Source organism: Lotus japonicus, chromosome 1 (assembly GCF_012489685.1).
Source record: "Lotus japonicus ecotype B-129 chromosome 1, LjGifu_v1.2".
NCBI lineage: Eukaryota > Viridiplantae > Streptophyta > Magnoliopsida > Fabales > Fabaceae > Lotus > Lotus japonicus.
The window spans coordinates 241,215-385,393 of NC_080041.1; the positions used below are offsets into that span (position 1 = coordinate 241,215).

General features: G+C 36.0%; 12 protein-coding genes and 1 long non-coding RNA gene across 18 annotated transcripts; 4 read left to right on the forward strand and 9 right to left on the reverse strand.

Annotated features, from left to right (window-relative positions):
• Window positions 1-20,289: 20,289 nt before the first annotated feature.
• On the reverse strand, window positions 20,290-36,623 carry LOC130732816 (brefeldin A-inhibited guanine nucleotide-exchange protein 1-like). Of its 2 annotated transcripts, XM_057584801.1 has the most exons (11): window positions 35,412-36,623; window positions 34,371-34,688; window positions 33,426-33,759; window positions 31,883-32,305; window positions 31,064-31,356; window positions 28,108-28,381; window positions 27,126-27,625; window positions 25,889-26,210; window positions 24,439-24,799; window positions 22,558-23,240; window positions 20,290-21,101 (listed from the first exon to the last, which is right to left on the reverse strand). In XM_057584801.1, exons 1-11 carry the CDS (start codon window positions 36,398-36,400, stop codon window positions 20,496-20,498), a joined length of 5,103 nt encoding a protein of 1,700 aa, XP_057440784.1. In that variant the 5' UTR covers window positions 36,401-36,623; the 3' UTR covers window positions 20,290-20,495. The 2 variants fall into 2 exon arrangements, with proteins under 2 accessions (XP_057440784.1, XP_057440785.1); XM_057584802.1 differs by lacking the exon at window positions 35,412-36,623 and having other exon boundaries at window positions 33,426-33,769; window positions 34,371-34,547.
• Window positions 36,624-37,226: 603 nt separating this feature from the next.
• Window positions 37,227-38,978, forward strand: LOC130732818 (uncharacterized). The gene is made up of 3 exons (XR_009017129.1): window positions 37,227-37,604; window positions 37,726-37,776; window positions 37,919-38,978. It is a non-coding gene; the product is annotated as an uncharacterized LOC130732818 (long non-coding RNA).
• Window positions 38,979-39,527: 549 nt separating this feature from the next.
• LOC130732817 (brefeldin A-inhibited guanine nucleotide-exchange protein 1-like) lies at window positions 39,528-40,650 on the reverse strand. The gene is made up of 2 exons (XM_057584803.1): window positions 40,343-40,650; window positions 39,528-39,824 (listed from the first exon to the last, which is right to left on the reverse strand). Exons 1-2 carry the CDS (start codon window positions 40,586-40,588, stop codon window positions 39,528-39,530), a joined length of 543 nt encoding a protein of 180 aa, XP_057440786.1. The 5' UTR covers window positions 40,589-40,650.
• Window positions 40,651-55,116: 14,466 nt separating this feature from the next.
• LOC130731908 (uncharacterized protein At4g04775-like) lies at window positions 55,117-55,627 on the forward strand. The gene is made up of 2 exons (XM_057584077.1): window positions 55,117-55,221; window positions 55,304-55,627. The coding sequence occupies exons 1-2, from the start codon at window positions 55,117-55,119 to the stop codon at window positions 55,625-55,627; spliced, it is 429 nt and encodes a 142-aa protein (XP_057440060.1).
• A 215-nt stretch (window positions 55,628-55,842) lies between these two features.
• LOC130732819 (uncharacterized) lies at window positions 55,843-61,078 on the reverse strand. Of its 3 annotated transcripts, XM_057584806.1 has the most exons (4): window positions 57,683-57,805; window positions 57,075-57,591; window positions 56,465-56,991; window positions 55,843-56,361 (listed from the first exon to the last, which is right to left on the reverse strand). In XM_057584806.1, exons 2-4 carry the CDS (start codon window positions 57,484-57,486, stop codon window positions 56,173-56,175), a joined length of 1,128 nt encoding a protein of 375 aa, XP_057440789.1. In that variant the 5' UTR covers window positions 57,487-57,591; window positions 57,683-57,805; the 3' UTR covers window positions 55,843-56,172. The 3 variants fall into 3 exon arrangements, with proteins under 3 accessions (XP_057440789.1, XP_057440788.1, XP_057440787.1); XM_057584805.1 differs by lacking the exon at window positions 57,683-57,805 and having other exon boundaries at window positions 57,075-57,664; XM_057584804.1 differs by lacking the exons at window positions 55,843-56,361; window positions 56,465-56,991 and adding an exon at window positions 60,060-61,078 and having other exon boundaries at window positions 57,462-57,591; window positions 57,683-59,805.
• Window positions 61,079-65,310: 4,232 nt separating this feature from the next.
• Window positions 65,311-70,493, forward strand: LOC130732821 (protein FAR1-RELATED SEQUENCE 5). Its single transcript, XM_057584807.1, has 2 exons — window positions 65,311-67,799; window positions 70,128-70,493. The coding sequence occupies exons 1-2, from the start codon at window positions 65,643-65,645 to the stop codon at window positions 70,302-70,304; spliced, it is 2,334 nt and encodes a 777-aa protein (XP_057440790.1). The 5' UTR covers window positions 65,311-65,642; the 3' UTR covers window positions 70,305-70,493.
• Window positions 70,494-73,004: 2,511 nt separating this feature from the next.
• LOC130732822 (chloride channel protein CLC-e) lies at window positions 73,005-78,906 on the reverse strand. Its single transcript, XM_057584809.1, has 5 exons — window positions 76,915-78,906; window positions 75,999-76,465; window positions 75,149-75,706; window positions 74,102-74,304; window positions 73,005-73,313 (listed from the first exon to the last, which is right to left on the reverse strand). The coding sequence occupies exons 1-5, from the start codon at window positions 77,843-77,845 to the stop codon at window positions 73,283-73,285; spliced, it is 2,190 nt and encodes a 729-aa protein (XP_057440792.1). The 5' UTR covers window positions 77,846-78,906; the 3' UTR covers window positions 73,005-73,282.
• A 2,617-nt stretch (window positions 78,907-81,523) lies between these two features.
• On the reverse strand, window positions 81,524-81,913 carry LOC130731911 (uncharacterized). Its single transcript, XM_057584079.1, has one exon. The coding sequence runs from the start codon at window positions 81,911-81,913 to the stop codon at window positions 81,524-81,526; it is 390 nt and encodes a 129-aa protein (XP_057440062.1).
• A 1,552-nt stretch (window positions 81,914-83,465) lies between these two features.
• LOC130732823 (CMP-sialic acid transporter 4-like) lies at window positions 83,466-93,851 on the reverse strand. The gene is made up of 15 exons (XM_057584810.1): window positions 93,641-93,851; window positions 93,516-93,552; window positions 93,346-93,421; window positions 93,142-93,253; window positions 92,983-93,062; window positions 92,210-92,285; window positions 91,977-92,077; window positions 91,520-91,591; window positions 91,023-91,071; window positions 90,888-90,929; window positions 90,400-90,521; window positions 90,097-90,156; window positions 88,890-88,938; window positions 83,961-84,055; window positions 83,466-83,691 (listed from the first exon to the last, which is right to left on the reverse strand). Exons 1-15 carry the CDS (start codon window positions 93,665-93,667, stop codon window positions 83,640-83,642), a joined length of 1,050 nt encoding a protein of 349 aa, XP_057440793.1. The 5' UTR covers window positions 93,668-93,851; the 3' UTR covers window positions 83,466-83,639.
• Window positions 93,852-99,941: 6,090 nt separating this feature from the next.
• LOC130732824 (uncharacterized) lies at window positions 99,942-100,875 on the forward strand. The gene has a single exon (XM_057584811.1). The coding sequence runs from the start codon at window positions 100,148-100,150 to the stop codon at window positions 100,613-100,615; it is 468 nt and encodes a 155-aa protein (XP_057440794.1). The 5' UTR covers window positions 99,942-100,147; the 3' UTR covers window positions 100,616-100,875.
• Window positions 100,876-105,011: 4,136 nt separating this feature from the next.
• Window positions 105,012-111,384, reverse strand: LOC130732825 (calcium-dependent protein kinase 26). Its single transcript, XM_057584812.1, has 9 exons — window positions 111,102-111,384; window positions 110,071-110,902; window positions 109,630-109,773; window positions 109,394-109,546; window positions 108,639-108,754; window positions 108,197-108,364; window positions 107,539-107,763; window positions 105,576-105,724; window positions 105,012-105,418 (listed from the first exon to the last, which is right to left on the reverse strand). Exons 2-8 carry the CDS (start codon window positions 110,825-110,827, stop codon window positions 105,602-105,604), a joined length of 1,686 nt encoding a protein of 561 aa, XP_057440795.1. The 5' UTR covers window positions 110,828-110,902; window positions 111,102-111,384; the 3' UTR covers window positions 105,012-105,418; window positions 105,576-105,601.
• An 852-nt stretch (window positions 111,385-112,236) lies between these two features.
• On the reverse strand, window positions 112,237-115,073 carry LOC130732826 (mitochondrial phosphate carrier protein 1, mitochondrial-like). The gene is made up of 6 exons (XM_057584813.1): window positions 114,833-115,073; window positions 114,410-114,759; window positions 114,266-114,309; window positions 113,186-113,400; window positions 112,948-113,072; window positions 112,237-112,514 (listed from the first exon to the last, which is right to left on the reverse strand). Exons 1-6 carry the CDS (start codon window positions 115,040-115,042, stop codon window positions 112,466-112,468), a joined length of 993 nt encoding a protein of 330 aa, XP_057440796.1. The 5' UTR covers window positions 115,043-115,073; the 3' UTR covers window positions 112,237-112,465.
• A 1,490-nt stretch (window positions 115,074-116,563) lies between these two features.
• LOC130732827 (homoserine kinase-like) lies at window positions 116,564-120,149 on the reverse strand. Of its 3 annotated transcripts, none has more exons than XM_057584816.1 (2): window positions 118,835-120,149; window positions 116,564-117,101 (listed from the first exon to the last, which is right to left on the reverse strand). In XM_057584816.1, the coding sequence occupies exon 1, from the start codon at window positions 119,979-119,981 to the stop codon at window positions 118,848-118,850; it is 1,134 nt and encodes a 377-aa protein (XP_057440799.1). In that variant the 5' UTR covers window positions 119,982-120,149; the 3' UTR covers window positions 116,564-117,101; window positions 118,835-118,847. The 3 variants fall into 3 exon arrangements, with proteins under 3 accessions (XP_057440799.1, XP_057440798.1, XP_057440797.1); XM_057584815.1 differs by lacking the exon at window positions 116,564-117,101 and adding an exon at window positions 117,372-117,759; XM_057584814.1 differs by lacking the exon at window positions 116,564-117,101 and adding an exon at window positions 117,372-117,772.
• Between the last annotated feature and the right edge of the window lie 24,030 nt (window positions 120,150-144,179).

The following is a 144,179-nucleotide window of genomic DNA, read 5'->3' on the forward strand; positions in this document are numbered from 1 at the left end:
GTCATGGCAATGACGGGTTTGTTTTGGGAATGTTTGATAGGTCGAACCAAGGTTCGAGCCTTTATTGTTTTAGGAATCGAGACCTTCCCGGGGAATTACTTGGGTTTATTGGGATCTATTACTTATAGAGTTTTGAAACAAACGAAATCAGAACTTGATTTGTAAATGAAATTCATAATACACTAATCAAAGATAGAACACATTTTAAATAATGATGATAACCTCTTGGAAAAGACTTAGGATGTGAAAATGGTTTGGAAAACGGGAAGGGTCGACAATCTAAGTGTGAGGAAAACTTTGAGTGCGATAGCACCTTTTGTTCCTTTAGTGGTTTATCTAGCCATCCAAAGGATGAGCCTGGGATGATTGGAAAGTCCCCAAGTGCGAGTGCACCATCTTTGCTCATTGAGCAGCCTTTCGGCCATCGAGCTGATGAGCCTGAGTAAATTGAAAAGTCACTGAGTGCGAGCAGCATTCTCCTTGTTCGTTGAACAGTCTATTCGACCATCGAGCTGGTGAGTCAAAGTAACTTGAAAAGTCACTGAATGCCAAATGCATTCTTTTGCTCGTTGAGCAGTTTGTTTGGCCATCGTGACGGTGAGCCCAAGTGACTAGTAAAGTTACCAAATGCGATTAGCACTTCTTTGTTTACCTTAGAGTATTGTAGAGACAATGTACTCTAGCTAGACACGCGTGCCTTGGTGAGGACGATTCGTTGTTTGGCTAACCATATTGCATTCATGCATACATTTCTTGGAAAGTGTGCTGCTTTCCGAAGGACGATCTCAGATCGGACTTCAACGGAGCTTGATGCCCCAAATGGAGCTAGCTGCTTCACAAGAGCGTGCTGCTTCCCAGGAGCGTGCTGCTTCATAAAAGCGAGATGCTTTAGCGAAGCGAGGTGCTTGGCTTGTCCCATCCATCGAGATGGTGACATTTTATCCGGATCATCTTTTGAGCATGACATTGCACTGGCACGCCATGCACCTAACCATACTTGTGAATGTTATTATGATTTGTTGTTGATAAACATCGTTATATATATCTTGATGATTTTATGTTGATAAACATGCTATGTATCAACCTTAGGGTAGGCAATACATGACTTATAAGTATATATACAACATATATATATACCCCCTTTATCACATGTTGTTTGTATTATCTATTTTATTCTGTGAGTTGACCCTAGCGCCTTGGCTTTGTGTGTATGTTTGTGTTTGGGCGGTCGGCCTGCTGCCAGGCGTCCGTCAGCCGGTTCATGATGATTCGTTGTGCGGGAAAGACCCGGAGCGTAATGACTATTACTGAAGCTTTCGACGAGGACCCGGACTTCAGGCCTGATCGAGGAAGGGTCGATGAAAGTAGTGTGGGTTATGGGTGGTTAGAGTCTTTGAGATGGTTGTTAGAGTCATAGCTCTGATTGTCATTCCTTATTTTGGGGCAGGGCAGGTCCCCGACTATTAGCTTTTCATGTGATTCCCTTCCATGAGGATCACAGGGAGTTTGTCGGACGTAGGAAGTCTTTTGAGGCCGTTTTGGGCCGACTTACTTTCGTTGGAGGACTGTACTCAGAATACTTAACCTTTGTTTTAGTTTGTACATATTTGCCCACGGGCACTACCTTTCCGTCACTGGAGGTCACTCGTGACGATGTTTAGTTGCAGCGAGGGCTGTGCTTGTATTGTATATTAATCGCTGTTAATCGCGATTGGGTTGAGTCTTTATTTTCGACAAGTCTTTTTATTTAAACAAAACAAAAAAAAAATACCTGCTTTTTCCGCTTTATTTTATTTTGAGTTACTAAAGTGACGCCACCGAAATCGGGGTGTTACAGTACCTAAAACAAAGGTAACTCTAACCACCTTCCAAATATCATCACAACAATATCTCAATACGGTTTTAAGAAAATAGGTTGAAAACCATCAAGTCCAGGGGCCTTGTACGACCGTAAAAAACAAAAGACCAGAAGGGGACGTGTGACAGACACGTGAACAGGGGATTAGAGAGAGAAGAATGAATATTTTGAAAAATGATGATGTGGCTTCATGTGAAGGATTGTGAGTTTTTCTTGAGTGCCTTCGCTCTTTACCAGCCGCACAGCCAATCTTTCCTTCCCCTCTCCCCCAAACCAAACACTTCCTAAGTATTGCGGAGCGTTTGATTGTGCTTGTTATCCTTTTATGAAGCCTTACTAGTATTTTACCCGTGCAACGCACGGCGAAGATTGTTATTGTATTTAATACATTAATCAATCAACTGTTTATAAAAAATTTAAGAAATTAAAAATGATAGAACGACCCGAATAAGAATGTAGATATTTAAAAAAAAATATAAAATCAAACACTCAATTTTGGTATTTTGTACTCATACACCAAATTAACCGATATAAAGTTTCCGAAAAATATAAGAAGAAGTTGGCCAAAATTTCAATTCTGGACATGTGGGGTATAACTAATTTTTGTTTGCCTAGATGTTTACTCGTGCAACAGTATTGCTCGTGTTTTAGACATCTATCAACACAGATTTAAATATTATTAAAAATGTAGTTAAATTATATAAAACTATATTTTATTCAAACCTGAACGAATTTTCACATAAAATATTCCTTCCTTCCCGCGGGAACTTTCTACTCTGTAATTTGAAAAAAAAAATGTAAACTATATTTTAATGTAATACACTTTTAACATGATGTTACATTGTATGGTAAAACAGAGTCATTGGATCAGAACTTATTTTTTATTGATTTTTACATGAAATTATTTATCATAACTTGACTATATGTTGAATGTTCATTCCCGTGTAATTAAACATAAATAATTGTAATTATATATATATATATATATATATCAATATTTTCTAGTCTCATACGACATATAGGTAATATTTATATGATAGGAATTTTCATGCTACATGGTGAGAAAAAAATCTTAAAACAGAACACTATTTAAGATATACATGGAGGAAACTCACGTCTAATTAGAAAGACAAACAAAGATCACTAATAAAAGGAATCTTTTTTTTTTTTAACTCTAATAAAAGGAATCTTGAGAATATGAAATTCATTTAAGAAATTCCCCAAATATCTCCACAGTTACATTGTTATACCCCCTTCTACAAAAAAGGACAATTCAGTTTAAAAACTTTCGAACTAATGGCATCATAACAAGAAATTTCTTTATCCTTCATCCAACCAATCAGGGCTGGCCCAACACTAAAGAAGGTATAAAGCCGACTTTAAACTGAGGTCTGTTGTTTAACCCAACATATTTATCTCCTATCTATCTCATTTCATCTCATATCTCATATGCCTTCTCACATCTCATGTCTCATATAATTTTATATCTCATATCTGACATATCTAATTTCTTATCACATATCTCATATCATATCTTCTATCTCACCTAGGGATGTCAAAATTATCCACACCCGTGAATACCCACAGATAAAATTACCCGCACCCATAGGTATTCACGGATTTATTTAATGGATATTTTCACTATCCATTTATTAATGGGGTGGGTACGGATATTGATGTATCCATACCCGTGGATACCCACCCGATATATAAAATATTAAAATATCTTTTATATATATACATAGATGTATATTAAGTCTAATATCTAATGAATTTGTGTTTGAGTTATAGTTCTCCTTCAAGTAAACTTATACAATGGTAATGGTAAAAAGAAGCATTAGACCCAAAAAAGGTAGAAAAGAAGTATTTTCCTTTACATATTGATTGACCGTAAAGTCCAATCTTAAATTTTATTTTTAATATAATTTTCTTTTGAACAATGTGAATTCATTTATGTTCATGGGTGTCGGGTGCCCATGGATATCCACGGATATTTTAAAATCCAATTGAAACACACTTAATGAATATCCATGTAGGTATGGAGCAGATACGGGTATAAATTTTTACATGTGGAGCGGGTGGTAGGTATATACTATCCATATCCACCCGTACTCATTGACATCCCTAATCTCACCACATATCACACCTCATGTTTTATCTCTTATCTCATATCAGGCGGTATAGCTAGTTGAACACATTAAAAAATTTGCCTTTTCAGGAAAAAAATCAAAAAATCAAAATGAAATGTATCCTTTTTTTATTACTTTGCATTGAAAATACTGCTTTTGGTTTAAAATTATTGAGAAATTAAACTAACAAAAACAATTTAATAACTAAAATATGACACAATAGCTTTTACCCATAACTACACATTCACATTGTTTTCATTTTTTTTATTTCTGAAAATTGTAAAAAAGAATAAAAAAGGTTTTTCCCATTTAAAAAAAAATGAAAACAAAATCAATATTCTATAATTTATAACAAAAACATATCAACTGAATAAAAATAAGAAAAACCAAATGTCATCCTCTACCTCTGCCTCCCTTTCTTTCAAACCCAGCCCAACTGTGCCGCACTGTGTCTTTACATAAACTAGCGGAATTACCCGTGCCCTGCACGGGTGACTTTTGTTATTTACAATTTAAATTTCGTGTAACGTTATGTTTTGTATCTTTTAAGTAAATATATTTTAACAATTGTTTCAATTATATGTTCTTAATAATGATAATTGTGTATTAATTTACCATAATTTTTTACTTATAATTTTTTAATTATTTAAATATGAAAAAAAATTAAAATTTTAAATTATAAGACTTAAATTCACTCAAATTTTTGTATATACATTAAATCAGTATTTTTAATTTTTTAATACATGTTTAATGATTAATATTTGATTGATTATTTTTCATATCAATGTTTCTATTTATAATAACAATAATAATAATAATAATATATATGTTGATTCAAAATGTTAATTTCGAAGAGAAATCAATATGTAACAACAAAATAAAACCCCACTAATAATAAAACTCAAATCAAATCATAGGAAAAAATCATCAGATTAATTAAACCAAAATAATAGATAATTTACGAAAATTAGTTAGATTCAAAGGCTTGTCTTATTTTTGAATAAAGTCTCACGTGACTATTACTTTTAAGTTTGAACTCGTACCCTTTTTTTGTCTTTGACTCTTCGATCATACTTTTGGTAACCACCGCCTACCAGGGACGACGGAGGGAAAATTCATTTTATCAATCCAAGCAAATAAATTGAAGGATTTTTGTCTTTCTCCTTCATGAATTAAAAAAGGGGGTGAAACAATATATAATGGTAAATCGAAATGTATCGGGTTAGTTTTCAGTTCCCATGTTCAAAATTGAATCGATCCAAACCAAATCGAAAGTATTTATTTATTCAAACAACTTGTTAGAAATATATATATTTAAAGTTAAATTTTTGTGAATTTTATATATCAATATTTCCTCTAAAATAAGATGTTAATGTGAATCGAGAAAAATCATTTGCATGCTTATTTTACATAAGATATTTACATATAAAACCTTGTTAATAAAGACTCGTTTAGTATGTCGTATTAAGCATAATGGTTTAAACTTATACAATACATTATGAGTTTATCCATTGTTTGGTGCAATATTGTATTGTATAGACTTATCCAACAATATACTCGTATACATTAAAATGATGAAATATTGAATCCACCATATAGATGAATGATAATATTGTGACATATAACTTACTTGCCACCACCAGCACTCTCCACCATTGTCACTACAACCGGTATCGATGTCATTGTTATCGCCATCGTTGTTTCTCCACCACCTCCACCACCACATGAACCACCGCCAACTCCACTCCCATAATCACCACCATCCATTGCTATCGCCACCACCCTGCAACACTGCCACCGCCACCACCACAACCAAGTCCACCACCCCACTCTCCACCTCCTCTACCCTCTACTACTACCATTATCACCATCACTTCCCTTCAGCACTGCCACATCATTGCTTTCACTACCGCTCTTATATTATATTGTCACTGCCATGAGCACAACCAACTCCCTAACCACCTTTTACCATGGAATATGCCATTCAAATTAAAAAAATATTATTTATACTTTTCTTTTTGAAAAAAATATATATCTTTTTTTTTAAGTTAGAAGTGATATTTTGTTATTATTAGTTTTTAAGGGTATTAATAGTTATAAGGTTAAGAATATCAAATATATATAAAATAAGAAGTGAATAGCTTATTAATAATTTATTCTTAAAAGAGAATAAAAATTATTAGTTTTTTATTTTAGTATTTTTGAGAAATATATTTTATTTTTTTCATTAGCTTTCTTAAAAGTAATATGTTTTTTTAAATAGTTAAAAAATTTAATTCTGCTTTCAATTTTTAACATGGTTCTAATGATCAAGGTTTGATATATTTTTTGTAAAACTCTTGTCTTAGGTAGCCTAGCCACTTAATAAAAATACAATAACTAAAAGCTACTAATGAAGAAACGATGGTGTGAAAAATTTAACTAATTTTCCATATCATGTTTTAGGCTTTTACACTTCTTTTTTTCTACAGCATTCTACACTTTTGTATACTGTAGCTTTCCACAATCTTGATGATTGCTTTTCAATGTCTCCAGGAACAATACGCATCACCTATACATCAACCTAATTTGGAACACCTGAATTTGCATCTTAAAAAATATCATCTCATCTTACTATATGATTAAGAGATTGAAGAAATATAAAACCATCAAATCAAATTTTAGCATGAAAGATGTCTCTTTTTTGTTTTCTTATTTATATTTTCAATTGACCAACAAAATAAATTTGGGATATCAAATAAGACAGAGACAAAAGGCAACTTAAATACAAAAGAGACTACATTACACACAACTGAAAAATTTAACTATAGAGTTACCTTCATGATGATAACAGAAAATAAGAAACGCGAGATGCAAGTCTACACAACACTGGAAAACCAATATTAAAGAAAATTTTAAAAAATAAAATAAAAGAGTCAACATTTCATCTTTGCATGGTGAAGATTCATATTCATCGCGAGAAAAAGAAAAACCTCGAAGATTTGAAGGAGATTGTAGTCTTAGGGTAAAACATCTAATAAATGAGAGGAAACCTTGATCTGATAATGAGTGAAAGAAATGGAGAAATGAATGATTAAAGGGAAAAGTAAAAAAGAAGAAGAAAAAGAGAGACACACCTTAAGGGGAAACGTTCCTGGCATATGAGAGAAACATACCTTATATATTGATAATTATAAAGATTTACTTATATTTCAAATTTGAAATTCACTAAATATATTAATTATATAGGTATAATACAATATGATCGTAATTGTTGTCTGATTATCATAATTGCATAATTTTAGAATTTTATTTATTTAGGGGCTAGGCCGCTCACTGTAACAAAAAAAAGATTTTTATTTATTTATAAAATTAATTAATATTTGTGAAATTAAAATTAAGAATTGCTTAATTTATATCCTTCCTTTTATAGTGTTTAAATTGATTTTAAATCATTTCATAATTTTTGAAATTATTGGAGGGAACCCCAATTTTAATTTCGAATTTAAAATTTAAATGTTTCAATACCCTAAATATTTAAAATACAAATTACTTAAGTTATGTCATAATTTTTTTAATTTGAAAAAAAAAATCAAAGATTAGATATTTTTATCATTAATCATTAATCTCGAGTTTCATATGTTTTTATGAAATAGTTTGAGGAATTTTTTGAATTAATTTTTTTTGAATTAAAAAAATTCAATATTATTGGAACCGGGAAACTAATTTCTAAATTTTTATTTTGACATTTTAAATTAAATAGTATTAGTGATTAATGACAGGTTGGCTAGGTTCCTTTGTGTTCAGGACTTTCCATAATCGTAGCACTCTGGTAACAATCTTCCAAGCTTTATTGGTCGCAACTCTAATTTTAGAGATATGATCGATGTTTGAATTCATTGTGTGTTATCTGTGAAGGCACTGATGTGGTGTAAGAAAAAATTAATGTTTTGCAATGAAAAACACTCTACCGTGGGGTTTTACTTTTTTTTTGGAATGGAATGGAAAAAAAAATAACGTATAATAAATGTGTTGATTACTTTATGCTTTGAAATCACCGTATAATAAATGTATTGATTATTATTTCTCATGCATAGTATTTCGTATAATGAACAGAGGAGTATATTAGGGCTAGAATTATGATTTTGAATATATTATAACGCATGAGTTTAATCAAGAGGATTCCACGTTAAAAAAAAATTGAAGAGTATCAATCAAATTAAGCATTAATGTTTGTTTAAAATAGGAAAAAAATCAAATTTAGGTAGTGATTGGTGAAGCTTAATAATGATTATGGAGAAACTTAATAATGGTTGTTTAAAATAGAAAAATATTTGAAATTCGAATGACTTTTTTAATATAGTTGTATTTTTAAATAAAATAAAAAACGAAATTTTAATGTCAATATATTTCTTCACTAATATATGTGTTTTTTTAATTATTTAATTATTATTTTAATATATATTTTTCGGTAATATTTGTAAAAACAAATACACATAAAATAAAATAAAATTAATATGTTCAAATCCTTAATTTCATAAAATTGTTAAATGTATAGTTTTAAATTTAATTTATAATTTTGCATTATTTATTTATAATTTTAAAACATTATGTAATTATTATTTCAAAAGCATTGTTGTAGTAATTTTGTATAAAAAAAATCTGGGTTTCAATCATTTTTTTTGTTAATATCTCTTTTTACATAATAAAAAAATCCATTTATTATGCACAATTTTTTCCGGATTATTTAATTTAATGAGTGTTTGGAATCTTTTTTGCAATGGTTTAAAAAATATGATTATAAAAGAAAACAGAAAATTAAAATTGTAATTAAATTAGACCACAATAATTAAGGTGAGTTATGACTCATGATAGTATGTTGTGACAAAAATGTAGATAGGATTTTTTTTCTTGGAGGGAAAATGGATGACTTAGAGGGTGCCATGTGTCATAGGTTTTCTTCTAGAAAACCTTATTTTCATATATACTAGCGGAATTACTCGTGCCCTGCACGGGTGACTTTTGTTATTTATAATTTAAATTTCGTGTAATATTATGTTTTGTATCTTTTTAGTAAATATGTTTTAAAAATTGTTTCAATTATATGTTCTTAATAGTGATAATTGTGTATTAATCTACCATAATTTTTTACTTAAAATTTTTTACTTATTTAAATATGAAAAAAATTAAATATTTAAAATTTATAAGACATGTACTCATTATTTTGTATTTTAAATTATAAATTTTGCATCACTCAAATTTTTGTATATACATTAAATCAGTATTTTTAATTTTTTAATACATGTACTCATTATTAATATTTGATTGATTATTTTTCATATCAATGTTTCTATTTATAGTAACAATAACAATTATAATAATAATATATATTTTGATTCAAAATGTTAATTTCGAAGAGAAATCAATATGTTACAACAAAATGAAACCCCACTTCTAATAAAACTCAAATCAAATTATAGAAAAAAATCACCATATTAAATAAACCAAAATAATAGATAATGTACGAAAATTATTTAGATCCAAAGGCTTCTCTTATTTTTGAATAAAGTCTCACGTGGCTATTATTTTTAAGTTTGAACTCATTCACCTTTTTTGTCTTTGGCTCTTCGATCATACCTTTGGTAACCACCGCCTACCAGGGACGATGGAGGAAAAATCCATTTTATCAATCCAAGCAGATAAATTGAAGGATTTCTGTCTTTCCCCTTCATGATTTAAAAAAGGGGTGAAACAATATATAATGGTGAATCAAAAATGAAAGAATGAGTAAATAATAGGATTATGAAATAAGAGTGTTCATAACCGAACTAAAAGGAATTAAAATTGCTCAAACCGATTCAAAAAACCAAAACCCGATAACTAAAAAAACTGAAAACCGCAAAAACCGATATTTTGTGAATGGATCGGTTTGTTTTCAGTTCCCATGTTAAAAATCGAACCAATCCAAACCGAAAGTATTTATTTATTTAAATTTTGACATACATAATTACCCATTTAACCATACTTATAATGTTTTATTTCATGTATACCCAAACCTTTACCGTAATGTATGTAACCGTTTCCAAGTTAGAAGACATATGTCTTCTTTTCATTCAGCGAAAGTAAAATCAATGTTCTGCTTCTTTGCCTCTCAAAACAATACGTTTGTAACATTGGTTGATAATCAACTTAGATAGAGTTAATTAGATATTGTACATGAAATGCAATAGTGTTACAAATCACAGTCATCACTTAACAATCATCATATCAATGCGTATTTAATTCATTTTTTAAAATATTGATGTTAGTCTTAAGCATGATATCTTCTCTCTGTGACTTTTGCAGTGCTACTTGTTTTGTGATTTTATTTTCTATTTCGTTATTTATTTTCAAGATTTTTAATTTCTTTGAAAAACTGAAATGCAATCCAATCCAAATTGATAAAAATTGGTTTGGATTTGAAAAAAAAAGGATTGAATGGTTAAATTATAAAACTACAACGATCGGATCAGATGAATTTGTCCTTTAAAACCGAACCTCGAACACCCTATCATGAAACATGAAATAAATAATTTTACACAACAAATAAAAAGGAGTGAATAAGAGGATAATAATAAACTTATAATATTGCGATCATATAGTGGTGGTGGAGAATTATAAAATAAAAAATTGAATAAAACTCTGAAAACAATAAATCAAAATAAGATAAACACAATGTCACAAAGAACGGGTGAAAGAGAATGTTATAGATTAAAGAAATAATGTGACAAATGTCTCAAAAGAGCAAATGAATTCTAACCAATGTGCATGTATAGCAAAATTAATTATTATTGCATTAAGATAAAAAGCATTACCTTGCACATGATTGATAAATTATTTTTCTCTATAGTTGTTTTAAATGAAAGAAAAATTGAAGGTGAAAGTTCCTTAACATGAAATCGAATAACGAATTGAGAAACTGAAAAATGAAAAGTTGAAAATACTTACCATGCAGTAGACGAATGGAGAAAACAAAAAAAAAACAGGATCAGTTTTTTCATAAGAAATCTCAAAGATGTTTAAAGGATTCATTAATTAAATTATATCAATTTAATTTCGAAAATGTGGAATATTCCATTTTGAAAATTCAATTCTTTAATTAATCTTGTCTAATCTAATTAAAAAATTTAGTTATTTATTACAAATTATTTCATTGTTCCAATAAATTATCAATTCTTGAGCACCAACGTTTTCAAAATTTGAATTTCAAAACAATAATTAATTATACTCATTAATTTTAGGAATTAATTAGAGGCATTAATTTTTGGAAATAAAATTTAGGGGTGTAATCGGACTGGATGGGTTCAGATTTATGGTGCTTAAATGTCTGAACCAATCTAACATGTTCGGTTTGAGTTGGTTCAGATTTCATGATTTTTAATTCTAAATTCGAAGAAAAACAAACCAGATCTCAATCGGATTGGTTCGGTTCTGATTGTCGGATTTGAAATGAAAAAATATTATTTGGAAATATGCACGAAAATTAATCTAAAAACGTGAAAAATTATAAACAAAATAGAAAAATCTAACTTTTTCAAAGAACAGAACATTCGATAATGACATAATCCATATAATCTAAATAAAAATAACACCTCTAATACAAAAATAAATATGTAATGTAATGGGTTGAAAATGTTTGAGCTTAATGTAAAAAAATTCTCAATTCATTAGATTGGTTCGGATTGATCATTTTTTCAATCGCCAAATATGATACCTGAACGGATGGTGATCGGATTCAATAAATAAATCTGAACCGAACTAATGATCTAATCCAACCTATCACAATGTGTTCGGTTTGGATTGGTTTGATTGGATTCGCGGATCAGACCAAACCCGCTTGCACTCCTAATAAAATTTGTAGTAACTAAAATAGGAAGTATTTATGCAATTGGAAAATTTTTGAAAAATTCAAACTAAAAATATAAGATGCTGAAAATTAAAAAATTCAATATTTATTGTATTTTCAAAAATTCATTTTCTCATCACCACATTTTATAATTAATCTAGTTTTAAAGGAACTTTGAATTTCAAAAAAATTAATTTATCTTTTAAAATCATTTTAACCATAATATTAAGGGAAAAAAAATAAATGAATTTTAGGACTAAAAATTAAAAGATACAATATACATTGATTTTTGTTTTTTTTTTCTTTGTGTCTTGTCTGTTGCTAGAACTCGGCTTTGTCCCTTTTAATACATATTTGGCTTTTCCAAAAAAAAAATTAAAACAAAAAGGATTCCAATTATTTTTATGAATTTAGGGAAAAATAAAAATTGAATTTTTTTATAATCAGAATTGATTATTTTCAAAAACATTAAATCTAATATGGAATTTTTAATAATGGATGAACTGAAATAGGTTTAGAGATGTTCATGTATTGTATCATCTTTTCAAAAATTTGGACGGGCTGAAAATAATATTATTTGGAATTTATATCCTTACTTTGATAGTTTTTATAAGTATTACCTGTGTTTTATTCTTAAAAAAAGAATTTACCTACAAGGAAAAATATATCTAGACTGCATTCTTTCACAGATGTCATAAAATAAGATCTACAAGGAAAAATATATCTAGACTGCAGATTGGTAATAACATTCTGCAAGAACCAAAAGAGATCAAAGAGGCTATCTTCAATCACTACAAATCTTTCTTCTCCAAGAAAGACAAAATCAGGCCTTCCTTGAATTGTCCGAATGTTTATAAACTGAATCATAGGGAGAGATTGGAGCTTGAGGCAGATTTTTCTGAAGAGGAAATTTGGGCAATAGTTAAAGAGGCTGATGGTAATAAATCCCCCGGACCCGACGGTTTTAATTTCAGCTTCTTTAAAGAATACTGGTCGTTGATTAAATCTGATGTGCTTAATTTGTTTGCGGACTTTCATAACACGGGCAAAATTGCAAGAGGGATGAACGCCGCTTTTATTACATTGATACCTAAACAGGGTGAGGGCACTTCTTTATCTGATCTCCGTCCCATCAGTTTGATTGGAAGCTCTTATAAGCTAATTGCAAAAGTGCTGGTCAAAAGACTCCAAGTCGTGATGCCAAAACTGATATCCCAAAACCAGTTTGCATTCACTCGAGGCAGACAGATTGCAGATTGCATTGTCATTGCAAATGAGATTGTTGATCTAATGAACAGAAGAGATAAGGGTGGTTTGATGCTTAAAGTCAACTTCTCCAAAGCATATGATCAGGTAGATTGGGGTTTCTTATTGAATATACTATTTGATATGCAATTTGGTGATAAATGGATTACATGGATGAAGAGTTGCATCACTTCAGCGTCTCTTGCAGTTCTCGTGAACGGCTCACCTACGGAATTCTTTGCTATTGAGAAGGGATTGAGACAGGGGATCCCTTATCTCCCTTATTATTCAATCTGTGTGTAAACAGCTTGTCTTGCCTATTAAATCAATTTCTGGTTGGTGATAATTTCAGTGGCATTCGGGTAAGCGACAAATTTGCTATTAATCACTTGCAATTTGCAGATGATACATTGCTCTTTTGTGAATACAATGAAGCTCAATTTGAGATCCTTTGTAATGTATTATTCTCCTTTCTCTATGCATCGGGACTGAAAGTAAACTACTCAAAATCACGGCTATTTGGGTGCAATGTGTCTATAGAGGAGGTTGAGAGACTCGCTAACAGCTATGGATGGAGCAGCGGTTCTTTGCCTCTCCAATATCTTGGGACCCCGCTCGGGGGCAACCCAAGAAGGCTGGACTTTTGGAGGCCTATGTTAGTCAAGTTAAGAATGAAAGCCAGATCCTGGAATTCTAAATACGTCTCTTTGAGCGGAAGACTTGTGTTGCTAAAATCTGTTTTATGCTCAGTGCCGTTGTATCTAATGGCAGTGTTTAAAGCACCAAGAGGCATCATTAAGGAGGTGGAGAAAATATTTCGTGCGTTTCTTTGGGGCAGAGATAATGGTGAGAACAAAATCATATGGATTGGTTGGGAATATGTGTGTAGGCATAAGGAGGCTGGTGGCCTCGGGCTGGGGTTCATTGAGTGGAGAAACAAGGCCCTTCTCATGAAATGGGCATGGCGGTTTGGTTTTGAATTGGACAGTTTATGGAGGAAGATCATTGTGGAGAAATATGATCTGGATAACTCATCTATTCTACTGCATAAATTGCTGGAATCAAATAGGAATTGGTCCAAGTTCCTTGAGGATATACAGCGAGTTATAAATGAAGATGATGTACCGGGTCTGGGCTACAAGAATAACATTATAGTGAGCATAGGGGATGGACTGAATACTGATTTTTGGCATGATATTTGGGCAGCGGCGGAGCCACTTTGTGCTGTCTTCCCTAGAGTATATGCCTTATGTGAGAATAAACAAATCAAAGTCGGTGAAGTGGGGTGCTTCCTAGAAGGGAAATGGAGGTGGAATCTCTCATTCAGAAGGCCTTTTATTGGCTGGGAGGTGGAGATATATGAGGATTTTGTGAAATGCATTAATAGCATCATACCTACAGCAGGAACTCGAGATTTTCTGGTTTGGTGCCTCAACCACAGTGGGTTTTTTTCAGTAAAAGAAGTATGTAAATGGGCTGAAGACCAGATATTTGTCAAAGATTGGCAAGTTCCAAAAGAAATAAGCAAGTTTATTCCTCCCAAAGTGAGCCTCTTCTTATGGCAAGCTCAAAAGAATAAAATTGCTACAAAAGAAAACCTGACTTCCAGAGGCGTCGAATTGTCTGGACAAGAGAATTGTGTACTATGTAATCAAGTAAGTGAATCAGTATCCCATTTATTTCTCCATTGTAATCTTACTTGGTCTCTTTGGACTGCCATTCTTCAGCGAGAGGGTTTCTATTGGGTAATCCCTGCCTCTATTAAGAACCTGATGCTGGAATGGGATCACTTACCTAAGGCTTCTAATTGTATGCTTTGGAAGATGATACCATATTCTTTAATCTGGGCTATATGGATAGAAAGAAACGATATCTGTTTCAACCAAAAACCTGTTAATGCATCTCAGATTTGGGAGATGCACTTAATAAGGATTAGTTGGTGGGCGAAAGCTCTCTCTAACCGCTGCCCCTACACCGTTGATGACTTCGCCAGAGATTTTGTCAATGTTAAATTGGTTCCTAGGAGACCGGCCAGACGAAATGATAGCTGGGTCCCTCCGCTGCCAGGTATTTTGAAGATCAATGTCGATGGAGCTGCAAAAGGTTGTCCAGGTCCATGTGGCATCGGTGGCATCCTAAGAAATGCAAAGAACGAAATCAAAGGCTTCTTCTCTAAACACATAGGGAATGGTTTCTCGTTTGAAGCTGAGGTCCTTGCTATTTTTGAGGCTCTAAAACTGTGTCACCAATATCTGATAAGCAACATCATCATTGAAAGCGACTCCAAGTTAGCGGTTAAATGGATTAATCATGGTGGAGATCGGCCCTGGAAACTGAGGAGCACTTTAAATCAGATTGACATGCTAATTCCTATAGTGAACTGTTTGGAAGTAAGGCACATCTATAGAGAAGCTAACAGCTCAGCTGATGCTCTTGCTAAAAGAGGCTCTACTAAATTAAAGGACTTATATTACTTTAATAGCAAGGTGGCCTTGTGATTGGCGCTGGGTCATCTTAGTTGCCAAAATGATTCGAATACTTCAATCAGGAGTTGGCTTCCAATTGATATTTCTGGGAGTTTGGTGTTTTGGTTTAGAATAGAATGGACATATTGCTTTGGTGATTGGATCACCTATCTGGTACCGTTGCTGTTTGTTTTGCAGATACCTTCCTTTCATTTGGTGTTTTGTATTTAGCATTGCCCATTTTTGTGTGTGCTTTTTGGTGTGGCTTTTGTCTGAGTACTCTTTTTCCTCCCTTGGATTTTTTCCCACTGGGTTTTTTCTGAGGGAGGTTTTAATGAGGCTCTTTCATTAGCTCATTTGCATCAATTTGCTCTTGGGCTTAGGAGTTTTAAGGTGTTTGTTTGAAATGCTTTGTACAATTCTAGATTATTCCCTTTGTACTTTCTTTATATATCTACATGAGAGGATTGTTCTCATGGCTATCTATTATCAATACATTTTTAATTCTCGAAAAAAAAAAAAAAAAAGAATTTACCTTTGAGTGTAACAAAAAATAAAATAAATGTGGTTACTGGTACGTGGCAATTTACTTTTGTTGATATATTATTTTTTTATAATCATTTTTTAAAATTATTTATGTATTGTGTATGTGGCCATAATATTATTAAATTTAGCAATTTATGAGATAAAAAAAGTTGAAATTATTTTTTTTGTTTTCGAGGGAAAATGAATTACTTGAGAGGAGACATGTGGCATAGGTCTTCTAAAAGAAAACCTTCTTTTCATATTTATATAAATATAGATATAGATAAATTATTATTTGGAAAACGTAGCTTTTAAAATCATCGCTGAAGGAAAGAATCACTTTCTTCAAAACATCTAGTTAATTATTATGAAGCATCTGCTACCTAGAAGAAACATTAAAGAGGAAAAATTTGCATGGCACTAATTTTAAGGGTATATTATCCAAACAAAACCATTTTAAAAGTACCTATAGAAAATTAACCCTGCATATGAATGAAACTAACCTTGAAAGAAAATATGACGGAGCAAAAGGAAATTGGCGAACATGAGTACGGTAGAGTGAATGAGGGGGGAAGAGAACGTGAGTGAAAAAGAATGTACCTTTAAGAAATTGTTATTGCATCTAAACAAACTCCTTAATGATACCAAAGAGAAACATGAATGAGTAAAAATAACGAAGAATCGTGAGTTACAACGAATAAGAAGGTCTTGCGTTTATAATTTATAGTAAACATATTAGAATTACAATTTAAATTAGTGTGTTTTAATTGCTAACAAAAAATATATTCTGATTTGATTTATTATTATATTATACAGTATTAATTAGAATAACTAAATAAGGAATTATTAAGAGTTTTTTTCATTCCATGGAATGATTAGGAGTTGATATCCCTGAATAATGGAAATCATTTAAAAGTGTATATTTTATAATTGAATCACAAAATTGATTGTGCTAAATAAATTATTTGAATTTGAAAAAGTTGCTAATTTAAATGTTAAAGTATTTATAAAATTAACTAAATAATTAAAATATGCGAAGTAGAAGACTTTTTTTTTGAAAGTAGAAGTAGAGAACTTGAATACGGGGCATTAACAATTTTTTGACCAATATATGCAGATATATCTTTGTAAGAATAAGAGACATAAATATAGTAATAATTATTTGGTATTGATTGCTCTTTATATTCCTTAATTAACAGATTTGAATTTAAATTTGAAAAACTCTACTTATATAAACTATTTAATATTTATAAATTAATTAAAATAAATTATATAATATTTATATGTTTATATTTTCGAATGTCTTATTTTTCTTATAATATTTGATATATTTAAAAATAATTTCAAGTAAATTTTACATTAAAAATATGAAATTTTATAATAGTAGAGGATATTAAATATGGTGAGAGATGATCATATGCTTTTTTTTTGAAATTTGCCGAGATGATCATATGAAATAAAAAACGTGGGAGTACCAAAATTAAAACTTTAATTAGTAAAAGAACTAATATGCTTACCATATAGTTTTCAAAAGTAATACTGATGTTTTATTCTTAACCATTTTTTTAACTTCTAAGTGTAAAAAAAATAACTGAAGTTATTGGTTTCAAAATAAATTTCTTTAAGTTTATATTTTTATAAACTCTTTTTCAAAATTATTAATTTAGTGTGTATGTTGTTATATGTATCATTGAACATAGCAATTAATGTGACAAAAAAAGTGGAAATGAGTTTTTTTTTTTGGAGGGAAAATGAATCATTTAGGAAGGAACATGTGGCATAGGCTTCTAGAAGGAAACATTATTTCCATATATATATAGATATAGATTGTAGGAATTAATTAGAGCCATTAATTTCAATTATAAGAAATCAAAATTGTAGTATCTAAAATAGGAATATTTATTCAATTGCAAAATTTTTGAAAAATTAAAAAAAAAATGATGCTAAAAATTTTTAAAAAATATATTTATTTTATTTTCAAAAAATTATTTGCTCATCACACTCATTTTACAACTAATCTAGTAATAATTAGATTTTAAACGATTACTATAGTAAAGGAAATTCGAATTTCAAAAAAATTAATTTATATTTTAAAATCATTTTAACCATAATATTAAAGAAAAACAAATAAATGAATTTTAGAAAAATAAAAATTAAAAGATCAAATATTTATTTCTATTTGAAATAATTACGAATATTTATTATAACTATTTAGAATATTGTTAATTAAAATAAAGGGATTGCAATTATTTTTATGAATCGTATTTTCAAATTTGTAATATTTTTTTAAAATATTTGATTTATCTTAAAAAATAATTTCAGGGAAAATAAAAATTTAATTTTTTTTAATCAGAATTGATTATTTTCAAAAAGTTTAAATCTAATTATGAATTTTTAATAATGGATGAAATGAAATAGGTTTAGAGATGTTCATGTATTGTATCATGTTTTCGAAAATATGGAGGGGCAGAAAATAATATTATTTGGAATTATATCCTTACTTTGATAGTTTTTATAAGTATTACTTATGTTTTATTCTTAATAAAGATTTTACCTATATTAAACTTAGCAATTAATGTGACAAAAAAAAGTGGAAATATATTTTTTTTGTTTTGGAAGGAAAATGAATTACTTAAGAGGAGACATGTGGCATAGGTCTTCTAGAAGAAAACCTTCTTTTCATATATATATAGATATAGATTGAAAAATTAAAATAACATTTACGTTGAAAATTAAATTAAAAAGGATTTAAATTAATTTTATTTTCTGATTTTTTATTATTTTTGTTCTATTTTCGAATTCAATTTTTTTTTATTATATTAGATATATTTTCAAATAAAATTCCTAGTAAAGGTTACATAAAAAATTGAAATTAAAATCAATATTAAATAGTGAAAATCTGTACTTTCGAAACAGATGAAAAATTAAAATAATAATTACGTTGAAAATTAAATTAAGAAGTATTTTTTCCGATTTGTGATTATTATTTTTTATTTTCGAATTTAATTTTTCTTATCATATTTGTAATGTTTTCAAATATAATTCCAAGTAAAGGTTATATAAAAAATCGAAATTAAATATTAAATATTAAAAAATTAAAACATTAATTGTTGTGATAATTCAATTAAAAAGGATTTAAAATATTTTTGAACTTTTAAATAAAGGTTACATAAAAATTGGAATTACATTAAATGATATTAAATAGGGTGAGTCATGATTGTATGTTGTGACAAAAAAGTAGAATGAATATTTTTTTTCTTGGAGAGAAAATGGATGAATATGGAGGTGCCATGTGTCATAGATCTTCAGAATAAACCTTATTTTCACATATTTATAGATTTTTGGAATATTCCATTTCTTGGAGAAAAAATTCCAGAATATGCTCTAGCTTTTTGGATCAAATAGGATAATGAGGTCCGCTAATGGAAAAAACCTTGGAAATTTGTTTAGTAATGAAATGTTTATTAATGATGTGTGTCTCACATATAAATTATTTGTTTGATTTGTAGAAGTTTTAGCCAAAAAAAAAAAGCAAAATTTTTAAAAATCATGATGCTGGAAAAAAAAATATTTATTTGATTTGAAAACATTCATTTTCTCATCTAAGTAAACCAACAACCAATAATATTAATTAGATTTTCAACAATTATTATAATGAAGAAAGTTAAATTTCAAATGTAAAATTAATATAATATTTCCTTCCAATATATTTTTTAAAAAATTTAAATATATTTTTTAAAAACATGTTAAAGACATAAATTATAGGTTAGGAAATAATGATAGTTTAAATTAAAAGTTTCAATATTTATTATCAACATTGCTGTTGGAGTTGAACAAACAAAGGATTCCAATTTTTGTTGTGTATTATATTTTTTAATTTGTAATAAAAAAACTAATGTTAGATTTATTTTTAAAATAATTTCAAGTAATTTTTATATTTAAAATTTAAAAAGTGAGAAAAAGATTTCGAAATAATCATTTTTTTTTAAATAGATTTCGTAATATTACTTGAATTGTCACAAACTTTCAAAAATATAATATTTAAAAATATACATTCAAGTGTATCATATAGGATAAGGAATTATTAATAATAAATGAAATTAAATAGGTGAGAGATGAAATATGTTGTAACAAAAAAGTGGGATGTCTTTTTTTTTCTTGGAGGGAAATTGGAAGAATTTGGGGGTGCCATGTGGCATAGGCTTCTAGAAGGAAACATTATTTTCATATATATATATAGATTTGTCATTTACCAAAACAATCAAAAAAATCCCAAAATAACTCTTCACGGCAGAACTAACAAGTAATCTAGGATATGACTATGCAATGGCTTGTGCTTCAGCATATGAAGAAAATGCTGACTGATATCCAGCGACTTCCCAAAAATAAAGTAGGCCAAAACTAAAAACTCATTCCATTATAATTGGGCCTACAGATGAACGAAACATATTACTGAGGACAAGCTGAACTTCTCCAGAGGTGTGTTCGCTCCTCACAAGATCTACCAATAAGTGAAAGAACCGAGGAATATACCTCCTGAATGAATCCTTTTCCAGACCAGCCAACCCTTGCAATGCTGAGATGACTAGAGATGTCCTAGCAGCTATTTCCTCTTTCTTTGCTGAGCTCAAAGGGAGCTTTCGACGTGGCACTGGCAGGGTATCTGACTTGTGAAATGCGGATACCGGACCAGCACAATTTAGGTATATGTCCAACACATTTTCACATACTGCTACTAACTCTTGTTCTAGGTCTATTTCATCATGCACAACATGTTGGACATGCAAATTTTGTAGAAAGTTGAGGTGATTCTGGAAGGACTCATTTTCAAAATGAACCACAGGCGGGGCAGATAGTTCTAGGATGGAGCACGCTTTCTGCAACTTCTTCAGCAGGATTGACTCTCTGTTCAATTGTCGAGCATGGAAAGCAATAGATGAATATAATTCAATAAGGAGTTTGATGTTGGCTGCTGATATGGATTGCTGGTGCCTTTTGTACATATCAGTTGCAACCTGTGATCAGAACACGAAAATATATCATCGAGATGAACTCATTCAAAGTTGAAACTTACAACATTGAATATTTTACAGGAAGAACTTCAATTCTGGATCTAAACCAATTATTGGTAAGTAGCTGAAAGAAAGACTTGCACGAGAAAGCACCAGAAGAATCAAGAGTCCAAATTTTTCCATCTACCTTGAGAGATCAAGTTATCGAACTTTTGGCTTATTTTCTAATAAAGAAATTCATTAAGAAAAATAAGATGCAAACATCAAAGAACAATGAAAAACAACAATGAAACAAAGCTACTAGACCTCAGCATATCTATTGGGGGGGGGGGGCAATCCATTAAAATCATCAATTGCCTAATCCTATCCCAAATGACAGATTGTCAGAAAAAATTAGCTGCTTCACTTCTACCAGAACCATTAAAGCCAGTTATGAAAAATTGCTCCGATGATTGGCACATCCGACATTCTGCTAAAATGCTAAACAATGTAAGACAGTGAGTGCACTTCACAAACCCAACACTAATGGCTTGAAAGCTTGCATGTGTGAGCTTGTGAACCACCCATCAGCGACCTCTGATACAGCTGGGAGGGGGGTCTCATCTTAGACACTGAACAACTACTGACAATCAGCCAGCGCTTGCAGAGGCTGAAGCTCTGAACCAAAATGATGAATGAGATGAAAAGAAAAGGTAGAATTGACTACAGAGCTATGGTACCAACTTGAATAATATGAAATTATTGTATATTGTATTGATTTCAAGAGCATTTGTACAAAATATTACAAGTAAAACGTAATTGTTATTTTATCCCTAAAATTAACAGCTTTGGACTACCTAAGAAATATAAGAACACATATTAATGGAAAGAAATAGAGGCCATCTGTTCAAACATGTTTAATAAAAAATAACTTTTTTAATAAAAATATCTCTTTTTTAATATTAAAAAAAAAATCACTTTTAATGATTTTTTTTTGCGTTTGAGTAAGCTCTTTTTAATAATAATTTTCTCAAAATAATAAGTTTTTATAGTATAATCAGAAGCTATTTTGAGTAGCTTCTATAAAGTAATATGCAATATGAGAGAGGTTACAGTCAAATAAAAATACACCTTTTTATAATTGTAAGCAAACACAAAAAAAATCTCTTTTTTACTAAGTTAAAAATAACTTTTTTTATAATCTTAAACAAACGGGCCCTAAGAAGGGACCATGTGAGAGAGAACAAGAGAAAATCATTGCAGTGGTAATGACAAGGGAAGCTCAACTTTGTTCCTATGGATATTAGATGAAAGTAGCCAGCTGAGTTCATACCATAGCTGAAAAAAAGGAGAGTAGAGGAAAAATAATGACAAAAGAGTAAAAGAAAAGAACCAAATCAGTGGATGCCAATTAAAGGAAATGTGGTGCTTATATTTAACTCTTATCATCCTATTTTAGCACTCAGAGCAAGAAGTAAACCTGTAAAATAAGTAGCTGCATAGCAATATGGTTCTTGGTTCTTGACACGACGTATGTGGCCATTTGCAGATTGTCATCATCAAACTCATCATTTGTCAAGTCATGATCAGAAGATCTTTCCAGGTAAGTAGAAGACTCTGAAATTTTGGGCACCTCAAGATTATTCATGGTTTTCAAGACCTTCATGTATCCTGGCACAGTTGATGTAGCTGCATCTTTCAAACATAGAAAAATACTTTTCCATTCTTCTTCTGAAAGCTTGTTACCAAGGTCACCAGTGAGACGCACTAATTCAGAAACTCCAGTACTAGCTGGACCCTGTACAGGACTCCTAATGAACCCTGTCAATACTGACACCACACCTGGTAGCTGAGACCTCACCATCCCAAAGAAGGTGACAAATAAATCTATTAAACATTCTGCTGCTACTGAAGAAGTCTCAGAATCCCATGTGCTTCCTTCAGAATGTGCAGATACTGAAGATGGTGAACTATGATCCACTAGGAGATTCATATCATTCTTTCCAGATACTGAGTTATATATAGGGAATATAACAGAACAGAAAATGTTATTCCAAAAATTGCATGAGAATAGATGACCATGATCCTTCAGAATGTTAAAAAGCACCTCCAAAGAACTCTTTCTGATAGCTGATCTCGGATCAGAAGTTAGTTTTGACAACCCTGAAATGAAACAACAGACAAGGTTTACACAAAAAATGCCTTACATATCCTAACTCGTGATAGATGTATAATAGTGGAATGCAGTTCTAGTTCAGCAGCCTTTTGTAATCAATAATTAACAATAGTAAGGTTGATTGAGGTAACAACGTTGTAAGTGGCTACAAGTCAGTCAGGGTTTTGTTAGTAACTACTCCCTCCGTCTCTAATTATAAGCTAACATTGAGACCTATGTGGTGTCACTAAATATAAGCTAACTATGCAAAAGCTAATATTTTTTTCCATATTTGTCCTTGCATTTATTGGTTTTCCAATTCCAAAATTTTGAAATTGAAACTCACTTTTATTCTTTCCTCCTAGTACTACCCACTTAAATAGGGGTAAATATGGAAGATTGTACCATTTTTTAAAAAACCAATGCATCAATTAAGGCTTTCTTAATAAATGTGATTTTTACAATGTTAGCTTATAATTAGGGACGGAGGGAGTACAAGTCCATGAAAAAGTCATGAATAAATCAATCATTGCCTCTCATGTTGCTATGGTCAAATCAAATAGTTGATGTCTTTACTATCAAAGCCCAGATTTCATCACAAAAGAGACAAACTCAGGATGCTACACTCACAACAACCCTGATTTTAAGGAGGGATCCTTGTGTTAACAATAGCTAACCATAGTAAGGCCTGTCAGAGTTAACAGAAACTGTTAGTCGTCACAAGTCAGCTATAGTTGCTGTTAGTTCTAATAAAGATGTACAGCATCTCTCAAAAGCAAGAATCTTCTATAAATATGGTTGCACTCCATTATTCAGTGTATGAAAATCATTCAAAATTCTCTACAAATAATTTGTAATGTGGGTGGTTTGCGCGTAGCTTCTCCGCCGCGTGTCGGGATTTGAAATATACACAGATTTGCTACATCTATCAAGAGTACAATATGCAATTTTGTTGAAAAAGAAATGTGTTAAAAAACTGCGACAGACATCACTCAAGATTTTAGCGAAAAACAAAATACAGAGCTTATGGATACAGTATATACAGGGCAGTGTCAACATGGTTGTGAGCAATTTGAGATTTATGCAAGCAATCAATCAAACAGAATACATACATTTATTAGGCAAAAATATGCTTCTTTGTCCATCATGGGTAGTAGCCTGGCCACTATCCAAAATATCTTTGGACATCATCTGAAGGCATATTACCTGATAGTAAAGGATTCCAAAAGGAAACATGATCATCATTGTCATTGTCAGTAAGAGCTTGCACATCTGAAACACCATTTACTACAACTGATGAGCCATCAACATTGCTCTTCTTATTGCAAACAAGTCCTCCATCAGCAAGTCTAACCGCACAGAAACGAAGAAATGCGATTGCATTGAGGCTAACATCACTATTGAATCGGCTATTTGTAAATGTCAAAAGGCATTGAACACAATCGGTGAAGGTCGTTGTTTCTGTTTCAGTAATATAAGGGAAAAATTCACGCACTATTTTCTCCATCGTCTCAAAAGCTAATAATACAATATTCTTCCGTTCATCAGCAGCAGCAGCTGTAAAGACCTGAGAGCCAAAAACACAGCATGGCAAGTCAAGATTATTCTATGGTCTCAATTCTCAAATGCTAGCAATAAGACATGCCTATCCTTTTAGTTTTGGTCTTCTTTGGAAGGAAGGGATGACATCTATGAAGCTCGTATCTGAGCATGATGTAATAGGAAAAATACTACATCTCATTATATCAACAATTTGCTGGGAAACTAAAATTCTGTATCAGTTTAGATTGTTGAAAACCCTCAATATTGTACTCCCTTTTAAACAGGGTACAACTTGGATTAATAACTTGAGAATTAAGGTTCCTATCTGAAAGATCATGAGAATGTATTTTGGACATCCTAAATTACCAACAAAAATAAAATAAAATTATATATTGCCGTCTTAATGAATTAAAAAATTATATATGATACATCCATATATATATGTGTGTGTGTGTGTGTGTGTGTGTGTGTGTGTGTTTGTGTGTGTGGGGATGTATCACATGAGAAAAGCGTTCTTAAGTGGCCATGTGACCATTAAATAACTTTTCTATGATTGTATCCTGAAGATTTTTACTCCTCTCACACTCTCAAAGAAGAACGTATTTCTTACTAAATACACTTACTAAATACATCCCCTACAAGCATTTTGTTGGAGAGAATCTCGGTGATAGGAGTTAGCAGTTAATGTTATTAGCTATAAATAGTATAAATTAATTTCAATCTCCTAATTGTATCCTGATTGTTAGCTACTATTGCTTAGGAGTAATATCCTCACTCTCCTATTTTTCTAGCTATGATGAGGGTACCATCAGAATATAGAATCTACATTCTTGATCTTAGGTTCTCAGAAGTGTAATAAAAAGGATTTCTTCCTAAAGCTTCTTTGTACACATTTGTATTTTGTACCTTCAACAATGCCCAAATAAAGAAAAATTACATGCAAGTAATAAGAATGATAAACAATCACAACTTTGTCATCTCAAATTTGTTTGCTTTTGCCAATAAACAGAAATAATTCAGCAACACTTAGAGGTCCAGACATGGGTGTTCAACCAAGTTAGTTAAAACCGTGACAAAAAGGGGTAACAACAAGATCTAGCGAACTTAAACATACCATAAAAACACTTTTCCAGCCAGATTTCACATTACTGACACGGCTAAGGACCATCTGTGAAATACAACGAACTATTAATTCTTTGATTTCTGTGGAGTTGCTCTTCTGCATAACAATAACAAATGGTCTAAGAAATTCATTCTGGAAGTTATAATTAGCTAGCTCTTCACGCTCCAAAAATTTCACCGCAAGTTGTCGTAGTGAGTCTATCGCAAAGATTGCAACTGATAAGTTTTCTGACAATCCAACTGACACAAAGAAATCTGAGAGAACATTCCACATTCGTGACCATACTAATCTGATACGGTTCATATTATAATGCCTGCAAATGTAACAATTGTCGATAGTAGAAGCAGCATTTTAAAATCAGATTGGAAACATAAGCGAAATTTAATAATCAGATCCATGTATCTTTAGGTTCATGTATGTTGGAAATTGCAGTTGAATGAAAATATGATGCTTGCTGAGTGCTATTAACTCGTTTGAGAATAAGAGACATTTGAAAAAATTTCTTGCATTTCTCAAATGATTTGTACAGTAGTTATATACAAGGATGAGGAAACCAATCCCTAAACTGAGGATTAGAATATGCTAAATAAGGAAACCACACAACAAATATATGTTAGAAATAATATTATAATCAAAACTCCTACTCAAGCTGGAGGGTATATGCCATGCATCCAACTTGTTGCAGATATATGTGATCCTAGGACCCCGTAAGCACTTAGTCCACATGTCTGCTAGTTGCTCCCTAGAGTTCACATTAGAAGCCTTGATGATACATGAGAGGATCTTTTCTCAGATGAAGTGAAAATAAACTTCTATATATTTAGTCTAATGGCTAACTGAGTATCACAAGCAAGTTCGGACCTATCACAAAACTTCAATTCTTGGAGCAGGTGTTTTAACCACAAAAATTCACAAGTAGCATTAGTTATAGCAAGATACTTTGCTTTTGTGCTAGATCTTGCAACAGTTTGCTTCTTCCTCTTCCACGAAATCAAGTTTCCTCCAATAAGTACACAACTCAACCTCAAAAGCTAGCTCACAAGGTAAGGTTTGCCCTACCATTTATAATGACCTATTTGGGCATATCTCTAGTCAATGTGAGACCTTAATAAAATCACGTGGTTAATATTCACTAAGCAAGTTCCGCTCATATGACGTAAATATATTTGAGAGGGTTTAATATAGAAAAAAGAGCACACCTATCTTATATAAGGAGACAGAAACTTACGCAATTTCTACTATTTTAGTGAGGCCGAATACACGAGGGTCTGTTGGAGACTGTAACTCTGAGATGGAAACTTTACAAAGTGCTCTCACAAATGCTACTATTGCTTCACCATTCAACCGTTGACTATGAGCAAACACATGGTTCAATTCAAAGTTCCCGATCTGATCCAGTATATTCAAGTTAGAAATGAAATTATTTATCTGTTCTGGTGTTACCAATGCAGAAGCGTTAACCCCAACACTTGTACTATCATACGAACTACCACGAACAACAGCCACCATGGCTAGATTCTGGAGAGTTCCTTTCTTAAAAGAAGACAAACCTAATGTTTTTGGTGCTTTTTCTTCTGATTCAAAATTAGATGAAGTGAGGAAGGTCGCGTCACTTGGGGCGCCCTCACCTAAAAGTTGCAAATGCTCAATTCGGGAGAGGCATGTTAAGATGTGTTCCCATGCTTCTTGCAGATGATCACCATCTTCAATGGCAATTGATATTATTCCCTGTAGAAAATAAAGATGTGGAAGATATTACCAAAATATAAGCATTAAATAAGATCGATCACTTACATGATAAACGTGAAAAAAAAGTACTTGTCAGTAGTCACATTTCTATTTACATATGTAGGATTAGTCAAATCAAAGTCACCCATTCATCACCGCTTCCTTGATATAAGAACAATGTGGCTAGACTAGAATAACTAGCGTTAATATATGATGCACAATAACAATAGTCTTGCATGAGCACAATGATTGTAGCCGTAGGCATACCAAATCAAAAACTCAAGATAACATTGAAAAAACTTAGTGAGGGCTTCATTGTCTTTTTTAAATGTCACTTTAACATTTATTAAGCTTTTGATTTGTTTGCTAGTAGTTACTGTGCTTATGCAAAAATTATTTATAATACAAGCAGAAGGAGAATGCAGATGTAAATGATATGACTTTGAGAAGTGTCAATGAAAACCAAAGTAAGATTCATTCACCTTGACAGCATCAACATTTTTCTGTTTCATATCTCCAGCACAGTGCAAATAAGTAAATTTAGCAACAGATGTAACAAAAGCATCCCTTTGAGTCTGCATGCCCATCACTGCAGTAACATGCACAGCATGTCGAAATCCCTGTAAGCATTGAGAAGTAGCCACCCTGTCATCACTCTGGTCAAGTGTTACACTGAAAGCAGCAAGCATAGGCCCCCAACACACTTCCACCATAAACCTCAGTATAGCTACATCTGTGACAACATGATAAGCAGATCTGCAAAAATAGGTAAATACAATTCCGAACTGTTAGAAATACGATACAAAACCATCCATGTTCTTCACCCAACAGCTTAAACTTTGGGATAAGTATTAGTCCCTATGACCAAGTGGTCTGAAGTTTGAGTTTGAGGTTTTTCATTAACGTGTGAAAAGGCATGTTAGAAATATAAAACCATCATGTGTCTTCCCCCAACATCTTAAACTTTTGGGATAGTTGATTCATGACACTAACTATGGAAATTCATGACTAGATGTAAGTCACTTATTTCATAAACTAGGTATAAGATCACAAATTGTGCAAATATATATTTAATGAAGATGGTTATTGTTAAAAAAATATCATATGAAACCATTCATGTGTCTTCACCTAGCAGCTTAAGCTTTTGGGATAGTTCATGACAGTATATTTTCCAGTTGGAATCTTATTGTATATTTGTGTTATAAACTGTATATTCATCTTAATCATTTATGACAAGAGAGAGATATATTTAAAGCCTGTACAAGCTTCATGTAGAAGCTATTCAACAGTTATAACATTCTGACTCAGCATAACAAAGCAGATGAACAGGAACTATACTAACAGAATGCTGACTCAGCATATTAATTTACATAACTCAAACACATTCTAACATTCACCCAGCTGGAATACTTTTCAACTAACTCTAACATTCACCCTGCTGAAGTACTTTTAGCTTTGCTCTAGATCTATAAACCTTTGCTTGGAAAGAGCTCTGGTTAGGATTTCAGCAACCTGTTCATGAGCTGCAATATACTACAACTACAAGTGACTTGGATTGAACCTTTTCTCTGACAAAGAACATGTCCAGCTCAATATGTTTTGAATAATAGGATTATGACATAAGCCATTGTACTTTTATTACTTCTCTCAAATTCAACCCATTACAAAATAGGCAAAAAAAAAATATCAATAATAATTTTAGTATAAAAAGAAATTATAAATTATAATAAAATACAAGACAATACATTACAGTTAACAAATACTTATTTTCTTTATAAACTCAAGAAAAGGCCAAATATATATAAATCACAAATTCTGTAATAACATTAACATATTATCAATGCTCTTAACTAACTCAAGGGATGGTTAGGGGCCGTCGTCCTACTGAGAAAGCTACTTGTCCCCGAGGGCGACCTAGGAAGGAGAAGACCAGGCCAATGAGATAGAGCTTGCGGGTTCATTTCCGCCTGGACAAGATGCTGATGCTGATGCTGGAGCATGGGAGCTGATGGTTTTGCCGAAGGATTTCTCGGAGCCTTATGGCGTTCTTACAAGAGCGAGGAGTGTCGTTTTGATGGGAAAGCGTTGTGGCATAAAGTATGTCTGCACAGATGACGTTGCCTTTGACCAGATTGAGGCTCAGATCAATGCACGCAGGTCTACTAGGGGGAGCTAAGGTAGTTTTCTTGGGTGTTGGTGGTTTCTTTGGGTATCGTGTGGGCTTGTGGGTTGTTTTGGGTCTTAGGAGGTTGTCTTGGTGTCGTCGAGTCCTTGGTTGGTGTTTGTCTAGTTTGGTTGCTCCCCTTTTTGGGCTGGGTTGTCGCCGGCTTTGACGGTTTTTGGGTCTTCTGAGGAGGGTTGTCTATCTTGAACATTTTCCTCATCAGTATAGATGTTTTTGCTTTCAAAAAAATTGTGACTTCTTTCAGTGGGAGGTTTTGTCAATTTTTTTGGGAGTGTGACAATGATGAGGTTAGAAAGATATGTGGATCATTTGAGATTAGGGCTGAAATATTGGTTTGGATTGTCAAGCTAAGAAGACAGATTTCAAGAATCGAGGGTCATCGGAAAAAGAAGATAGACTTGAATGCACTCCAAAACCTCGTATGGAACTTCTTTTATTCAGCAAATGGTGAATTTGAGTATTGAGACAGATTTGCGTGATGTTCGTCATACCATTGAATGTGTTAGAAATATTAATATAAAACCATTCATGTGGCCCTTACCCAACAGCTTAAGCTTTTAGGATAATTGATTGTTTGACATGGTATCAGAGCCTCTATGACCAAGCGGTCTAGAGCTCAATCCTTGCCACTCCCAACTGTTCTAATAAAAAAAGTTGAATTTCAGCACATGGTAGGTGGGTTCGTGCATTGTCCACGCTTCAAGCCCAAAGGGCTCTTTCTTGAAGGGGCGTGTTAGAAATATTAATATAAAACCATTCATGTAGTCCTTACCCAACAACTTAAGCTTTTGGGATAATTGGTTGTTTGACAGAATGCAACAGATCAAAGAAGTAGAAATTCATTCTCTCAAGCTCCCAATCTAGGTGGCATAAAATTGCTAGGGAAAATTGAGGAAAGAGAGATGAGGAATGTATGCCCATATATAAGGGCTATATTGGTCATATCTCTAGTTAATGTGGGACTTTTCAGCACTCTCCTCATAAGAACATTTAGATCTCCAAAGGCAATCTTTTCTCTTGACTTTACTTCCTAAACTATACCTTTTAAATCCTCCAAAAGACATACGTTAGATAAAAAAAGCTTCCACTGAGAGATATCAAAGTAGCATAGCAAACTCTAAATCTGTATAAATCAGAGATTTAATGCTTTTTAAAAAAAAAAGAAAGAGAGAAAGGGTATGGCAGGTCTAGCTCTGCAAACCAAGTACACATCCACAAAAACAATTCATACATTAAGATATGTCTTAGCTTACTCTGATTTTCGTGATTGTGATTTAAATTGCTCCTGAATATGCCGAATGAGAAGTCCATTTGCACCCACTGCTTTTTCCTCACTCTGCTTCCAGTTCACAAGATTGAGTATACCCTCCAATCCCAGCAATCTATTAAAGCTATTTGCTTGTTTACCCTGAGGTGCGGAAGAATCGGCATTCATCTTAATTTCATTTTGAACTATTTGATCATAAAGGGCCCCAAGATATTCCTCCGATAAATCCTTCCCGTTATCTATGCCTCGGTTGTTTCGGATAAAATCAGCCTTTGTCATCTGGAAAGAAATCAACCAGAATATACACAACAAAATCCAGGTCAAACACATTTGACATTGAAGAATCACAAACAAGATATCCTGAATTTACAATGTCAAATGTGTTAAAGAATTAAAAACAAACTAATTTTCTCAAACTAATTTACAAAATGAAATTACACAACATAGCTCATCATTTTCACTGAGTTTCCTCAACCTCGACACAAATGCAATAATTTACCATAATTACCACCCTCCTAAATAAGAAGATAAAAGAAATGGAAAGAGGAAACAAATGATATTTTCAAAGTTGTATTCAGAACAAAAATGTACAAGTCACGTTGCTTTGTATAACTTTCTGTGATAAAATTTATGTTTAATTTTCATCAGGAACATAATTTGGAATAGGATGTATCAACTACTCAAAAGTCAATTAAGTCTAAAAGAAATAAAACCAAACCCAGAATGGACACCAAGAAATGGCGAAAAGCAGATCCTAAAACCACCTTGCCTAAGACATAACATAGAAGATTCCGCAAAGGCAAACCTTATCTGTCACCATATTATTATGTGCATCTGTATTAAGCATTATCACAGAGTAAGCAAGAACGTAGGCGGTATCTGCACTGCTAAAAGAACTAGGGCTGCATTTACAATAGCGCTCAGCAAACTTCTCCATGATGCGATCAATTTTCTGTGCCTCACCAGGTAACCTGAAGCCCTGAAGGAAAAATCGTATAGCTTCTCCAAAATCTATTCCGTTGAAATTAAAAGAATCTACATATGCATGCATAACTTTCAGAGAAAACTCATCCCTCTCCCCCAAATAGTCACCAATCTTGGTTTGATCTAGGCCACCAGTATTCTTCAGGAACAGAGCCACTTCTTCTGGAGAGCCACCAATTTTTTTGCTGCTGATCAAAAATTCTATACCCTTGGAAGGTTTTCTATTAAAAAGTGATATACCTTTCTGCATTTAACCCAGAAAAAGCATCAGCACATAATATGAAAATTGAATTCACAAGAGCCAGAAGGGAGACAGAAAATATAATTTTACAGACAATTTGATAGAAACAGGTAACTCAGATATATAGATTATGTAAAATAGAGAAAGCAATGAGCTCAAGAGCTCTACAATAAGGAAATTTCCCCAGAGTCTAAGACTCCTACCACAGAGAGATATTCTCTACTAACAGAATTCTTACTACTAGACTGAACACCCCAACCTTCTCTCCTCTCTCCTAATATATCCGAATCCCACTAATCATGGGAATCATGCCAGCTCACTAACTAACTATCATTCCCTCCGTCTGACCTCACTCTCTTCCTCCTAGTGTAAACTTGCCAAATCCTGGGCATCTCAAAGGTGAATCAACAATTGAAACAGCATATTAGTACTCCCCCCCCCCCCCCACCCCCCTCAGGCCCATATGTGGGGGTTCTATCACAATTTTAGAAATCTACGTAGTGAGGAAACAAGAGAGAGAGAGAGAAATATTCTAAATTGTAGTGTTATTTATCCTCAACTGTTCTGCATGTTGAATATCTTTTAAGATTTAGTTTATTATTAGTCTTATCTCAAAGAGATATAGTTAAGTTTTGTTTCTCTATTTTAGATTAGTATCTATTTAAATAGAGATGGAATCTATTTAAATAGAGATAGGTTTAGATAGATTTAGTTTCTTTTTATCTCTTTGTTAGTCTATATATATTGTAGTCTATAGTCAAGTATTATCAATGAAATACACAAGAAGTATTTTATCGGATTCAAGTCTGCACAAGCTTGATTACATTCATAGTAGGAGTCTCATAACTAACTCTAAGCGGAAGCAGGTGAGTTATTTATAACAAACCCAATCATCCTTTAACAGAATAACTAATTGTAACAAAACACCCAACTATAATGGGCTAGGCCTAACTACAGCATACTATTGAGACTACAAACACACTTCTAAGATCTAACAGACAAAATAGAGGCTTGTCTTTAAGTAAATGAAGCTGTCATTTTCCAGGGCTATGCTAGTATAAGATGATTTTTTATCGTGATGACCATATAACATTTAGTCATCAACAGAGACAGTAATACCAACCTGAAGTTCAATTTTAAATGCTCGTCGCTGCTCTAGCATGGCAGCATCTGAGAATTCAGAATTTACATCAGGATGTAGCTCATGATCAGAAGCATTTCCTTCTTCTCCATTCAGTGTTAGATTACTTTCTGTTATGCTACAGCTTTCAGGGCTCTTTGCTAGATATGAATCCCCCAGACTCATCTGATGGTCCATCCATTCCCCCATTGACTTAATAATGCTGGCCAAGCACTTCACAGATTCAAGTCGGAAAGTAATATCCTGTGCAGGCGACAACGCTGTGGTCGACCCCGTAGGTGGTCCCAGAGCAGTTTTCAGAAGGCCATTGACAATCCTGCAAATGTCTGATAGAATTATAAGAGTTTAAATATTAAAACAAGAAGCAGAAATCAAAAAATAGAAGTGAACAAAAAATCATACTTTGGGTCGCGAATACACTTTAGCTTCTGGAAAGAGATTACTCCAAGAATATCATATGAGAAAACTTCTAAACAAATATGCAAGGAAACTGGTTTGACCTAAAACCCATGCTCTAGCTTCCAACTAAGACGTTCTCCAAGTAAATAACTAAAAACAAATTCAGCAGAACAAATTCCTAATCTTCCTATCCAAAAAATAAAGTGTTTAAACAAACTCAAATCTTACACCAACCACACTCAAAAAAACCCAGCAGACCTGTACCCAAAAACTACGATTAATTTAATACGAAGCCCTGGGATACTCGAACTTAATCAGCAACTATCCACCACCCTAGAAGGCATTCTTTTTCTATCAATAAATGGAAAAACTAAAGGAATCTGCATTAACAAGGCTACTAATCAATTTTATTATTTTGGCAATCAAGTTTAGTTATCATCGCAGCTTTGTTAAGTATTATCCCATGTTTGTTCTGGAAAACTGATCAGTGTCAAGGAATAACAGCAAAATAGCACAAAAGTATTATACCTTTCAAATATGTTTGAAGAATCCACATCACAATCATAGTTGACAAAAATGTCAATAATAATCTGAGGATCGTGGGATATTTTGTCCAATAAGTTGAGGACAGTCATTTTCTGCAGGAAACTGGGCTGAAGAACATTCTCAAGAACTCGGAGGATAAGCATTGGAAAAAACATGCCAATTTCTTTTTTCAAGCCTGATCTGAATTTTGATAACAAGTTCATGAAAATAGAACACTGAAGCTGGAAAATGGCCATTGCTGAGAGGGCACTGTTCTTTAATAATGACAGACAGAGATACTGCTTGATGGCATTGAGAAACCTGCACTATGTAAAACAAAATTTTGACGTCATGACAGATCAGTAACATTAAAAAAGAAAGATCTTGGGGAAAGAACTATTTTTTGCGGATGCGTAAGTGAATTTGAGTATGCATAAACTGTTATTTATTTATCTGAGTCAGAAATAAGTAGTTTTAGTGATATACCATTTCTACACCCCCCCCCCCCCCTAAATTGGAGTGTATAAAATATAAATCAGCTATAGATTTTGTACCAAGCTATTACAGATGTAGCCAAACTTAGGACCTACAAGAGACTAAAAACACTTTTTTTTTAGTTGATTATTGGCATTGACAAAGCTGGTAGCAACTAAACAAAGATTTTCTCTAGCATGAAGTGGGGCAGTCCACTCTGCGTGTTTTTCCGTTCATGCAAAACTGTATTGGAGAATATTTAATGAGGAGACTTTGGACACAAACAACAACCTTTTGAGTTTTAAATGAATTTGCATTGAAGAATTTACAACTAAACATGCCGGAAGAATTCAAAATTCAAAATTCAAACTCAAAATGAAAACACAAGTGGTTGTAATTCACTAGTTTCTCCATCAAATATCTACGAAAGAGAAAGTCCAAATTAGGAAAGATCACCGAATAGAATAAAAGTTCACAATGTCTGAATTCTGCATAGAGATTAATATTGCATTGAACAATTAGTGATTGTACTTGTACTTGTACGTAAACGGTAACTATGATACCACTTGCCTCTCATTGGTGCGCCATATTGAGCCGCCATTATCCATGACTACCTTAAGGAGCTCCAATGACAAAATTTTCCCTCTCAAGAGGATGCGATCATCAGAGTGCTGTTGGGATGAGAATTTCATAGACAATTTGCACAAATTTTTAAAGAGAAGAAAACCATCTTCCCTTACTTTACTTCCAGCAGCATCATTGCCGGTAGCTGTGTCATCCGTTTCTTTGGACAAGGGCGGAGGAGGTGATAAGGAAGATGGCTTGAGAGGAAGACCCTCACTGGTCTCCATGACCTCGTTGATAAAATTTTGGCAAAAATGAATGGAATTGCCCTCGTTCAAATTCTTGTCCGTGAATTCGAGAAGTTCAGTAACAGAAACCCTTTTAAGGGAAACATCCATGGAGCCTTGTTCGACTCTGGTGAAAACAATAGTCATGATCTGGGCAAGAACAGACTTAGCACAGATCTGATTAGTACCGTTGACGCCACCGAGGTACACATTATAACAAGTCCTCACAATTTGAATCAGACAATCTGCCCGGATTAACACGCAGGGAGATCTTACAGCTGAAAGCAAAACTCTGAGCACGCCCAGCTCAGTTGCTTCCTCGCCAAGGCCACCCGACCTACAGATGGCATCAATCATATTGAAGACAACGCCGCCGGGGCGATCGATCTCGCCGCGGATAAGGCCGAGAGAAAACAATTTAAAGGTGCATTCAAGAGCAGGCTCAACAACCTTAGCATACGCAGAGTCAAGGGCGAGAAAGACAGGTTGAAGGACATTTTCGGCATCTGAGGAGGAGAGACCTGAAAGAGGGGATTCTTCTTGGGATTCGGACTCAGAAAGGGATTCAAGCTTGTCGAGGGTGGATTTGCAAGAGGAGACAAGGTGAGAATGCTTACGCCACGCGGCGTTCTTTATTACCTTGTCGAGTGATGGACTGAGGACTCGGCCGCAGCGTGAAGGACCTCCGAGGGATTGCGATGCTGACATTTTCTTTCAGAGATTGATTGGATCATACAAATTTGCTTGATTGTGAACGAACGAACGAGTAAAGGAATTGAAATCCAAATGCCTTCTTCACATGTTATGTTATGTTCATTCTCCTCTCCAGCTGCAGATTTGAGCCATGAAGCACAATATAAGCATAACTCCGTCCGTCATTTGCTGGCTCAAACAGGGCCCCTAGCTCCTGAAACTACGATTGCGTAATTACGAAGTGTCGGGTTGGGTTAATCAAGCTTATAAAAACTCAGAATGAAAATAAAAGTATTTTCATTTCTAAAAGAAATTTTATTGAGATAGAAAGAGAAAAGGAGAAATTATAAAACGTTTGTAAAATTGAAGAGAAAAAAAGGATGATGCACCGACCGTGTAACCGTCAACCAATGAGATTGCAAGGATGTGCCGCGTCAATTAATGAAATTAAATAAAAATAGAGATTTTCTCACATTCTTGCAATCTGATTGGTTGACGGTGTCTCAAAATTGAATAAGAGATTTTTTGTTACAAGAGGAAAGAAAGACAAAGAGGAAAACTAGTTATTCCAAACGTCAAGTAGAAGTGGAAATAGGTTAGGTCAGGCTTTGCACGGCCCAAATCTGACTTGTATTATAATTATTTAGCTCAAGACTGGCTTGTGGCCTATTATAAGTAGAGGAAATTTCGACAAAAAAAAGTTGAGGAAATCTATCTATCTATCTATCTATCTATCTATCTATCTAGAGAGAGTTTGTGCAGCCTTGGGGTAAACCTGTCAATCAACAATTAATTTCAAAAGCTATGAAGCTTGGCCATGGTTATTTTAGTAAAAATGTTTTTTATTTCACTTAGATTGAATCTCAGCCGTTGATTCACAATAAGTTATTAGTTAGGGATCAAATCTTGACCATTGAAATCGATCTACAATCTTGAATCTCCTTCAATATTTTCGCTGACGTTTTTGTTTTCTCATATCTCCACCTTCCACCTTCTCGCGTTGCCCGTTTTCATTCTTTCACCTCATTTAATCGCGTCTCCCGTTTTTTCCTTTATGGCTTCCGTTTTCCACCTCGAGAGCTCGATCGGTTGTCAAAGAAGACATCTTTGTGGTGCCTCATCTATGGTCTCAAACGCCTTCGCAGTCGTTTCGCACTCAGCAGCGTGAAGGAGATGGGTCCAAGGGGATCTGCGGCTCTTCCGACAGCGGAGTGACCAGGTTATTCTGATTTCGCTGTTTCTGCTTTAATTCCTTCTCTACTCTGCACTGATTTCACCCGACATTTATGCTTGAACGACTTTTGTTTGATTTCTTGGTGTCTGACAATTTCTGGGGGCAGGATTGGATCCTCTTTTTCTTCTTGGCAGATTTGCTGCTTCTCTAATCTGTGGTAAGGGTTTCTTCTCGAATTTTCTCTCCACAGATTCTTTGTTTGATTTTTTTTCCCTTTTTTTACCCCTGTTTCTATTTGGAGCATAGGAACGGTATTTTTTTCCCTTTTTTTATATAGACTGGATCCTCTTTTTATATAGACTCCAAAAAACAGTATTTTGAGCGGTGCAAAATGAATGTGGAATAGATCAACTTCACCAACATCTAGAAATTTGGAAGAACAACAGGTTAGTAGATTGGTTAACACGATTCTCTTTATTTTTGGTGATTTTTATGTATGGCTATATTAATAGATTGGGTCCATCCATTCCCCCATTGGAGCTGATGGTTTTGCCGAAGGATTTCTCGGAGCCTTATGGCGTTCTTACAAGAGCGAGGAGTGTCGTTTTGATGGGAAAGCGTTGTGGCATAAAGTATGACTGCACAGATGACGTTGCCTTTGACCAGATTGAGGCTCAGATCAATGCACGCAGGTCTACTAGGGGGAGCTAAGGTAGTTTTCTTGGGTGTTGGTGGTTTCTTTGGGTATCGTGTGGGCTTGTGGGTTGTTTTGGGTCTTAGGAGGTTGTCTTGGTGTCGTCGAGTCCTTGGTTGGTGTTTGTCTAGTTTGGTTGCTCCCCTTTTTGGGCTGGGTTGTCGCCGGCTTTGACGGTTTTTGGGTCTTCTGAGGAGGGTTGTCTATCTTGAACATTTTCCTCATCAGTATAGATGTTTTTGCTTTCAAAAAAATTGTGACTTCTTTCAGTGGGAGGTTTTGTCAATTTTTTTGGGAGTGTGACAATGATGAGGTTAGAAAGATATGTGGATCATTTGAGATTAGGGCTGAAATATTGGTTTGGATTGTCAAGCTAAGAAGACAGATTTCAAGAATCGAGGGTCATCGGAAAAAGAAGATAGACTTGAATGCACTCCAAAACCTCGTATGGAACTTCTTTTATTCAGCAAATGGTGAATTTGAGTATTGAGACAGATTTGCGTGATGTTCGTCATACCATTGAATGTGTTAGAAATATTAATATAAAACCATTCATGTGGCCCTTACCCAACAGCTTAAGCTTTTAGGATAATTGATTGTTTGACATGGTATCAGAGCCTCTATGACCAAGCGGTCTAGAGCTCAATCCTTGCCACTCCCAACTGTTCTAATAAAAAAATTTGAATTTCAGCACATGGTAGGTGGGTTCGTGCATTGTCCACGCTTCAAGCCCAAAGGGCTCTTTCTTGAAGGGGCGTGTTAGAAATATTAATATAAAACCATTCATGTAGTCCTTACCCAACAACTTAAGCTTTTGGGATAATTGGTTGTTTGACAGAATGCAACAGATCAAAGAAGTAGAAATTCATTCTCTCAAGCTCCCAATCTAGGTGGCATAAAATTGCTAGGGAAAATTGAGGAAAGAGAGATGAGGAATGTATGCCCATATATAAGGGCTATATTGGTCATATCTCTAGTTAATGTGGGACTTTTCAGCACTCTCCTCATAAGAACATTTAGATCTCCAAAGGCAATCTTTTCTCTTGACTTTACTTCCTAAACTATACCTTTTAAATCCTCCAAAAGACATACGTTAGATAAAAAAAGCTTCCACTGAGAGATATCAAAGTAGCATAGCAAACTCTAAATCTGTATAAATCAGAGATTTAATGCTTTTTAAAAAAAAAGAAAGAGAGAAAGGGTGTGGCAGGTCTAGCTCTGCAAACCAAGTACACATCCACAAAAACAATTCATACATTAAGATATGTCTTAGCTTACTCTGATTTTCGTGATTGTGATTTAAATTGCTCCTGAATATGCCGAATGAGAAGTCCATTTGCACCCACTGCTTTTTCCTCACTCTGCTTCCAGTTCACAAGATTGAGTATACCCTCCAATCCCAGCAATCTATTAAAGCTATTTGCTTGTTTACCCTGAGGTGCGGAAGAATCGGCATTCATCTTAATTTCATTTTGAACTATTTGATCATAAAGGGCCCCGAGATATTCCTCCGATAAATCCTTCCCGTTATCTATGCCTCGGTTGTTTCGGATAAAATCAGCCTTTGTCATCTGGAAAGAAATCAACCAGAATATACACAACAAAATCCAGGTCAAACACATTTGACATTGAAGAATCACAAACAAGATATCCTGAATTTACAATGTCAAATGTGTTAAAGAATTAAAAACAAACTAATTTTCTCAAACTAATTTACAAAATGAAATTACACAACATAGCTCATCATTTTCACTGAGTTTCCTCAACCTCGACACAAATGCAATAATTTACCATAATTACCACCCTCCTAAATAAGAAGATAAAAGAAATGGAAAGAGGAAACAAATGATATTTTCAAAGTTGTATTCAGAACAAAAATGTACAAGTCACGTTGCTTTGTATAACTTTCTGTGATAAAATTTATGTTTAATTTTCATCAGGAACATAATTTGGAATAGGATGTATCAACTACTCAAAAGTCAATTAAGTCTAAAAGAAATAAAACCAAACCCAGAATGGACACCAAGAAATGGCGAAAAGCAGATCCTAAAACTTAAGACATAACATAGAAGATTCCGCAAAGGCAAACCTTATCTATCACCATATTATTATGTGCATCTGTATTAAGCATTATCACAGAGTAAGCAAGAACGTAGGCGGTATCTGCACTGCTAAAAGAACTAGGGCTGCATTTACAATAGCGCTCAGCAAACTTCTCCATGATGCGATCAATTTTCTGTGCCTCACCAGGTAACCTGAAGCCCTGAAGGAAAAATCGTATAGCTTCTCCAAAATCTATTCCGTTGAAATTAAAAGAATCTACATATGCATGCATAACTTTCAAAACCCCCCAATTTTGTTTCACTAACCTCTCTAATAATACTTTGTTTCTATTGTGCCTAGGAAATGTCAAAGACTGATTGAAATTTAAATTAGTTGCAGCAATGTGTTTATGAGCCAAAGGATGCAGAAGCACTTGGGACATGTTGGGCTTTGACTTGGGCAAGAGGTCTGAATTCAAAGGACTTTGAATTAGAAACAGATTGTATGCGACTTTTTCATTGTTTGCAAATTTTGACTCTTAATTTTTTGTTTGTGTCTTTTTTTTCCTTTTCATTCAGCCTTTTGCTTTAGTTGTTTCCTCAGATCCATTTTAGACAGATTTTGTTTCATGTGGATTGACTCAAGCAGAACTGATCCAAATTCTTTGTGCTAAGACTGTATTTTGATAGCAGATTTTCACCTCCTTATCATTTTCTTAGTTAATTTTCATTACATCTGAGGGGGAATATACATGTTTATGAGAGGAGAAATAGGAATGCTGCTAATTGTAAGATGGGAATGGTAGTGGGATGGTGTAACACAATGTTATCATGGCACTATGGCAGCAAGGTATTGGAGAAGGCAATTGTACAATAAGTAGAGTAGCATAACATAATTCTTGGAGTAAACTGGTGGCTTAGGATAAGAGGGGGAATGTGAGTGTGTATCAGCTGTGATTGTTTTCTCTTATTTCTGCATTATTTTTATTCAGTAAAAAGGAGAGGAAAAACTAGAAAGATGGGGAGAACAGCAAGGGGAAAGATAAAAATAGAGAGAAGGAGAGGGAGATAGATCAAGATAAAGAAAGGTCTAGAGATAAAGTAAGTAGAGAGACCCATGAGGAAGATCATAAATTGAGTAATGTTGATGATAAAGTAGACTGCCATGAAAAGAGAGATGAGGAGGTTCGGTATGATGGAGCTTTTGCTTTAGCTCGGCTCATTAAGTTTTTTAATTTTTTTGCAGTGTGAGATATGTTTGTTTCTATACTTAATTAGTAGTATTTGCTATAATTCAGGTGTTGGTTTATTTGAATGAAAGGGATAGGGATAAGGCAAAGGAAAGAGAGCGAGAGAAGCATACAGATAGTTAAAAGAAGAGGGTAAGCTATAGAGATGGGGAGAAGGACAAGGGGAAAGATAAAACTAAAGAGAAGGAAAGGGAGATAGATCGATTAAAAGAAAAGTCAAGAGATAGAGTAAGTAGATAGACCCATGAGGAAAATCATAAATTGAGTAATGTTGATAAGTAGACTACCACTTTAGCGTACCATTTTATGTCATAATTCCTTTGCTCATTTTGAATGGTTCCTTTTCTCTTAGGCTCATACCACATAGTACTATTAAACTTCTCTATCATTGTTAAGTGTGTTGTATGCTACCATTTTATGCCATAAGTTAATTTTAACACAAAAATGTATCCATCCGATTACAGTCTTTTACTGTAATTTGATATTCATACGCTTTTTGTTTCTCGATATTGATCTTCCTTTGTTTGTTGACTTAAATTATAGAAGTTAGGTTGCTAAAGGGAGCTTTCGTGCAGTGGAAGGACAAATAAGAATGCTTTTACTTTGCTCACTACTTTCTATTTTGATATAATGTTTCAGCTTATCCCCCTCTTGAGACTTTCTCTAAGGCATATAAGCTGTGAAAGAATCTCTCCCCTGGAAATTGAGCATGTCCTTGGAAACATCTCTCATTGAGCATATCCCTCTCTTGATTCTCTAAGATATATCCGTTGTGAAAGAATCTCTCCCCTGGAATTTGAACATGTCTCTGGAAACATCTCTCATTTTACTTTTGTGTGCCTGCAGAAGTTGTCAGTGATTGAATTGTTAAACTGTATTACTCCATGTGGCCAAGTAAACTGCTTTATTTCTAATGCATCCATCTTTTTTATGGTGGAAGCCTCTTAATTTATGCAAATCATGGATGTGGTTTTTCATTATTCTAAGTGTAGGTTCATCTAGCTTTACACATTGAAGTTTGAATTTCAGATAGGTCACTTGAGATTTATGGAGCCTTCTATCAACAACTTGGATTTGAAAAAGATGCATATTGAATTAAAATTCACCTCATACCATGGGGAAGACAAGTTTCATCCTTGCTTTTATCTACTCAGCTTCTTTGTTCATAAATGGTGCAATTACCTTTCTTGGATACAAGATGAGTGATCAGGGCAGAGAAAAAGTAACATAGTTTGCAAAGGAAGACAATTTTCTTACTCCTTTGAAGAACCTAGCATGACTTTGAGCTTTTAGTAATGAGATCAGTAAATAGGACTGCAGTGTTAGTGATGATAAACAATAAAATTAACATCCTGTTTATTTGTCATCTACATATTTGTCGGTGTTGATTTTTGTATTTCAGATACTTGAATAATTGAATTTTTTAACAACTTTTTGCCTTTTCACTTTCCTTCCTTTTTAAAGATATATTTTATGGGTGTGACTAAGTAGAACATACAGGAAAGCTAGCTAAATCATGATATAATATCATGGGTGTGCTCTTTGTATCAGATCCTTGATTGATGAACTTTGAGGTGGAGACATAAAAATGGTTTATAGATAAAAAGAACTTCATCTCATATCACCTTCAAATTTATAATTATGACTTATGATATGTACATGATACCTCTAAAAAGTCTTTCTATTAACCAATGTTCTGAAAACCGGACCGGACCGGCCGGTTCAACCGGTTCAACCGGGAACCGGACATGGCACCGGTCCGGAACATTGCTAAAACCGGTGGAAGATCAAACCGGAGATGAACCGTTCAAACCGTCTAAAACCGGCAAAACCGGTGGTCCAAAGGTTGAACCGGTTTATTTTAAACTAGGTTTTTTTTCTCTCTCTTTAACTTTTCTCTCTCACATGCTCGAATTCCGTGCGGCACTTGTTACTTTTCAAAACTTTCCACTGACAAAAGGCAATCTTTCCTCTCTCATTATTAAACTAATCTTGAGAAATGGGAAATATTAATATTTTTAAAAATCTTTGTCTCTTTTCAATGTATATAAAATTACAAACGTCACTTGCTACTGGTTATTTTTTTCAATGTTACTTTTTTTTCACTTGCCAAAAAGAACTAGTGATGGTACTATTCTGTGGAAGTGATGTTTATACTCCATAAACTTACGAAGGTACACCTGTTTTTTTTTTAATATATATTCAAACATAGAATATTTCTTAACTTGGTAAAACTTAATACTCCCTCCGGTCCTATTTATAAGCAACAAAAAAAAAATTCACATAGTTTAAGAAATGTAGTTAAACTAGATATAATGCATTAAATTTGTCTTGAATCAAAATAAACTTCCAAAATTACCCTTTGTTATTAGTGTTGGAAAGTGAGAAAGAGAGAGAATAATTAATGAGACACATTTTACAAGTTAGAATTAATAAGGGCATCATTGGAAAAAAATAATTAATATAGCTCAAACTTTCATTTGGTTCTTATAAAAAGGACCAAGATTTTTCTTCTCTTTCATGCTTATAAATAGGACCGGAGGGAGTATTATTTTATTTGTTTGATATCTATTATAGTATTACATGTAATTAAATTTAAATCTGGGTATAAATTTAAGAGATAAGATAAGTATTAGTAATAAATAATATTTTAAATATTATTTTACTATTGACGGTTCGACCCCGGTTCGACCTCAGTTAAACCTTTAAACCTTAAACCCGTACCTTCACCGGTTTAATGACCGGTCCGGTTTTCAGAACATTGCTATTAACTTACAAGGCTTTTCTCTCAATTGGAAAACGTCTAGCAAACTTAACAAGAAGAACATTTTTAAAGACAACGAGCATATTGTAACTCCCCTAGATAGTGAATTTTCATTCACTCATTTGTCGTTACTTTCTATATTCCCAGCCCACTCACTTTTTTATTTTGTAACGTGAAAAGAAAACCATGGAAACATAAAGAAACCATAAAAAACCACATCATTGAAGTGTAACAGCTCGAACATAAACGACTAAAAATCCATTTATATGATATTTTAGATCTTCATCATTTTATCTCCCAAACCATTCATACAATTGAGTGTCATAAATTCTATTAGGAACATGCCTTTTGAAGGCAACTTTTGCTTTTGTTACAAAAATTTAGGATGCTCAGGTACAAGACCCTGTCATGCTCTACTGGACCAACCCCTTAAGATTTCAAGATAATTTAAACCTCACACAAAAACAATAACTTTTAATTAATTCTTTTTAAACAGTTGGAAATTACAAAAATCAAACTGGGAAGAACTACCTCTATAATAATAGTAGCATTAAGTAAATACACGATTGTTTCACTTCAAATTGTTAATTAAAGAACATCATTCGTTGCTCTTATGAATTTAGAATATGGATTGTCATGGAATGATGGGCAAAATCTGTTTTGACCTTTGAGCTGACTTTTAATTGTAACAAAAATAGAATTAATTAGTATAAAATTATTTTAAATGTGTTTATTAGTATTTAGTGTATATGAGTTAGAGAATTTCATAGGACACAATTAATTACTTTTGATTTATAGAGTTTATTTTTTAACAAATTTATAGTTACTATTAATAATAATAATAATAATAATAATAATAATAATAATTATTATTATTATTATTATTATTATTATTATTATTATTATTATTTTTTTCCTTTTTTAAAATTATTATTATTATTATTATTAATCCTTAAAAATTAAGGGTATAGTTTTAATATTGTTAGTAATCCAACGTCTACTTTTTACCACATACATGTTACTTCAATTCCCTATAATAAACTATTTAATACATAAAAAAATAATCATCAATCAAGCATTTAGGAGGAAAAAGACAAAAGGTAAAAAATTGCAACTAAAAAAAACAAAAACAAAGATTCAATACAAAAAAAAAATTCCGTATGTTACAAAAAAATAAAAAATAAACTTACAAATTTATGATTTCTTATTTTCTTATGTCTAAAAAAATGTGTTCGTTTAACCCGTGAAATATCTTTAAAAAATAACACAAATTTTAAAAAAAATCACACAAAAAAACAGAATATGAATATTCCATGTGCATCGCACGGGTGAAAAATACTAGAAATTGACAATCTTTACAATTTTATTTCTTAAATTGCAGATCAATATTACCGGTCTCAATGCTAAACCAATTGGCTCAACTGCAAAAAACTTTTTCATCTCCAATTGTGTCATTTAAATGTGTTTAAGTATCTAATTTAGTGGTTACTTATTATGAAGGCTTAATTGCACTTTTGGTCCCCCAACTTTGGCCTTCCTGCGAAAATCGTCCCCAAACTTCAAAATTAGCAAAAAATGACCCTGAAGTTTATACACGATTGCACTTTTGGTTTTCCGTCCAACTTCCGTCCAAAACCTAACAGATTGCTGACGTGGTATTATTTAATAATATTTTAATTAAGAAATAGAATTTTTTTAATTTTTGGGACTAGTGACAGAGATAATCCGTTACAACATTACAGTGAGCATTTTCATCAACCTCTTTCCCTAAGATTTTCATCACCTTCATCCTCAAACCAGAAAACCTCAATTGCACCATACTAGACTTGCCCAAAACTCAAACCAGAAGCAGGAGATGAATAAAGCCCCAATTCCCTCAACCAAATCCCTAAAGTGTCAATCAGATAGAGATGAAAGAGGAACTACAAATCCAAAATCCAATAACAGAATGGATCTCTGCTCGAGCCACTTCGTCACCTATGCTTCAACCTCCTTTTTATGATTTGGGTCTAGATTTGTTTGGATTGGCTTCGTCTTCTGTTTGATTTGGCTTCATGGGTTGGGGCTTGGATTTGAGAAGGAAGAAAGAGGGCCAGACACCTTAGATCTGTGTGTGTGAAAGATGGGTTTTGGGGGGTTTTAGAGGAGCTGGTGGTGGTGTTCGGTGAGGGGGGGTGGCGGTGGTGGTGCTGCTGGGAGGGGGTTTGATGAAGATGAACAATAATTGATGAAAATGGAGATGGGGATGGTTTTAATTTTAGTAGTTACAAATTTTCTGGATTTGTACTGATGAAGATGGAGAAAGTGTGGAATGAGGAGGGGAGGAGGAGTGGTGGGTATAGAGTGGGGGACTAAAAATGCAACTGACTAATAGTTATTTAATTAAAAAATTATTTTTTTCAGTTAAAATTAATTTAGAAATGTCATGTCATCATTTTCAGTTAGATTTTGGACGGAAGTTGGACGGAAAACCAATTTTGCAACCGGGTGTAAACTTCAGGGTCGTTTTTTGCTAATTTTGAAGTTTGGGGACGATTTTCGCAGAAAGGCCAAAGTTGGGGACTAAAAGTGCAATTAAGCCTATTATGAATTAATATCAACTAGGGAATTGAAAAGCACATGATTTCCGTAGGATTTGAATGAGTCATGCAAATTGATAATGAAGGCCCATAAGTTACTAAATTAAATTATCTTTAATAAATATAAATCAGTTACAAAATTTAAATCCTTTAAAATGAAATTTAAGTATGACTTTAAAGTACTTCATCTGTTCTTATTATAAATTAATGTAGTATTTGAGCCTTAGCACTCCTTAATAGCTATCCTGAAAACACTTTTCATTAACCCTTTCCCCTATAACTATTTGTCTTTCATAATTGAAATAAAAGATTTACAGTTATGAAATTTCATAAGACAAGATCAATTAGTTTAATTTTTTAGAATATTTAGATATTTATTAAAAACATAAAGGTGAATGTTTAAATATTAATTTTAAAAAGTGAATATCTATGGGTGAATATGAAGTTACATATGACACATTTAAGTACATGCGTTATGCGATGAGTTTACTTGAAAATGTTAAAGAATACATAGATGAAGTAATAGAAACTTTACATTGGAGTACTGCAAACAATGTTAGAGAACTTTTTACTACTTTAGTATTACCACATCAACTTTTAATGGCAGAATTTGTTTGGAAAGAAACCTGAGAGTATTTAAGTGATAATATTTTGCATAGACGAAGACTTTTTATGCAACGTAGTGGTAAATACATTTTTAAGCAAAGCTCATTAAAAAAAAGGAAAAAAACCACAAAACAAATAAAGTAATTGGGCTTCTGCAAAATAAAAACAAATACATTCATCACGTGCCACAAAAATACAAATTTATGTTTGCTTATATCTAAAATTAATTTTGTTCTTTTAATTCATATAAATTTTCTTTCAATAAATATAAATAAAAAAAACTAATTTAGAAAGAAAAAATACACATGATAAACAAAAAATAAAAACTATATTTTAATAATGATGCACTTTTCTCTTTTAATTTATATACTTACATGCCATCCAAGTAGAACACGAGATCGGATTTATGTAATAAAATGATGGCCGCATAGGATAACTCCGTTAGCAATTGGACATAAGTCACACAGAAGGATCCTGTAAAACTCAGTTTTGTTATGTTTATTATTACCTAAAGAGTATTAAGTATTTTTTTTTATAAGCATTAAGTATTATTTTATTAAGTATTATTTTATGTGAATTATTTGTAATATTTACTACAGTTATTACTAGGGATGCCTTAGCGATGTAAATATTTGACGTAAGTGACGTTGGACCTTAGTAATATCTTAGTGACAACGTACGTTGTATTCCGAGCGTTTTGACTGAATATTGATAGTATAATGTTACAGTGGTTTTTAGGGCAAAGGATTCCTTTACTGTGTCGATGAGTTGGAAATTTCCGACGACGTGGAAGATTTTGCGGACCACACCATTGTGAGGTGTGTGAGGCGTGACTAGAGAAGGATATTCCTTTAAGAAATATTCTATTTTTTCCCTTTTGAAAGATTTTATTTAAATAAAATGTATTTTATTTAAATGATAAAACTTATTCAATTATTTTCATGGTCCAATTAATATTTTAACCAAAGTATTATTAAACATATAAATTGAGAAAATATTTCAATGTAATTAAGTGTATGTTCCCTAGTTGACTTTTGAGATGAAGGATCAAGCTTTCATGTTCAGATTTTTACGAGGACCTTTATCTCTTTTCTTTTAATGCATTAAGGGCTGAATTCATAAACTCAAAAGATGGAGGTGTTAATTAAATTCTTTTAAGAAGGTTAATACATGAATTAAACCAAGATTTTGAGCAAGAATCAAGAGGAGGAAAAGTTAAGAAAACCCCTTGGGGTTGGGTCTGGTGGTCATGGGTTAGGGAGGGAATTTTCACATTAAATGCCTAGCTTGAGTGCACCTCTCATAGACTCATACCTCTCCTATAAATACATGATGTTGATAATTCGAAGTATGCTATGTTGTTGCAATTAAACTGATCTTCACATCAGAAAAGAATGATAATTTGATTGAAGTTTTTAAAGAAACTTTGTAAAATTATTGTTTTTATCTAAATGTTTTTAAGAAGTTATTCTATATTCATAGCTCGTATTTTCAAAAAAGAAGTTTTGATCTTATGAAAGAGAAAACATTTTCGTTTTCAAGGTTTTTGGGTGGGAATATCGAAATTACAAGGGAAATGGTAGATCATTGATTCAAATGACCAAAATAGTAATGTTGTTATGTCTATTTGTTGTTAGGAATTATTAAGCGTACTATTCCTCGAGAATCGAGATCCAAGCTCGATGCAAGAATCAGCCAAGGTAAAGGCAATTCAGTCTTAAAGCGTTTGTGTGACTGCATGCTACTTGTTGTTTTGAAATTATGTCATATGCTATATGATTGTGAGGGCACTTCAGTTATGAAGTCTTGTTTGTGCTTGACATATGTGGTTGTGAATCGTTTATGAATCTATATGCTGATTTATGAACACGATCTGATGAACATGCTAGCAAATTGTTATTAAGAATATGCTATTTTCTGATATGCTTAAGTTGCTTGCTTATGTTATTGATTACATGCAGGTATATTTATTACGACTGTGAAACGTTCGTGGTGTGGAAGTGATAGGCATGGATGCCTTGGATGACTATCTTGCATGTCATGAGTGTTTTTACCAAGTTGGATGGACTTGATGGCCATGGCTGAGTCCAGGAAGGGCTAGTCCGCGGTGTAACTCAGGAGCCGAGATGGTCCTGATTGAGTGGAAAAACGAAAGACAGCAATGCGTTAGCACTTGGCTAACCCTGATTTTGGAGCTGGGAAGAAGCGACGCGTTAGTGAAAACTAACCCCAATCGTGGAGTCGTGTTTTGTCCCGCCTACCCGGTAGTGGTTGCTGGCGTTAATGGATATCCAAAATGAGATTGCATATGCGAGGGCATATAGACTAACAAAAATTAGAGCTATGTGCCAGTTCCCTATATTTGCTAAGTGTTAGCTTAAGGAATGATATACTTGTTAGAATAACATGCCATACTTGATGACTCGTGAGGATGCCCTACCCACCGCCTCGTTACACGCCACCAGCGGGAGCAAATGTTGATAGGTTGTTGTGGAGGATTCCAGGCGGTATTTGTCCTATGTGCTAGTGTACTCTCTGGCGTCATCTTCAACTTTGCATGTGCACCTTCAGCACTACATATATTATGGTATGTAAGAACATATGAAAATATATCTACAAGCATCAAATGTACAATTGATTTACCTATTCGTTTTTGTGGTGCCAATATGCATGATAGTATCAACCCACGCGTTGGCAAACTTTTGCTTGTGGCTTAACCATGTGGTTGATAAATATGACAAGAACAATGGGAAACCACGACCCATAGTACACATTTGCTTCCAGCTTGACTCATACTCCTCCTCGGTCTCAGAATCCACCAAGTCTTCCCAGGACTCCCAAATTAGTTCCCAATGATTCTTATCCTAAACCATCAACTTGCTCTTTGCCACCTACATAACAAATGCTTTGAGGTGAGAAAAACAAGCGCAACCGAGTTTATCAAAGCTATGTCTTTATCAGTAACAATGACTTTTGGGGAATTTTCTTCCTTTGTAAGCAACCCCCTCATACATCCTAATGCCCAAGAATAATCATTTGTTTGCTCAAAAATCATGTATGCAAACCCTATGGAGAAACTGAGGCCAGTGGACATGATACAAATCATTTCAAATAAAGGAATTCAGTACTGGTTTAATTTGTCTTGTACGTACTGTCAAGAACAACAACATTTGGGAATGTGTTGAAAAGTCTGATAGCATCGGGATGACTCCAGAAAATATCTCTACAAACATCTGACTGAGGTTGTTGCCTCTCCCAATACACATATTTGTCACATTGCAACAACTTCATCAAATGTTGCATTTCTGTTAATGGACCCCTTTGAGACATGTGGTAGTTTTTAACATAACTATAAACTTGAGAAATGGTACTCAAGTTGCCCGGATTATGTTTCTTCAGTGAAAGTAACATGTGTCTTGGTTCAACCTTGTTTTCAGCCATACCCGCCACCATACATTGTTCTTCTATTGTAAACCGACCAACATAAGTCTGTCCAACTAAATCCTCAGCTGCTTTATGGTTGTGAAAACAACTCTTCACTTTCAACCCTCAACCTCCTTGCTTCTTGTTGTGTTCCTTTTAATTTAAAATGGCATGTTGATTTTCTAGTTCCAGTGGTTTTATACTTGAATGACGTCGGATCTTTGTACGATATGTACACGCCATGCTTTTCACACCCCTAACATAAGCTTCTCCTTCCTAAACAAACTTCGATAAGACCTAAGGATTACAACAACAAGTCCATTTTACTTCCCCACATTTCTAGCCCATTCACAAAGATCTACACAGGTTGGAAATATCTGTTGAACAAAGAAAATTATATTTACACATGTTACATAATCGAGTATGTACAACATTAAGAAATCTACCTGAGTAGTCGTAAGTAGATGTGTGCAATCAACACTTATCGATTGACTTATTTCCTAACCAGTAGGTTGAATAAGCTCGGGGTCTTTGGCATCATATTCCTCATTCATTACCTCATATTGATAATTTATTAACATATCAACATCATATGGGTCACTCATGTTGCCTACAACAAATCACAAATTGTTCTAAAATTTAACTACTGAATTATACAATTTCCGAGTTTTAGGTCTCGGAATTTCAAAATATGTTTTCCGTGTCCTAAACCTCGGAATAAAATTGAATAGCCAAAAAACCTGAGATTTAAAGCTCGGGAACATACTGAGAGTTATAGCTCAGAAATGAATCGCACCAGCAACAGGAGTAGCAGTGGTGTTACATGGTAGAGACGAGGATGGAGATGATGCTGGAGATGATGATGGAGATGAAAGGGATGCTATTGAACTAGAATATGAAGATGCAAGGAGAGGATGATGGGGAAAATTGTAAGACCCCGAAATAAATAACTAGATTATTTATTTATTTTCGTTATATTAAATGATTGGGTGTGTATATTCTATTATTTTATGTTATTCTCCTGACTCGAACCCTATTGCGAGTCAGGAATATTATTTATATGATAATTAAGTTCGCAGTATGTTTAAGGATGACACTATAGTCATTTTGAGTGATAGCACGAGCCATATTCGCAGCCGACTGAGGTTAAGAGTGTCCGAAAAAGGCTATATCCGCTCCTAGAGCACTGTTCAAGAGAATTTTAGAATTGAAGGGAGAATAAGAACCTCTGAGTAATTTTCCCATGACCAGTATTTCTTTCTGGAACCCTTGACTATACGCACGCTAGGTTCTACTTCCCGAAAGTCCGTCGAAGCTAGACCTTATCTTCTCGAGGACTTTAATTAAGACCCTGAATGAAGAGTTTTTCTATCCGTAGCTTCTAACGAAGTTTCCATCCGCGATGCCTCATTTCTTTCGACGTTTGTAATCTTTTTCGAGAAGGAAGTTTCTTCATCCGACGTCGACTGCAAAAAGTAGTTTTTCGGCGTAAATCAACTCATACTGCGTTTGGATCGTTTTCTTCAACTTAAAGAGTGTAACGCCCCGACTTTCGGGGGTCACGAGTTACCTGCTAAAATAAAAATGCAATGTTTTCCAAAAAGATTTATAAATGCGAGTATATTTTTTTTTTTCCTTTTTGAAATGTTTTCAAAACATGTAATGCTACTCCCAACAGTAAATCAAATTTACATCAAGCCTTGAACAAGGCAAGTTCCCGAATGTATGAACGAAAGAACACAACTACAAATCTAACAAATAGAATCAAATTCGACAAGGAATCCGTTATGCCACGACACCCTAATCCGACCTACTCCCTACGATCTCCACATCGGGGAACCGCAAGAAAGCAATGCATCGGAACCTACCCGAAAACTCAAATATAAGTTCCTAAAAATCATTATGCAAGCTTAAACCAATAACGGTAAGCTCTCTAACCCAGGGCTCTAGCCCTAAACCCAACTATACTCTTCAAGTCCTCCACAATTCTTCAAGTCCTCGTCTCTGACTCGTACAAAGGTCAAGCTTTATCGAGGGTTCTCCATTGCCTAATAGTGTTAAGCGTCCAAACAACAAGTGGCAAATAGAAAGGGTTAACTTCATACAACTACCACATATAAAAGAGAAAAACATGCTATTCAAATTTAAGTGCATAACATGACACATAAGCTAGCAACTTAATTCAAGATAGATGACAACATATATCCAACAACATGAAATCAAATCATATATCAGCAAAATCAACGATATGGATTTAACTCCGATATCAACAACTTAGCAACATAGATTAATTCAGATATCAACAACCTCAACAATATAACATCAAATCAGATACAACAACCTCAACAAAGTAACATGAAATCATATATCAACAACCTCAATAATATAACATCAAATCAGATATCAACACTCTCAACAATATAACAACAATCAGGTATCAACAACCTCAACAATATAACATCAAATCAGATATCAACAACCTCAACAATATAACATCAAATCATTCCAAAGAATGTGACAATCTCATGGGACAAATTACCATCTCATTGTCAATACAAACAATATAGTCATTTCGTAGAATGAGACAATCTCATGGGACAAATTATCATCTCATTGTCAACACAAACAATATAGTCATTCCATAGAATAAGACAATCTCATGGGACAAATTACCATCTCATTGCCAATACAAACAATATAGTCATTCCGTAGAATGAGACAATCTCATGGGACAAATTACCATCCCATTGCCTTAGGAACATTCCGAAGAATGGGACAATCTCATGGGACAAATTACTATCTCATTGTCACGGTATAACGTCTCGAAAGACGGGACAATCATGTGGGACCAAACCTACCTCATTGCCACTTCAAGCCAATCAATATAAACATCTTCATCTCAAACGCAAGCAGTGCGAAATAAACAGGCAAGACTCAAAGACGCGCTAAAACTGAGTTACCCTTACCTTAGGCATTTTACTTCCTAAGCTGCAACTCTAATCCAATCACGTCTTTGTTTTCCGCATCGGCTCGCTTCCTTCTATTCCTTAGCTTCGCCGCGAGGCGCTTTCGTCCTTTGAATCCTTCACAAGTTCACATACTAAACCTTAGCCTCTTGTGTTTTAAGCCCAAAGTTTTCCCACAATAAATTTTTAGTCCTCAAAATTAAGTTAGGATTTTCACTAAATAAAAACAAGTTTCATAATTCATTTTCCAAACCCAAAACGCATGTCATAGTCACGGCCACACCTACATAACCATGTACAAATTTTCCTTTTTCGCCAAATCAATTTCAAAGCCATTTTTAACATTTAAAAACAACTAATCTAGGCTCAAATTAAAATCATTAAAACCCCAAAATCAATTAACTTAAGAAAACAACTTTTTTAAAAACTAATCGGTGAAATCTATAGATCTAGTGATAAGGAGCAACATTTGTAAAAGCACTTTGGAAAAAGCTCCAAATGAAAATTTTACAATGACAAAAACTCAACTTTATTTGGAAACAAAACCATGGTTCAAGAAATCATTTCCATAGTCATAACTTTAATGAAAACACTATGTGTGGAAACTAAAAGGATAAATTTAAGGGTTAAATGTGTTCACCGTCCCTGAACTTTGAGCGAGATCTGGTTTCCGTCCCTCGCCGGAAAATCTTCCTAACCCCATCCTCAGACTCAAGTGTTTGTACGGAAACCGTCCTTGCCGCCGGTATAGCTCCGGCAGCCGTGCACGTGGCCGTGCCACGTCATTTAATGAAATGACATGGCATTTAAATAAATAAAAAAAATTCTTTTAAAAATTATAATTAAGCCCTCTGAATTAACCCTAACTAAACTAAATAATCCTAAAACTAATTAACCCTAAAACCTAATCTAAACTTTACTCCTTCAACTCCTTCAAAATCCCCAAATCCAAATTAGGGTTCACCATCTTCTTTCCCTTTCCCTCTTCCTTTCTCCATTGAACTGAGGCTGCACCTGCACCATCGATTTCTTCCCTTCTTCATCTTCTCTGTCGATTTCTTCCTATCTTTCCTTCTTGTCCATCGAATCTTCTTCTCCTTTCACACGATTTCCTGTCTTCTCCGTCGAATCCTCTTCTTCTTTCATGCGATTTCCTGGGTTTTCTGGTTCGTGTCCTTCAACCATGAGAAGACCGTGTTCATCTGGTTCTGTGCATCCTCGAGCACTTACTCCATGCCTCCAGGCGGAATCTGTGCTTGTGGGGAACTAATTGTGTACCTGACATCTCACACTCCTGAAAATCCAGGAAGACATTTCTGGAGATGCAGGAATTTCAAGGTAAATTATCGCCTCTCCTTTTCCTTTAATCTGTCAATTTGAACTGCTATGTTAATCTGTCTCATTTTCATTGTAATTAAAGATCCCCAGGGACTGTGGTTTCTTCCTGTGGGATGAGGATGCAGGAGTCCAAAGTTCAAGAACACAACGTGTTGTTGATATGTTGAGGACAGAGTTGGAAGATTCAAAGGACAAATTGGATGAATTGAAGAAGAAATTGGAGGATACAAAGATGAAATTTGAGGACACAAAGATGAAATTGGAGGAAAGCAAGAACAAAATTAGCAAGCTTCAAAGGAAGCTTGACTGTGAGCTGCTGAATAAGAAAATGGCCTTTGCAGCCATACTGATTGTTGTGTTAGCTTGGGTTGTTAGCTTTTGCTTCCTTTATGGAAGAAAAATGTAATCTGAGAAGGGAATGGAGGTTATGTTGATGTTTTGGAAGTTATTTGGGTAGTTTGGTTGAGTTTAAGTAGAATCATGTAATGGAGTTTTTATTGTAACAAGTTCCTGAATTCAGAAGAAATGGCAATGGAATTGTTTCTTTTTTCAACATTGTTTTGATGTATATAATGTCTCATTTGTAATTGAAAGGTAAAAAGAACTAGAAGACACATAAAGTAAAGTGAAAGAGAGAATCTTTGACTAATGTAATGCCAACAACATCAAGCTTCATAATTCAATGTCAAGTGGTCCACACATCCACACATTCAGAATACAAAATGGTTCTAAACAAAGCTTAAGTGGTCCAAATTACATAAAAAACAACAGCAAACACTTCAACCCATGTGCTTCCTAAACTATATCAAAATGTGCACCCATGTGGTGTCAAAAGTAATGCCAACAAACCACAAAATATTCTCACTTGGTCTGTTCACATTAAATATCTTTCAGCCCTCCATTATTGCTCTACAACCGAGCCCTTACTAACCACAACAACCTTCAACCCTCTCATTTAGCAACTTGAGATTGGAGTGCCTGCACAACTTGAGATGGCTCCTCTTGAACAGCAGCAGATCCACCAGCAGATCCACTTCCACCACCAACATTAGATGGCCCTGCTCCATGAACATAGTGCAATCTTGCCATGTCTTGATCCCATTGTTCCCTTAGCATGGCAGGTATTTCATCAAACTGGATCTGATGTTGAACAATATGAATTTTAATCATTATTTTTTATGAGAAAGTTACATAAATTTGTTGATATGTTTAAAATAAGTTAGCATGTTATAAGTTTACTTACATTTGCATCTTGTGTGGCATTGATGACCTGAGATGCATCCTCTTGTGTTTCAACTGGCTGAGATCCTTGTCCTGCTGCAACTGGATCTTGTCCTGGTTCAGACCCTTGTCCTGCTTCTGGTTCTTGACTCTCCACTGGATTTGGGCATCTCCTTGAATTATGGCCATGCTGACCACACCTGCTGCATTTGTGTTTAGCAACAGTCCTGCTGAGTCTTGTGCTACCTAAATCTTCAAAGGGGTCCCTTCTTCTCAGCTTCTTAGGCCTTCCAGGCCCTCTCTTCTTTATGGGAGGAAGTATCTCAGGGTCATTTGTAGGCTGCCATAACTCTTGGCCATTGATAGGAGTGATCTCATGCCCATATGTAGCTTCATATGCAGCTCTCTTATAGTATGGATGCACAAAATCTTCTGGTTTCATCCTTTTACATGCTATGGCAGCCACTGCATGCCTGCATGGTATGCCAACCAAATCAAACAGATTGCATGTGCATGAACTTTTGCTCAAGTCCACCACAAATCCCTCACCTGTTTGCAACATATTGCAGGATTAGGACAGCCATTATCCATGAAAGTAAACAATGTGTATAAATTCTTATTGGAAACCATACCTGATACAATGTGCTTCACTTCAAACCTCCATTCTGAGGACATTGTTGGAAACCAATGAGAAGCCTTATCAGTCTCCCATGCTAACCTCCTCAAAGGCTTAGGCATTACCTCCCCTCTATACTTGTGAAACTTCTCCCTCAAGGTTGCAAACCTTCCCATCAAGTATGTTCTGATCCAGTCCATCATGGTCAGAATTGGCTTGTCCCTTGCCAATAGAATTGTGGAGTTGAATGACTCTGACAAGTTGTTCATGAGCACATCACACTTGGGGTAGAAGGTGAAGTCATGCTTGCACCAAGTCCTGGTAGGTATTCCCATCATCCACTCCCATGCTGCATTATTTTGTTCCCTCAGCTCCAACATTTTTGCTTCCCACTGCTGGCGATAAGTAGCCTTTGCTGCTGCCATCATAATGTTTCTAATTACAACCCCACCTCCAAACCTCTTTTTGAAGTTTGCATAAAGATGCCTCAAACAAAACCTGTGTTCAAATCCCTCCAAACAGCTCAGTAGCCCCTATTAGCATGTACGCAAGCAGAAATTCATAATCATGAAGTATAATGAAATAAGGATGAACATGATAACAAAGAAAAATAAATTACTTTACCTTCTATTGGTCAGATATGAAGATCCACCTTCTATCTGGACCAATATCAAGCAGTAGCAGATCAAGGAACCACTGCCAGCTTTCCTTGCACTCTGACTCCACTACAGCAAAAGCCAAGGGAAAGTTTTGGTCATTAGGATCCCTTGCTACAGCACATAAGATAATACCTCCATACATTGTCTTTAGATGACAACCATCTAATCCAATAAAGGGTCTACAACCCTGAAGAAATCCCCTCTTACAACCTTCTAGACACATATAGAATCTGCCAAACCTAGGTTGTATGCTTCCAGCAGGATTCTCCAACTGCATTTTGCATGTATTTCCTGCACAAACCCTCCTCAGTTCAGCACTGAATTTATATAGCAATGTGTATTGTTTGTTTGCATCTCCCTCAACTATCTGCAAAGCAAGCTGTCTTCCCTTCCAAGCTCTATACCTTGTGATGCCAGTGGAAAAACCCAACCTCATCTCATCAACAACATCATTGAGCCTCATTGTCCTTGAACCCCTCAGTTTCTCCACCAATTTCTTAGCAACAAATTTGGAAGTAGCATTCTTATTGTTGAATACTCTGGCACAAGTATGAGGGCCACTCAATGTCTTAATTGCAAAAGTTTGTCTCCCACCCACTTTGCTACACAACATAACCCATTTACAATCCTTCTTGCAAGCAGCCCTAACCCTGGTTGTGTCATTTTTGGGGAAATAAATCTCCCTTCCCGTGAGAACAGCATGGTCCTTAGCAGCAACCTTAAACTCTTCCAATGAAATAAATTCCATACCTACTCTAAAGTTAAATTCTGCCCTCATATCCTCATCATGAAACCTCATACTCCTGTTCCTCACAATAACATCATCATCATCACCTTCAGACATACTATGTAACTCTTCATCTTCCCAAGTAGCCTCCATTTCATGGTCACAATCAAAAGCATCATCATATTGAGGAAGCACATTTTCTGCCCCACCACCATGTACTTCATAGGTACCTTCTTCCATTTGCCTTATCTGCTCATTTAACAAAGCTTCAGCAACACCAACTGGTATGCCTTCAAATCCGTCATCATTAACCTTTGCAGCTCTTTCCTCTTCACTATCACTGAAATGTACAGAAGTTGTGGAATCCTCAGTGTCACTTGATGGATTGAAAGGATCATCATCTTCATATACATCATCAAATGTAGGATGTTTTCCATTCTTCTTTCCAGTAACAACCACATGCACATTGCCAACAGTTGGATCATTGGCAGCAACTCCATCAGCAATGGGATCATTGGCAGCAACTTCATTTACATCTCCATTTGCAATGGCAATTGCCACCACTAGCATCTACATTTGCAGCAGCATCTACATTACCATTATCAACAACGGTCTCCCTTTCATCATCACTATCTAGAAGCAACAATACAGATAACCTCTTATTGGACTTTGACTTGACAACATTGCTTCTTATCCTATCAGACTTCCTCACTGGCAACTTGAATTTGGCAGGCCTCTTTGTTGGAGAAAATTTTTCAGCACAAAAATTATCAAGACCAGGTAACTTCAGTGGTGCATCCACTTGCTTCTTGGATGGAGGTTTAAATGGCTGGTTTTTCTTCTTTGGAGGTTCCACAGCCACTTGCTTCCCCTTGTTCTTTGGTTCTTTTGCTTCTCCTTTCTTCTTTGTAGCCTCCACAACCACTTGCTTCCCTCTCTTCTTTGAACCATCCAACTGCTTGTCCTTATTCTTTGGATCACCTGATTGAACTTTCTTGGCTTTCTTCTTTGAACCATCAAGTACCCTGAGGAGATCAATTGGAGTAGCTGGCAGTTCATCAGGAGCATGCTTAACAAAGAGATGTACTTCCCCCCTCTTTACAGCATATTTACCCAACTCTATTGCCTCTTTATCAGTGGACAAAGGCCTGAAATTGTGAATTGCAAAATCCTCGTCTTTCATCCAAAACACCTAGAACTTTCCTTTTGTATACCCCAGCTCAGCAACTACATCAAGACTCTCAAAATAACTCCACCTATCACTATCAGCATCCACAGTGTTTTCTTTGACATCTACGTAGTGCAACCTTGGCTCCTCAACAAATTGTCCAGAGTGATGAATAATGGCTTTGAAAGCCATCCTGACAGAAATGCAGATTAATTACATGCAACATCATGATAGAAATAGAAAGGACAAAGGAACATAATGCTAACATTGGAGTCTACAAATTGATGAACAACAACCCAATGCAAGAATGCATGACCCGACACAACCAAAGCCATACACCCTACCAAAATCGTAAGAACAGAGAGATAGGCAGAAAGAGAAACCAAGGTAGAAATAGAAACCATGTTGAGCTACAAAAGAGATAGGCAGAGCAGAGGACACACTAACCTTCGTCTCCGTCAATTCCAGTCGCCTTCCTCGCCGTCGCCGCCGTCAAAGTTCGTCGTCGCCGCCGTCAAAGTTCTTCGCTCTTCGCCTGGGATAGAAAGCTAGGTTTCAACTGAGAGAGATTGAAGGGTGGGTCGAGAGATGGGTGAATAGTAAGGGGTAAATGTCAAGTTTAGATTAGGTTTTAGGGTTAATTAGTTTTAGGATTATTTAGTTTAATTAGGGTTAATTCAGAGGGCTTAATTATAATTTTTAAAAGAAATTTTTTTTATTTAAATGCCATGTCATTTCATTAAATGACGTGGCACGGCCACGTGCACGGCTGCCGGAGCTATACCGGCGGCAAGGACGGTTTCCGTACAAACACTTGAGTCTGAGGATGGGGTTAGGAAGATTTTCCGGCGAGGGACGAAAACCAAATCTCGCTCAAAGTTCAGGGACGGTGAACACATTTAACCCTAAATCTAATTGACTAAAACATGATCAAAGAAAAGAGAAGAAGTTTTACCATAAAAAGACCTTGGAGATGGTGGTGGTTTGCTTCAAGAGAAAGAAAGCAACAAGAAAGTAGAAGAAGGAAACATGATGATGCTTGTGGTGGTGTGACTCACAGCCATGATAAGAAGAGGAACGTGTGGGTGCTGTCATGGTTGTGGGTTCATGGTGATGGTGCGTAGGAGAAAGGAGAAGTAGAAAAGAATAAGAAATTGATGGTATTGAGGGGAAGAGTAGAAAAATATGAAAACGGTGATGCTGCAGCCAAAGAAATGAAAAGAGAGGAAAGATGATGTTGTGTATTAGAAGAAGAAAATAAAAGCTCTGTAGGAGAAAGGAAAGGAAAGGAATAATATGAGAACTGGTGGTCATGTGTGTGTGTTGTGAGCAGCAGACGTGAAAAGAATGGGAGAGAGAGGAGAAAATAAAGGAAGAAATGGGTCTTTTGGTTGCTGTACAAGGAAAAGTAACATGAAGAAGGTGGAGAGTGAGAGAGTGGGCGCGAGGAGAGAGAGAGTGAAGAATCAGATTGAGAGGGAGAGAGAGTAGCGTGATTGGTTGATCAGTAAGGAGAGAGGAAAAGTGGTGGATAAGGATGAAGATATATTTTAAAAAGATATTTTTAAAATCGGTACGAATTGGTTTAGACACTGATATGTTTAGCTTATAGAATTAAGAGAAAAATATAGAGTTGATATATTATTATACTCAAAATTATGAGAACTCTATAAAATGATAAAATATAACTTTGAATCACTTTTAGCAAAATAAAATGATCCATAAACAAGAAAATGAGTAAAAACTGAGCTAAAGAATAATTGTGAGACAATTAGAATAAACATGACTTCGTCATTTTATGCGTCGAAGCTAGAATAAATTATAAAGAAAATGACAATACTAATTATCATCATTTGAGAGGAAAAGACAAACTTTAGATAGCTCTCAAAGCGTTGAATTGAGCTCATCAAGTAAAAGAAAGGGTTTTATAGCTTATTAAAAATAAGAAAACTATAATATCACTTCCATTTTCAAAGAAACTCTATAAAATAAAATATTTTGAAATTAAATATCATTTAAATAATTTCTATGATTCGTAATTAAATTCAAGTCAGGAAAATAACATAAAAATAATAGAATAAAAATACACAATTAATTAATATAACGAAATTAAATAAATACGCAAGTTATTTATTTCGGGGTCTTATAAAGAGCCTCAATTTGAGTTTCGACATTCTATCGCCGAATACTCAATTTTTATCAGCCGATGAAAGTACTAAAACGCCCGGACCCGCGAAAACTCGATTTTTCGGATTTTCCCCTCCGCTATAAAAGGAGAGAAAATGGAAAATATCTCCATTTTCAAATGGAAAATATCTCCATTTCCCCCTAGGAGCAGCCCTTGGCCGAGAGCAAGAAGAGGGAGATTTCCGCGCCGATTCTTCGTCTCTTGCCCGATCGTCCTGATTTCAGTTGCATTGGATCGACAGCGAGGTAACCTTCATAACCCTTACCTCTGTTTCTACTTTCTGATGTCTTTTTCCATGTCTTTCTATGCTCAAAGTTTTGAGCTTTTTGTAAAAAGATCTGTATAATTTGATTTCTTCTTTCAAATATCTTCTACACCTTCCCTGCATTCCATAATCACCGTCGGTGCGCTCGGATTTTCACCGAGTCGCTGTAGATCTGAATTCCGAGCTCAAAACCCATTTCTACTCAACCGTTGCTTATTGAAGCTTAAAGCCTTAATCTTGCTTAGTGCCTTTGAGATTAGTTGTTGATAAAGGCTTTGTCTATCGCTATTCAAAATTGATTTCGAAAAATATTGACTTTGAGTTTTTGAGTTGTTGAAGTGGACCAAAATACCCCCAATTCACATTTTAAGTCCTTTAATTTTTCTGAGAGTTTCCCTGTCCTAGATATGATCTAAGATTACCTATAAATTTTATTAGATCGAAGAAAAAGTTCAGGAAACCATATTTTTGGCTATGGCCGAAACTTGTTGGTGTGGCACCGTGTCCAAAAATAATTTTTGAGTCTGTATGGCCTGAGCTATAGCGTAGCTTTCTCAGCTGTCGAAAATTTGGCTTTGGTTTCGTGTCATTTCGAGTTCTGTAGCTTGAGTTATGCACATTTTAGCGAACGAAGGTCCTGTTGTCTATTCGTGCCTAAATGTCGAACTCTGAAGCTTCGAAAGCTTTTTCCGATTTTGGTTTAGTGTTATTAGTTTGTATTGTTTCTTAGTGACTAACAATTGATACTCTGATTAAGGTTTGGAACGAGATGAGCTGAGGAAAAAGGCTTTGGAGCAAGCGGTGAGGTTTCACGACGGAGGAAGACACCCCATGGAACTTGCTGAGTTCGAGAATTGTTTTAGGATCGGACTGCGATGTCGAGCTTGGAAGGAGAAATAAAAAGGTAAGGGTAACTCGGTTTAGCGAGTCTTTGAGTCTTGCATGCTTTATTCGCACTGCTTGCATTTTGAGATGAAGTTATTTAAATTCGATTGACATTTGATTATGATTATTGTACTGAACTGGGAAAATGTTTTCTAGAGGCTTCGGCCGTGTGAATTGATTGAGATGTGTGTCTCGGTTTTCTGGAAGGTTCGGCCGTTTACTGGTGGATAGGACAGGGTTATGTTTTATAGCACTGAATTATTGTTTCATCGCTCAATAGAGCTTGATGTAATTGTGTTGATATTGAACTGAGTTAGTATGCAAATTCGAATTGATTTATGCTTGTTGATATTATGAGTAACATAGGGTTACTCTAACTTGATTATTGGATTTGAAATTGTTGATATTTGTGCATATGCGTTATTGAATTGTATTGTGGGGCCTGTGTGGCGTATTGTGGGGCCTTCGTGGCATACTGAGTGACCTTCAGGGCGTTATTAAGTGGCAGATCAATGCTCTTCGTACCAGGTGACTGTCCCGTCTTGCGAGATGCTTTCGATTTGACACGTCTTGGTAGTAACACATAGTTGTACTACATGGCACTTATATATTGGATTTTATTGATTGATTATATTGTTGAGGTTGTGGATATTTGATTTGATGTTATATTGTTGAGGTTATTGTCATCTGATTTGATTCTATATTGTTGAGGTTATTGTTATCTGATTAGATTCTATATTGTTGAGGTTATTGTCATCTGATTTGATTCTATATTGGTGAGGTTGTTGCTACCTTATTTAAATCTATGTTATTATGTTGCTGATATCTGATTAAATCTATGTTGTTGATATCTGATTTAATTTTTTGTTGTTGGATATATGTCGTCATCTACATGGAATTAAGTTGCTAGCTTATATGCCATGTTATGTACTTAAATTTGAATAGCATGTTTTTCTCTTTTATGTGTGGTAATTGTATGGAGTTAACCCTTTCTGTTTTGCTACTTGTTGTTTGGGCGCTTAACGCTATTAGGCGATGGAGATCTTTTGGTGAAGCTTGACCTTTGTGCAAGTCAGAGATGAGGACTTGAAGAATTGTGGAAGACTTGAAGAGTAGAGTAGGGTTTAAGGCTAGAGCCTTGAGTTAGAAAGCTTACCGTTATTGGTTTAAGCTTACATAATGACTTTAGGAATTTATAATTGAGGTTTTTGGTAGGTTCCGATGCATTTTTTTCCTGCGGTCCCTCGATATGGGATTCGTAGGGAGTATGTCGGAGTTATGGTGTCATTGCATAATAGGTTCCTTGTGGAATCTGGTTTTATTTGTTAGGTTTTGTAGGTTGTGTGCTTTCGTCTTACCTTCGGGTACTTGCCTTATTCAAGGCTAGCTGTAATGTAATTACAGTTGGGAGTAGGCATGACATGTTTTGGAAATACATTTGAAAAGAAAAAATATACTCGTGTTATGAATCCTTTTGGAAAACATTGCATATTTATTTTAGCAGGTTGTTACCGTAACCCCTGAAAGTCGGGGCGTTACAAAAATGTTGATGGTGTAATGGGTGAGAAAGATGAGAATGAGAGGGGTGGAGTAATAGTTTGTGAGTGAAGATGGAAGTGAGGAAGATGCAGGAGGGAAAGTTGATTAGAGTTTGGTGGGGTGTTAAATGGGAGAGTTATGAGGAAGTTAAGGTAGTTATGAGGAAGTTATAAGGTTGTTAGCATGGTATTTATGAGGGGTCTGGGCGGGATTAAATTACCGAGCGATGGCACCGGAAACATTCTGAGACCTAGGTCCCGGGAAATGATATTTTGAGTCAGGTATAATTTCCCGAGGTTTGGTAACCTCGGAATCAATTTTTGAACATTTCGAGCTTTAGTAAAGCTCAGAAAATTTACGTTATTCTTACCGAGGTATAAGGCTAGGGAATTGTTCCAATTTCTTCAGGGAAGGTTTCCGAGGTTTGGCAACCTCGGGAACACACTTTTCACATTCCGAGCTTGACACCTCGGGAAATCGACTTTTATAAATTACGGAGGCATAGCCCTCGGAAGGATTCCGGGAATTAGAGCATCGGGATGTTTCCGAGCCACCAAATCTCGGGATAGGCATCAGGAGACGTTATAAAATATTCCGAGGTTTAAAGTTCGAGGTGTTCCCGAGGTACCAAAGCTCGAAAAAATCATCAGGAAAATTATAATATATCCCGAGACTTAAAGCTTGAGGTGTTCCCAAGATCCTAAAGCTGGAGAATTATTTTAACAGAGATATTTTAGACATTTACCACTTCAAAAAGGGTACCAATTTCAAGAGGGGTTACCAATTCCAACTCCCAAAAATCAATAACCCAATTGTATGTGAGGGCAATCGTTGGTTCTCCGAAGTTACACACCACATCCGATGTATTTTACCCAAAAATAATGTAATAATTATATTTATACTGGCCGTTGATTCCAAAGAAACTTATTCCATATACATTTTTGAAGTGGAAATAGGTGAAGGTAAAATTATCGGTGTTCCCCGTCGTCTCCTTGACCTTCAGTGGGTGTGTTTGTATTCTATGATTAGTTTACAGCCGGAGTAGATGTGTCACTCAACGGTCAGTTCTTTCTTTGGTTGCTAAATTTATAGTTTGGTTGGATATATAACCTGTTCTGTTGTGTTTGTTCTGATCTCTGCACCGATATTTGAGATGGATAACGACTTTGATATTGGGCTCGGAGTATACGACGATGATGAACACGAACACCCAATTGATGAGGAGGAGGTGGAGGAGGAATTGGTACCAACTGGAACTGGTGGTGATGGTGAATTAATATATTTTCCTGAGGGTGACCTCTTAGATCTAGAACCTTACGAGGGCATGGAATTCGAGTCTGAGGAGGCTGCCAAAGCCTTCTATAATTCGTACGCTCGTCGTGTTGGGTTCAGTACTCGCGTCAGCTCATCCCGCCGTTCCAGGCGCGATGGGGCTATTATACAGAGACAATTTGTTTGCGCCAAGGAGGGTTTCCGCAACTTGAATGAGAAGCGCACCAAGGATAGAGAGATCAAGCGCCCACGAACAATTACCAGAGTTGGATGCAAAGCTTCCTTGTCTGTTAAAATGCAAGATTCCGGAAAGTGGATTGTTTCCGGGTTTGTTAGAGAACATAATCACGAGCTGGTTCCACCAGACCAGGTGCATTCTCTTCGCTCTCACAGGCAAATATCAGGAGCTGCCAAGACCCTCATTGATACTTTACAGGCAGCTGGGATGGGTCCTCGTAGAATTATGTCTGCACTCATCAAAGAGTATGGTGGGATTAGCAAAGTGGGCTTTACTGAGGTTGACTGTAGGAATTACATGAGGAATAATCGCCAGAGAAGTTTAGAAGGGGACATTCAACTTGTTCTCGATTATTTGCGACAACTGCATGCTGAGAACCCTAATTTCTTCTATGCTGTGCAAGGTGATGAGGATCCCTCCAGAAGCAATATTTTCTGGTCTGATCCCAAGGCAAAGATGAATTATACATTTTTTGGCGATACCGTAACTTTTGACACTACTTACCGATCTAATAGGTATCGCTTACCATTTGCTCCCTTTACTGGTGTAAATCATCATGGACAACCTGTTCTCTTTGGTTGTGCTTTCATAATTAATGAATCTGAGGCATCATTTGTATGGCTTTTCAACACATGGCTTATGGCCATGTCTGGCCGCCCACCAGTGTCAATTACAACTGATCATGATTCTATAATTCGCTCAGCCATAATGCAAGTATTCCCTGAGACCCGCCACCGTTTCTGCAAGTGGCACATCTTTAAAAAATGTCAGGAGAAATTATCTCACGTTTTCCTCAAATATCCAAATTTTGAAGCTGAATTTCACAAATGTGTTAACTTGACTGAGTCCACTGAGGAATTTGAGTCATGCTGGTTAACACTCATAGATAGGTATGATCTCAGGGATCATGAATGGCTTCAAGCATTATATTCTTCTTGCAGACAGTGGGCACCTGTGTATTTGCGAGACACATTCTTTGCAGAAATGTCCATCACTCAGCGAAGCGATAGCATGAATTCTTACTTTGATGGGTATGTAAACGCCTCAACCAACTTAAATCAGTTCTTTAAGCTGTATGAGAAAGCACTTGAAAGTCGCAATGAGAAAGAAGTGAGAGCAGATTATGACACAATGAATACTTTGCCGGTATTGAGGACCCCATCTCCAATGGAGAAGCAGGCATCTGAGCTTTACACGAGAAAAATTTTCATGAGATTTCAAGAGGAGTTAGTTGGGACACTAACATTCATGGCATCCAAAGCTGATGATGATGGGGAGGTCATTACATATCATGTAGCTAAATTTGGAGAGGACCATAAAGCATACTATGTTAAATTCAATGTTTTGGAAATGAAAGCGAGTTGTAGTTGTCAAATGTTTGAGTTTTCAGGCCTTCTTTGCAGACATATTTTGGCAGTCTTTAGAGTTACCAATGTCCTTACTCTACCATCACATTATATTTTGAAACGTTGGACAAGAAATGCCAAGAGCAATGTAATACTAGAAGAACATTCTTGTGATGTACATACATACTATTTGGAATCTCATACAGTTAGATATAATACTCTACGACATGAGGCCTTTAAATTTGTTGATAAAGGTGCAAGGTCTCCTGAAACTTATGATGTTGCAATGGATGGTTTACAACAAGCTGCAAAAAGAGTTGCTCAGGTAGTGCAAAATGAGGGGAGAATTCCCATCAGCATTGGAAAGGCTAGGAGTCTCATGCTGAATGATAAAAGTCATGCTGATTACACAAGTGGACACCAGGAAGAAAGCTTGGGTCAGGATATGTCTCAGGTCAGAGTTCCATTTTATAGTTGTTTTTAAACACATTTTATGATGGTTGTATTCTTGTGTTTTACTCTTTCATCCACCCTGTTAGAAACTTAGAATGTAAAACCAATGTTGAACTGAAACTTCACTTAAATGTGTAAGATTCTAGGCAATTGAATCTTGAAATTGTATTAGAGCCTCTGTGATAAAATGGTTATGATTTTGATCCTTGCAAGCCTCATTCTTTAAAAAAAAATTAATTTCATTGACTCAAAAAAAAAATCAACACAAGAAAGAGTAGACTTATGCATCAACCACGCCTCAACTCCATAGGACTCATGTGAGAGGGTGTGTGTTGGAGATTTATTACTAATCATGAACCTTCAGTTAATAACTCAAGTTTTTAAGAGGTTTAGTACTGGACACTGGACAGAACTTTTTAAGCTCTCAAGGTAAGGCTAATCACTTTTCACTCCTAACTCTTTGTCTGACCTATCTGAGATGATCTCTTAGGATTACTTTCCTTATTTCTTTATATTTCATGATTTGTATCCTATCTAATTAGAATTAGCAGTCTAGTAATTTTCGTAATTAGTTTTCCTATTTGATTAGGATTAGGAGTATAATATTAGTATAGATAAGAGTTAGTATTTTGTCTTTGTATCATATCATAATGAAGTCTTCGTCCTTTTTTTTGTCTCTTGTCTACTTTCTTATCTAAAATAACTTCAACAACTACCTTCATCTTTTTCGTTCTATAATAGATTTTCACTATTTATTATAATATCCTACTATATATATAATCATGAGATGCTTTTGAGTCCTTCTAGATGTCTATTTTTGGGGGACTAGAATCTTCTGACTATTATGATTCAGAAGTACTGAATATTTGTTCAATTTGAATAATACCTATGAAGCACGAATATTACACAGACCCACCATGATGTACTAACATTCAATTTTTTTATTTATTTATAATAATATGGGTGATAAGGATTGAACTCTAGGACTGTAGACCACATGATTGATTGGAATTGGGGAGTGGCAGTTATGGAGTGATAGAGGTTGTTATTGTAATTATAGCTAACTAACCTAAAGTGTGAATAGGTTAGTGAGTTAGGAAGTTAGTAGAGTATGAAAAGGGGAAAGGGGACTCATTGGGATTTGGGAGTCATCTAGAGACTAGAATAGATGGTATCATGGAATTCTAGGAGGGAGAGTGTAGGTTCTCTCGAATAACCAGCAAGTGTAGTTCATTTCTATTCTTGAATAATAGTAATTTTCTTCTCGTTCACTTCTGGTACCTATCATTGATCATAGAGGATCTCATACATGTCAAAATCCAGTATGTTATATTTTGTAACCGTCTTGATTAGAATCTTTTTAGAAGGCATATTTGTGGTTTTAGTTCTGGGTTTTAAGCAATTGTTGATTGAGTTGGCCTATAGATGCTGTATTTTGTGGATTTTGGTTTTATGAGGTTATGTTTGCTACATTGGGGACTCAAGCACAAATGTATAGGATTTTGGTGGTACATGATGTACTTTCTATGGAGACAAGAAAAAACAGGAGAACTCAATACTTATAAATCCAAAGCTTCATTAAAGTAAAAAAATTTGATCCATTTTGTGATAAGCATTTGGTCTTGATTAATTCGAATTATACATTACATGAACATGTGCTAAACATAAACTTCGTAGCTACCTGAGCTCAGCCGGATTCAGGCTTGTTTAAGTTCTATCACCGTTATTCTTTCCTCGTGATATATTTGATAAGATCTGAGTTACATGCCTGTTGACTGGGTTTCGTCTAATATACCCCCACTTTAGCTTAAGATTTTGTCCCTGTCAAGCTTCTGCTGGATGTTGGAACACATGCTATTGGTGCATTTCTTTGTGAAATATGTTGAAAAGTGCTTTCAGGTCCACAAAATCCATTTTGTTCTTGGGTGCATTTGGTTCACGAAGGTGGATTTACTGTGCGTGTTTTCTCATTTTTTCTTCTAGGAGGGGTTTATTTTCCCCCCGGGATGGACTTTCTCTCATTCCTTTCAAATGTTATATTCTTATTAAAGAAATAAAAGTTCCTGTCTGACAGATTTTATCGTATTATTGGTTTTAAATATATAATAATCACCCATGCTCAAATATGCTTGCTTATTTGTCCCCAAATGATAGCTCAAGTGGTAAGAGCTGGTGGACATGTGAGTTGAGGAGGGGGAGGTCCTTGGATCGATCTTGAAGGGCTGTAGTTTATAATTCCGATGCAAAAAATATATATATATATATATATATATATATATATATATATGTGCTTGCTAATTTTTTTCCTTCATTGCTTTGTATCCCGCAGGATGATATGGATAAGCATATCAAGAAACTTATGAATGAGCTTGAGTGTGCAATTCGGAAGTGTGAAATTTACCGGTCCAATCTTCTCTCGGCTTTAAAAGCAGTTGAGGATCACAAGCTCGAGTTGTCAATTAAGGTGGAAAACATCAAGATAAACATGAAGGAGGGCATCTGGTGACTCTGGAGAGGTACATAGAAAGATATAGGAAAAATGAAAATGATACATATTTTCTTTTCTGGCAATCTATCACGCTTCAATAACGCTCCTTTGAGTTGACATTTAGCTTAGTTGATGTATAGTCTTCTGAAATTTTGTCTTCTCGCCTTTCGGTTATAAAAAGTGCTTTGCTGTGTTTATTATATCAAATTTAACTTCTATAGTTGATGTCCTTTTGGAAGTAATTTAGGGCGGCGTCTAAGGTGGGGAAGGTGCACTGGTCCATGGGCACCGCACATGAACTTTTTTGGAAAATTTATTTCAAGGATGTATTAATATAAGGGATTGTCCAAATGACCCAATAAAAGTTTAGGTTAAATAACCCATCATCCAATCGCATTGGAGCTAAGTGAGTTTGAATTTCTATATTTTATTTATTAATTTATTTCAAACTCATTTATCTCCAATGTGATTGGATGATGAGTTATTTAACTCAAACTTTCTCATGGGTCATTTAGACAATCCCTTAATAAAAATATTAAATGTTTTAGATTAAATAACAATAAAGAGTAAAAATAAAAAATACCCTTATGAATCTCCCATATTCCCTCCCCTTTCATGACATCACCACCTTTAAGTTCGTCGTCCGGAGTCCAGACGCACAACACCTCCTCCATCATGTCCCACTTTCTCAGCTCCTCCTCTTGTTTCTTCAATCTATCTGGATCCCTATTGATTCATCATCGTAGCATCCGCCTTCATCATCGTAGCATCCGCCTGTTTTGAGCTTTGGTGCCATGTATCTCATCTTTCAAGAGAAACACTTTATTTTGTCCGTTGCTACGATCATCTCCTCCGCCATCATGAATAGCCAAGAAATTCAATGACATCTCCCCCTATACATGCGGCAGCAAAACCTTGTAGATGTCTCCTCACTCTGAGCTCTTATTTGAGGTGCTCCATGTCAAATAATCAATTATATCAAAAACTTAAGTTGTAGGGTAAGAGTTAAATGAATGGTTTTATACTATATTCAAACATGCCCCCTCACGCAAGATCTCTTTGGGCTTGAAGCGTGGATAAATGCACAAGCTCAACTATCAGAGAGGTTCTGATACCATGTCAAACAACTAATTATCTCAAAAGCTTAAATTGTTCAATAAGAGTTAAATGAATGATTTTATATCATATTCAAACACTCCATAGGTGCAGAATTAAGCTCACGAATGCATCCTGAACATGCATATTGGACTCTTAGAAATTATGCCTTCAAGTTGGGTCCAAACCATCATTCTTGAGTTCAAGGAAAGTGACCCACTTTGGAGTTGCCTCTAACTCATTCGGATCTTCTTTCCCCTTGAGCTCCAAAATCAATCCTTGCAAAACTTGCTTCATTCTTTTGGTCTTGGACCTTGACATTGGACCTCCTAGTCCATGCAAAGGGTCTTTGTCTGGGCTGGACCGATCCTTATTAGAGGGTCGTCTAAGAAATTTGTGGAAAGAGGGTTTGGGCGTGAGGGTTCGTCTAAGAACTCGGTGATGTAGGGTTTCAAGTGGTGATGGAGGGTTTGGGTTTTATGGTGTCGTGGCGTTTCCTGGAGTTGGGAAAGACGGGTTTGTGGGTTTTGATCTATTTGCTTTTTGGGATAGAGGGTAAATGAGAGGTTTGGTGTGCACCATCTCATCAACCTGTGACCTACCCTCAATTTCTCTATCTATGTTGGAATCGTTTGGACTTTGCAATTGGATAAACTCTTAGGTCACCATAGTTCATCAACCAACAACAAAGTGGGTCCTTGGCCACCTTGTTCAAAGTTTGGATTTTGGTGATTAATGAAAATGAGATGCAAAAGTGATTGAGTTTGTGAAATTGGGGAAGAGTTTATGGGTTTGTTTTGAGTTTCTAGATTTTAATAAAGATGATGGAACAAGGGAAATAGGGGAAGAAGAAGGGGAAGAGTTTATGGATTGAATTGTAATTGATGAATTTTTGGGTTTACTGGAGAATTTTTGGGGTTTTTGATGAATGTTTAGGTTTCTGATGAACATGATAAAAGATGATGATGATAGGTTCTGTTGCAATTTTAATTTTTTTAATTTTGTTCCCTCTACACATTAGATTTATTGGTATTGGTCCTTGAATAAAATCAACGTCACTAAAAACCTACATGTCACCATGTCACATCATCATTTAAATGGCTTGAGAAATCAAAACATCACAAGCCAACAAGTTAAGGGATTGATTTCAATGAAAATTTAAATCAGCAACCAATACCAATAATTCGATATAATTCAAGGAACAAAAACATATTTAAGCCTTCTTTTAATTATACTTGTATTTTTTAATTAAGTTTTAAATGTTAATGCCACAATTTCAATAGCATTAAATTCTTTTAATTTTTGGAATGAATATATAATAAAACACTAGCTTCAAATTAACTAACATAGAAATAACTAGTTTTATCAAGAAATAGTAGCAATTAATGTTCTTATTTTATTAAAATTGCAATCTAACTTCCTATTATACCATTTATCTCTCTTATTAATTTTAACTTTTCAATTTTCCTACCACCAATAAATGAAGGGTACAATTGATAAAGTATAATTAATGCTCTCTTTAACTTTGTAAAGTGACAGATAATTAGGAATAAAATTAAGCTATAAATAGTGTCAGTTATATAGGAACGGAGAGAGTTAGGTGGTGAAGAGTGATGACAGAAGTGACTAGAAAATACAACTTCATGGAGAAAATTTACATTTAGGACAAGAAACACCTATATCGTATTACAATAGGTCCCCTTAGGCAATCTACACAGTGGAAGCGAACATAACTAAACACGAGCTCTATTTTGAACTTCTTTCCACTTACAACACGGAGAAAACATGGCAATATGGCATGGTTTAACTTGGCATGTTAAAGGCAAGTTATATGATAAAAAATGGAGTACAAACTAGGAAACGGAAGGCTCTTCATCCTCCTAAGTCCTAACGGTTGAATATTAGCTGAGGGACTCTCTGGTCGCCAAAGCACTGCATTTAACAACAACAATAATTACGCAGGGGCATCATAACAAACAAACAAAAAGCATGAAAGCGAAAACGGTTATATCCTTCTTAACACTAAAATAATGGTCTTCCACGTTCAATTTCTAACAACGTTCATTTTCACATAATGTTGCTTTGAATATGCTTAGAAGTTTCTACAACTTCTATTATCGTCCTTTTCATTTCCACCCACGCCATCCTAGATTTTCCTATTACATCCATCCATTTTACCAGTATTTCTCGTTATTTTGATAATATTAAGGAACTTAGACACTAACCCACATCCAAATTCAAGACTTTCTAGCCTACAGTCATGTTGGCATTATTCTGTTGTACAATTGGATTCTTGCTACCCCAACATTCCATGTCATGAAGCATATTTTAGCAAATGCAATAAAATTGACCCTTCAATGTCCAAGATATTCAGATCACAAAACTCTAATTGCACTGCAAATCCACAAACCAGCCATTTCTAGGATGAAACATCCAGTGGAATCTTCTTGACTTGTTGGCAACTGATATCTTTTGAAGCGTTTGACTATTCTACACTTTCTAGTGAAACCTTACTTTGAAATAAAACCCTGATATAACAAAGGTATATATATCTATGCGTACGATCTCTGCTTGACCATTTTAAATTGAATCCTTTCAAAATTAATGTAAAAATAAATGCATCTATTTGAAGAAAGATTTGTTTTCCTGGAGTATGACACATGTTATCAAAGGGAGCATATAAGCCATACAGATAAATAAATGGAAAATAGTAGCAGGACCTGCATGTCAGATTGATACTATCGGGATCCAATATGCCAACTGGATATGTTTTTTCATAGATATTCCTCACAACTGGAACTTGATCGACTCCATGTTCCTTCATAATCATTTGGGCAAAGCGAAGTTCCATATCAGGAGTAGCTGTCCATGGTACACTACATATTCCTCCATCTAATAGGCATAATTCAGAAACTAAAAGCTCCTGAAAGAAGAGGAAGAATCAAATAGTCATATTTATAAATCTAAAATAAAGTTGTTTAGTTCAGCATTTGTTTTACTTTTAGCAGTATACAATTTATTTAATAAAAGGCCCCACCAAGCTCTACATAAGCACCTCTCCGACTGCATTGAGCCATCAAACAATCATAAAGTGGCCAAATTCTCACTTACCAGAAAGGTAGCCATTTTCCCCGCGAGTTTATGAATTATGCAATGCTACCAAATATCTACATTCTACGCATGAAATCCAATAACACAAAGGAAAAAGACATATTATCTTCAAACAATAGATCCACAAGGAACATTTTGAAACTTGGGCTTCCCAGGATATACTACAAGTATAGTGAAGCAATGTTTGTTATTCTACATTTGTGTAATGGATGCTCAATGTTTGGTCAAATGTGTAATACCAGAACTTGGTTCCTCTGTTATGTATCATTATAAGTGATGGTATGAAATTGCAAGTTCATAATTTATAGGCTGCCTAATTTATATTCAAATTTCACTAGTACACCATCACCTATTATCTTAGGATTTTTAAATTCAAGGCCTAAATTCAATATTCTGCAATTGGTTTTTTCCTCCTCAGCAGCAATTTAGATTATAATTGTAAATAATCTAGGTTCCCACAAAGTACGTCATTATGTCCCCGTAGGATAGCTCAAGTGGTAGGAGCTGGGGACATATGGGTTGGGTAGGGGAGGTCCAGTGATCGATTCATGGCGGGTGCAATTTATCTTTCCGATGTACCAAAAAAAAAAGTACGTCATTATTGAAAGCATATATAGATTTCACATTCGATAAAGATAGAACATAGACTCTTCTACCTTCGGATTTTTGCTTCTCGCTTTTGCAAATTTTCCATAGTCTTGAATGTCTCTAAGCGTCAATAAACCAATCAAAGTATCATCAGTATCAACAATTACCGCACAAGACTGTTTCTCCACAAGCATGAGATCTATTACTTCAGTAAGCAGTGTGCACATTGACACTGACACATATCTAGTCTTCATGGCTTCCGAAACAAATGTTCTCCTTGTCAAATATGTCGTTTCAACATTATCATCTACACATAGTGAACTTTCGACTTGACACAAATTACTCAAAGATGACACACCTTCAGAAAAGGTATTACCAGTAGATGACTCAATTGAACTACAGGAAGATATTTCTGGAAGTGAAGCAGAGCTTGAGTTTTCCAACTTCAGCTTTTTTGTCTCCCTGTCGTCGCCTCTCTTTGTCTGTATGGATGAAATCCATGAAGACACACCTACCGCTGCAAGTAGTGGTAAAACAATCCTATAGTCCTGTGTCAATTCAAAGAGAAGCAAAACTGCAGTAAGTGGTACTTGACAAACGCCTGCAAGAGTCGCAGCCATTCCAACCTGCAAAAGGAACTTCAATATGATCATCCGCGGCATGCCAGCTTCTTTTCCTGAATATTTGCAGAAGATAGATGAAATAATAAACCAAGAATTCTGAAATATTAAATAATTGTGATTAGCTACACACAGAAAAGGGGGTTCCTTCAGGAAAAGGCTCAATTATTCATCCATGGAAGTCATCGCTGATTGAGCAAATTGGCCTCCCATCCCAAAGACAAGAAGAAAAAAGATCATGCCAAACATAAAATATCTAATAATAAATATTATATAGCCAAAAAAGAAAGAATAGTACCAGGCCATAAGCTTGTGGTGATGCCACTTCCAACACAGAGAGGTTGACCAAAGGACTAGATTCAGAAACAGCCAACCCAATTAATTTCCCATAAGCCATCCCAGTTGCCCCACCAATAAAGAGAGAGGGGGCATAATATCCTCCCACTAATCCAGAGGCACGGCATAAAGATGTTGCAACAATCTTGACAGCTATTAGCTGAAGCAATAGGTCAGTGGAAAGGCCTTTAACAAATGGCCGAGATTCTAACAAAATGTCGACATTCTCAAAACCCCAGTAGAGGATTTCAGGATATGCCAATGCTGTCAACCCAACTGATAAGCCTCCCAATACAGGGAATGAAGCTCTTGGAATGCCAGTGGCCTTATGAAGATTGTCAAAAATAGTCAACATATATGATGTACACCAAGATAGGGCCAATGACACCAGGCCACATAAAATGCCTAGCAGTAGATACAGCGGGAGCTCTGAAATCAAGTTAAATACTCTCACAGTAAAACATACCAACCAGATTGAGGATAGCAAGAAATGTTCCCAAAGAAACCAGCTTTTGTTTTCTTCAAATTCAAAATCATCATATGAAAAGAATATATTACCCAGTTTCAGTCTAAAAAGAAGTCTATGTCTGATTCTATTAAATATTATGTCAAACTTGAAGTACTATAATACAAGCAATATTTAGAACTGAAATCACATTGAACTACAGTAAAACAGTTTTCTGTTTGAAGTACAATAATGCAGGTGGTTAATTGCTATGTTTCTGATGGTCAAACAAGGAGATTCATCAGGAGTGATTGTGACTCTTGTAGATTTAGATGCAGTGAAAGAGGTTGTTGGTAAATGAAATTCTTGAAGCAAAAACAGCAATATCAGCAGCAGAAATGGAAATGTTGGCAATAAAATCCAGAGGGCTTACCACCAGGAGAACGGAAATCATACTCTGGAACTTTAAAGGCTGGTTCAGAGCCCAGGCCAATCTCTGAAACTACAGAAGCTATGACAGCACTAAGTATTACCATGGAAGTAGTATTTGTGAGTGGTAAAGATTGATCTGCAGGTGACGGCCACAAGACGGATTCTACAGCAAAAAAACAACCAGCAACAGCAGCATTGAAACCAGCAGAGAGGCCAGCAGCGGATCCAGCGGCGAGAAGGGAGAGCATTCTGCCAGAACCAGAAGCCTTGTCAAGCCCTTTGGCAATGGAGGTACCAATGTCGACGCTGGGACCCTCAGGACCCAAGGAATTACCGGTGCCTAAAGTAAAAGAAGCTGCCATAGCCTTGAAGAAAGGGCGGGAAGCAGGAGGAGAACGTGAACGGAGGAGGTTGAGCAGAGCCACAACAACACCTCCGAAAGCCGGAACTAGTATTACTCTGGTCCAGGTTTCCTGAATCGGTGCTTCTCTCAACCACGAGGCGCCTCGATAAGGAATTCCATCCCAAAAGAAATCACGAATTTCATGGACAACATTATTGAAGAGCACGACAGCCACGCCGGTGAGGAGACCAACCGTGCATGAAGATATTATTCCTGAATTTCGAATCCTTCCGGTGAAAAGCTTCAATTCTAGCTCTACTTGTTCTGAAGCAGAAGCAGAAGCGAAGCCTCTATTATCAGGAGGCTCAGGCACACAAAACGGACGCCTGCGCCTGCTAATTCGGCGGCCATTATTAGATTTTGAAGCAGGGAACCACCGTATCGGTATCAGTTTAACTGCTTCCTCCGCAACAATCGGATGACGCTGCCAACTGGGTTGAACTCCCACTCTCATCATGCATCCTGAGCCAACCATTTCTTCATCAACAACTTCTTCCCCCACCAACACCAGCTCATTTAAAAACATCATGATTCTTTTTTTTTTTTATCATTAAACCCTTTGAATTGATTTATTTTTGAAACACGTTTCATTTTCATTAATCTCTTAATTTTTTTTTTGAACTTAATCTCTTAATTACTTTCATTAAATGTATTTAAGTTTTTTTTTTAGAAGCAAATATGTCAGGAAGCTATGAGTATAAACACAATGAGTGTTTTATTTTGATTTACCCAAAATACCACATACAATTTTTATAAGGCTTAAATAAGTTTTTGGTCCCTAACCCTTACTAAATGCTTGGTTTTCGTCTCTCGTCGGAGTAAAGGTGGGTTTTAGTCCCTATCCTTTGTCAAAAGATTTGGTTTTGGTCCCTCCGGAGCTCTGGGTCAACGCCAGAGCTCCGGTGATCCATTTGGCATGGCCACGTAGGATTAATGAGGTCAGGTGGACTTTATTTTCTTTTTATTTAAATTAAAAAAACCTAATTAATTTTTAAAGAAACCTAATTAATTTTAAAAAATGTAATTATTTAAAATTCTAAAATTCTGAAAACAAAAAAAACTGGAAAGGAGGAATTAAACTTCTCGAAAGGAGGAAAAAGTCTGGAAGCAAACTAGGTTTTTCAGATCTGGGAAATGAGTAATTTTTCAGATATGGGAAGGATGTGGGTGCCATTTTTCTTCTTCTTCTACCTCCTCCTCTTCTATCCCACTACCACACCACCAACCCACTTCCCTTCTTCCTTCTCCTCCTCCTCCTACCACCGTCAAGGAGGAGCTGAGCGAGCTCGAGGCGCTAGCGTAGAAGCTTCAGAGCAGCCACGAGCAGAGCAAGACCTTGCACAACACGAAAAGTATGAAGGAGCTTCGTTCTCGCATGGACGACGAAGTTGAAGATGTGTTAACACACTCCATTTTTGTTCCCCTGTTTGTTCTTGGCCTCTTGGCTCTTTCCCCTTGTTATTACTCTAGCTCTGTTTCTTTCTCTTTTTCTTTTGTCCCTATTTCTGAGTTTTGAAACCTTTTACTTCACTCTGCAACGGTAAAGGTGGGGCCTTTATAGATGGAATTCCATAGAATTGAAGTTGCAATTTTGGTTTTGCAGATAATGTTCTATGAGGAGTGGTGGCTTGATGCGTCTTGTTACCTAATCTGTAGGGACCAATTACATAATCAAAGCTGAAGATGATAAGATTTTTTTTAAGAGGAAGATGATAAGATTTATTTTTTGAAAGGAAGATGATAAGATAAAGAAGAAGATATTGATTAGGGGTTTTAATTATTGGTTTTGATTATATGTTTTTTAAATAATTTAAATAAAAAGGAAAAAAAATTCCACTGGCCTCATTAATCCTATGTGGCTAGGGGTGGGAATAGGCCAGGCCGTTCGTAGGGGCCTATGGCCTAGCCTACCACAGGCCCAGGCCAGGTCAGACCAAATTGGTAGATAGCCAAGGCTTAGGCTTTTTGAAAAGCCTATTTAGTTAAAAAGGCCAGGCTCAGGCCATTCAACAAGCCTTGTAAGCCTTACAGGCTAGCCTATTTAAGTAAATATAATTAGTATTTTTTGGTAAATTGTAAATATGATAAGTATAAATATATTTTACCCTTGATGATGTCTATATATTAAAAATTTATAATAATATCTTGATATTATATACTTATTGAGATTTTAGTATATTTAAGCAAATTGACTTATATAACGATTCAAAGTTATAAGTCTTTTTAAAAATAAATATATGACGTATTTAAATATCTTAATATGGCGTGTGATTTTAAATTGGCTCTTCAACTCTAAGAAACCAACATAATCTCGTTTAGTTTCATCACGACCTATTAGCTGATAATATTATAAGTCTGATTGTTGAAAATATTATTTTAGTATAATTTAACCCGTTAGCTTATAAGTTTGATAACTTCTTTACAGATAAATTTATTAACAAACGTAAAACTCTTGTTGTGAAACGGGTCTTTAAACAGGCTACCAGGCCAAGCCAGGCTTTCGGAAGGCCCAGGCCAGGCTCGAAAAAAAGCCTTTGATAGGCCATAGGCCAGGCTCAGGCCTTAAGATTTTTAAACAGGCTAAGCCTATTTAAGTAAAGCCTACCTAGGCCTAGCCTATTCCCACCCCTATATGTGGCCATGCCACATGGGTCACCGGAGCTCCGGCGTTGACCCAGAGCTCCGGAGGGACCAAAACCAAATCTTTTGACAAAAGATAGGGACTAAAATCCACATTTGCTCCGGCGAGGGACGAAAACCAAACATTTGGTAAAGGTTAGGGACCAAAAACTTATTTAAGCCTTTTTATAAACAACTTAACTTTTCTATTTTTATTTCGATGATATGTTAATTTTTTTTGGACCCCACGATGGATCTGACATATTTATGTTTTTTTATTTATAATTAAATTTGAATTGCATGCTAAAAAATTATAATGCGAGTTAAAAAAAGAGGAAATATATTATTTTAATCATCAGGTCTAATTGTTTAGTAATTAGAAACATTTAAGCACCTGCTACTTTCTTCATGGTTACATTAGAAGCTAGGTTGGAGAGTAACCTGATGAATTATTCTCAATTCATCGTTATTTGGGGAACGATGTAATGGTGCTCTATGTTTGGAGTGGCCTTGGATGCAATTTGGAGGAGTGTGAATGAGTTAGTCTTTGATAGTGCTAATCCAAAGGGGGTTTGACACCCCACCTATTGGGTTCCCCTCCCCCCCCACTTTATTCAATACGAGATTTAAAGTTCCGTATTCAATACGGAATTTAATATTCCGTATTTTTTTTTGTTACAATATTCCGTATTTTTTTAATATGCAATGAATGGTTGAAAATGTGTCACATATGCTTAAATACAGTACGGTTTTTTAAGTTCCGTATTATTCGTATTAAATACGGAACTTTAAATCCCGTATTAAATAAAGTGGGGTGGAAAACTCAGGTGGGATGCCAACCCTAATTCCCTAATCCAAACCGGAATATATTTGCATTGAGATATTGGCTAGATGTCTTAGAATCAAGGAAGCTTTTAGTTTTTATTTTTTTGAAAAAGCCAAAAGATTTATTAATAGAAGCATAAGAGTTGCTTCAACCCACGAACAATCAATACATGAGAATACATAAGAGGACAAAAAAAAGACCCTCAAAATAAAAAACAAGAAATCATCACTTTAGCACCCCCTATCAAAAAATCAGCATAGCTACATAAGGGGACCAGCAGAGACAACCCGACTCAATACATGGCACTACCCCAAAAAACTTTTCTTCCAAGGGATAAATCATGAGCCCGTAATAATCCCCAACTCATATTAAGCTTTCCTCCTCTGATTGCACCACCTCAGACAATACCTTGGCTCCACCCCCTACTCATAAAAAGAGGCTCGAAAATCCTTTACTTTTGCCTTCAGCCACAGCCACGATCTCACCTTGATCATATCCACCACTGACTCAACACACGGAACTGCTCCATTGAAAATAACAGAATTTCTTAGCAACCAAACAGACCATAACACAGCAAATCATACAACCCTCCACCCTTTCTCCACTACCACATAATTGTCACCCAAAACATGTTGCAGAAAGTGCATTCTCCCATCATTTGGTAATGCACTAGACAAGCCTACCCACTTTAAACACGTCATCCATACTGAGTATGAAAAATTACATTCAAAAATTAGATGGGAAGTAGTCTCCACCTGGTCATTACACAGCACCCCACTTCTGAATTTGCACCCCACTTCTTATAATGTTAGCCATAGTTGGCATCCTCTGTAGGCCAATCTTCCATGCTAGTGCCGCAACCTTTGACGGAACTAAGTTGCACCAAATTCCCTTAAAAAACGCATGATCCATGTTGTCCCCGGTCCTCTCTCCATCCCCTCTTTCCGCATCAGCAATAAACGCGAATGCAGATTTGACAGTGTAGCCGCCGGATGAGTCTAGAGTCCAACACCAGCTATCCCGCTTGTCTCTGATCACTGAAACAACTCCAATAGCCTGCAATAAATCAGCAAGTAATTCTTTCTCCCACTCAAAGAGATCTCTCCTCCACCTTAGATCCCATTCCCATCCACCACCACCCCATCTACCCATGCCCCTAATACAACCTTCCTGCTGTACAGAAACGGAAAACAACCTACTAAACTTTACCCCAAGACTCACCTCCCCCACCCATACCTCCTTCCAGAATTTTGTTCCTTCCCCGTTCCCTACGCACTTCCTCACTCCCCCCACAAACCAATTCCCAAACATCCCATTATGACAAACAGCCCCTAAATCCCTCCACTACATAGACCCCTTTAAAAAACACTCCACATTGTTAAGCTCACTCACCCTCCCATACCTAGCCTCCAACACCCTCACCCACAAACTCCCTCTTTCCCTCAAAAGTCTCCATTTCCATTTACCTAATAAAGCTGTATTAAAGTGGACAATATTTTTCACTAGGGGTGTACAAGGAACAGGTTGGGACGAGTTTTGGTTAATTCTAACCCGGCCCTAAATATTGACCAGGCCAATTCTTAAACCCTAACTCATCCCTAGACCTGAAGCAACCCGACAATATGCGGTCCAATTTAGGACGAGTCTATGTAGGACGGGACCGGGTTGACCCGAGGGACAATAAATCTAAGACTATTTGATATTAATTGTAAAATTTAAAGATAATAACGTACTAAAAGAGTTATAAGTGAGAACTATTTTTTATAAAAAAGAACTTGAAATGATCCAATTCTTGCATAATCTTTTGCACTTGAGAGGTTTACATTTTGTTCGATCTATATGCACATGTCACTCATTTCGTTTGATCTCACTTGTCTCAGATGTGCATAATGCACATGCATGATTTTCTCTTGTTAGAGCATGAAAGTGCTCATCTTTTGACCAACGTTTATTTAATCCATAAGATACATGTTAAACATTTTCATCTCATCGACATGATAAGATAAATTTGAGCATCATCTATCACATTTTGACCATTATAATAATTTAAAATTTTATAAAATATATATGTGGGACGAGCCGGGTGGCCCGAGTGCCAACTCAAACCCGACCCGAAGCTGGATAACTCAATGATCAATCCGAACCTCGTATCTTTTAATGATCGGGCCGGGCTCAACCCGACCCTAAAAACTTGGGCCGGGACGGGTTGGCGGGTAGGGTCAGGTCTTGTACGCCCCTATTTTTCACACCCATCCTTGGTTCCCTTCATAATCGGATTATTAGCTCATTACGTAGCCCTAATCCTAATTCCCCTATCATCCTTGGTTCCCTTCAGAATCGAGTCAGTGAAATTAAATTATGGCAAAACCTTCGCATCCTCTAGGAATTTGGCAGTTTGTGGTGGAATTGTGAGAGACCACTATGAGGGGTTTGTTTTTGCTTTCTTAAAGAGGATTGGGTCCTGTTCTACCTTGAAAGCTGAGTTGTAGGGGATCTTGACGAGTTTATGTTTGCACAAACAAAGAATTTCAAAAAGTAGTCATTAACTCGAGTTCAACTGGTAGCATCTAGCTTTTGAGCTCTGAGTGTGCAAGTTCATATTCTTGTGTGCCATCTTTGAAGTGCCAAATTAAATTTAAAATAAATACATCTCCACTTCTTTCTTTGATGACAAATTCACTTCGATACCCGTTCACAAGCAAAGGAATCACAAGTTTTCAAAATATTACTTCTGTCCTTGTTGAGATATACTGAAGATAGAATTTAAAGTATAAACTACGACTGAACGTACAATTTTAAAATATACTCCATTGAAATGAAGCTAAAAGGAAATAAATCTTTACAAAAATGTGTCGTCAAAATAGGAGCAAAGTCATGATTATCTTTGCATCTTCCCAGCAGAGTGCAGATAAATTGCAACAGATACAACACTGTAAACATAATTAACAAGCATTAAAAGCTATTGCATTATGGCATGCATATCAAAATGATTCGTTTAAAAATCTAACGCAAGTTAACACTAGCCAGAGCCATCAAAACCCTCAAGAGTTTTTAACATTTCAATTTCAGTTGTTTGATATAATGTGATAAATTGCTGTTCTCCGTTACTTCCTATTTCATGTGTATGCATTATTGGGTGATGGGAATACAAGCAAAAGACACAGCAGGCGAATTCATAATATAGTAAACAGCAACTTACATTGTGCCAAGGAAGAAGGCGAGGGAGAGATGGAAACCAAATAGGAACACAGAGACAACTGCCGTAAGAAGCATTGCCACTGAAGTAGAATACACCTATGTAAATTGGAAAGTTAATCACAAATTTTACTTCCACCACAAAGGCTCTTCCTTATCCTAATAAAGGAGATCTTATGTTCGAATAAACTACCAAGAAACAATTCTAAGCACACATATATTTGGGATTTGATGTAAAATCTTTACCATAATGCAGCTCTAAACAATCGGCATAGAATAAATAAAACTTAAGTGCAGTTAATTAGATGAGATCCAAAATTCTACAGTTATTATTATATGACAAACAAGTTCAAACTTCCAACTCATCTAAACTAAGGCTTAATTGCACTTTTGGTCCCTGATCTATCATGATTGTGTGATTTGACTCCCTCATGTTTAAAACGAGCGATTTTGATCCCTCAAGTTCTAATTTGTGAAAATTGTGTCCCTCCGTTAAATAGTCGTCCAAATTTGGACGGAAGTTGCCACCTGGCACTATTATTTACACCACCATGACGTGTATCTGCTAATTACACCACCATCCAAATTTAAAAATCTTAACTTATTTAATTTTAATCCTAATCAAATTATTAATCTCTAATCTTCCTCCATCTTCATCTCCATCTCCAAGCAATCTATAACATCAACAAAAAAAACAAATCCAAAAACGAACAAAAAACACAAATCCAGAAAAGGAACGAGTAAAGGAATCCATTGAACCATTGCTTTTCGTATCATGGAAATCTCAACTTTCTAGACACACATTTGATATATTCTTCATTCATCACACTAAATAAAATCAATCTTCATTCATCTGACTGGAAAAAAAATCAATTTTTAACCCTAATTTATCTAGAGCACGGGTGAAAGGATGCAAATGGCCAATTATTTGACCCAGATCTGCTTTTCACCCAAAAATTGTAATTGTTTTCTTCCCTGAACAAATTGGCAGCCGCTCAAAGAGAAAGAGAGAACGATTTGAGAGAAAAGCAAAAAACAGAGAAGAAAGGAAGAGGGAGAGAGCGATCGAAAAACGAGATGGAGAGAGCCAGGATTTGCCTTTGGTTTAAGGATCGATATGGATCTATTTGGGTTTGCCCCATCGGTGACAAACCCACACCCCCCACATTCGAATCCGACCCAAATCAAACAACAAAATCCCAACATGAATCTGTTAATCATCAAACCCAGCAACTAGTTTTTTTCTTTTCTATTTTGCAGAGTGAAATTCACATTGATGTAAATCTAGTTTGTCTCATTTTGGATTTCTGAGTTTTGGATTTTTTTTTTCTAGGTTGGGTTCTGGGTTTGATGATGGAGATTGGGTCTTCTGAAAAATGTTGGTGTCTTCTGAAAAATGAAGAACAGATGAGAGGTATGGAGAAGCTGAGGAAGAACGTGATAGATTTTAATTTCATTTTTTGAATTTTTAAATTTTAATTTTTTATATACTGAAGTGACACCCAGGTGGCGTACTTAGCATAGCCACGCCATTAATGAATGCCAACTGAGCAACTTCCGTCCAAATTTGGACGGTTATTTAACGGAGGGACACAATTTTCACAAATTGGAACTTGAGGGATCAAAATCGCTCGTTTTAAACATGAGGGAGTCAAATCACACAACCATGATAGATCAGGGACCAAAAGTGCAATTAAGCCAATTGGAAAGTTAATCACAAATTTTACTTCCACCACAAAGGCTCTTCCTTATCCTAATAAAGGAGATCTTATGTTCGAATAAACTACCAAGAAACAATTCTAAGCACACATATATTTGGGATTTGATGTAAAATCTTTACCATAATGCAGCTCTAAACAATCGGCATAGAATAAATAAAACTTAAGTGCAGTTAATTAGATGAGATCCAAAATTCTACAGTTATTATTATATGACAAACAAGTTCAAACTTCCAACTCATCTAACCTCTGGATATCCTATTATAATTTGTTTTATGAAATCTTTCAAAATATAGAATGAGATATAATGATACAAAGATAGATAGGGAGAGAGAAAGATTAAAACTCTAACCATCGTAACTTTCATGTCAGAAAATGTCTAAAAGAAAAAAGGAGAAAATGACCACACTTTATACCTCCCAGTTTTCCTCTCTCACGCTATCCCAGCAAGGTCTGTCAAGATCCCTAAACCCTGATAATGCTCATTGTTGATTGCCAAGAGCGATATTTGGGTAGGAAACTAAACATATTGTAGGCTTCTTAACTGAGTATGTTATTTTTGTTACAAACAGTAGAAGTAGAACATCAGATTCTGACAGCAGATGCTGATATTGCAAAACAACTAGTGGCAATCTCAAATGAGCATTTGCAGAACCCATCATAAATCTACCACACTTATCCAGCTCTGGTTGGTGCGATGATTTGGATAATGGTTTTAATTAGCAAATCCTGGAAGGTTTTGCCCAGTAAAAGAAAACCAACTTCCACCGGAGTTAATGATACAAACTAAAGCAGAGAGCACTAGCTATATGACCACAATAAATGAAGCAGAGCAAGGGTGATAAAATTGTAACTTTAGGTAAGAGTTTAAACTCTGTTGGCATCCTGACCCGTATCCTGATTTTGCAGCACTTAGTTTTGTTATTGAACTGACGTGTTCTCATCATCTTTGTCTCTTCAAAGTTAATCACGTTTAAGATACCTCCGTAGATGGGAATTTGAGTTCTCTACCATTCTACCCCATGCTTTTATTTTGCTAAGGCGATAGACCTCTTATCTTCCTTATTTCAGAAGATATAAAAATAAATGTTGGGAAGTGTCTCCTATTCAGGAAACATGTCTCCTATTTAGGGGCTGTACATTTGATTTCTATATATCCTATTTGTTTTCCTGCCTTTCAAGTTTCTTGAAATTAGAGATTGTAAATCATGTTATATATATTCAAACATGCTGAGGATTTCCTGAAGCAATTTATTTAGAAATCTTTTCTCCCTTTCAAATTATATTGATAAAAATTACTAATAAAATAAAGAATAACAGGCAGATTGCGATGAAGGTTAGATGAGGTAGGAAGTTTAATACATTTTCCATTTAATTATTCCAGAAACTTAGAGTAAACATCTAATGACCTTTGTTAGAATATAATATAAAATCATTCATGTGGCTCTTACCCAACAGCGAGCCTCAATGACCACGTGGTTTAGAGTTCAATCATTGCCGCTGCCATTATCTAATAAAAAATAAGCACATGGTAGGCGGGCTTGTGCATTATCTACGCTTCGAGCCCAAGTGAGTTCTTGCGTGAGGGGGGGTGTTAGAATATAATATAAAACCATTCATATGCCCCTTACACAACAGCTTAAGCTTTTGGGATAATTGGTTGTTTGACAACAATTACCAAAATTAAGTCGATAAAGAATAACGGGGATCCCTAGAAGAACAACAATATCATACTCTCCAGATAAACACAGAGATACAGTTTATATATGATAGGTACCAGATGCATTTGAGAAAGAAAACAACTATGTTGCTATAGTATGAATAGATCAACTAGAACTGAGAAGAATTCTCAGTTTAGCTGAGGAAAAACAAGAAGATATGTGTATACTCTCAGGCAATTTTAGAGGATTGCCTCTACCTCCCCAATTACTAACTGTATTTCAGCCTAATTTCCCTCCTTTTCTTCCTAAGGTATATATTTACCCTCTCTTACCCGTGCTCACACCAGCTTTGCACACCTCTCTCCTATGCCAGCTCAGCTAGTTAGTTATGCTGAGTGGTATTTTGAGTGGCAACTTCAATTACTCCCCATTCTATCCTTCCTGGTATAAACCTGGGTAAATCTAGGCCTAGTGGTAACTGGGTCAGCAGCAACTGGGTCCTTGTTTTAGGGTTCGCATCAATATAACTCAATTCCAACAACATCAAGCACTGTTTTTTATAGGGGGCGACCCCTAATTGCTAAGGTATATAGCCATAGGACGGTTAAGGGGCAGGCACAAGCGCAGGGAGTTAGTTAGTTATTTGGTTGGGAGAGAATTGGCTCTCGAATTCCAGGCCACGTATGGTTTTAGAATTTGGGAGACCTAACTCAACCCAAAAGCTAGCTCAAAAGTTGAGGGTTGCTCTACCAATAGGCCCTGATATCATATTTGATAACACCGGTAGTTGCAACAAACAGTACAGAAACAGAGAAGGATTCCCTATCCAGAATCAAGATGATCCTAGTGTAGGTAGGGAGAAGATTGAATTGACAATTTGGGGAAGAATAAGGAATTAGGGTTTACAAGTGATCCCAATGATCACACTGGTTCCATTACAAGATCCCAAACTATATTTCCAAGAAAACTTCCTCACTGCTAACTGTTCCAGCTGGCATAACTGCTCTACCAGTTCCAGCTATCAACCCTTGACTATTTATTCTAATAACACTTGAGTCCCTGAATTACTACTACTTATTCATTCTAGTCCTCTTCCTAACATAGACATGTTTCAAGGCTGGTTTATTACCCTTGGACCTATCAATATTAGAATTTGGGAGGCCTAACTCAACCCAAAAGCTAGCTCAAGAGTTGAGGGTTGCTCTACCACTTATAAAGGCTATCTATGTCATAACTCTAGCCAATGTGGGACTTTTAACGGTGACTATCGAGAGAATTAATCTCTCTTCTTTATTCAGTAAATTTCAATCTTCTTTCTGCACCAATCAATTTTACAGTCATTTGACTATTTTTATAATCAGCATGCATGGCCATAAACTCCATAGACAAACAATTAAAAGGTTACTTTGGATCTAGCTTGATTCATCATATGAATAATTTCAATTATAAGAAATCCCATAATCTTAATCTCATGAAAGTTTCAAATTTCACCGATGATTATAAATATTATGCAGTAAATATATGACAATACACCATCATAAACCCAAGTCTCACCTTCACAATGTTGTCAGCATACTTCATTACCATTGATACAGCAATTCCACTGCACAAAGAAATAACCGTGTAAACACATTATAATAATGCACAACAGGAAAGGATGAGAAGTGAGAAGAGCTAATCTTGACCATCCAATCATGAATGAATGGTTAAGATTAACTCCTCTTGTACTCAACAAATACACCCCAATATTTAGATATGCATATTCATAGTGAACAAACACATTTGTTGTCCTAATGTATTGTAGTTTAGACATTACACATGCCAGTGTGTCTGTGTCTATCTTGTGTCTATGTCTGTGCTTCATAGGGCAAAGAGCACAAAGAAAAAAGAGAACTTGATGATTAAAAGGAAAACAGCTTAGCAATTAACAGTTGAAAATTGAAATAAGGCGGTTAAGGCCTGTTTCGTGCAGTGGCCACTTAGAGCCTGTTTGGTAACTTCCATAGGAAATCAAGATTGCACGTTATGAGGTGCTCAACGTTAAAGGAAGAAAGGAGCTCTGTTAGCGTCAACAAAAAACCAAACATGCTATAATTGTGTTAGCATGCATCATAACACGTGCCATTTTGTTCGGATATTTTTCCAAGAAGTAAAAGTGTTTTTCGATGCATAAAAAAGAATGTTAGAAAAAGTATGTTGTAGATAGTTTCCCGTTAAGAAAATGTGTGTTAAGTGTTCCTTTATAATACTACCCATTTTGTTATGTCCATTTTAGTAATTTTGACCCAAAAAGATGTTTCACTTTATTCTATCCGAACAACATTTATTTTTTAAAACTAATCATTCTTTTAAACTTAATTCCATGGTTGTTAATTGCGCGGCATAGCGGCATGGTGTGGCGGATTGACGGCCGGCCGCGACGGCAGAGGTTGTAGCGGCGCATGTTTCGCATAGTGTTGGTAGCGCGCACGATTGCGGCCATTTTCATGTGAGGAGCAGCATAGCGGCGCAAGAGGGAAGAGAGACCGAAAACCGTAGGCAAACTGAGGTGAAAACCCAAATTGCCCCCGGATTTAAACATTTGGTCAAATACTTTAAGTAAAGAAGCTCCAATAAGTGCTCATTGATCCGTACCTAGACGGGCATATTATCACATGTCAGTGGACTGGATCCCAACATCTAGATAAACAATTATGAATGCCAATTTAGGAAACCCTCAGCTTTTTAGAGAAATTTATAAAACACATCAGAAAACATTTACCTGAGTGCATGGTTGAAAATCATGAGAACGGTGATGAACGAATATCCATGGAAGAATCCCCTGAATATGGAAAATATAAGACATAAGGCATGTATTATTGGCGGGAGAAATTAGGCCTTATAACTACAACGGCAACAAGTTTGATAGTTTATACTACTTGTTGCTGATTTATAAGTATTTGTTATCCATTTTTATGACAAGAAAATATATCCTTCAAGTATGAACACCAGAAAATAGGAGCAAAATAGTGAGAGAAGACCAAAATGATGCAAAACCAAAGTCTGAAAGAAGAGCTTGAATTACTTGTTCATCACTGCATCGAAATCTTGAACCAATATTGCAACAGCGTTGAAACCCATGCCAAAGACATACAACCAGAAATTTTGAACATTTATGTTTCGAGAAGGACGCTTTTTAATAATAGCCTGCCAAGATAAACCATGATCAATCGCTAAGAATTAAATTTAGAACCAATGACTATTTAAATTTAGCTCAAACATTGATAAATTTAGAAAAACTTACTATATAATTTTAACTTGATACAAAAAGGGATTGGACTTTAAACAATTTTTAAGAACATGCCATCATTTATAATAAATTCCATCTGTCAAAAAGAGCTCAATGGTACAGAGTACAATTTTAGCAGTGAATTGGAGTGGAGTGCCATCTCATGAAACCTCAAGGAGTTCAATGTATACAACAGTCAAAACCGCGATTGCAAATGTCATATATGGATCATTTTAAATGACAGATCATTCAAGATTTAGATAACTTCTTTTAATTAAAAGTACCTCAGTATATACTCCTGCAAAACCACTCAAGAGAGCCATGGCCTGAAAAGGAAAAGCTCATCTTGGTCATATTCAAACCATAAACTTAGACTTCATATTTTTTAGGTTAGATCACCAAAAAGGTTAAAAACTCACAATTGCCATCACCCAACCTTGAAAGGGAGTTTGAAGAACATGGTCAGAACTGCAAAGGCAGAGTAATTTTTTCAGACAAATTTAACACATAGTTATTGTGTTTTAGGGTTTAGATGAGGAAGGAAAAAAGGTTACACCATATTTAACACAAATTTAACATCACCTAACATAGTAATTTTTTCACTAAAGTATGAAGCTTACACCATATTTTATTTGGTAAAAGAAGTTCTTGTGTTTTAGGGTTTAGATGAGGAAGGATAAAAGGAAAAAACAAGACATAGACTAATAGGAAATCCACTTGATAGTATAAACCCTAAACCCAAAAGGACCTTCCAGATGGACTTCATTTGTTTGTTTTACCATAACTTGTATGTAAAACATTTCATTAGCATGTATATTAATAGAGAACATGAAAACAACAGCCACAGGAACATAATAAGGTCAATATACTACATAACATAAGTGATGGCCACATGTTACGCTTAAATTAGTCTTACTTCGAATTCAGTTGAGCCGTAGTGCACCCAGCAGTGAGTAGAATAAAAGCAGCCCACTGAATCTCACTCAACCTGAAATGTAATCAGAACACAATGCCAAACAGCCACAGTAACCATTAATTTTGGTGATGTAATCAATCATATTAAAATCATGATCGAATGAGTAAAATAATCCCAGGTAGTCATTAGGATTCAAATCACTTAATCTTCAAAATAAAGAATAATAGCATTAGTTTTGTTCGTAGAACATTTCCATGATGCAATGAGCAAAGGAAAAAATGAAAATAAGAAGAACATAGGGAGATTTTCCAGCTAATTTGGGTCCACTGACCACATGAAAGCTTAGAATACAAAGTATATGGCACTGCCTTGATCCTTCAACAACAGTTACTATGATGAACAGAGAATTGAAATCGATTTTGTTTTGTCAAGAGAAAAGAAAGAAGAAATGTCCAACCTCTTTTTAAGTATAATTCTGTATAGGACACCTGTACTTATAATATTGAAGTTCTTTAATATCTGATAGCCTGGAGCATCTACATATGCAAAGATGTAGTACTGCCATAAAATTAAAAAGTTAATACACATTATACAATCATATTACCGAAAGAATCAATACATTTGTTGCAATAAAAAAGTTGTAGAATAATCCCATTGTCACCATAACAAACACAACCATTCATCACCAACCTGAAGCAAATTTTTGACAAGGTAAAGTGCTGCTGGAATAGGATACACTATAACTTCGTCTAATGTGGTAGTCAACCTAAAGGCACAATGCACATGAAGTAATTAAAATTCATTCTCTATAAACAACCAACAAGGAAAACGTTAAAGCTTCAATAAAAAGGTGAAGCTGCAAAATGCAAATACCTGAAAACAGCAAAATTTAAGTGGACCCACTAGCCAACTCAAAATACAATAGAAGGGTTAGGCTCTAGCCTAATTAACTCCTTCCTCCTAAGAAAACCATTTTTCAGCACCCGCCCCCCTCCAAATACACCACATAAAAAAATTGAATTCTTTTCAAAAGTCAAATATCAAATAATAGTAACAGCAGTCATGGGGAATACAGTTTAAAATCCCTTGAATGTGGCTTTTGGCTTATAAAGTTACCTTATAAGATCATATATAACCATATGGTTTGATTACATTGTGCAGTTGGCTTGCTTGTATATGACAAAGAAGTAAGTTGTCAATCAGATTCACAAGGTAAACAAATACCTTTTGCTGCTATGAATTACCTATTCAAGGTTTTCTATTTGGAGGTAATAAGGAAACGTGACAGTTTGCAAATGCAATTCAAAGTGAAATCAATCCAGCTCCAAAAATGTAAAAAAAAAAACTTGACAGCCATAGACAAAGATACAATGTACTGCTGATATATTCCAGCCTTGCTCCTCATTATTGCACGGTAATAAAACAAAGTATAAGAGAAATCTAAATAAAAAGAAAAAGGTCACCTGTTGTCATCAGTGACACCTTCTTTATTCCATATTCTTCCCAAGGCCACCAGGGATATAGCACATTTTAAAGTCTCCACCTATAAGCAAAAGAACAATCAACATAAATCACATCTAAATTGAAGGATTATCTCCATAAGTTATGAAAGATATCCTCACCATAAAGTTGGCAGTAGTGACACTATACTCATACTTGCCAGCTCTCTTGGACCAAACGATTAGAATGGCTTGCGAACTAGTAAGAATAGTCAATGCAAATGTAACCATTGACCTATATCATTCAACAGGGATAAGAATTAAGAAATCATCAAATAAAGAATTGTCCAACTATACTACGCCATTGCCAACAACTTTCATTCATACTTGCGCTTCCACTGTACTTGCGTTCTGTGGCTGTCAACTTTGGTTTCTCCATCGGAGACCGTATTGTTAACTGCGACTGGAAACACGAGATGGATTTTTAAGCTAAGCTAGTGCAAATGCAACAATCCAATTCCAACCTAGCTAGCTAAAGAAGGGAATAACAAGCATACCGGCCACGCTCTCAACGTCCGAATCCCTAACTTTATCCTATAATCAAAACCAGCATTGTTTTAGTTTCAATTGAACAAATCAGTGAATGAAATATTCTAATTCAGCATCAACACAATCACCTCACCTCGTCTTTGATTTTCCTGTACTCCATTTACAGAGATCTGCGCTTCACTCTGACGGTGACTTCTGAATTAGAGAAAAAGAGTTCAAACTCTGATTACTTCTTTCCCTTTATCCATTGCAACAAAACGGATCTCACTATAACCAACCCAGTCTCTGCACTTCTGTAAGCCAACGAGTCTAACCTCAATTTTCATTCTCCATATTATTATTTCATTTTTTCACATTTGCTTCTTTTTTATTCCCTTCATAAATATAAATTGTCTGTAGATTTGTTTTTCACGCATGTTATTTATTAGTTTCTTTTTAATTATTAAAATCCTCTTTAACAAAAAAAATTACTAGTCACACACTTTTTTCACTTCCTCACATTTATAAGGGTTACGTGAGATTAATGAAGAATGGTCCAGGGTTCGAACCCTGAGGAAAGATTAATTTACTAACATTAGTAACAACTAACATTTGCCTATAAAAAACCTTCCTCACATTTATAATTTTTTAGAACTCAAAATTCTGATTTCTATTAACTTTTTTTTTTAAAGTCTGATTTCTATTAACTTGAATACCGAGAAGCATAATTATAGATTTATGTTTTGGAAAGGAAAAACTTCAATTTGGCAGCTTTAAAATTCCATATCACTTTAAAAATAATAATCCATATCAGTATAATTTTATATTTTTAAAAGTTTAATAACACTTTTGGTCCTCACTTTTGCTATATATGCAAATTGAGTCCCTTAATGTTAAAAATAGCATATTGTATTTCCAACGTTAGCTTTCATCAACAATTTTTGTTCTTCCTCACTTTTCCATCCAAAAACTAATGTTTTGTGGATTTTTCTAGAAAAAATCATTAACTTTTTCATCTTCTTCATACATCCTTACATTACATCTTCTTCATTTTTGTGCTAGAAAAATAAAGTGCTCTAAACCCAAAAAATCGAACTAATTGAGAGACCAAAGATTAAATCTTACGTATTGGATAAGACCAAACTTCTTGTACAACTCCATATATCAGTTACGATCTTCACTTCCACCACCCTTCCCACCCTCCCACAACCTTCCGTCATAACCACCACCACCAGATCTTACAGTTGTCATCTTACCTCAATTTCTCGACTTTGGGTTTCTGCCCATGAACCACAAACAACAATACTATGAACAACGGATGTCAAGACCCCATATTTTAAGGCAATCTTACTTGAATCCACGAATATCTAGAACCCAAATTCGAACCCAAATCGCATTAACACAGGTCATGTTAAACAATCCCCCAACATCAGTGTGAAACCCACAACTGTTGCGATCTCTACCTCTCCATCAGAATCTTATGTCTTGTATTCCACCCCGCCGCAAAAACAATCGAGTTGTGTTGCTCCATCAACGGACGCTGAGAGCGCTCCACCACTACTTCAAAATCTCCAAACCCTAATCCACAATCTTCCACTTTAATCGTTAAAATTGAGAACATGGCTTGGCCAAGGTGGGAAAGAAGGGGTTTTGAACGAGATGAGGAAGGGAGGAGGTGGTAGATGACGAGAGAAGATTTGGTGGTGGTGGTTATGGCAAAGGGCGAGGACGTTGAAATAAAAGCGAGTGGTGGAGAGGAAGATCAATGTGTTTCTTTATGAAGAAGCTATTTAATGGATTAAGTTTTTTGTTGAGTTTTATTTTCTGATTTGGTGGTGGAAATGAATCAATTGTTGGAATTTGTAATGTTGAGTGGTAGGAGACAAAAAAAAAAAGATGACGAAGATGAAAATGAAGATATGAGGGATTAATGTGTTAATTATTGGATGTGGAGTCAATCAAGTTTGATATTGAAGTTTAATGTAAAACACCTATGTCACGACCCGCTCTAGAACTGTTACCGGCGCACAGACTAGCAACAACCGAACTCTCAAATAGTCTGGCAAGCCTAAGGATGAAACCACATTATGGGTACATAAAGTGAAGCATCAAGTTCTATCAAAATTCCGACAGAGTTTCCTTTGTACTTTCAACACCAACATAACCAAAATAATAAATACCTGTCATAGCATATATCTAGAAACTCAATAACCAGATATTACATCATATCAAGATAACACCCATCATAGCGTCTCAAGGGTACAAACCAAACAAAGCGCTAACATAGTGAGTTTAATAACTACAACTCAAAGCAAGAAAACGACTCTTTATCCCTATGGCTGCATCATACTGGAGTCGGAAAAAAAAAGAACAATCTAGCCGCCGCACAATGGAAGCATACCAAAACAATGATAACTCCTGGGTAACTCAGCAAAGCCCAAAAATCTGCTACACGGGGTCTTGTGAATCTAAAAAAGATGAAAGTAATGATGGGGTAAGTCACAAAGACTTAGTGGGGCATAATAAATAAAGTGCGCGGAAAGGAGAAGCACTTAGGGCACAATCATTAAAACCATACATGAACTTAGGTACCATATGTATAAGTATATAAGAAAACTTTAAATCAATATTCTCGTGAACATTTTTATATTTCTGAACTTTATACACTTTCACACAAGCTTTTAATTTGAAAATTGAATAATAAAACTACGAGGTAGCTCCATCTTTCATCACTCACTAACAATAACCTCCATAAACTATATGCATATAGGCCGCATTATCTCTCCGTTACGACAAACGGTGCATTTCTATAAAACATGAATTTTCATAGGTCACATTATCTCTTCGTTGTGACGAATGGTACATATGTCGCATTATCTCTTCGTTGCGACGAACGGTATATATATCGCATTATCTCTTCGTTGCGACGAACGACTTTCCAAATTTAAACTCATCACAACTTTACAAGTATAAGATTTAATAGAAACATAATTTTAAGCTCAGCTCAAATACTAAAAAAAATATCAATGCACTACTCATGAATCTAAGCACCAATAATGGGTAACGAAAGAGATTAGGCAAAATTCCCCAATTTATTAGACTTAGGGTTTTAGAGAAACTCATGAAAATAAAACAAACACTTGATTTCCTACTATGTTATGATAATACCCACTACTCATTTATGCCATAAAAGTAGATTTCTTAATCTTTGGGTTGAAGGCTTTACCTATATGAGCTCTAAATAGCACTACCCAAGAGATGAGAAGAGTCCCAAACACCAATTTTCAAAGCTCCAAATATTGTGGGTAAGAGATTGAGTGAAGAGTGAAGAAATGATGGAGGAAATATGGGACAAAATGAAGAGTGAGATCAAAGATGGAGGAAGGTGCTAGAAAAAGAAATTGAGGAACAGATGATGGAGTCCCACCCTTTTTTTTTTCCAGCAACATAGAAGAATTGGGTATTCTACCCACGTGCCCCTTCCTTCTAACCCATATTTTTTTTCTTCTAACTTACTAATACGGTGCGTTTCAACCTAGGGCTTGTTTGATTACAATTTTCAAAAGCTGTTTTCGGCTTTTAAAAACTGAAAATTTAAAAATCTGTTTGTTTTTAAAACTGTTTTGGAAAACAGTTCTCAATTTAACTTTTTAAAACTAAAATACCAAAAGAGCTGAAAGATGTTTTCAGTTTTTAGTTTTCAGATTACGATTTTTTATTGTTGAAAAACATTTAATTCAAACAGTTTTTTCTTGAAAAATAGTTTCTAAATTTAATTTTTAAATACAATTTTCAAAAACTACAGTCAAACATACTCCTAATATTTTGAGGTTTGGTTTTTTGAATTTAAAAAACTTTGATTTAAAAAAAAAAATAAATATGATGAAGATGATGGAAGGATGTACGAAGAAGTGGATGAATTTTTCTAAAAAATCCAAAAAAAGTTTAGTTTTTGGATGGAAAAGTGTTGACCGAAGGTAACATTGAGGAGACATTATATTATTTTAATGTAGATAAACCCCATTTGCACATATAACAAAAGTGGGAGATCAAAAGGGCTATTAAGTAATTTTTAGAATTCAAAGTCGTCAAAGCAGAGAAATTTCAATTTTAAAACTTGAAGTTCTAGAAGTGTAATTCAGAATAATGGTAAACAACTATACATCATGACCTCTAAGTTCCAAAACTAATCTTTTAAAAAAAATTGAAGTATTAAAATGTAGAATGTATTGTAGGGGAAAAAATATAGATTGTGTAAATTATTAAGGTATGTAAAATATAATTTTCTTTTGTTTATTCTCACATTCACATGATATAAGTACATCCGGAAATCTTTTTTGTCTTTTCTTCAAATCTCTTTAACAAAAATATGAAGAGAAATTGTACTGTAAATGAATAAAACTCAACACTTAAAGATAAAAGGAGGGATATAAAGTGAAAATGATAATAAGAGATGAGAAAGAATCAGACAAAAATAAGAGTGAAAAAAGTCAAAATTAAAGAAAGAAAATTGAAATTAGTTATCGAAAAAAGTTTTTTTTGATAAGCCACGATTTATATTAAAATAAAGTACAAGGGTGCTTAAGCCAAATACAAAGATAAAAGGAATGAATATGGAATTTGTTGGATAGTGTTAATTTAAGGTAGCGTTTGATATACATGTTTGAACATGACGATCGAAATGAGACGTATGAATTTTGTTCCACGTTTGTTATGGACATTAGTTTTAACGCCTTCTCTATTAATTCCACACCCTCCTTATTACACCAAAATGACTTAAATACCCTTAAAATTTAATTTCATTCCAAACATGTCCCTTTTCCTACCCTATCACCACCATCCTCTTTGTTTGTCATACCATCCTTCACTTTCACACTCATCTCATGGTTTTCTTCGTTGCTACGTTTCACACTTAATATGTGTGAAACATTTCACACTTTGTAAGTGTGAACCGATGTTTGTTCATTCTCTCTTAACCATTCTTTAAGCGTTTCACACTTAGCGAGTGTGAAAATGTCCACAGTTAGTAAGTGTGAAATTTTCATTTTATCACTGTTGTTTGTATTTCACACTTTAGAGTGCGAAATTGGTTCGTATTTTATACTTTAGAGTGTGAAATTGTTGATCTGTTCACCCTCTAAAGTGCGAAATTTACCTTATTTGCGAATTTTTATTTTTTTATTCATACTCTTTGTCAAGTTCTAGTTTTCTGGATATAAAAGTAACTGTGCAACATTTTCACACCCTTGAGTGTGAAATTGAATTGATGAGTGTGAAACATAATTGTATTTCACATTCTTGAGTGTGAAATTATAATTCAAAAAATAAAATATTTAAAATTGAAAAATAAAATTCTCAACAGTTGGTCAATTCATGTTCTTGAGTGTGAAAATAATTTGTGAAATGAGTGTTGTTGGTGGCGGAGGAAGGTGTGAGCGGTTTGCGGCGGCGGAGGCAAGTGTGGGTGGCGGAAGTGTGTGGCTGGCTTGAGGGAGATCAGAGTTTGTGAGAGAAGGTGTGAGTGAGAGAGAAGCAAATATAGTTTCACAAGGTTTGGGATTAGGATTATTAGTTTATAAAAGAGGGTATTAAGGGAATTTAAAAAAAAGTAAGGTGTGAGATTAATAGAGGAGGTGTTAAAACTAATGCTCGTTTGTTATATAAGGAACATAATAGGATATACAATTGTTGTCTCTGCCACCAACAACACTCATTTCACAGTGTGAAACACAAATCATTTCACACTCAAGAATATGAATGGACCAACGGGTGAGAATTTTATTTTTCAATTTTAAATATTTTTTTTATTCATCTACGAAATCTATTCCAGGTAAAAATAAATTTCAATCATTCTACTTTTTCCTCTTAATCATTTCGCGATGTATCCACATAGAAGATGGACCTCATCAAAATAAGTTCATCTCCATTCTTCAGTTCAATTACGCAATGGATGAAAGCAAATGGTTTGATGCCATTCTCAGTCTATTACACGAATAAGTAATATCAATCGCTAATCTTCCATAAAAAAATATCAATCGCTGATAAAAAAAAATTAAAATCAATCATATGTTTTATTACCGTAAAAGAAAATCATATGTTTGATTGTTTTGCTACTTTTCATGCTTAATTGAACGTTGAACATGCTAGGAGTATATTTATAATTGACTTTTTTTTTTGAAAAGATATCTATAATTAACCTTACAGTTTTGTTATATAGGTGTTGTATATACCAAATACAATGCACATAATATGATTGTCTCGTTCTCTCTTGCTCTGTTTCGTGTGGTTATGTTCTATTCGGTTTCCAAACGTTACTTAAAAGTTAAGATATATTACAATATTGATAAAAGTAAATTAAAGGTGATATTAAAAATATTGAATATTATAAGAAAATTGAACTAATTGTATAGTAATTAATTTAAATAGCAACACATGAGCAGCAGAAGAGCACCGACAGAGAAGAGAATGATTGACCCCACAGAAGGAATAAAACAGGCTGTAATAGAGCTGTGAAGCTAGCTAGCGAAGGATGATAATTATTATGAGATATGTATGTTGTTCTTCTTGTTGACATATAGACTGGCTGTAATAGAATAGAAAGAAGCTTTGCTTTCAAGTTTGATTTAGGTAGCAATTAGCAAACTGATCAGATCAGATCGAGATGAGCTCCATCGGTCATCAGCAGCACCGGAGCTTCTTTACCATTCCAACTACGAGTAATAATAAGCAGCTCCCTGTCTCACACTCGCGTTCTGTAGACTCCTCGGAACATGGCCTTCGTAAACGCCTTTCTTCCTTTAACACCACTCCTGCAGCAGCATCAGCATCAGCATCTGCAGTTTGGTCGTCATTTCCCAGATCCAAGTCCCTCTCATCCATGGGTGACTATGCTGGCACCTCTATCAAGAATTGGTGGGACTGGACCTGGGCTTGGATCCTCTCCAGGAAGCCCATATTTGCCAGAGATCTTGAATTGAACGATCAGGAAACTAAGCTACTTGGTGGTTCCCACAACAGAGGCACTTGGAGACATGTTTTCTATAAGCTGCGATCTGAGATCAGAAGATTCATCCCACCAACTAATTCTCATCATCATCTTCCGAGGACAACACCTCAAGCCGATTCTTAATCAATTATCCTTCCTTCCTTCAAATAAGATCATGTCATCGGAATCTACTACTTTTCGTACGGCGGGCCAGCTTCCGCAATTCGTTTGTTCGTTCTGTTCTTAAATATTTTTATTTTTTTAATTCTTTCCATTTAATGTACGATTAATTCCTCCTGTTTGTTCTTTGTTGTCCATAATAACGGACGATCTCACTCCAAGTCTATCTGTATACATGCTTATATATAATTGGTATTATATTCAATAATCTGTATTATGTTGTATTGTGTGTGGCGATAAAATTACCTCATGGATTTTTGCACCTATACATAGTTTTTTTTTTTGAAACCAGCTATACATACTTTTTTGAAATATGTCACCGCATCAAAGCTGCAACGTCTGGTAATTCACACCGATCCAGCTAATGAGGTAGCGCTCCTGGCCAAAAAATCTGCCACCATGTTCCCAGAATGTCTAACAAGACACAAATCCACAAAATCAAAATGACAACCCAGTGATAAACATTCCCTTATAATAGTAGATAAATACCCACCCGGAGACTTTTTCCAACGCTAAAACAATTGAGACAATTGGTCTCAAAGGAGACCCTCCGGAAACTAAGCTGAATAGCCCACAGGAGAGCCAACGCTTTAGCCAAAACCACTGAAGAAACCATGACTAAAATATCAGCAGCAGCCGCAAGCACCTGGTCTTCAAAGTCCCTTGCCACCATTCCCCTACCAGCCGAAAGCATCAAAATTCAATTTTCAAATCCCTTCCTCTAGTCGACCGTGCTCCCATCATTGTTCCAGGCCGATGCACGACAGCCCCCAGCGAGCATTGCAACGCCAACGATGTTGCTCGCTCCAACATCGCTTTGCAAGAAAATTCCTTCAAACAATTTGCTACGCGCTTCTCATAGAGCATACGACCCACACTGCCAATGTGCCACGCCCCACTCATGAGCGCACCAGCCAGAAAATGCTTCATAAATTATGGAACCGTGGAATAATTCTCCAACCACAGTGAGAGGATGCCCAAGCCAAAAGCTTCATGCAACAGGGCACTCAAGCCAAAGGTGGGTAACCGTCTCAACATGAAGACAACTCAAAGCGCAACTATCATCCACATCTATACCATGTTTCCAAAGATCATCACAAACAGGAAGGTACCCGCTGCAAACCCGTCAAGCTAACTCTTTGCACCTAGGAATCGCAGGACTATGCCAAAATTTCTTCCACAATTTATGGTCTAAATAGGGACCGGTCAAGGACGAGGACGCCACGTTCGAAGCCATACACGACTGAAGCAACCAACTATACATACTTGGTATTCTATGATTAGTACTTAAACAACACGTTTATATGTTACAAAGGAATTAAATATTTTTCGTATACTAGTTTCTATCATTTTCTAAGGTTTTGTTTGCATCTTGAGTTTTGGAGTACGAAAGGGAAATTAGAGGACTAACTCTTAAGCTCTCCTCTAATTTGAAAGTTTTTTTATTCGGGTTGTGTAAGGGAGGAGAGTGAGCACAAAAGAGGGGAGTGAAGGTAAGTTTTTTTCTTATTCGAGAGAGGCTTTGAAAGGTAACTCCATACACTACTCACATGACCAACCAAAAAGCACAACGATAACAAAATGATGGAAACCAACATTTGTCATCAATATCGCAAATCTCTTTTTCTTGCATGAAAAAACCCTAAACCCCGAAAAATAAAGCTCCACAAAATTTCTTATTACTAGTTAACTTAATTGGAAAGGGGAAATCTTTTACCCATCTAAAGGACTACAACATAGCAAATCAGCCCCTCCGTGTTTTTCCAACAAAACATATATCCATAATTCATAGTAGATTTTTTTTTTATAAGGCAAAGAATTATATTGAAATGAAGTACAAGAGGTACTTCAACCCAATATAAAAAGGTAGAGAAAACATAGAAAAACAAGAAAATAAGACTTTCTTGGAGAATAGACTTTTAAGATTGTGCCTCGTTAAAACCTTACTAGAAAAACCCCATTAAAGCCTAGTGAAGAAAAAGAGTACACAACTAAAAAGCCAAAGTAATAGCTCCAAGAAGTCAATTACAGCCAAAGCATTCTAAACTATTCGTAAGCCAAAGCAAAAATACATTCTCGAGCCCAGTAGCATCAGTGTTCCCAACATGTCACCCATGGATTCCACTGCCCCTGAATTCCAATCAGTTAGCACACTGCAACCATAGATTTGCATGAATAAGGCCTCGTTTGGCACGTCGTATTAGTCATGATAGTATAAGCTTATACAATACATTATGAGTTTATCCATTGTTTGGATTGTATTGTATAAGCTTATCCATCAAAGTCCTCTTATACGTTAAAATGACGTATTATTTAATCCATCATGTGAGTGATGGATAAGACATGATAAGGTTGTGACGTATAAGTCACCATCACCACCACCCTCCATTGCTGTCAACTTACACCACCATTGGCACCACCACCGCCACCGGTGTTGCCACCACCACCCGATCACCACCGCCGCCGCCACCACCGCCCTACCGTCACCACTGGTGTTGTCGCCACCACCACCACCACCACCCTACCGCCACCACCGACACCACAACCCTATCGCCACCACCAGCATAATTTCCGCCACCACTCTATTGCCACCACCGACACCACAACCACCATCCTATCGCCACCACCACCACCATTGCCTCCACCCTCCACCATCGCCGCCACCTTATTAAGCCGCCACCGCCTTACCACCACCACCACCACCACCACCACCCTATCGTCGCCAACACCACAATCACCATCGCAGCCATCACCCGATCACCACCACAGCCGCCGCCACCACCGCCCTACCGCCACCACCGACACCACAACCACCACCCTATCGCCACCACCACCATAATCGTCGCCACCACCGACACCATAACCACCACTCTATTGCCACCACCACCACCATTGCCTCCACCCTCCACCGTAGCCGCCACCGCCTTACCACCACCACCAACACCCTATCATCGCCACCACCACAACCACCATCGCTGCCACCACCACCACCAACCTATCTCCACCGTCACCACCACCGCCACCAACACAAACCTACCACCATTGCCACCACCACCACCAACCTACCACCACTTTCATCACCACCGCCACCACCGTTATAATCACCTTCATATTTGATTTTTTTTATATATCATTATTCAATACTTCATTAAACATAAAATTGCATTAATTTAAACGATATGGTAAATTATACAGAGTATAGCCAAACGATGGATAGTATAAGAAAGTTATCATGACTTATACTATCAGACTTAATACTATCATGTCTTATACTATCAGATTTTATACTATACGTCGCACCAAAAGGGAAGTATACAGGCGAGACATGAGAGAAAGACCATCAGCAATGTGAACTTAACAGCAAATGCAATCCCATGCAGCCTTAACATATTTACTCTCAATACTGTAATATCCGAAACAAATGCAACCCCACTCCCAAACTGCAGTAAAATTAACATGGCAATCCACTCCTCATAATGATAAAAGACACAATCGTGGATTCATTTTCCACTCAAACCAAGAGTATGAAAAATATCCACGTGTTCTACCATACGATGTAACACTTCATCAAAACTCTACAAACCCAAATATCCACGTGGCATCTACTCTTCATTCTTTCATCCCACGTGGCGTCTCTCATTAACTGTCTCACATCTGACTCTCTCCACTGGCATTTTTCACTTTGTTCACTCATTGTGCGTTTTCTCTCAACTCTTTCCCCTTCTATGTGTTTCCTCATCAACCATATCCTTTATGTTTTCTCTTTCACATCCACCAAATTGTGTCTCTCTCAAATCCACCAAATAGGGAGACGAAAGTGGGTGAGATGAACTGATGAAGTACCGTGCAGAATGGATCTAGAATCCATTTGCCTAGGTAGAATAGAGGATAACACACATTATAGTTGGGTACCCTGATGAAATCTTAAGGCATGAGTAGAATGAATGGAAGCTAGGAAGAAACTCAACTAAAGAGAGATCTAACAGTAAAAACAACTCTAAAATATCTAAGAATACAAAACATAGGGAGCAAATGCTCATTTTCTTTTTTTCTGAAATCCATTACAATTTATTTACTATCCTATATCCTAATTTTTTGGGGATGCTAGACAAGTGACACAATCCCATGAAAGAGAACAGTCAGGAAATACAACAAAATAAAATTGTAGTCCTAAGCCATTTGGGGTTCAACAGTAAATCATTTGGGCCTCCAATAAGTCTTCCTCCAGCACTATATACCAACGATTTATTACTTTTTATCATTTATTAGTTCGAAAATATAATATTATTTTGTCCAAAAAAAAAAGAAAATATAATATTATTAAAAGTATTAATTTCATACCAAAAGAAAAAACCTGGGATATTTTAACATGCTTCAACTTCAAATGTCAAACACAATTCATCTGCTCGTGCAGTTTTTTTTTTAGTTCGCCCAATACATAATGTCCATACGCGTGAAGCTTTACATCCGTAAAATCAGAACCTGAAATATCAAAATCCTTCTACTTCAACTATAAACAGAATGCCCCTACGCGAAAGCACTGAAACGTAACAGACAAACTCGCAATAGCTGCAACACTTTTAACACTTCAGTTTACAAAGAGACAAACACTTTTCAGTCACACAGCACAAATGTAACACTTGATCAGAGCTTATGGAGAGAATCCACAATCCTGATTTTTTTTTCATGCGCATTACCACGACAGGAAACAATATTTTGTATATGTTTAAGCTTTACTTTCCTCTTTCTGGCTTTGCTGCATACAACCTGCCAAATTGGATGTCAGAATACAGGATGGGCCACGATATCATCCAAAAGAGTAACACAAAGTTACTTATGGTGGCCAACTGCCAGCATATCAACTACCACTCATTAAAATTAAAAGAATATAAAGTGGGCACAAAATATGTTATACTCAAAGTACCTGCACATGCTGAGCACAATGGAAAGCTAATGAGCACTAGGTGCATCTCTCATGCTCAAATTCAGACTGTTGCGCATAGTCCTCCTACCAATTCCAGCATTTCCTTTTTGCATCATGGCAGCAAATTCACCATAATCGATCCTTCCATCCTAAAACACAGGATATAACAAAACCATGAAGCATAATTGCCACAGAAGAGGGAGCAGGAACTCATTTCAATCAAATATTGACGTGAAATAAACATACTTGGCAAATCACTAGTATTCAGGCATTTGATATTTAAAGTGTACTGAAGGCATGATATAGTTAGCTTAATTAGTTGTTTCTCAAAACAACATCTTTCATCATAAAAGTTACATCCCTCGCTCAACATCTGCCTACCCTTCCCTCTTCAGTCTTCTCTTTTAATCTCAATCCCATTACTTGAATCTGTTTCATCCCCCACCTCCCAACCGTGGAGGTTGTTACAAAGCACCCTTACCCTGTGCTGATGACACCCACCCATGCTAATCTCAACAGCCTCCAATCTCAGCTTCCCAGATATGTTGTTGCATAACACATTCATGTCTAGTTAGTATTAAAAAATAATATGGACCAGGTGCTATCACAAGCACTTTTTATTAGTAATAGACGAATTCCAGCAACATACTCTCTCACACACTTTCAATACATTATCTATTATTGGGTGAACATAGAGAGCCCAGGCTATTTAGAAATATTAGTTTTCATAATATTGTGATGGAAAGAGTGTTCCATTTCTCATTTAAAATGTTAGTTTTCATTATGATAATCAATTAGTATAACAATATAGTTCTTTGCTAAAGTGTCAGGCTGTTTCTGTTTCTGTACAAGGCCATCTGTCCTGGTCAACACAAAACTCATATCTCCGGATTAGGATCCCCTCTCATGATAATGTCAAGTGGAACATTTTGTCAATATCTCTCTTCATAAATATTCAAAGGGTCTCACCTATTTAATAGTTAATACATGAAGAGAGAGATAGACACAAAAATTCAACATGAGGAAACAGGAGAGTTAACACATGAGAGAATCAAATCTGCAATTAATGACGCGAAGAAAAGGGTAAATCCATCCATAAAAACCAATTTGGCAGAACAAAATCTCATGAAAAGGCCCTAATTCATGTCTCAAGTTGAAGTTTATCATTCTTGTAGCAAATAATATAACGTGTGTAGTCAGCATTTTTATTTTGCCTGGGGGGTGGTATTAGATTATGCCAATTGTTATGATAATTAATATACTTATAGCTGTATTTGCAAGATCATGAGTGACTGTAACAGCTAAGTAACTTTTCGCAATAATCATCATAATGTTATGGGAACCACATATTACAATATGTCTTTGATTATCACAACATAACCCCAATAACAAACTTACATTAAACAATTAAAATCTAACCTTCATGTATTGAATATAAACTAACTACTAACATTTTTCCATTTCTTTTGAAGATTTTATGCATATAAATAGTTTAATGGTGATTATTATAATATATCTAGGGATTCAGAATACGCATTTTGAAAAGAGAGTTACAAGCTTTTCTAGTTCCCGCAACACGAAAACAATTTAAAGTACAATATTATTTTAGTGGCGACAAAAACAATTTTACATGTAACATATATTGATTAATCAGACGTAGTTTTAAGTTTCTAAACTTCTTGCAGTATAAAGATGTTGGAAACCAACTTCGATAAAACCATCTTAATATTGCTTACAACATGCAAGTATATTTTCTCCACGGAGCATTCCAAATTAGATTTCAAAACAAAAACCATTTTAATGTCAACAAAGCACAGAAAATGTGAAAACTAAAAGCTCAGTCTTCTCAGGAGGATATATAATTATATATAATACTAAACACTTAAACAGTAAGATCTTCTAAAAGTAACTTCTAACAGCCTACATGGATGTCCTATGTGAATGAGGAGCAGAAGTGACTTACATTATCTTGATCAACTTCCCTAATAATATCTTCAAGAAAGACATCAGTCATGTTATGTTCTGCACAAGCTTGTTGGAGTTCATCAACTGTAATATAACCACTCCCGTCCTTGTCAAAATATTGGAATGCTGCAATGAGATGTTCCTCACGCTCAAGTTTGTTGAGATGAACTGTTGCAGCAATAAACTCCCCATAATCTATGGTTCCGCTATTGTCTACATCAGCCTGGAACAGATTAAACAGTTCAGCTGGATTTTTTTTTTGATAAGGCAAAATTCAATTAATGGAAGACAATCAAATATCATTTAACATGAACGCAAGTTGCTGTTGCTGATGTCTTAAAATTCATGAAAGATTTTTGAACCTTAAGTCATCTAAAGTTCAAAAGTCTAAATAAGCAATGATCCATTGGCCTGATCATTAAATTTTTTTTTTTTTTGAAAGCACCTGATCATTAAATTATGTACTCAATGTGTAATGAAGATTGAAGAATAATCATGCAACAGAGTGAATGACAAAGAATACAATACAAATTTATATAGAGGAAATATTTAAGAAAAATCAAAAGCTTATTTTGCAAAAAAGAAAAAGAAGAATAAAGGATGGAAGTTCATACACAGCATACAGAAAGATACTTTTCACAGAACTAACACCGTACCGCTTCCATAAGATCACGTATTTCTATATCCTTAAGGGTAGACCCATATCTTCTTAGACCAGCTTTGAGTTCATCAAAAGTGATTGCACCGCTATTATCAGTATCCATAGATGTAAACATTTCTCTCAAACCAGCTATCTCCTCTTCGGATAGACTTTCAGCAATTACCTAAAAAAATAGCATAACAAGCAATTATAACGACCAACTATAACTAAAGTTACCTAGTTTTGATGAAACAAGAATATAATAGATGAAACGGAATAGAAAGTGCAGAAGCCCAACTTCAGTTGGCAGTCAAGAAGTGTAAAAAAGTGTGTTGCCACAAAGGCAACAATAGCCCCTCTTATATATCATGCATGAGAATGTAATATCTTTTTCATCACAATGAATGAGCGAAATTCATAAATAAACTAATGTCCATGCATCAAATAACTTTATTTACCCGTAAAGCCATCTTCTTTAGCTTATTCATTGCAGAAAACTGTTTGAGACGGGAAAGAACAGCAGGGTCTAGTGCTCTGTCAGGGGCAACTCCATTTTCACATATCCAAGGATGACCTAAACAAGCACAGAGAATAATGTCTTTTGAATTTTGAAATAAAACTATATAAAATTATATAATAATGCAAAAAAATTGCATTGAAACACAGTATTCTGATATTTGCAAAATGTATTCGCTTCCTCTCTTGAAAAAAGATGACAAAAATATTGTGCTCATTTTAAACATTGGAATTTGCTTTTGAGGAGGCATCAACCTCCATATATCTAACTAGTTCTTCCCAGGGTTGTTAATGGCAGATAGCGTAGTTTAGCCGCAAGCCCAAAAAACGCTATTTCGCTATTGCCGCGCTATAGCGGTGAATACTGGAGTAGCAGTGAACCCCCAGGGCGCTACGCTAAAGCGCTATTGCGCCACTATGGCGCGCTATTAACAAGCCTGGTTCTTCCTATGTAAGTCCTGCTATAATGAGGCAATGGCATTGAGACTTTAATCACCTATTGCATCTGAACAAAATTTTGGAAGAGTGAATACCACAGGAAAAGCTAACTTCTGACGACCAGCCCCTCTACTACACCAAATAACATCCACTGAGTGACAAGTTAAAACTTCAAAAGGAAACAGTATCTCTTTTATTCATATCAGGAATGGATGGACCTTGTATATAGCAAGTATAGTAGAGAAAAGGATGAACTTACACAAGACTTCATGAGCAGTTAACCGTTCTGAAGGCCGAGAGCACAACATCTTTCTAATCAAATCTTTTGCACTATCAGATATTAGAGGCCATGGATCTGAGTCAAAATCTATATGTCCCTTCAATACTGCATCAAATATACCCTGCTGGGTTTCTGAACTCCAAAAGAACAAAAGTTTCAGTGATGCCACAGATGATAGACAGAATTTTTTTAAGAGTGTTGGCAGTGATATATACCTGCCCAAAATGGAGGCACGCCACTCAGCAATATGTACAGTATGACACCCGCAGTCCACACATCAGCTTCGGGCCCGTAATGCTTGAGGAGAACCTCAGGAGCAACATAGTACGGGCTGCCAACTACATCAGTGAAAACTTGACCTGAGGCAGTAAGATAAAATGAAGATTTAAACAAACTATAATTAGTACGGGAACGGGGTTCTCTAGTTAATAACTACTAGTTCAAGAGAAGTGTGATAATAAATTGTTATTGAAAGACAGCAGCATGTTCGGATTTGTGCATATTTAGAAGCATTAAAGAAGACAAAAATCATGCATTTATAACATATAAGTGTGGCCAAGTTACAAAAATATGTAATTTTTACTAAAAAAAAAGGAAGTAATGTTGTTCTTAAAAGGCAAGCAGAAATACAAGAGTAAGGAATGGTTGGTTGTTACCTGGTTTGAAGAAAACAGAGAGGCCAAAGTCAATGGCTTTAAGAGAGAAATCATCATCTTTATTGACGAGCAAAAAGTTTTCAGGCTTGAGATCTCTATGCATAACCCCAAGGGAATGACAAGCCTCAACAACTCCAACAATAATTTTGGTCAACTCGGCAGCCTTCCTTTCGGAATAGTGGCCCCTCTGGATGATGCGATCAAACAACTCACCCCCAGAACAAAGCTCCATGACAATATGAACATAGAGGGGATCCTCATAAGCACCCTTGATGGTGACAATGTTGTTATGACCAGCTAAATGATGCATGATCTGAATTTCCCTTCTAACGTCCTCAACATCCTCCTTGGAAATCAACTTCCTCTTAGAGATGGATTTGCAAGCATATTCAATGGAGGTGGAATTGTCAGTGCATAAATAAGTGGTGCCAAATTGTCCCTGTCCCAATTTACGGCCAAGAGTGTAGAGATCACGAATGTTGGGAGTCTTATGACCCAAGACATAATATGATTGGTTATCGAGGCCGCGACGCATGATGGCTTCTTTCTTGAGATTGAAGGGTTTGTTGTTGTTGTTGTTGTTGTTGTTGTTACTATTATTATTTGTATCGATGTTTTCTGGATTGGAATTGGAATTGGTATTTTCTGAGTCGGAGGAGCGGTCAGAATGATTGGTGCTGCGCTTGGAATTGTCTTCGGGCTGGGTGAAGCCCTGAATATATTTTCCTTTCAAAGATCCACGGCATGTGTTGCCCATGAAACAATACAATACAATTATTATATATTCATCCAATCCAACAATCGCACATCAGCTTTCCCCCCCCTTGCAGTGCTGTGATCTCACAATCAATCACAAACAAATCGATCAAAATTCATTCATTCATTCTATCGGTCATCCATCCTTTAACTTAGAACTAGATAGATAGATATATAGAGGTTGAGGTTGACCCAAAAAATCAAAAATGAAAACGGAAATAAATAATCCAAACAATACAATAATTAAAAGAGCTTAAGAGAAGTTAAGGGTGTACCAGGCAGGCAGGACGAGAAGCAGGAAGAAGAAGAGGATGAATGGATAAGCAGCAGAAATTGGCAATCTCACGAACAGATCTCCACAAAATTAGTTACAGGCATCAAAATACTTTATATTTTATTTATTTATTTCTCACACTGCTTTGTTAATTTTAGGATGGAGGAGAAGATTCATTGTATTAATATTATTTATTATTTTTTTTTTTGTATTGGTTCCTGCCGAGAAACATCGGAGGTCAGTGCTGACCAGCTAAACCCACTTCTCTCTCTCTTTCTCTCTCTCTCTCTCTCTCTCTCTCTCTGTAGAATTTTCATTCAATTAAATATCACGACGACGCGGCTTTCTTTCTCTACTCTTGCCTGTTTTTTCTCTGGTCAAACTCAAATCTTTCTGTCCTCCATCCCATGTCTATTTTTGGCCTCGATTGGACTTAGACTTGGACCCGGACCCTCTTCTTAGCTCCAAATCCAACCTCATTTTCTAATTCTCTTACTTTTCTTAATCATCATATCATATTTGTTAAAAATAATATTCACACTTAAATTTTACCCACAAAAGAAAAGAGAAATAGATGAGTGACATGATAACTAATGTAATAGAAAATTGAGAAAGATAAGAAGAAAAATATATGACAATGAAATTAATGAGAAAAATGGTGTGAATGAAAAAAAGTTAACTTTAAGAAACTCGATTAGATTAAAATGGATTAAGTATAACATATTCAATTTTCAGGGGAGGGGGAGTGTAAACTTTAAATAGTTAGAACTTTGGAATATACTCTCAGACCAAACATTAGCATTGTAGTCAACTCAAAGGTCTTCAACCTTCATACCTGACCTGTTGGTGAAACACGAAACTAATCTTTGTACGTGTAATTATGCATGTAAGTGTGAAAGCAAAATGAGAGAGACTGTTCCGATGCTGGGAGTTATTTGCTTAAACTTACATACATGGTAATTATATGAGTATTCCATTGTTGACGTTGCATTCGTAATCCGTTTGAGAAATGACACTCAAACTATTTTATAAGATTCTTGCAGATCATACTGAATCTTTTTAGCTCATTCCATCATTTTTCAGCTTTATCTCATCATATTTTGTAGTCAGTCAGGCGTATAGATTCAGAGACAAGGTATTCTTAAAGATAGTAACTCTGTTATGGAAACAAAATTCCTGTGAGTTTGGGGTGAACAAATGTCACTTATTCTTACAACTTTTTATTTGAGACTGTGCTGCATATCAGCATGTGCAAGTTTGGACAGCAAATTGTAAATAATCCTTAGAAAAAAAATGAATGGTATCAAAAAATAATTCAGACACTAACAAGACTGACTGAACCATATATAGATACTTGAGCACAAGCTACGACTTAGCTTTTTCCAGGTCTCTCGGAAGCCCTCCACTGGTAGGCCTAAAGGGTAAGAACATAAGGGAATCAATTAGTATCTGATTGCAGTAAATAGTATTAGAAATTCAAATTGTGCACCAATCAACAGTTCTGGAATAAAATATAGAGCAACATAAAACTCTTTAGATGACTTTTTTCAGAAACATACATCTCATCGGAGGTAACTGTAATTTGCCCAAATATTTTAGATTTGATGAATTTAAAATATTTCAGATTGCTGTCATGGGAGAATATGATCTACTTACTGAAAAGATAGCTTAACAGAATTGCAATCTATGTCTGAAAGGAATTTAATATGATGATTGTATAGGCTTCAACTTCTATATCATAATTTATAAGTCATTACTGATCACACTGAAACAAAAATTTGGAATTCTGACAAAATAATAACATAACTATTGCAGTACAGAGAAACTGATAAAAGAAATCCACTTACAGTCCACAAAGCACTTTTATGGCGTCATAGAAAAACCACTGCAAGGTAACAACTGGACCTAGGAGTGCGATACGTACAGGAAGACTTCTAGTGAACAAATTAACAAACCCAATGTTCTTGATAGCCTAAAAGTTAGCAAAACTAAGAAAGTTATTCTGATTAATTTTTTATATTTCAAATAAATCAGGTTATTTGGACCAAATTTAAAAATGAAATAGTGTATAACATGAAAACCTACTTGCATTGCAGATTCAGCCTTTTTCTTATAAAGACTGGTCATAACATTGTCAGCAGGGTTGGAAATTATTGTGCCAGCAGCACCAGCTGTATAGGCTGCGAAGCATGTCACACCAAGTTGCTGTGCTGTGGAACAATCCTCCTTCCTTCTTTGGATGATCCTGCTATATATTAAGTCCACCGTATGCTCAAATGTTGAAAACATAACAATGTTGACTGTCAAACCAAAGATTAAGAAAACATAAATATGGGTAACAGTTTATCACATGATAATGGTTGTGGTGTGTTAAAAAGTACTTGATGGTAACATTCATAGAGTTTAATTTTGATGCACTGTCTATGAATAAAGTTTTACACTTGAATCTAATATGTGTTGCCATGCCATCATTTAATGAGTTTGACATCTCTTGTAATTGTTGATATGGTCAAACTCATCAAATGATGTTTTGTACAAGACTAGATGACAGTATTAGAAAAAAAAACTTAAGCTAACATATTTTAATTCAGCTCATCATCATATCATAAAGGTTTAGACAAGAAACCTTGTAAGCTCTATTAGTTGACATGCTTGTAAGAAGCATCTGTGTTTAAACTTTAAACAAACCTCAGTCAAGAAAGTTCCGGTTATATGGATTCATTGATTATAAATTATACACTAGAGGAAGAGTCTGTGACCCAACTCTTCATATAAAGTCATTTTAAGCATAAGATGGTCGCAGCTTCCATAATTTCAATGCTCAAGTACTTATTAGCACAATATAAACATGTAAAGATATGCCTAAGGAAACATTGCATGTATAGTAGGTATGGAAGCTAAACAGAGCTGAGTTCTATCAGCATTGCATTGTTTAATCTTAATCATTCCTATCATAACAAGTCCCCTCCTCCCACCCCCACCCCAAAAAAACCCACATTTTGACTGTTTCACACAAGAGCATAAACTGAAGAGCATATATAATATTTAACAAAACAATTCAAGACCAAATGTTAAAAGGTAGAGTAATTAGGTGATCAAACAGAAACAGTAACAGTAACAGTAACAGTAGTGTGCAAATGCAATACAAGAGAGATCAGATCTTACAAGGAAGATTGCGGCTCCACAATGGAATAAGGCCCCTGTAGAAACTGCAAGTAAGGGGAGGCAGGGTAGAATTAATTAATTAAAAATAAAAGGAAGAAAAGGGGAAGTTATGTTGTAATATGATTGATTATACTAGCCACGTACCCAGCAAGACCTTCGTTTTTGTAAACAAGAGGAAAGCCATCAGCCAAACCCTTAGCGAAATTAGGGTGGATCTGAACACGGATTTTAACAGCTTCGAAAGGTGAAAGGGTGACATCAGCTAAAAGCTGAGCAACAGAACTGCTGAGTAAGAAGATGTAATTGCGGTTACAATCGACGAAGACATCAGAACCAACACTCTTGAGGTACTCGTAGATACCGTATTTGAAACCCCCTTGAACACCGTACCCAAACAACTTGCCAGACCATCCTCTCCAAAGAGAATGAGGTCCTTCTTCTTTCCAAAGGGTGGCAAGCCCAGATGGAATGCTAGTATATTTAACAGGATTCACCTACAGACACACATGATATATGATTGATCGATCATTAAGTTGTTGAATGAACAGATCAGAGTATGAAGCGTACCTGCATGTTGACTTTGAGCACATCGAGAGGAGTGATAGCGAGATGAGTAGTGCCAGAACTAAGCATACCACCCAGAAAACAGACCCCAAAATATTTCGGAGTAAATTCCTCACACACCTTTCCTCCTTCAACGCCCTTCATTGTCAATTCAATCAACCAGTCACTATCCCTGTGCCTGTCCTGTAATTCTCTTTTCCCAGATACATGCATACAAATGTTTCACTGCTAAAACGTTACCATGGATTTTCTTCTTTTTTTGTATTGGATTGTTTTATATCATTATTTTTTTAACATTATTGGAATGCTTGCCTTTAAAACTATAAATAAGATAAGATAAGATATTTTAATAATATTTATTCTTCAAAAAATAAAAATATTTCAATAATTCCCCTATTTATAGGTAGGGTTAATCCTCAAATTGATCTATGTCTTTGTCTCATCGTCTAAACTAAGTCCCTCGCCAGAAAAATTATTGAGAAAACTCTTCTTCTTTGTAAAACGTTTGGAGTGGATTAATGATGCTGACATGGATTTAAAAAATAAAAAATTAAATTGCACATCATAAATTTAAAACCAGTTAACAAAAATAAATCCAATTAACAAATCTAACCCTAATTTAATTATTAAAATCAATTTCCCCAAAATTAACCCCAATTCCCCCTAAATTCTCAATCAAATTAAGGTTCTTATGCTCTTCATCTTGACATCTAAATTCACTTAAGGAACCCAAATATATTCGGGAGCCATCAACGCACCACTGTTGACCCGTTCTGTTGGTTTCAAGTCTCATATGGTGGTGTTCGGCGAGTGTGCGGTGTTGGGTCAACCCATAAACGTTTTCGGATCCACTTATATGGAACTTGAGGAGTGTATGGAGGGAGTGAAGGTTTGAGGTTGGAAGTTGCGTCCTTGTATTTAGATGCGCTTTCGTAGTTTTTTCGCCTTTAGATTTCGTCTTGTAACAAAAAAAAAGGTCAGAAATAATTTACCTACATGGCATGTTTACCTACATTCATGGATGATAGATATTGCGACCGATAAAATTCGTCTCTAGTGTTGCATCGTGCGCTAACAAGTATTTTGTGACGAAATGATTATTCGCCGCAAAAGTCATGGCTGACAAGGATTTTATGTCGGATTGATATTCCGTCACAAATACACTGGTTAAGATTTTGTGATCTCTGTCGCAATCATTAGTGACGAATACACCCAACAGTTGACAAGATTTTGTGACGTATGTATTTCCGTCGCAAATGTCGTGATGGTTATATTGTTCGTGCCAACTTGCTTACAAGAATTTTGTGACGGATTTATTTTACGTCACAAACAATCAATTTCATTTGTTTTTGAACTACTATTTTTCATAATAAAGTTTTATTTTAATACTATTAAAAAAACCCTGGAAAGTTCATGGTCCTTTAATAATTTTATATGATAATCATAATAATTCTAAATGTTAATATTATTTTATTAATATTATTTTTATAATTCTAATTTTATCTAACTTATTCGCTCTTTTAGATATTTAAAATATAATAACATTATTAGATAATATATAGAGATTCTTAGACTAAGATGACAACTAATATGTTTTTTTTTTCAAAAATAAATAGAATAGAGTAACATAGGGTGATTAGGTTGAAAACTAAATTCGAGAAGCGATTTCAATTAGTTTTGTTTGAATTTTTCATTTTTTTCTAGAAAACAAAACATATATTGAATAACAGGGAGTCAAGAAACAAATCCTCTTGAAGTACAACGCGAACGCCAACAAAGTAAGCAAAGTACGATACACAACCTAGGCAAGATAATGGCCCACCAAAGAAAACATCGAAATAAGCCAAAAACGCAAAATACACAAAATTCTACCAATGGCAACAACATCAAAGCTAAAAACCCAAAAACATAAGAGAAGAGAACCAACGGTCATAGCTTCAGGCGCGAGAACAACAACCTCATGACAAACTCCAGCAGCAAGAGCCATTGACATCGCACGTGCACGCATCGACTCGGGCGAATCAGCATCCAATACAACGAGATCATAGCCAAGAGCCACTGACATCGCAACCTAAAACAATTACATTGGTTAATCTAATGTTGGGCGCACAAGAGACGAGGAGAGACCAGTCTAAACGCCACTCCAAAACCTCACAAAACAGACACTTCAGGTGCAAATGTTGCCTTGATACCCCTCACATAAAATTCGCGAAGATCACAATCGAAAGCAAAGCATACCCTCCTCTCTCCAAAGCTCGCGAAGGAGTGAGAACTGCCAAGAAAAGTCAAAATTAGATCCAGGTCCAAATCCAATTCCACGCAACGCGCCTTAACTCTTCTCATCTCTTCTTGTGTCTCGTTAAGTGAGCAGATTAAGCAAGAAAATATGAATCAATTACATTAGTTGGATTTGGATTATCAAGTTCATCGAAACAATCCAAGTTGATGACATTCTACTCAGTTTAGGTCAACCCATCTTTTTGCTAAAACTTAATTACCACAATTATACACCAAACTTTGCTAAGATTTTACCAAGAAAGAATCATAGAACATTGGCTTTGAAATGATAAATTGAAAAAGAACAATTAATGACAAACATTCTACATGCTACTTGAAAGCAATATTAACAATGAAGGAAAGACTGCTGAGGACTTTTTCTCAAGTAGCAAGATGAAGAAAAGAACAGAAGCATAGAAAGCATTTCTCTAAAGATGTCTTAGGGTTCACCATAAATTGACCAAATCGTGGTCTTTCATCATTATTCAACTAATTAAATTATTGTCTCCTAAAACCAGCACCCATATTGGTTCTAATGTTTCTCTTTTCATTCAGACCTCCACACTCGAATGCTGCTTTGTTGATCAAATGCACGTGACAGGTCAGCACTTGTAGTGCTCCAGAAAAGTCTAGAAAAATCCAATATTTAAAACCTGCACAAAGTCTCTGGTAAGCATATTGAAGTTAGATATCAGTAAGCTGATGCAAATATGCAAACCAAATTGAGAAATACTCGCTTGCAAGAAATAAGAAAAGCTGTGCCAGATTTCTAGGGAACTTCAGCCATGAAATTCACTTTAAATGAAGGAAAACTTATGCAATACTCATCCAAATTTTGTAATCTAGAGGCTTAATATTATAATCAATTTCAAGAAGCTAGGAACATAAATGGGTGGGATTGTGAACAAAGTGCCTGTGGACTTTCCTGACATAAAATGAATCAGGTATATCAAATATTGAGAAGGAAACTAACAGTACAGAAATTGTTCTTTAGAAATGAAGTTCATGATTGATTTTAAGGTAGTTCACAAAATCACAAGGGTACAGGTATTTAAAATAACATTATCACATCCTCAAACAAGTAACATTCATAGGACACTAGGAAAGAGTTTGGTTTCCTTCAGCTCTGTTCTGTATAATGTTCTCCATTTTTTAGAGGTAGAGGCTGACCTAGGCTAAAGAAGAAAGTAGAGGTTGGCTGTAACTTAGATCACTTACAAGTTTGTAGATGCCCCCCCCCCCCCCAAAAAAAATACACACACTTGATACATTCTATTAACAGAGTCCCCAAATTGCTCCAGAAGGGAGATCCATTATAATTTAAACAAACAAATGTAAATGACAGAGCACTTAGAGTGCTTTATATCATGGCAACTCAAAAATCACAAACAATAATCCACCTTTAGCAAAGCAAAGAGTCAAAGATTGTCCAAGAAAAAGTGTGATATGAATCAGCTGATGTATTTTTATCAGTAAAATCCCGCTAGCAGACAAGCAATCATCACCAAAACGAGAATGAAATTATCCAGTTCTCTCCAGATAACCACACTCCTAAAAGTGCCACGGATCAAAGCATTCACAAATAATTATGCTCATTTGGAGCAAGTGCATGGAAGTCAATAGTAAACCAGAACATTGATCAGTCTATAAACCACAGCACAGTGCACATTGATTATTAACATAAAACACTTAAAAAATTGGCTTTGCTAGGAGAGGAGCAGAACATACCAAATAAGAGGCTTCAATTTTCGTTACTGCTACTAATAAGTCTAGCACCAACCCGATCAAGCTGCTGAACATTTGCAGAAGCTTTCAAATTTCCGTCCTTGAGAAAAGCCTCAACCATATGTTTCCCAATCAGGTGTCCTGCGTGCTCATCATCAATGACAGCAACAGCGGTGGGGCCAGCACCACTGATGGTGCAACCAAAAGCCCCAGCCTCAATGGCAGCCCTCTTGACAGCCTCCATGCCAGGAATCAAAGGGGCTCGCCTCGGCTCAACGATCTTATCGGAGGACAAAGCCTTGCCCAAGCCCACCAAATCCCCTTGTAACACCGATGCCACCAGAGCACCTGCTTGACTACAATTCCACACATGGTGCGGCATACCAATCTCAGCAGGGAGTGCCGCTCGCATCTTCTTGGTGGGAGCTTCGAATTCAGGAGTGACAAGCACGAAGAACAAGTTCTTCTCGGGGGGGAACTTCAACGGCATCAAGTCCAATGGCTCGTAACCGCGAATGAGCACAAAACCCCCCATGATGGAGGGTGCGACGTTATCGGCGTGATAACCAGAAACCTTCTCTTCGGATTTTAAGGAAGCAAGAACAAGGTCGTCAACGGTCAATTTGTTGCCGAAAATCTCATTGACAGCGACGGCGGCGGCGGCGGCGCTGGCAGCGCTGGAACCCAGACCGCTTCCTAAGGGCAAACCCTTGTCGAGGGAGAGTGAGAGACCAACGGATCGAATGCCAAGCATTTTCATGACTTCAATGGCGGCGATACCAGCGCAATTCCAAAGAGGGTTTTTGCTGAGCTTGTTAGGGTTTTGGCCGGAAATGTGTGAGATGCAAATCTCACCCGGATGAACTTGCGGGTCCACCCTGAGTGAGACAGTGTCCCCAAGGCCATCGACCGCGCAGCCGAGGAAATCGAAGCCCGGACCTAGATTTGCCACGGTGGCCGGAGCAAAGGTTTTGACCGATGTGTAAATTGGTTTAGGCTCGGACTCCGTCGTCGCAAGTGTGGTGGACTTGTGGTTCGCAGAGAGGTTGCATCTGATTCTGATTGTTGTTGGAGGGATTCCCATCCTGTTGCTGCTGCTGCCTTTAAAATTCAGTGGACATAATAACCATGAAGATGTGGTTGCCGCCATCGTGTGCAGTGCTGCCTCTTCCTCTTGGTGTTGGTCTGTTGGATGATTGAATGATCGATCCAAGTATAAGTATTACTGTATTAGTACTAGTAGTATTGTTATTAATCGTTATTAATTAATAGGATATCAATATATCAACATCAACTACAACCAACTACCCTCCAATCAGCCATGATTGAATATTAACTTTCAAGTTTCAAGTAGTAGTGCCTGCGCGTGTGTATGCACTTAATTCTTAAATTATTGCTTTTCTCACCTTCTTTTTTTGTCAGTGCAGAAAAGTACTTTCTTTTCATTGGTGTTTGGTGAAGACAAGCCAAAGCTTAATTCCTTAATATAATTTTGTATCAAAAACTAATTTTTAATTAAATTTTACTAGTCATTAAATGGCTAAGTATGTTCCTGAATCATACTTCAAATAGTAAGAGCTAGATGACATATGGGTTGGATGGAGAGCTCCAATGATCAATTCCTAAAATATGCAATTTATCTTTTCGACATTAAAAAAAATTAAATGACCAAGTACCCATCACTAATAACTCACATGATCCATTACAAAATGGGTCACAAAATTTGTTACAAGTTCAATACCTACCAACTCTACCGAAGAACCAACCATTCATCGAATTAAATCTATCGCAGATTGATTTAGCAACTAATTTGGCTTTATTAGTGAAGTGAATTCGAAAAACAATGAGCATGTAGCTCATGACTTTCCTGGTCATCTTTTGTCTATTCCTTATAACTTTTAGCTCATGATTCTCCTTCTTATCTTGTTATTTTAATTATTCCAATTGTTGCTCCACCAGGGTAAGGAGACTCCTAGGAGGATAAGTTACGGTTAAATACCAGAGTATCAAGATAATCATGCAGCTTCTTTTACTTGTAGAGAGGACAAGGTTTGTGCTCATTTTATGGCCCAGCATGCCACCTCACTCAACGATGTTGTTTGGGTGGAGGAGGGACCTCCGGGTCTTTTAGCTTTACTTCATGATGACTTATTGGCTTCTATGCCTACTTCTTAATAATATTTCAAACCATGTTGAAAAGAAAAAAGATAATCAGGCGGCTAAAATAAGAGATGAGAGTATGAGAATTGACACATAATATTTCTTGTAGAAGGTAATTTTACTAGGTGCATGCTAAGATACCACAACACTTAGTTTGAGTATGATAAAAAAAATAAGTTGGGTATGATGTGGACCAATTAGATGGGGACAAGTGGCATGAATTTTTATTTTCAGTTATTTCGTTTTTTAATAACAGAAAAAAGAAAAACAATTAAGTTAACCCAAGGTAAGTAAACCATGGTTGGGGTAGTCAGACTTGAATGACCTTTTCACATTTTCACCTTTTCCCAATGTTTTGAAACTTATCTTCCCTGAGAAGCTTGAGGTTCCCAAACAAAGACCAAGCTCAATGCAACTCCGTCTCCTCTGCTGAAGTTCCTCCGACGACCAATGTACCTTGTTTTTCGTCTCACTCTTTCCCTTTGTCCTCTCTTCTCCTTTGTCGTTGTGTTTTTTATCTTTCTGCTTGTTCTCTGTCGTCGGTTTCCATTACCTTACCGTTTCAATCGTTTTGGTTTTTCTTTTGTTTCCATGATTTGGTGTTTGTTGTTGTTGGGTGGAAAAGGACGAAGCTTTTGTCGCGTAGATCGTCGCTATCATTTTCTGACCATCGTGGCAAGGTTAGTGGTTTTCTTTGCTTCATTGTGGGAACAGTAAATTCTGAGTGTTGATGTTAGGGATTTTAGGGATTTTGTGTTGCATGTTGATCTTGTCGGGGTGATGTGCGATTATTGGTGTGCAAGGGTTTGATATTTTATTTGTTTTTCTGGGGTTAATGCAATCTTTGTTGATCTGGTGTAAATGGCGGCCTAATTAATAATTGTTTTTTGCCATTGTTTGGGGGAAAGGGTTTGTGCTGAGTAATCTCTCTGCGTTTTTTTTTTTTCAGTTCTTGTGGCAGATGGCCCTCAAGTTGCTGCAGTTGACCAGGTTAAGAATGAAATCTACACCTTTGAAAAGATTGTCACTAGTTCTGTTGCTGGTGGTGGTCAGACTTTGGTAAGCATTCTCAATGTTTGTGTTTTCTAGATAGTTGAACTTGTAGAGTTACATGTCTCTAATCCTGTTGATTTGTTCTTATTTTGATCATTCTTTGCCACGGACATATGTTCGTGACTACCTTCAACATAGCTGGGAACAATTTTTATTGAAAAAGGAAGGGGATCAAGAATGGTATATTTGCAAGCTCTGTTGGAGGAAGAGGAATGGCAAAATTACTGATTGCCATCTCGGCGAAGAGTTTTACAAGTTTGTGAGTGACAAGCATTTAGCTGAAAACGAGAAGCGTTCTACATGTTAGGATTCAGCGCCGTTGACGACAATTAGGTTTTGATTGTTAGTCTTGTTGCCATGACTTCATGTTGAGAACACATTTATGTTTCCTATTGTGGTGGTTACTCTTGGTTGTGCTTATTTGTGAACTTATTTGGGTTTAATAGTTATGGTTGTGCTTGTTTTGCGTTCGTTACTTTTAATGATGTTATTATTTTTATTTTTATAATTTGTAGTTCAAAAATAGCATCCCAATCATTTTCTTCCCCAAATGATGGAAGGTGTAAGACCCTATTTTGATGAATAAAATTATTTATTTTAGAATAAATGATAAAATGTGTCTTGCTTGTGAATGGTGAATTTTCTTGATGCATTGAAGTGTGTAGTATTATTATTATTATTGAAATGATAATACTTGGGGGCTAGGAAATAATTATTTGTAAGGTCAAGGACTCCAAGATAAGTGATTTTGGGTTGCTTGGAGGCCAAGAATTGTGTTATGGCCGAGTATGTGAAGAGGGGAGGAGAGGAGACTTGTTTGTTGACTAGGATTGCATGAGTTAAGGGGAATATTGAGGGATTATGGCTCTTAGTTATGGCTGATCAGTTTTGGTCAAGAGAATAATGGAGAATGATGAGCCATTAATGCCTTGTCTCTTTTCAAATTGGTGAAACGTTTTGAAAACCCTAGTTGGGCTTGTATTGGCCGCGGGTTTGGGGGTATTAGGGGAAGGATTTTCAGCTTTTGAGAGACCAAAAGGGGCTGAGTGAGAAACACAATTCCACATTCTCATTTTCCACACACATTCAGAAAAAGAAAGAAAGAAAGAAAGAGTGAGAGAGTGAGAGAGGGGCGGCGGCAAGGAAAGAAAGAAGAAGAAGAAGGAGAGAAAGCAAGAGAGATCAAGAGAGAAAGAAGTATATCAAGCCAAGGCTGAAGGTGCAGCAAGGAGGGGGCTTCTTCATTCATCTTTTTCATCATCCTTCTATCATCCTTTCACACCCAAAAGCTAAGGTAAGGGGTGGATCTAGTGGGTAGAGTCTAGGTTTCTACATGATGGAAGTTTTTCCTTGATTTGCATGCCTATGATCTGAGTTGGTTTAGGTTGATGATGTATGAGGCTTGAGGGTAGAAAGCATGCTTAGGGTGTTTTATATGTGCAGCCACAAACATGATCAAGCTTGATACCATGCTTACTTGCCATAGATGCCAAAACTTGACTATGTTGCCATGTTTTTGCCTAGATAGAATTCTGTGTTGTTTTGTATGCTTAGGGCTGATTATGATGATGAATAGCATGATATTTTGCTGCTGTACAATGTCCTAGAGAATGGCCAAAACCTTTTTCAAAAAAAAGAGCAAAACCCTAGAGCAAAGGTGCTCTCGGCCATGCCCAAAACCTTGGGTTTTGGTGAAATTTTCTTGAGCTTTCTGATGTATTGATTGTTGCTGATTGCTACTGGAATTTTTACCATAATAGTGATGTTGTATGATGCCATGGTCAGTAGGTTAATGTTTGGCAAATGACCCTAGGTCTTGTGTATGAAAAAACATGATTTTATGCCAAATTCGCCTAGATTTTCACATGATTTAACATGCAATTTGTAACATGATCAGTTCTGGAATTTTGTGAAAAATTGCTTATTGTTGATTGGCTGGACATTGGCTTGTGAACTTGATATAGAGGGAAGAAAGTGTTTTTGAAAACTCTTGAGCCCTTTAGGGTTCGGCCAAGCCATTTTTGTGGTTGTCGGCAAGTTTTCTTACTTCCATTTCAAGCACAAGTTTATGTTATGGCTTGATTGATGAAATTGTCATAACTAAAGTATTGCTATGCATGAGAACATGGCTAAGTGCTTAATATAACTTATATGATGCCTGTTTTGGATATTGCCAAAAGGTCGCTCATCCAGCTGTAATTCCTTTTGGTGTTGTGATTACTACTGTGGTTAAGTGTATAATTTTTGTGAAAATGTTAAGACTCTAGGTTGACTGTTAGAGCCCTAACAAAGAGAATTGAGACTTAATCGCTTGCAAGTAAAATGTGATGTAATTGGAACATAGGTCTAGTGAGGACTATGGACCATGAGAACGATGGTACCGTTAGAGACAAATGGTTACTTGCACGCGAGGGTGTTTTGTGGGTTGTACGGTGTGTCCCCACGTGATTTGGTTGACTGCGGTCACCTTGTGATTCTGTGGGCGGACGGTGTGTCCCCCCACATGAATGAGGGTTGTACGGTGTGTCCCCTCCGAGAATTGTTCATCTGCGGATGATCGTGAATATGGCCATTGGTGTTGAGGTGGTTGTGTGAATGGTGAGGTCGTTAGCCTAACTGAAACTTAGGTGACTGACCGTGACTTAACTTAAGAAGTTTCCTTATTGAATCTTGTTATTTATGATAATTACATGGATATGTGAATAATTATATGAGAACATGAGATCTGACCCTGTTATTTGTTTATGTGTTTATTCTGGGGGGGGCCCAGATGGTGAAGGTCAAGAGTGCAGTGGTCTCGTGGACGATAGATTTACATGATCAACACAAGGACAACGCCTGGCAGACCGACTCTGCCAAGGTACGTCGCCTCTATGTCGGCAGCGCTACGATCACGGGACGTGACCGACACGGGAACGTCGTCGAGACACAGACCATGGAATGGGGCAAGGTCAAGATGCCCTTCGCACCATGTCGCTTCTTGCATCCAGGAGATGAGGGTTCTTGCTCGAACTCTCCTCAGAGGATTGCAGGAGGGGAGGTTTCTTCACGGGCATTCGGGGCACCAGATTGGTGGGCACGCATTGGCGACTTTCCAGCTCCGCCTCTAGAGTCTCTTCCAGTTCCTGCTGAGCCTATGGAGGACTTTGCTCCACTGTACGTTGCAGTAGCTGATGCACCTAGGGATGTCGAGACCGAGGGGCATGGAGATGCACCAGAGGTCAGGGCTCCTGTGAAGAAGCGCCAGAGACAGTGCGGTTGGCTCGACGAGTGACTGATATTGCCATGCTGGGGGTTGAGTGTTCGTGGTGCTGAACTATCTTTTATCAGTTTTGTTTTCCGGTTTTGATGTATTGTTGACATAGGGCTTTAGCCCAAGGATTCATTTATGTACTTGAATTATGGTTTCTTTTATTTACGAGTTATTTCATTCAGTAATGCATTTCTTATTTATTCCGCAATTTTATTTCGTAAAGTTTCAAGAGTTTCGCAATAAATGAACTTTTGTCATTAAAACAAGATTAATAATTGAACGGCGAAAATTCTTTACGAAAATGGTGATGTTTGGTTTACTGTGTAACACTCGAGAAATCGGGGCGTTACAGAAGGCGTGGCAAGTGTGGTCTTTATTCGACTCTTAAAACCTCATGGAGTAGGATCAATTATGGGCGCACATTTTATCAATGCCCTCATGTGGTAAAATATTTATTTTGTGTGAAATATTCAATATTCAATATTCAATATTCAACATTCTTAGTCTAAGTTCAAATTGTGTAGGGTTGCAATTATTTTGATTGGGCTGAAGGTCTTACTCAACCTGTTGATGAAGCACCTCAAGTGAACCATTCTAGTGTGACTAATTCACAAAGGAACAGGGAGACTGCTGTTGCTGTTAGGACTGAGGCAGCCACATTGAAAGTTTTGCTGGCTGATGGAAGGAGGAGGGAGCAAGCTTATGTCAATATCATTATGGGCACTTGTGTGTTTGTTGTCGTTTGTTTTCAAGTTTTTCTTGTTGCTATTGCTTTTGCAAGCAAAATGGGTTAAATAGTAATGAGGTGCCCCCAATCCATGTGGGGCACTTCATGCACGAATATTATTCATGTAGGCAATAGGAACGATAAAAAAACTTGAATACCAAAACAACCTGAAACATCATGCACAAAATTCAAAATTTATCCATATGGGGCAATAACAATAATAACAAAAGGCACAACAGGCCAAAACTTATCCATATGGGGCAATAAGAAAACGGTTATCCATAAAAACCAAAGGGCATAACAACCCAAACTTGTCCAACACTTGTCCAACAGTAAGCAAGATTAATCACGGAAAAATAATGACACAAACAGGCCACAATTGTCCAACAAGCAGATAAACATGCAGCTTTGCAAATGCAGCTTCAGTTCTTCCTAGTGAACACAGACTTCACCAAGGTCCCATAATAGTCAAATGACTTCCTTATCAGCACATCCTGCATTTCATTGTATGGTTGAAAAGCAAGCTGCAATGCCAATGTCAAACGCGTCCCATTGTTAACCTGCAAAATCAGATACATTGATCAGGGTTCTCTAAATATATTTCCTATTTTCTACAGAACATAAGATTTAAATGTAAGCAAACTAACCTCATGATTGTACCCATTGATCCCCCTGTCCTTCATCCAGGATGCAACCCAAATCCCACAATCATTACTACAAAATTCAACAACAAATAGATATGGAATCATTCTCACGATCAAACATAATAAGTTTAAAGGAAGTCAAAATTAAAGTCAAGTTCATGACTTACGAATTAGATTTCTGCATAGGTAACCCCTGGGGCATGGCAACCCTGAACTGTGATACACGTGGCCTTTCACTGGTTTCCAACTCGTAGAATGAATTGTCCCTCAGCATGATCTCCATATTCAATGCCTGAATCAATACAATACAATCGATGAAGCTTAAATTAAAAAAACATGCATATGATTCAGTTAAATAAGCACAAAGCATAGAAGACTTACAACTAACTTGATATTTGTTATCCTAAATTCAAGCCTATCTGCGTGAGGGAATGAGTCTAAGTAGACAATTCCTTGATTCTCAAAGTCAAGAACAATCAAGTACCATTGCTCATTATTTTCATTCATTGGAACATAGACCTAACATAAAATTATGAGAAAAGGATGTGTGAGATGTGAGATATGTTGTTATTCTTAGTTGAATTACAAAGTGAGATATTATTCTGAGCTAACAAACCTTTGAAACCAGATCAATCTTCCCCATGTAGGTTCGTTGCTGGTAGGTTATCATGCTTTGGGGATGGGTTGTCCATCCAAAAATGTATTGTTGTTAATTAAAACATTACACACAAATTAGGCATGCAATGATACAACCTATAAAAAACTTATTCCTACAAGAGAAGGAAAACATAATGAAAAGTAAGTTGACATGAACCAATTGGTTGGATTCCTTCTGAAGGCTCTTTCAGTGCGGGTCAACATGCAGGCAGTCAAGTTAATGATCTTTTGATCAACACATTTTTTGGGCTTCAAGCAGTGCAATGTGTTACGAGTACCATCAACATGGTTGAGGAGAGGTTTAATGAGTGTTTCCTTCCTGAGTTAGAAAATAAGAAAAATTAAACATCTTGTGAAAAAACTAAGAAACATTTTAAAAACAAATAGACACTTGCACCATTTACCTTTCTACACCTTCAACATTACACCTCTTAAAAATGTAACACGCCACGACATCCTCCATGTAGCTTAGGGCCTCAGTCACAGCAGGTCCAAACAAGCTAAGCAGCCACTGATTGAAATACATATAAAGTAGTCAAGGTGTGCCATAATAAAATAAATGCATAAAATAGATATGGTCATATTCAACTTACGGAGGGAATATAGAGTGGATCAATGGGAGGCAGTGGTGCGCATAAATGAGTCTTTTCAGTTGGTTTGTTGGAGGAAGGGGTGGTGGGAACCTTGTCATTTGGTTTAAAGGAAGGGGTTGCTGTCTTGGTGCCAGTATGCATGGTCTGAAACTCAGGTGGGGAGAACAACTTCTTCACGAGTCAACTAAAATTTGTAGGCTTAGCTTTGTCGTGTGTTGGGTTGGACTTGAGAAATTTGTGAAGGATCTTTTCGGTTCTTGCAGCCGTGACAGAGTACTTTGGAGTTACAATATACTCAGTTTCAAGTGACACTGGTTTCTCTGGTGTCACTGGATGAGAATTCTGGGTGTTTTGGCTGCACCAAGCACTTGCTAAGAAGCCAACTGCATGCATCAGCATGTTGACATCCTCCTTCAATCCAGTTACTGTGTTTAGCACTTCCTGCATAGGGACGTTAAATAATGAGAAAATGTGCAACATGAGAAAATGAGTGCTAAATATGATAGTAGGGAACCAGAGTAGGGGATCATGTGATACTGACATAAACCCACCCAAAAATATCAACAAATCACCCACATAAATTACATACCAGAGAAGGAATTTAACCCACCCCACCAGACACCATAAATTTAACCACCCAAAAATATCAACAAATCAGAGAAGGAATTTAAAGTTGCAGGCAAAGGACAAACCGAATTCAATAACAAATAAAAGGAAGAAGGAATTTTGTCAAGTTTTCAGTGGAGGACGAAAATTAAATTTCAATAATGGAGTGAGAATAAATGAAGTATTCAGAAAAGGACAATATGCACATCCAAAACCCTAAAAAAAAATACGAAACCCTAATTTTTAGCCCTCACATCAGTAGCATCATTTAAGTTAAGAAAACCTAAGAATCTGAAACAGTTAGAAAGGGACAAGAGAAACCTTAAAACAAAACTCAACTTTAATCTGGGGTTTCTTTCTCACCCAACAACAAAAACCTTAAAAAAAAGATATTTTCAAGTTGTCAGACAAAAAGGACAAAACCTCATCACAAGTCAGAAAGGGAAACCATTTTTTTTCAAACAATTAGTGAGTGAGAGGAAAAGTAGGAATCAAAACCTGACTCGCCGAAGTGGTTTCTTTTCTGGGTATCAAACCCTTAAAATTTTTTCCAATTTTATTTTATTTTTTTACTTAAAACAAAATCTCGACAAAAACACCCATACACAAAAGGAACAAAATCAAAACCTGACATCCACAAACAAAATAAAAATCAAAACTTTAACATACCTTTTCATTCTGGGTACAAATCTGATGATCAGGCAGTGGATATGCATTAAAGGTGGGAGCTTGGGCTTTGATGTCTTGTCGGCTTCAAGAAACATTGCATGAAGAAATGAAAAAAAAAAATTAGAAACCCATCTTATTCCAGAGAAAAAGAAAACGATGAGGGCTTAGAGCAAACCTTGAAGATATGGTAATGATGGAAGGGATCTTCCTTTGGTCTATCTGAAAGGATCGAAAGGGTGTGGTGGGTGCGAGTCTTCATGGGGGAGGTGATGGACTCAACATCTTGAGTCCTTCTCTTCCTCGTGCTCGCTCTCCTTAGGGTCTTTCCTCTTCCAGACATGGCTTCTTAGGGTTCTGTGGAGTGTTTTCAGGGGAGAAATGAGTTTCAAAACGTCGAGACACAATTCTAGAGGTTGTTATAAAGAGCCATCACGCTAGCTGGCATGGGAGAAGCTAAACGACGTCTGGGTTGATACACTTTTTCACAAAACTGCAGGAATTGGAAAAGATAGGCTAATTTGATGTGATTTGCCCTCTAATCCCAAATCCCAACCCATTTCCACTCATGACTTCCCGCGTACCAACACTCGTTGACCCCCCACATTTTTCACAAAAGTAGGGGCATAATCGTACTTGGCAGAGAAGACACATGGGCACAATGGGGATAGTAGTACATTTAGTAAAGGCTAAATCGAGAATCCGGGTCATTAAATAGGGGCAGACTCGTTATTTCAATTGAAATTTGAAATCAGTCATCATGGGGTTTAGGGTTTAGATTTTCATTAGATATTTTCCTTTAATTATCATTTATAATCTAAAAAAACGAAACAAAATAAATAATACATGAAAATTAAATTTTTGGCTTTAAATATAATCTGTAATATTTAAAAAGGAAAAAAAATAACACGTTCAAAATTAATTTTTTTCCTTTAAATATAATCTGTAATATTTAAAAAGGAAATTCAAAATTTAATTTTTTCTGTTAAATATAATCTGTAATATTTAAAAAGGAAAAAAAATACTTTCAAAATTAAATTTTTTCCTTTAAATATTTTTTGAAAGGTTTTTTTTAAGGTTCCTTTTAATATAATATGTAATATTTAAAAAGGAAAAAAATACACTTAAAATTAAATTTATTCCTTTAAATATATTTTGTAATATTAAATAAGGAGATAAAAATAAAATACATTGAAAAGACTAAAAAATGACATATGATCGCCACTGTAAGCTTAGGGTTGCTTATTTAATTTTTTATGTTAAATATAGTCTGTAATATTTAAAAAGGAAAAAAATAAATAATACTTTCAATATTAAATTTTTTCCTTTAAATATTTTTTTGAAAGGTTTTTTTTAAGGTTCATTTTAATATAATATGTAATATTTAAAAAGGAAAAAAATACACTTAAAATTAAATTTATTCCTTTAAATATATTTTGTAATATTAAAAAAGGAGATAAAAATAAAATACATTGAAAATACTAAAAAAGGACATATGATCGCCACTGTAAGCTTAGGGTTGCTTTCGGGACCCCTTGACACTTATGATCCCCACTAGAAGCTTAGGGTTGCTTTCGGGATCCCTTGATACTTATGATTCCCACTATAAGCTTAGGGTTGCTTTCGGGATCCCTTGAGACTTATGATCGCCACTGTAAGATTAGGCTTGCTTCCACTGTAAGATTAAAGTTGCTTCCGGGATCCCTTGACACTTATGATCCCCACTATAAGCTTAGAGTTGCTTTCGAGATCCCTTGACATTTATGATAACCCTAACCAACTTCTTGAAATTCCTTTAGGGTTGTTTAATAGTAAAATGATATTAATTGCAATACAAATACAACAAATTTGTTTGGACCCATTGGTAGATGCCTCACCAGGTCCTGGGTTCAACACTCCTAATTCCGTCTTTTATTTCTTCTTTAGATGTTTTCATTTTACTTATAAATAAAACATTAATAATGATATATAAAATGGAATATGTAAACAACAAGTGTCTTCAGCCTATGTGGTAGACGGTACCCTATCTATGTCCCGTGACCAGGGTTCGAATCTTAGTGTTTACTTTTTCCCCTAAATACCGTTCATTTTCATTTTGCCTTTCGTTTTTTTTTTCCTATTTTCAGTAATTAAAATATACCAAATATCAGGAACAAGAAACATAAATAAATAACCAACTCAGTGGTTATAATCTATGTGTGTAAGTGCCTCAAGATCCTGAGTTTGACACCTTCAAGTTTGTTTTTTTCCCCCTAAAACTAATGTCACAAAAGCCAACTCCATACTGTTTTCATGCTCAATATAATGATTGAAAAATTGAAAACATTCATAGTACCTAAAAAACCCAGTATCCAACAATATTATACATCATAGTACCAATTAAACATGCTATTAGCTATCTATCAGCATGACCATTCATCTAAACAAAATGGAACCAAAATACAACTATCGTATAAATAATAGTCAATCAAAGTGTTTTCATCCGCAACTCCTCCCTAGCTTCTTCCCCAACAACATCAATCTTCTCCACTGCTTTGATCAACATCAATACGTGCAACCTTGGCCTTCTGTAACGCCCCGACTTTCAGGGGTCACCATAGTAACCTGATAAAAAAAATGCAATGTTTTCTGTAAGACCCCGAAATAAATAACTAGATTATTTATCTATTTTCGTTGTATTAAATGATTAAGTGTTTATATTTTGTGTTATTCTCCTGACTCGAACCCTATTGCGAGTCATGAATATTATTTATATGATAATTAAGTTCGGAGTATGTTTAAGGATGACACTATAGTCATTTCGAGTGATAACACGAGCCATATTCGCACCCGACTATGGTCGAGAGTGATCGAAAAAGGCTATATCCGCTCCTAGAGCGCCGTTTAAAAGAGTTTTAGAATTGAAGGGAGAATAAGAATCTCCGAGTAATTTTCCCATGACCAGTATTCCGATACGAAACCCTGGACTGTACGCACGCTAGGTTTTGCTTCCCGGAAGTCCGCCGAAGCTAGACTTTAACTTCTCAGGGACTTTAATTAAGACCCTGGATGAAGAGTTTTTCTATTCAGAGCTTCTAACAAAGTTTCCATCCGCGATGTCTCATTCCTTTCAACGTTTGTGATATTTTTCTAGAAGGAAGTTTCTTTATCCGACGTCAACTGCAAAAAGTAGTTTTCCGAAGTATTTTGGCCAATACTGCGTTTATATCGTTTTCTTCAATTATGAGAACTTCATTTTGAGTTATGGAATTCTGTCGTCAAATATTCACTTCTTATCGTTAGACGGAGGTACCGAAACGATTAGTTTCGGAAAACCTTGAAGTTTGCTTTTTAAGCATCCGCTATAAAAGGGCGGGAAATGAGAAATAGCTTATTTCCCACCATTAGAGAGAGAGAGAGCCGCGAGTTGTAGAGAGAGAGGGAGAGGATTTCTTCGCGAGTTCTTGTCTGATCGTCCCGATTTCAGTTTCTATGGATCGACAACGAGGTATTCTTGCTATTCCATAACTTTGTTTTCACTTTCTGTAGCTTTAAACCATGTCTTTCTGGGCTCAAAGTTTGGAGCAAAATGTCAAAATGTCTGATAGCTTTGATTTTTCTTTTCAACTATCTTCCCCACTAACCCAACATGCTATAATCGCTGTCGGTTTGTTCGGATTTTCACCGAGTCGCCGTAGATCTGAGTTTTAAATCCCGAAACTCATTTCCTTTGTGAATTTACTTTTTGATTCAAAAAGTATTGATTTTTCTTAGTGCCTTTAGAATTAGTTGCTATAAACGGCCCGATCTACGACCCTGTCAAATTTGTATTCAAAAATTTTAACTTTGAGTTTTTAGCTTAAAGTTTGGACCCAAAAGCACCTAGTAGCATAGCAATTTCTAAAATTTTTCCGAGCATTGTTTTACCCTAGATATCACCTAAGAATACCTAGGAATTAAATTAGATCGAAGAAAAAGTTCGGGAAACCGTTTTTTTTTTGTAGTGGCCGAAACTTATTTGGAGTTGTACCGTGTTCAAAAATATTTTTGGGTTTGTATGGCCTGAGCCATAGCGTAGCCCTCTCTGTTGTCGAAATTTTGGCTTTGGTTGCGTGTCATTCCGAGTTCTGTAGCTCGAGTTATGTGCGTTTTAGCGAACATAGGTCCTGTTGTCCATTTGTGCCTAGATGTCGAACTCTGAAGCTTCGAAAGCTTCTTTCGGTTTTGTTTAGCGTTGTTGGATTGTTTTGTTTCTTAGTGACTAAGAAATGATATTTTGCTTAAGGGTTGGAGCGAGTTGAGTTGAGGAAAGAGGTTTGGAACAAGCTCTGAGGTTTCACGACGGAGGAGGACGCGTCAGGGAACTTACTGAGTTCGGGAGCTTGATTTTGGATCAGTTTGTGATATCGAAATTGGAAGGAGAATAAAAGGTTAGGGTAACTCAGTTTTAGCGCGTCTTTGAGTCTTGCATGTTTTATCGCACTGCATGCGTTTGAGATGAAGATGTTTAAATTTGATTGGCATTTGATTATGACTGTTGTACTAAACTGGGAAAATGTTTTTCTGGAGGCTTCGGCCGGGTGAACTGATTGAGACGTGCGTCTCCATTTTCTGGGGCTTCGACCATTGGTTATTGTTGATACTCTAACTTGATTATTGGATTGAGAATTGTGGATGTTTTGATTGTTGTTGTGGTTGATGTTGGGTTGGATCACATACTAAGTATGTGCTAAGTAGCTATATGTTGTGTTGATATTCGTGCATATGCGTTATTGGATTGTATTGTGGGGCATGTGTGGCATATTGTGTGGGGCTTGTATGGCATATTGTGGAGCCTGTGTGGCATAATGTGGAGCTTGTGTGGCATATTGTGGGGTCTGTGTGACATATTAAGTGGCAGTTCAATGGTTTTCGTTCCAGGTGACTGTTCCGTCTTGCGAGACGCTTTTGATTTGACATGTCTTGGTAGTAACACATAGTTGTACTACAAGGCACTTATATATTGGATTTTATTGATTGATGTTATATTTTTGAGGTTATTGTCATATGATTTGATGTTATATTGTTGAGGTTGTTGATATCTGATTTGATGTTATATTGTTGAGGTTATTGTTGTCTGATTTAAATCTGTTATTATGTTGCTGATATCTGATTAAATCTATGTTGTTGATATCTGAATTGATGTTATGTTGATATCTGATTTGATGTTATATCGTTGAGGATTGTCGATATCTGAATTTATGTTATGTTGTTGATATCTGATTTGATGTTATATCGTTGATGATTATTGTTATCTGATTTGATTTTATGTTGTTGGATATATGTCGTCATCTATCTGGAATTAAGTTGCTAGCTTATGTGCCATGTTATGCACTTAAACTTTAATAGCATGTTTTTCTCTTTTATACGTGGTAATTGCATGGAGTTAACCCTTTCTGTTTGCTACTTGTTGTTTGGGCGCTTAACGCTATTAGGCGATGGAGAACCCTCGATGAAACTTGACCTTTGTACGAGTCGAAGATGAGGACTTGAAGATTTGTGAAAGACTTGAAGAGTAGAGTTGGGTTTAGGGCTAGAGCTTTGGGTTAGAGAGCTTACCGTTATTGGTTTAAGCTTACCTAATGATTTTTAGGAATTTATATTTGAGTTTCCGGGTAGGTTCCGATGCTTTGCTTTCCTGCGGTTCCCCGATGTGGAGATCATAGGGAGTATGTCGGATTTATGGTGTCATTGCATAATAGGTTCTTTGTTGAGTTTTTTATATTGATTAGGTTTTGTAGATTGGGTGCTTTCGGGTTTACCTTCAGGTACTTGCCTTGTTCAAGGCTTGACGTAAATCTATTTGTAGTTGGGAGTATGCATGACATATTTTAGAAACACTTTGAAGAAAAAAATATACTCATGATTATAAATCATTTTGGAAAATATTGCATATTTATTTTACTATGGTGACCCCTGAAAGTCGGGGGGTTACATTTTCCAAAAGGATATATAAACATCAGTATAATTTTTTTCTTTTCAAAGTGTTTCTAAAACAATTGTAATTCAGGTTCCCTCTGATACGATTGTCCTACACGATGCTGGGACAAGAGGTTCGACAATTGCTTCACAATAAACAAAACTTAACAACAAAACAATAACACTCAGAAGTTGTTAACCCAGTTCAGTGAAAACTTTCACCTACGTCTGGAGGGTTTGCACCCAAAGAAAGGAAATCCACTATTTCAAGATTCAGGAATTACAGACACTCATGAACACCTCAGTTCATAGTTCACTTCCTAATCTACCCAGTGTATTTCTACTTAGAATCTCAACCTAAGTATGAGAGCCCCTCTCACTTTCTCTCAATCACTGCCACAGTGATTGGTAAACACAATGAACAATCAGAGTTTGAATGTAATCAAACAACACAGAACCCTTCTTTGCTTTATAGAATCAGTGAGCAAAGAGGATTCACAAATAACAAAGAACGAAGCACACTAACAAATCCTAAAACACACGATCTCTCTCTATCAGCTTCGGTCATCTTCACGTTTTAGGTCTTCATCCTTTTTTATAGACTTCAGCAGTGGTAGCATGGGCTTTAGGGTTAGCACGGGCTGAAGAAACAGATTCCAATAACAGCAATTTGAAAACGCAATCTTGATAGATTCGGTTTCTTACTGCACAAGTAAAGATAGAAATCAATCTTTTAACAAAGATTGTTTCAACAAATAACAACCCAACAACTAAAACCCTTCTGAGATAGTTACTTGCTCCTCAAGTAACTCAAAACATATCTTCAACAAATCTTCAGAAGGCCCATAACAGAAACACAAGCTGAGGACTGATGTCCTAGCCTCACGAGGTCAGATGCCACGGCATCTGCTTCGACAATCAGTTGTTTTGACAAAATGCAAGGCAACATGTTCCAACAATCTCCCCCTTTGTCAAATTTTGTCTAATACAAATCACAATCAGAGAGGATAAAAAACTAGAGAGACAATTCTCCCCCTTAGTCAGAGCTCCCCCTCAAACTGATGCATCTACACAACCAACTACCATACTTCAGAAGACATAGTCGGAACAACCACTTAGCAGCACAAACACAAAACCAAAGGTACAATCAGCCTTAGCACATGATGACACCAAAATAGATTAGCTTGAACATCATCGTATCAGAAATACTACCATCTGAAGCTGGCAGCACATACCCAGAAGTACAGCTAACAGAAATACTGCTCATCAGAAGCACCGTCAGAAATACCGCTCATCAGAAGTAACATTTCAGAAAACAAACATAGCCATCGTCTTGAACTTGTCTTCAGACCAGAGCTAACACTATCAGAACACACATAGCACAGTAGAAACAGAAGCAACTTCACCTAACTTCTGAGAACATGAACATCTGAACCAAAACAAACTTCTGGAGGGTTGTAATCTGCGAACATCTGAACAGAACCAACTTCCACTAACTTCTGAACATAAACAACTTCTGAACCACAAACTTCTGAACATAAACAACTTCTGAACCACAAACTGCGAACATCTGAACAGAACCAACTTCCACTAACTTCTGAACATAAACAACTTCTGAACATAAACAACTTCTGAACCACAAACTTCTGAAAATAAACAACTTCTGAACCACAAACTTCTGAAAACTCAAACATCTGAAAACACTGTTCACACACTTCTGAAACTTCAAAAACAGCTGAAAACATCTGTCACTTAAACATCTGAACAAAACACATGCATATGCATACTAGCAACTACTCCCCCTTTTTAGCACAAATTTGCAAAGGGTGCACGAATACAGCAGAAACAAAACAAACTAGTCTTCAGAACTGGAGTCCTTTCCTGCACTACACTCTTCAGATCCTTCCTCCTCTTCATTACTCACATTCGGAGCAGCAGCACGGTGTTCACCATCTTGACGTTCTTCTTCCTGTAGCTTGAGTAGCAACGCATCAACTATGAGCTTCCTGGCAGTGCTCACCCTGATTGTCTCCTGCAAGGCCTTGGAAACCTCCAGTAATTCAGCAATGATGGCCTTAGCGTCAGATTCAGTCACAGGAGGAGCAGATGTCCTGCTGGTTGGTAAGGCAATGTCTAGAACATGTGACTCCATAAACAAACGGTGATCCAAAGTGATTGGAACTCCACGAGACATAGCCACATCATCTGCCCTCAGAATCTGAGGATGTTGCTTTAAGATTATCTCAGTAAGAAGTGAAGGAAATGAAACAGGCAGCTTCACAGCACAAGTATCAGCATGCTTCAATGTCTGCTCAAACACAAAAGTTCCAAAGTCAAAAGCCATAGACTTGCCAATCCTATAGATCAACTTGGCAAGCGTTGCAGAAACACCAGAAGTATGTTGAGTAGGAACCCAATTCACAGCACCAATCCGGTTAAGAATAGCATACTTCACACTCAGATTTCCAGTAGACAACAACTTTTTGCTGGGCCACTTCTTCACATGACCGGCAGTAAGCTCCTTGGCAACATCATCCATGGACACTTCTTCATCAACAAATTCAATAGCACTCCGTCCAAGTGCTTGATTGATCACAGCAGGGGAAAACAATACACATTCAGCCCGTACATAGACTTTTCTGAACTCTGCACTATCAGGAAGTCCCACATCAACAGAGAGATTCACCAGGAACTCTCTCACAAGCTTCTCATAGCACCTTCCAACATTCTGAATAGTCTTCATCAGACCTGCTTTCTCAATAAGTGCAATAACATCTCTGCATTCAAGAACATCAGAACCAACATCCCTTTCCTTGGCCATTCTTCTCTTGCAAACAAACTTCCACTTCTGAACATTCTCTTCTAAGTGGAAGGACACTCTATCAATAGGGACAGCAGGAACATTCTGAGGAACACGCTTACCAGAAAACTTCTTTTTATCAGAAGATCGAATGTCCTGAACACCGACTTCAACATCTGACTCAGAGTCTTCAACTTCAACTGGAATCTTCCTCTGCTTCTTCTCAGTGGGAGCCTTTGCTTCCTTTTTCTTTTCTTCTTCATTCTCGCAGCAACACTATTAGCAAAAGTCTCAGTCAGAGGAACATCATCAGAAGCATCATCAGAGATGTTCTGAACAGAGGCTGGATCAGCATCCTTCGACGAGGATGAAACAGAGATACTAGGCGTGGTAGCATCGCCTGAATTTTCATGAGAAGTGGAATCCTTTCCAGGAGTTTCTTGAGCAGAACTTCCCTTAGACCCAGTTGTCTCAACATCAGCCACAACATCAGGCACAACATCAGGAGGCGATTTCACTGGAGAATCTTCATCATTGATTTCTTCTTCGTCAAGAACATCCTCAAGGATAGGAACATTCGGAGCTTTGCTATTCTTGACCTGTGATTTGTAGACCTTACACGTTGGGTTTCTTGATCGCATCTTCTTGGAGGCTTTCTTGGACACAGAAGACGGTTGAGAAGGATCACTCTTCAAACCCATACACTTGACTCCTTTAGCAGTTCTTTCAATCTTGGCCTTGACAGATTCCTTCTTTCCTGAACTTTGAGACATGACGAATCGAGAGGAAATACAAGCAAAGTACAGAACAATGAAACAGATTTGCAAATCAGAGAGGATGAGTCTTGAAGAAGATAGATGCACAAGCGGTTGAGAGAACACAATTTGCCCGTTGGAGGTAGTTATAGGAAATGTGAACCATGAAGTAACTTTCTCTCTGCTGATGTCACAACGGCTGTTAATGATGACCAAGAATAAACTAGCCGTTGACACACTAGGGCACGCTAATTGCTATGCATCAGAAAGACAAATCCCTAGACTTCCTCTTAATTTTTCAAAAGTGATAGCATCAAGGGGTTTTGTGAAAATATCAGCCAACTGCTTGTCAGTTGTCACATGATCCAAATTAACAATTTTCTCCTCCACCAAGTCTCTAATAAAATGATGTCTAATGTCAATATGCTTGGTCCTGCTATGCTGTATAGGATTCTTTGAAATATTAATTGCACTGAGATTGTCACAGTACAATGTCATGACATCCTGTTCAACATCATATTCCTTCAGCATTTGCTTCATCCACATGAGTTGAGTACAACTACTTCCAGCTGCAATATACTCTGCTTCAGCTGTAGACAATGAGACACAATTCTGCTTCTTGCTAAACCATGAAATCAGATTATTCCCTAGGAAGAAACATCCACCAGATGTGCTCTTTCTATCATCTGCACTACCGGCCCAATCTGCATCACAGAAACCAACTAAAGAAGAATTTGTATCATGAGTATAGAGAATACCATAGTCACTCGTGCCATTGATGTACTTGATAATTCTCTTGACTTGTAGCAGATGACTAGCCTTAGGAGCTGCTTGAAATCTTGCACATACACCAACTGCAAAGGTGATATCTGGTCTGCTAGCAGTGAGATACAACAAGCTTCCAATCATGCTTCTATAGAGACTTTGATCAACATCTTCTCCTTGCTCATCTTTGGACATCTTGATGTGTGTAGCAGCAGGAGTTCTCTTGTGACCAGCCTTTTCAAGACCAAATTTCTTGACTATGCCTTTAGCATACTTACTCTGAGATATGAACATAGAATCCTCCATTTGTTTGACTTGTAGTCCTAGAAAATAGTTCAATTCACCAACTAGGCTCATCTCAAATTCAGATTTCATTTGTCGGACGAAATGCTCCACCATTGAGTTTGACATTCCTCCAAAGACAATGTCATCCACATAAATCTGTGCTATCATGAGCTTACCTCTGTCATTCTTCACAAACAGAGTTTTATCAATTCCACCCTTGCTGTACCCATTGCTTACAAGAAATTCAGTTAACCTTTCATACCAAGCCCTAGGTGCTTGCTTCAAACCATACAAGGCCTTCCTCAACTTGTACACATGATCTGGATGATGCGGATCTGTAAATCCTTTAGGTTGTTCAACATAGACTTCTTCATTCAAATAACCATTCAGAAAAGCACTCTTCACATCCATCTGATAAAGTCTGAACTTCAAAAGACAAGCAACACCTAACAAGAGTCTTATAGATTCCAGTCTAGCTACTGGAGCAAAGGTCTCATCAAAATCAACTCCTTCTATCTGAGTATATCCTTGAGCAACAAGCCTTGCTTTATTCCTTGTGACTGTTCCAGCTTCATCTGATTTGTTCTTGAAGATCCACTTAGTGCCAATGATGTTTACTTCTTCAGGTCTAGGCACTAACTCCCACACTTCATTTCTTCTGAACTGCTCTAGCTCTTCTTGCATAGCATTTATCCAGTATTCATCAGTGAGAGCTTCATTAACATTCTTGGGTTCTATCTTAGAGATGAAACAACTGTGAGCAATTATACTTCTGGATCTGGTAGTCACCCCTTCTTGAAGATTACCAATAATGTTTTCTTGAGGATGATTCTTCTGAACCCTGATTGATGGAGCTTTGTTTGTTGTGATATCTTTGTCTTCCTTTTCATCAGCACTTGTTTCTGACTCATTGTCGAGGGCGGTTGCTGGAGCATTAGCTGGAACATCAGCACCATCATCATCTTCATTCAGAACTGCTTCTTCCTTCTTGCTTGGTTCATCATCCACAGTCACATTCACAGATTCCATCATGGTCCTTGTGCGAGAGTTAAAAACTCTATAAGCTTTGCTGTTCATAGAATACCCCATGAAAATTCCTTCATCACTTCTAGGATCAAGCTTCCTCTTAGGATCACGATCTGCAAGAAAACATTTACTTCCAAATATGTGAAAGTATTTTACAGACGGCTTTCTACCTTTCCATAGCTCATATTGTGTAGAGGATGTCCCTGCCCTGATGGTGACTCTATTATGTATGTAACAAGCAGTACTCATGGCTTCAGCCCAGAATTGGTGTGGAATCTTCTTAGCATGTAACATTACTCTAGCTGATTCCTGGAGAGTTCTATTTTTCCTTTCAACAATTCCATTCTGCTGTGGAGTGATGGGGGCAGAAAATTCATGGCTAATACCTTCAGTTCCACAGAACTCCAAGAATTTTGAATTCTCAAACTCTCTTCCATGATCACTTCTGATTCTTACAATCACACAGTCCTTCTCATTCTGAAGTCTCAAACATAAATTCTTGCATATTTCAAAAGTCTCTGATTTTTCTCTCATAAATTCAACCCATGTATACCTTGAAAAATCATCTACACAGACAAACACATACCTTTTTCCTCCCAAGCTTTCAACCTGCATGGGACCCATGAGATCCATGTGAAGCAATTCCAGAACCTTCGTCGTGGTCTGATGCTGGAGCATCTTGTGTGGCACCTTGGTTTGCTTACCAATCTGACATTCTCCACATAGCTTTCCTTCTCCCAAGCTCAAATTGGGCAATCCCCTTATTGCTTCATCAGCAATGATCTTTTGCATGCTCCTGTAGTTGAGATGTCCTAGTCTTTGATGCCATACATTCACCTTATCTTCTTTAGTTAACAAACATCTGGAAACATGAGCTTTTTCTTCTGATGTCCACATGTAACAGTTGTCCTTTGATCTGACTCCTCTCATCACAACTCTCTCATCGTCAGTGGTCACAACACATTCTATCTTATTGAACTTCACATCATACCCTTGATCACACAGTTGACTTATGCTGATTAGGTTGGCAGTTAAGCCATTTACAAGTAACACATTGTTCAAGTTAGGAGATTCTGTGCTAACAAGCTTTCCTACTCCCTTGATCTTTCCTTTAGCTCCATCTCCAAAAGTGACATAGTTGGTGGAGTGACTTCTGATATCTTGCAAGAAGCTCTTGTTTCCTGTCATGTGCTTTGAGCAGCCACTATCAAAATACCAATCTTCCTTTGATGATGCTCTGAAGGACGTGTAAGCTACCTGACATCTGACTTCACCCTTGGGCTTCCATTCCTTCCTCATCTGAACAGGTTTTTTATCGTGCATCTGAGGATAACCATATAACCTGTAACAGTAGGGCTTTATGTGACCATTCTTACCACAATAGTGACACTTCCAAGGTACAATCTTCTCAAGCTTGAGCTGGGATTTCACATGTTGAGGTACATGTCTGGGCAATGAATCTGACAACTGATAATTTCTAGGCTTCTTGAATTCAGTTTGTTTTGCAGCAGACACAAATTTCTTTGAACCTTTCTGATTTTCTTTGTTTGCAGTTCTATAGTCAAAGCCAATTCCCTTCAAACTCCCTCCTTGCTTGCTAGTTTCCTTCAGAATTTCATCAAGCATATCAGAACCACTGTTCAACATTCTAACAGATTTGTGAGTAGCTTCAAGCTTTCTTGTCAGAGTTGCCACTTCCTCTTGAAGTCCTGCATTAATCAACACTAGATTAGCCTTTTCCATAACATCAGCATTATTAAACTTACTTTGCCATTCCTCCAGATCTTCCTTCAGCTTTGTGCTGAGCTCTTTCAGCCTTTCATTCTGAGAGACAAGTTGTTCTATCTCACTTTGCTTTTCTCTCACAAGTTTACATGCTTCTTCCCACTTGATGTGTAGCAGCTTGTAAGTCTCAGCCAGTTCCTCATCTGTAATGTCCTCATCACTTGTATCAGACTCATAGACAGTTCCAGAGAAAGCATTGACTTTGTTTGCAGATATCTCCTCCTCATCTTCAGTGTCTTCATCTGACCAAGTTACCATCATACCTTTCTTCTGCTTCTTTAGATAAGTGGCGCATTCAGATCTGATGTGACCATATCCTTCACATTCATGACACTGCACTCCTTTATTCTGACCAGATTTTTCGTCTTCTTTGGTCTTCCTCTGTGAATTAGTAAATTTGGGTTTGTTATCGAACTTCATGTCCTGGACATTAGGCCTGGTTCTTTTATCAATCTTTCTCAATGCTCTGTTGAATTTTCTTGCTAGCATGGCCAGAGCCTCAGTCAGATTTTCACCCTCACAATCTTCATCATCACCTTCATCAGTGTTTGACACAAAAGCAATACTCTTATTCTTCTTCTCAGATTTTCCACTCAGTTTCAACTCAAATGTCTGCAAAGAGCCAATAAGTTCATCAACCTTCATGTTCTCAATGTCTTGAGCCTCCTCAATTGCAGTGACTTTCATAGCAAACTTCTGAGGAAGAGATCTCAGGATCTTCCTTACAAGCTTCTCATCTGACATAGGTTCTCCCAAAGCAAATGAAGCATTAGACAAGTCACGGACACGCATGTGGAATTCTGAAATAGTCTATTCTTCAGTCATCATCAGATTTTCAAATTGAGTAGTAAGCATCTGAAGCCTTGACATCCTCACTCGAGTAGTTCCTTCATGTGCAGTTTTCAGAATTTCCCAAGCATCCTTTGTCACAGTACACGTATTGATCAGCCTAAACATATTCTTGTCAACTCCATTAAAAATAGCATTTAGAGCCTTTGAATTTCCAAGTGCAGCTTCATCTTCAACACTGGTCCATTCTTCTTCAGGTTTTTCAACAACAGTAGTAGAGGTGCCTTCAACCTCAGCCTTAGTGGGGTGCTTCCAACCCTTGACAATAGCTTTCCAAGTCTTGTTGTCAATCGATTTGAGAAAGGCTGTCATGCGAACCTTCCAGTAGTCATAGTTAGTACCATCCAGAATGGGTGGCCTATTGACTGATCCTCCCTCCTTGTTATCCATGAGAACTTGAATAAACTCCCTGGAGCTCACCCAACCAGAACAGGGTGCCTGCTCTGATGCCAATTGTAATTCAGGTTCCCTCTGATACGATTGTCCTACACGATGCTGGGACAAGAGGTTCGACAATTGCTTCACAATAAACAAAACTTAACAACAAAACAATAACACTCAGAAGTTGTTAACCCAGTTAAGTGAAAACTTTCACCTACGTCTGGAGGGTTTGCACCCAAAGAAAGGAAATCCACTATCTCAAGATTCAGGAATTACAGACACTCATGAACACCTCAGTTCATAGTTCACTTCCTAATCTACCCAGTGTATTTCTACTTAGAATCTCAACCTAAGTATGAGAGCCCCTCTCACTTTCTCTCAATCACTGCCACAGTGATTGGTAAAC

Bases quoted from the DNA above. Each gene is read 5' to 3' on its own strand.
- LOC130732827 (XM_057584816.1), bottom strand. From the start codon at position 119,981: ATGGCGGCAACCACATCTTCATGGTTATTATGTCCACTGAATTTTAAA.
- LOC130732819 (XM_057584804.1), bottom strand. From the start codon at position 59,014: ATGCTAGTGGTGGCAATTGCCATTGCAAATGGAGATGTAAATGAAGTT.
- LOC130732817 (XM_057584803.1), bottom strand. From the start codon at position 40,588: ATGCATGCATATGTAGATTCTTTTAATTTCAACGGAATAGATTTTGGA. The intron at 39,825-40,342 runs GTTTGCCTTTGC...ATTTCTTTCCAG, and splicing joins ATAATATGGTGATAGATAAG to ATGACAAAGGCTGATTTTAT.
- LOC130731908 (XM_057584077.1), top strand. From the start codon at position 55,117: ATGCCTCCAGGCGGAATCTGTGCTTGTGGGGAACTAATTGTGTACCTG. The intron at 55,222-55,303 runs GTAAATTATCGC...TTGTAATTAAAG, and splicing joins GGAGATGCAGGAATTTCAAG to ATCCCCAGGGACTGTGGTTT.
- LOC130732826 (XM_057584813.1), bottom strand. From the start codon at position 115,042: ATGCATGTATCTGGGAAAAGAGAATTACAGGACAGGCACAGGGATAGT. The intron at 113,401-114,265 runs GTAAGATCTGAT...TTGGTTTGACAG, and splicing joins GTGGAGCCGCAATCTTCCTT to TCAACATTGTTATGTTTTCA. The intron at 113,073-113,185 runs GTAGGTTTTCAT...GCTAACTTTTAG, and splicing joins AGGCTGAATCTGCAATGCAA to GCTATCAAGAACATTGGGTT.
- LOC130732825 (XM_057584812.1), bottom strand. From the start codon at position 110,827: ATGGGCAACACATGCCGTGGATCTTTGAAAGGAAAATATATTCAGGGC. The intron at 108,755-109,393 runs GTAAGTTCATCC...GTGCTTGTTTAG, and splicing joins AACTGCTCATGAAGTCTTGT to GTCATCCTTGGATATGTGAA. The intron at 105,725-107,538 runs GTAAGTCACTTC...CCTGTGTTTTAG, and splicing joins GGGAAGTTGATCAAGATAAT to GATGGAAGGATCGATTATGG.
- LOC130732822 (XM_057584809.1), bottom strand. From the start codon at position 77,845: ATGATGTTTTTAAATGAGCTGGTGTTGGTGGGGGAAGAAGTTGTTGAT. The intron at 76,466-76,914 runs GTAAGCCCTCTG...ACTTGATTTCAG, and splicing joins TGATTTCCGTTCTCCTGGTG to AGCTCCCGCTGTATCTACTG. The intron at 75,707-75,998 runs GTACTATTCTTT...TTCCTTTTGCAG, and splicing joins CACCACAAGCTTATGGCCTG to GTTGGAATGGCTGCGACTCT.
- LOC130732816 (XM_057584801.1), bottom strand. From the start codon at position 36,400: ATGTCAGCATCGCAATCCCTCGGAGGTCCTTCACGCTGCGGCCGAGTC. The intron at 28,382-31,063 runs GTAAGCTAAGAC...CTATTTTTGCAG, and splicing joins TCACAATCACGAAAATCAGA to ATCTGCTTATCATGTTGTCA. The intron at 27,626-28,107 runs GTGAATGAATCT...TATTTTCTACAG, and splicing joins AAAATGTTGATGCTGTCAAG to GGAATAATATCAATTGCCAT.
- LOC130732824 (XM_057584811.1), top strand. From the start codon at position 100,148: ATGAGCTCCATCGGTCATCAGCAGCACCGGAGCTTCTTTACCATTCCA.
- LOC130732823 (XM_057584810.1), bottom strand. From the start codon at position 93,667: ATGGAGTACAGGAAAATCAAAGACGAG. The intron at 93,553-93,640 runs GTGAGGTGATTG...TTTTGATTATAG, and splicing joins ACAGGAAAATCAAAGACGAG to GATAAAGTTAGGGATTCGGA. The intron at 83,692-83,960 runs GTAAGTTGCTGT...TTATGTTTACAG, and splicing joins GCCTTCTTCCTTGGCACAAT to TGTTGTATCTGTTGCAATTT.
- LOC130732821 (XM_057584807.1), top strand. From the start codon at position 65,643: ATGGATAACGACTTTGATATTGGGCTCGGAGTATACGACGATGATGAA. The intron at 67,800-70,127 runs GTCAGAGTTCCA...TGTATCCCGCAG, and splicing joins TGGGTCAGGATATGTCTCAG to GATGATATGGATAAGCATAT.
- LOC130731911 (XM_057584079.1), bottom strand. From the start codon at position 81,913: ATGGGTAGATGGGGTGGTGGTGGATGGGAATGGGATCTAAGGTGGAGG.